The following is a 140,284-nucleotide window of genomic DNA, read 5'->3' on the forward strand; positions in this document are numbered from 1 at the left end:
TGCAGGTTGGAAAAGAATTTCCAGACATGAGACAGAATGAGAGGGAAATAGTTTATTAGACTGGGAGAGGCTGTTAGAACAGTGGGCTACCTCAAGGGAGAACAGCGTTGAACAGGGGTCCTTAGCCCACCTTTATACCCAGGGTACAAGGAGTGTGATAGGGGTCTTGTGAGTCATTTGCTGATTGGATCAGGCATGTATACTGGGTGGGGGAAGAGCAGGGCAAATACCTTCTCCCTATGGGGTAGGAGGAGAGACAGATTATACAGTTTCATTAATAGTTACAACATGGGGGAGGGTCTGGTTTTTCTGTTCCTACATTCCAAGACCCTACTTGGTTTTATCTGCTCTTTCGTCCTTGGGTTACTGCAGTTGGATGGCATCAGAGACTCAATGGACATGAGTTTGAGCAAGCTCTGGGAGATGGTGAAAAACAGATAAGTCTGGCGTGCTGCAGTCCACGGGGTCGCAGAGTCGGACAAAACTGTGTGACTGAACAACAGGAAATGAGGTGGAGCCTGACTGCCGCCATCTTGGCCCGGTAACAGTTCCCTACAACCCGCCCTTTCCGTCGATTTCCTGACAGCCCATTGAAACATTATACCTCAACTGCCTGTTGCTGAATGATCTGGGCCGTTCCTGGGTTTGGGCGATTACGAGTGGGGCGGGCAGGCACGTAGTGGCACTTCTGTTGGTGGGTTACCGGGTAAGATACCCCTTTAGCACCAAATCCGGAGAGTTTCCCATAGAAAACGGGCGCGCGACACCGACCCCCGCAAAGGCCGGGCCCCCCCCTGGTTTCTGGGACCCATTGTCCCACCTCGTGGGTCGGGACTTCCTATCGGTCACGGCCCCCAGCCGATGTGCCAGCAGGACGCCGGAAGTGGTCGCAGGCTGTGACGTCCTACTGGCCCGCCTACCTGCGAAGCATGCTGGAAGTGCCGTCTCCGGTGGGGCAGAGTGACCTGGAGGGACGGGTGGTCTCTCAGCGATGCCTGCTGAGAAGGGCGATGTTTCTTTCCCCTACAGTGAGGGAAGGCGGTTTTGTGGGGATGAAGGAGCAGGAAGAAAGCAGCATCATCATGGCACCCAGTTCTGGGAAGGTCAGCCATCTGCCCTCCTTAGCGCTTTCGGAGCCCTGGCCTCGGAGCCTGATTGGCCCGGTCACCAGGAGACTTCTTGATTGACAGTTGAGAGCCCTGACAGAAGGGCGATTCCTGAGGGCCATCGGTGGATCCGGGCCTTTGCCCAGTACAGCGGTGCTTCCCCAACCTCCCGTTCTAGTTTAGGTCTCTGGTGCTAGAACCCTTGCCAGCGCCCGCCCGGAGGGCCTCCCTCTTTAGCTGGGGGGCAGGCTTTGAATCTCCCGGCTTTCAATGTCAGTTGAAAAAGAAAAGTGAGTAACTCATGGGAATAAAAAATGCGACATCTGAGCAAAAATAGCAGAGAACTGTATTGCACAGGGACCTATATTCAGTATTCTGGGACTAATCATAATGGAACAGAATGTTAAAAAAGTGTGTATGTGTATCACTGAGTCACTTTGCAGTACAGCAGTAATTAACACAGCATTTTAAATAGTCTATATCCTGGTGGCTCAGACCATAAGGAATCTGCCTGCAATGTGGGAGATGGGGGTTCAATCCTTGGGTTGGGAAGATCCTCTGGAAGAGGAAATGGCAACCCACTCCAGTATTCTTGCCTGGACAAAACCGTGGACAGAGGAGCCTAGTGGGCTACAGTCCATGGAATCAGACAAAGAATCAGACATGACTGAACAACTAACACTTTCAATTTACACAACTTAAAAAATTAAGAACAAAACAAAAAAGAAAAATAATAGTAACATCCCATTCCCCAACAATTACCAGGAGGACGGTGTCCATTTCACACAGAACCAGAAACCCAGACGGAGGAAAGGAAATCAGAATTTAAGAGAATTCCAGGCTGCAAGCATTTTCTGGTCCCTCAGTTATGAGGCTTGCCACCCTCAGTCTGCATTCAGTAATACACCAGTTAACATTTGAACCCCAAAGTGCCTTCAGTTCAGTTCAGTTCAGTTCAGTCGCTCAGTCGTGTCCGACTCTCCGCGACCCCATGAATCACAGCACGCCAGGCCTCCCTGTCCATCACCAACTCCCGGAGTTCACTCAAACTCATGTCCACAGAGTCGGTGATGCCATCCAGCCATCTCATTCTCCATCGTCCCCTTCTCCTCCCGCCCCCAACCTTTCCCAGCATCAGAGTCTTTTCCAGTGAGTCAACTCGTCGCATGAGGTGGCCAAAGTATTGGAGTTTCAGCTTTAGCATCAGTCCCTCCAATGAACATCCAGGACTGATCTCCTTTAGAATGGACTGGTTGGATCTCCTTGCAGTATAAGGGACTCTCAGGAGTCTTCTCCAACACCACAGTTCAAAAGCATCGATTCTTCGGCGATCAGCTTTCTTCACAGTCCAACTCTCACATCCATACATGACCACGGGAAAAACCATTGCCTTGACTAGACGGACCTTGGTTGGCAAAGTAATGTCTCTGCTTTTTAATATACTATCAAGGTTGGTCATAACTTTCCTTCCAAGGAGCAAGCGTCTTTTAGCCTTACAACCTCAAAATAACTAACCACACAACCTCAAAATAACTAACCATCGTCCATATTCCCTTTGTAGATCAGTACTCCTGAGGCAGGAGGCAGATGAACCCCCAGGGTAAAGCAATTGGAGATTCATTCCCTCTGGACTGAAATTCTAAGACAGGAATAGCAGGACAATTAAGGGAGGAGGCTGGGCCATGCCCAGACCACATCTCTCTCATTACCGAAATCCAGAGACCTCCCCAACTACAAGTGGGTAGAAAGCCTCCAGATTGCAGGCCGAAGGGGGAGCAATGTCAGGGAATACAGAGATATATTTATGGTAGGATCCATTTTGGCTAAGAGATATGTGTGCTCACATGGAAGGATCCTGAGATATATCAAATATAGACTGTGAACCAGGCAAATCAAAATTATTGGCCGAAGGAAAACTGGAAGAAATGTCCCATGTAAGTGATTCAAACTGCCAAGAGGGCGCAACTCAGGGACTATCCTTCTGAGTCTGCCCTTTGCCTATGCACACCTACTGTACTTTTTTCCTCTTAGTAAACACTTTACTTGCTTCACTACTTTCTGTCTTTGTGGAAATTCTTTTCTGCAAAACCAAAGGGCCAGGGCACTTGTCCCTGATCACTGGTCTAGTGGCTAGGATCTGGGGCTTTCACCGACGTGACCCAGCCCAATCTCTGGTTAGGAACTCAAGCTTCGCTCCAAGCCTTTGCAGGCTGAGGCCACCCAAGATCAGTCTTATGACTTCATAAATCAGAACCTGAATTACAAGGGGGAAAAATTAAGTATTCAGAACCACAAATTTATGATGATGCTTTCAAGTTTCATGTCTTAGGACTTCCCTGGTGGTTCAGTGGCTAAGACTCCATGCTCCCAAGCAGGGGGCCTGGGTTCCATCCCTGGTCATGCCACAACTAAAGAATCCACATGTTGCAGTGAAGATCTTGTGTGCCACAAGACCCAGTACAGCCAAATAAATATATTAAAAAATAAAGGTTTATGTCATAAACTTTCCTCAATAAAAGGTTAAATAGGCAGAGCACAGAGAAATTTTAAGGCAGTAAAAATATATGATATTATAATCATGGATATACATCATTATACATTTGTCCAAACGCTCAGAATATAGAACAAGAGTGAACCCTTAAGTAAAATGAGCCCTTGGGGTGATTATGATGTGTCAGTGTTGTTTCATCCTTGGTAGAAAGTGTGCCATCTGATGAGTGATGTTGGTAATGGAAGAGGCAATGCATGTGTGGGTTCCCAGGTGGCTTAGTGGTAAAGAACCCACCTGTCACTGCAGGAGACAGAAGAGATGTGGGTTCGATCCTTGGGTTGGGAAGATCCCCTGGAAGAGGAAATGGCAACCCACTCCATTATTCTTGCCTGGGCAATCCCATGGTCAGAGAAGCCTGGTGGGCTACACTCCATGGGGTCACAAAGAGTTGACCATGACAGAGCCACTGAGCACGCAATGCACGTATAGGGGCAGGAAGTGTATGGGAAATGTACCTTCCCAAACTGCAATTTTTTAAAAGTCATTAAAAAGAAAAGGTTTTTAACAGTTAATTTGTGCCAAAAAGGGTAAGGTAGAGAAACACAGTTCCTGCCCTCAAGAACCTGCCAGTTGGACTTCCCTGCTGGTCCAGTGGTTAAGAATCCACCCACCAACGTGGGAAGGGAAACGGGTTTGATCCCTTATCTGGGAAAATTCCACATGCTGTGGAGCAACTAAACCTGTGAGTCACAACTACTCAGCCCAAGGTCTAGAGCCCATGTGCCTTGACTACTGAAGACCATGTGCCTAGGGCCCGTGCTCCTGATATTCTGCAGTCAGCTGTTACTATCCACAGTTGTGTCTTTCACATTTAGGTCTACGATCTGTGGTGCCCTGTACCAGCTGTGAGATCTTGTACCAAGGCCACAGATGCAGAGCGCCACACCAAGGTCATCTCCGGAACTGACTAAGTCCCACTGTAACCGTTGCCAAGAATCCCCCTAGTCTTTACTGGCCACCTCCCTGACTCCATATTAGGTAAAAATACTCACCCTATAGTGCCTTAACCAATCACCTAATACCACCCTTCCAGTAGGAATTTTTCTCTTGAGACTATAAAAATTGGCTACAAACCCATGAAAGGGGCTTCCCAAGCTCAGTGGTAAAGAATCTGCCTGCCAATGCAGGAGACACAGGAGATGCAGGTTCAGTCCCTGGGTTGGGAAGATACCTTGGAGGAGGAAAGGGCACCGTACTTCAGTATTCTTGCCTGGAAAATTCTGTGGACAGAGAAGTCTGGTGGGCTACAGTCCCTGGGGTCCCCTATAGTTGGACACGACTAAGCACTACTAACCCATGAAAAGGGTCTTCTCTCCCAGATCTGTCAGGATGTTGGCCCACTGTTCTAACGTGTCTCCTGCTCTAATAAAGTCTATTCTCCTCTCATTCTGCCTCATGTCTGGAAATTATTTTCCAACCCTGGCACAGACCATGACACAACCCATTTTGGATTTATTTTCTTGCATGAAGTAGGGGTTACGGTTCATCCTCCAACCCTGACAACCACATTCAACAGATCAAGCTCTTTTTCTTGCTAAGAACGTTCCTATTGCATTACTGTGGCTCTTTTGAGAGAAAACACGTGACTACATACCCCAGGGTCTGTTTCTGGCCTCTCTCTTCTTTCTCATTGATCTTTTTATTTATCTTTCAACCAATATCACACGGCTTTCATCACTAAGGCTTTATACTACCTAGCATACATTCTCAAGACTTCCCAGGTGGCGCTAGTGGTAAAGAATACACCTGCCAATGTGGGAGATGCAAGAGAGACAACTCCATTCCTGGGTCGGGAAGATCTGGAGAAGGAACTGGCAACCCGCTCCAGTGTTCTTGCCTGGAGAATATCAAGGACAGAGGAGCCTGGCCGCGCTACAGTCCATAGGGTCGCAAAGAGTCGGACACGAGTAAGCTAATTGAGCACACACATTCCCCAACTCTGTGTTCCCTGCCCTCCCTTCCCCCCACGCCAGCAGAGTGCACGAAACTCACACCGTGACTTTCTTAATTTCCCTCCGGAATGTGGAAGTAGGGCCTGTACACCAGGGGACAATGTTCAGACCACCCCCATCCCGCAGCGCCTCCCTGTGGCTCGAGGGGCGCACGCGCAGTCTCACGGCCGTGATTGGACGGAGCTGTACCACCGGGCGAGGGAAAATTACGTCACTGGAGGGCTGTTGGCGTTGACGCGTCATGGTCTCCGCAGCAACCAGGTAGGGCAGTGGGGTCCCGCTCTGAACTGAGACGCGCGGCTGATCCCGGTTCGAGTGCGTCCCGCCCTCTTGAGGGGAACGAAGCGATGTGGAAGCTGAGCGGACCCGGAGGGGCGTCCACGCCGGAGTTCGGGCTCGGCGGTTTTTTGGTGCAGAGCCGCGCCTTGGCTACTCTCTGAGCCTCGGTGTGAAAGTGAAAGTCGCTCAGTCCGACTCTTTGCGACCCCATGGACTATACAGTCCACGCAATTCTCCAGGCCTGAATACTGGGGTGGGTAGCCTTTCGCTTCTCCAAGGGATCTTCCCAACCCAGGGATCAAACCCAGGTCTCCGGCATTTGCAGGCGGATTCTTTACTACTGAGCCGCAAGGCAGCCTCGATTGGCGCAGCCACAAGTAGGTGTAGGCGGGTGGCTGATCAGGTTCCCCAGGTTTCCCCGATTCCGCTCCAGGCATGGCCGGGGCTTTAGGCACCTGGCCCGTGCAGAGTTAGGGCAGCAGGTACCCTTGTTCGGGGGCAGAGCAGGGTGGTGCCTGCTGCGCGCCCGCGGGACGGCCACGGCGTGTCTGGCTCTCCCGGCCCTTTCTCTGCCCTCCCCAAGTTGTGCGGCTTGGACTTGTTTTCTGATGTGCAGAATGCCTACCCATGAGTTTGTCGAGAAGCGTGATGAGATTGCGTGTGGATGGTGCACGATCCAGGAAGTGCTTTTATATCTCCAACCCGTGTGTGTGGAACAGAGAAAGTCAGTTTTTAGATCTAAGGGAGGACGGAAACAAAGTTGTTGTTTTTTTTTTAAAGTAATTAATTTATTTTTTATTGGAGGCAAATTATTTTACAATATTATATTGGTTGGTTTTGCCTTACATTGACATGAATTCGCCCCAGGTTTACATAAGTTCCCCCTTCTAAATGGGGTGTACTGAGGAAAGGGGAATGCCGCAGGAACGGTGAAGCTGGTGACCCTGGTCTCTAGAACTGGAGGACACCAGAGCAAAGGGACATTTTGTCATTAAGGCATGGAGTTTCCTACTAGGAAGGAACAGCAGTTATCCTAAAGGCGAAAACCAGTTGTTCCAACTACATGTGGCACAGAACAGGCTCAACAAATGGTATGCATAGAACCCTATTTTTAGTTTGCTTTGCTATAGTGGTTTGAGTTGACAAGTTACTTTTGAAATAACTTTTGACCTTCATATACATGTGTGTTTAGTGAACATAATACTTGGTTCTCTTAATGGAATTACCAGGAAGTGCTTTTCACATCTTCCAACCTGTGTGTGGGGAAAACAGAGCAAGTCAGTTGTTAAAAAAATGGCAGATAGAAAAAAGGATCCTCAACGTGGTGATACAGGGATTGCTCAGTCGTGTCCGACTCTTCGTGACCCCATGAAGTGCAGCTGGCCAGGCTCCTCTGTCCATGGAATTTCCCAGGCAAGAATACTGGAGTGGGTTTCCATTTCCTTCTCCAGGGGTTCTTATGGACACAGGGATAGAACACATTTTGCTCCTGCGTGGCAGGCAGATTCTTTACTAATGACCACCAGGGAAGCCGTGATTCAGGGATAGAATTAGCAAAAATGATCTAATTCTTAAGAAGGATAGGCAGGGAACTAACTTTTTTGAAAGCCCACCAGCATAACTGTGTGGATATCTCTTACTCCTAATGCAGGAGAGTGTAGTGAGTGTCATGACTGTACTTCCAGACCATTTTGGGTGCTGAGAGCACCCACAGCCAATACAAGAGGGAAGCAGGCTTTTAAAGCTAGGCTTCTGGTCTTCCCTGGTGGTCCAGTGGTTAAGAATCCACCCGCCAATGTAGGAGACTCGGGTTCAATCCCTGGTCTAGGAAGATTCCACATGCTACAGAGCATCTAATTCTGTGAGCCACAATTAAGCCCCTTCGCTACAGCTGCTGAGCCCGAGTTCTAGAGCCCATGCACCCCAACTGGAGAAGCCACCGAAATGAGAAACCCACATACCACAACTCGAGAGTAGCCCCTGCTTGTGGCAACTAGGGAAAGTCTGCACACAGGAACAAAGACCCAGCACAGCCAAAAATAAATAAGTAAAATAATTAAAAAATAAGACTAGGCTTCTATATAAAAAACATACTCTTTCCAGTATGGGCATTGCTTTTGAAGAGGTCTTTGCTCAAAAATATGTATTTAAAGGTAATCTGAACTGTTGCCATAATACATCTTACCAGCCAGATGGAGGTCCCCAACTTTTCCCTAAGGTAATGAGGCTTCCATTTTCTCCTGTGGCTTATGTTGGGTGGGAGTGAGATGGAAGGAAGGGGTAGGGTTCTGATTAGGCCTTGGTAAGGGGTGACCAGTGACACTGAGTGCTCTTTCTCGCTGGGATTCTCTTGGTGGCATTTTGCTATGCCCTGAAGCAACGTGGAGAGTCCCTTGGACTGCAAGGAGATCCAACCAGTCCATCCTAAAGGAGATCAATCCTGGGTGTTCATTGGAAGGACAGATGCTAAAGCTGAAACCCCAATGCTTTGGCCACCTCATGCGACAAGTTGACTCATTGGAAAAGACTCTGATGCTGGGAGGGATTGGGGGCAGGAGGAGAAGGGGACGACAGAGGATGAGATGGCTGGATGGCATCACCGACTTGATGGACATGAGTTTGAGTGAACCCCGGGAGTTGGTGAGGGACAAGGAAGCCTGGCGTGCTGTGATTCATGGGGTCGTGAAGAGTCGGACACGACTGAGTGACTGAACTGACTGAACTGAAGCAACATGGTGCGATTTCCAGATTAACTGAAGTATATGTCATCCTAATAGGGCTTGCTTTAAAGGAAGGCATCCTGAAAATGGGTATACATGGAAATAGAGGACCATTTAGTTTAATCATTTGTCTTTGCAACATTTGGAGATTCTTTGGGATCATATATTTTATTCCAGTTCAGTTCAGTTGCTCAGTTGTGTCCAACTATTTGCAACCCCATGGACTGCAGCATGCCCGGCTTCCCTGTCCGTCACCAACTCCTGGAGTTTACTCAAACTCATGTCCATCGAGTTGGTGATGCCATCCAACCATCTCATCCTCTGTTGTCCCCTTTTCCTCCTGCCATCAATCTCTCCTAGCATCAGGGTCTTTTCCAATAAGTCAGTTCTTTGCATCAGGTGGCCAGAGTTTCAGCTTCAGCATCAGTCCTTCCAATGAATATTCAGGACTGATATCCTTTAGGGTGGACTGGTTGTATCTCCTTGCAGTCCAAGGGACTCTCAAGACTCTTCAACACCATAGTTCAAAAGCATCAATTCTTTGGCGCTCAGCTTTCTTTATGGTTCAGCTCTCACATCCATACATGACTACTGGAAAAACTGTAACTAGCTTTGACTAGACGGACCTTTGTTGCCAGAATAATGTTTCTGCTTTTTAATATGCTGTCAGGTTGGTCATAGCTTTTCTTCAGGGAGCAAGCGTCTTTTAATTTCATGGCTACAGTCACCATCTGCAGTGATTTTGGAGCCCAAGAAAATAAAGTCTCTCACTGTTTCCATTGTTTCCCCATCTATTTGCCATGAAGTGATAGGTCCAGATGCCCTGATCTTAGTTTCCTGAAAGTTGAGTTTTAAGCCAACTTTTTCACTCTCCTCTTTCACTTTCATCAAGAGGCTCTTTAGTTCTTCTTTGCTTTCTGCCATAAGGGTGGTGTCATCTGCGTATCTGAGGTTATTGATATTTCTCCCAGCAATCTTGATTTCAGCTTGTGCTTCATCCAGCCCAGCATTTTACATGATGTATTCTGCATATAAGTTAAATAAGCAGGGTGACAGTATACAGCCTTGACATACTCCTTTACCCATTTGGAACCAGGCCGTTGTTCCATGTCCAGTTCTAACTTGCTTCTTGACCTGTATACAGATTTCTCAGGAGGCAGGTCAGGTGATCTGGTATTCTCATCTCTTGAAGAATTTTCCACAGTTTGTTGTGATCCACACCGTCAAAGGCTTTGGCATAGTCAATAAAGCAGAAGTAGATGTTTTACTGGAACTTTCTTGTTTGTTTTAATGATCCAACAGATACTGGCAGTTTGATTTCTGGTTCCTCTGCCTTTTCTAAATCCAGCTTGAACATCTGGAAGTTCACAGTTCATGTACTGTTGAAGCCTGGCTTGGAGAAATTTGAGCATTACTTTGCTGGTGTTTGAGTACAGTTATGCGGTAGTTTGAACATTCTTTGGCATTGCCTTTCTTTAGGATTGGAATGAAAACACCTTTTCCGGTCCTGTGGCCACTGCTGAGTTTTCCAAATTTGCTGGCATGTTGAGTGCAGCACTTTTAACAGCATCATCTTTATTCCAGTACATTCATTAATACGGTGAGTGGGGTTTTTTATTGTAAAAAACACAGACTCTGAAAAAAAAACATTTAAACCATTGGCAAGGATCTTTGTTGTGGTTTTTTTCTAGGTTGTAGATTGATTTATTCTCTGGTAGAGACACAAACAATATTGTCACGTACTAATGTGTGGCATATACCATGCCATGTAGACAAAAAGAAAGTATGTTTTTAGTTCCGTTTTTGCAGATGAAGAAATTGAGACTTGGGAAATTAAATTGTGTGTCCAAAAAAGGAAGATCTAAGCGAGGACGGAAACAAAGTTAAATGGGGAGTTCTGGGGGTTGTGGAATACCACAGGAAGGGGGAAGCAGGTGACCCTTGGATGCTGGAGGACACTAGAGCACAGGGCCATTTTGTCATTAAGGTATGGAGTTTCCTACTAGAAAGGAAGAGCAGTTGTCCTAAAGGGGAAAACCTGTTGTTCTAACTATATGTCCTGGACTGAGGTCAGCACTGTTAGACTGAGGTCCTTTAGGTTTTGAAGCCCAGTTTTTGGAATTTCCTTCCCTGAAATAATGGATTCCTCACGTGCTTTGCTTTGAGAGAACCTAATGCTGTGCAGAGAGTCCAGGAAGTAAGTATGTGATCACCTCACATCCTCCAGGAGGTTTGGTTCTATGCTGTTGCTGTTTAGTTGCTAAGTTGTGTCGGACTCTTTGAGACCCCATGGACTATAGTTCATCAGATAGACAGATCTATTTCATGATTCTTATAGATGATACATTCCTGTAGTATCATCTAAAAATATTTTTTTATTCTGTAACTTCCCTCATGGTCCAGTGGCTGACTTCGCTTCCAATGTAGGGAGCCCAGGTTCAACCCCCTAGTCAGGGAACTAGATCTCACATGCTGCAACTAAGTTCTCACACTTCAATTAAGAATTCTGCTTGCAGCAGTGGAAGAGCGAAGGTCCTGCAAGCTGCAACTAAGACCTGGTGCAGCCAAATAAATAAAAATATATATTTTAAAAGTATTTTTTATTCAAATTTTCCACTATATGTTTGCATTAGGGAGCTATATTTGTGCCTGAGTCTAGAGCATGGAATGTGTCTTCCCTACCACATACACTCCTCTTTTTCTCCATTTTCTAAGAAAATAATAATAGTTAATAGTCACTGAGAGTCTTAGCACTATGCTAAGCAGTTATTGGATTATTCAATCCCTACAATAATCCTGTAAAGTAGGAATATTTATCTTCATTTATAGTGGACGAAATGAACTCAGGGATGGGAAGAAATTTATCCCTGAAATAGTAAGGGCAGAGTTAATTTCATGTCACTCCAAAGGTAGTGCTTATCTGTATATTTCATTCATCCCTTCACTCACAGATATTTAAGGAACAGCTGGTTTGTACCAGCAGGTGCTGTATATTGGGGATACACTGATGGCCAAAGCAGACACAGCCCCTGTCCTCAAGTAGCAACTTGGGTTGAAGTAGCAACTCATTAGCAATGAGTCTAGCATGGGAGACAGACCGGAAATAGAAAATGACCAACTAAATATCGACAGTGGTGGTGGTACCCACCGTGGGGACAGTAGAGGGGGCTGTGAGGATATATAATGGGGCCACTGGCAGCAGCTGAGGTGACGAAGGACAGGGTCAGCTTTCCTGAGCAGGTAGTATTCAGCTGAGACCTTAAGGACAGACTTGGAGTTCAGTTGGGCAAAGGGTGAAGAGAAGGAGGACCCACGTCAGACCCCAAGGGTCCGAGGGGCCTTGTCTGGTCCTTATGCGCCAGCGGTAAAGAGTGCTTCCAAGGCAGACGCGGACGCAGCTTGGAACTCATTTGAGCAATGCTGCACCCCAGGGTGTATTTGCTTCCCTGGTAGCTCAGTTGGTAAAGAATCTGCCTGCAATGCAGGAAACCCTGGTTCGATTCCTGGGTTTGTAAGATCTGTTGGAGAAGGGATAGACTACTCACTCCAGTATTCTTGGGCTTCCCTTGTGGCTCAGCTGGTGAAGAATCCACCTGCAATGTGGGAGACCTGGGTTCGATTCCTGGGTTGGAAAGATCTGTTGGAGAAAGGAAAGGCTACCGACTCCAGGATTCTGGCCTGGAGGATTCCATGGACTGTACAGTCCTGCAATGAGTTGGACACGACTGAGCGACTTTCACTTTCATATAATCAACTCCACAGACCGTGTCAGTATTCCAGCTCCTGGTCTCCTCTTCCAGACATGGTTAGGCCTCTGGTTGCCTTGGCTGGGGATGGGTGTCTGGAGGGACAGAGACCTCAGTGTCGGTAACTTGTGTGGCAAAACTGAAGGAACGAGTGTTGCCGGTGTTGTATTGCATCCTGTTTGTCTCTGGTTTGCAAGATGATTTAACATTTTTTAGTCTCATGATGGCCCAAGTCCTGTGTTAGCTGCCTCGGGTGCAAACATATATTTATTTGCCTTCCATTTAAGACGCTGCAGTTGTTTTATCAATATTATTCTTCAGATGTGTTTATTTACATCTGCTGTGTGCTGGGCATTGTGCTAGGGACATAGCATGAGCAAACAAACATGGCCTCTGTCCTTCCTCCTGTAGTTTAAAGTCCCATCTGGGGCTGGAGGACAGAGAGGGAGGGGGAGTGAGTCAGGGAGATGGGGCTGGACCTAGGCAGGGGTCAGACCTTGTAGGTCTCACAGGTCATGACAGTTGTCCAGGGCTTCTGCTCAGAATGGTGGGAGGCCATTGAAGAGTCTTAGTCAGGAGAATAGAACCAGCGGGTGTATTTATGAAAGATCACTCTAGCTCTTCCTTTGGTGGAGGTGGAAGTCATGAGTGTGAGAGCTATTTAAAAGGTAGGATCAGTGGTACTACGTTCATTCTGGGCTGAGAGAGAAGAGGGAGGTTCAGGGCTGATTTGTTTTCTGACCTGTGTGCCTGAGATCAGAATCCGGAGGAAGGACATAAGTTCAGTTTTGAGTAAGATGTCTTTGCAGTAATCTAGGTGGGGTGTCATGGGAAATAGATGGGGAAACAGTGGAAACCGTGTCAGACTTTATTTTTTTGGGCTCCAAAATCACTGCAGATGGTGATTGCAGCCATGAAATTAAAAGACGCTTACTCCTTGGAAGGAAAGTTATGACCGACCTAGATAGCATATTGAAAAGCCGAGATATTACTTTGCCATCCAAGGTCCGTCTAGTCAAGGCTATGGTTTTTCCAGTGGTCATGTATGGATGTTAAGAGTTGGACTGTGAAGAAAGCTGAGCGCTGAAGAATTGATGCTTTTGAACTGTGGTGTTGGAGAAGACTCTTGAGAGTCCCTTGGACTACAAGGAGATCCAACCAGTCCATCCTAAAGGAGATCAATCCTGGGTGTTCATTGGAAGGACTGATGCTAAAGCTGAAACTCCAATACGTTGGCCACCTCATGCGAAGAGTTGACTCATTGGAAAGGACCCTGATGCTGGGAGGGATTGGGGGCAGGAAGAGAAGGGGACGACAGAGGATGAGATGGCTGGATGGCATCACCGACTCGAGGGACATGAGTTTGAGTGAACTCCGGGAGTTGGCGATGGACAGGGAGGCCTGGCGTGCTGTGATTCATAGGGTTGCAAAGGGTCAGACATGACTGAGCGACTGAACTGACTGACTGAACTGAGGTGGGGTGTCACACAGCACGTAGAATATTAGCTCCCCAGCCAGGGATGGAACCTCTACCCCCTGCAGTGGAAGTGTGAAGTCCTAACCCCTGGGCCTCCAGGGAAGTAAGTCCCCACCTTTTCCTTATTGAGAGAGCTGTCAAAGTGGGACCAATGAAGTGGTCTAATGAGAGTACAGTTTTGTACATTTATGTTAAGGAAAGATAAAAATAAGATCTCCTGCCACCCTGGAAAATACTGTTCACAAATGTGGAGAAGGAAGTATTTTATTATTGAACAGGCACTAACCGAAAGTGGGATACAATATAGGTAGTCTGCTAATGAGACTACAAAACAGAGAAGACAAACATTTACCATTTGTAGACCATTGCATGCATAGTCTCAAGATTAATGATAGTTTGTCTCTTTGTGAAAGGATGAGACAGCACCATTTCCTGTATGTGCTTTCATCCTAAATTCACCTGGTGATTGGGATGGCCATCTGTGCTATTTTTCTGAGGGAAAAATAAAACATCCTTAATTTCTTATTTATTTATTTATTTGGCTGCACTGGGTCTTCATTGCTGCGCGTGCACTTTCTCTCGTGGTGAGCAAGGGCTACTCTCCAGCTGTGGTACACTGACTTCAGTAGTTGGGGCTCGTGGGCTCTAGAGCACAGGATTAGCACTTGTGGCGCACGGGCTCAGTTGCTCCGTGGCATGTGGAATCTTCCCAGACCAGGGATCAAATGTGTGTCCCCTACACAGGCAGGTGGATTCTTAGCCACTGGACCATCAGGGAAGTTCATTTCTGGAAGAGGCTGAAACTAATTAGGTGAAGTTTGGTGACATGTGCCTCAGTATCAGTGACTCCATTTTGAGCATATTTTCTTGTTTTAACACCAGTTCTTCTTTAACACCAGTCTCAAAGCATGAGACTGGTAAGTAGCATTATGATTTTTGCGGAAATAAACCCTCCACTTGTCTGCTCTGGAAGCTTGTAAATATGGGGATGGAAAGTGATATTGAATGGCATGTAAATTCTGCTCGGAAGCTAAGGAAACGCAATGGCCTCTCTCTTAGATTCTACCTGAGCTGTCCCTCCTGTCTTCTGAAGTTCAGGGTAACCTGAGACTTGGCTCCTAAACTACTTACTGGAGGTTCAGATCTGTTGGTGGCTGCTGAAGTGATTGAGTATTGCTTCCCAGTAGTTTGAATTCAGTTGCTGTAATCAGCTCTTTTTTTTTTTTGGCTGTGCCATATCCCAGTTCTCTCATCAGGGATTGAACCTGCACCCCTGCAGTGCAAGTGCAAAGTCCCAACCACTGGACCACTAGGAAAGTCCTCAATAAGTAATTTTTAAAATTATGGTACTTAATTTTTTCAGACAGTGTTTCTCAAATGGTTACTCTTCAAAATGTTTGATTAGAATTTTTTTTTTTAAATACAACTTTGTAGGAAAATGTCTGTTATATTCATTGGTGTGTTGCGTGTTGTAGAATATTGTGTAGAAGGGTCTCAACTAATGAAAAAAGAGAAGGTTGACTCATTGTTCATTGGTGACTGAAAAGAGATAAGGAAATTTTAACTGCAGTTGACCCTTGAACAACATGGGTTTGAACTACAAAATCCATATGCTTTGTATAGGCAAGTTATTAAACAATCCAAAAAAAAAAACCCACCAGTAACTATACCAGTCTCCAAAAGGGAAAATCAGAATCTAGCGTTGCTGCAATGTAGTATCAGAATGACACTGATGTAGTAGTATCAGTTGTGGTATCAATGTAGTATCAGTTGTTCAAAAAAAAGTTATAAGACATGAAAAAACAAGGAGGTGTGACTTGAACTCAGGGGGTAAAAGCATTCCATGGAAGCTGACCCTGAGTTGACCCAGATGTTGGACTTAGAGGACAGACACTCCAAAGCAACTCTTATAAATATGTTCAGATAACTAAAGGAGACCATGTTTAAAGAGTTAAAGGGAAATATGATGACATTGATCCTACAAACACATAATGTGAATAAAGAGAGCCTATAAAAGAGAACCAGGTACCAACTCTGGAGCTGAAAGGCACAATAACTGAAATGAAGAACGCTTTAGAGGGACTCAGTAGCAGATTTGAGATGGCAGTCAAACTTGAGAAAGATCAGTAGAAGTCATCCAATCTAAAGAGCAGAACAAAGGTGGAAGGCAAATTAAGAGAGCTGCAGATGTCCACAGGACATCACAGATACCAAGCTTTGGGAGTCCCAGAAGAAGAGACAGAGAATGGGGTAGGAAAAAAGTCTTTGAAGAAATAATGTGCTAATTTCTCCAAATCTGATGAAAAATGTTGTATTCGTTTCCTATTGTTGCTGTAATAAGTTACCACAAACACAGTAGCTTCAAACCCCACAAAGCTATTATATTATGGTCTTGGTGGTCACAAGTCCTAAAATCAAGGTGTCAGCAGGCCATGTTCCTTCCGTAGGCTCTGGAAGACAATCTGTCCACTTGCCTCCCCCCGTCTCCAGGCCACCAGCATCCGTTGGCCCAGAGCCTCCTCACATCACTTCAACCTCTTGTTGCTCAGCAGTTGTCATATCTACCCTATGACTCAACCCTCCTCCCTCCCCTGTGTGAGGACTCCTGTAATTATACTGGGCCAGATATATTCAGGGTAATCTCCCTATTTAGAGGTCCTTAATTTCACCGCGTCTGAAAGCCCCTTTTACTACATCAGTCAGGTAACATACTCATTGGTTCTAGAGGTCTGCATGTGGAATCCCCCCATCTTTGGGGTGCATTATTCAGGTTACTGAGCACATTAATATACACATCCAAGAAGCCCACGTTAAATATAAAGACATAGATGGAGAGTGAAGGGGTAGAGAGAGCCGTGCCAGCACTAAGGAAATAGGAGTAGCTATATTAATTTTAGAGCAGACTTCTGAGTAAGGACAGTGATCAGGAATAAAGAAGGACATGGCATAATGATAATGGGGTCAGTACTCTGAGATGACATGACATTCATGAATGTGTGTGTACCTAACATCAAGTGTCAAACTACACGAGGCAAAAACCGATAGGACTCCAAAGAGAAATAGATGAATTAGCGTCACTGGCAACCTCAATACCACTTATTGGAAACGGACAGATCCAGCAGGCAGAAAAGCAGTAAGGATGTCTTCGAACTCAATAGTACCATCAGTCACCTGAGTATCACTGACATCTGTAGTCTGCTTCATCCCGCAACAGTACCTCACATATTCTTCTGAAGCTGGACCATGTTCTGGGCCGTATAAACACACCTTAACAGATTTAAAAGAATAGAAAACAGACTGTCTGCTCTGAGAGCACAATGGGACTAAAGTAGAAATCAGAAAGCTGGAAAATCCCGAGCTACTTGCAGATTAAACAGCACATGTCTAAAGAACACATGTCAACAAAGAAATCTTTAGAGAAACTTAAAAATATTTTGAACTCAGGGAGTTCCCTGACAGTCCAGTGGTTAGGCCTTTGTGCTTTTATTGCTGTGTCCTGGTTTCAGTCCCTGGTTGGGGAACTAAGATCTCACAAGTTGCACAGAGTGGTAAAAAAAATTGGGGAGAGGGGAACTGAATAGAAATGAAAACACAGCTTATACACAATGTGGAGGAAGTAGTGAAAGCAGGTCCAAATCAAGGCCCACCCACCTTGCTGCCCATGAAGATGCCACTGCACTTGACATTGGCCAGTTTGTTCCTCTTGGTGTTCTATTTGGTATTTTTTAGCTAGTTTTACTTTACGAGGTTGATACTTAGAATGCAGCTAATTATTCACTTTTCTAACCTTATTTTAGCAAAGCTGAGCATGAAGGAGAAATTATAGAAACGCTCGAAGAGAAACACACAGCAAACTCCCATATCCCCACTGCCTGGTGTCAATCCCGGTGTCAAAGGCATCGGCATTTTGTTACCCTGGGAGCAAAGAAACTTAAATCTTGCATATCCTGGTTCATAAATTTGATTTTAAAATGTGTTTGCTTTCACCTTATTCTGTGGCTGAGCTTATTAATGCTAACATGACCAGAAAAAATTTGTTATTTAACAGTATATTTTGACTTTCTGTTTAAATGCAGTTTAAAAAGATAGCCTGTTGTTATATACTCTAACAATAAATGTGGTGAAAGCATAAAAGACATTTTTGATTTAAGGTTTTGTTTTTTTTCTTTTAATATAAGCTCTAGAATTTGCCAAGTAATTTTTTCCAAACTTGAAAAAGCTCTGAGTGAGAAATATGGGGGGAAATCTGTGTGGAGAAAAGTAACCCTGCCAACAGTGTTTGTTGAGATAAACAGCTTGACTGATGGCTGCTGTAACCCTGACCTTTGGCGACAGGGCTTGTGTCCTTGGGGAGTGATTGGTGGGGTGCTGGAAATAGTGACAGGGCCCCGGCAAGGCTATTTTTAAGTGAAAACTTAGCGACTGGCTCTGGAAAACCCTCTCTGGTTACTCTGCTTCTTTAGTCCTTCCAGGATGGAGGGTCCTTTCCATTATATTTTCTGGCATTAAAGTGAGGATGCTTTAAGTGGAAGCATTATAAAAACTGCCTCAGAGTAAAGGACCTTTCATAGTTATATTTCACAGTTAGGTTTTCAGTTCTAAAAATAACTTGGAGTTGGAAATCAGAGTGAACCATCATCCTAAGTAAATTGTCTGAGAAAGAACAGTGGGCCAAAGCAAATCTATCCAAATCCATGAGGAAATTAATTTGTTAGAATTTTTAAATTATCTGATTTCAGCCATGAACCTACTTGAAATTAGATAGCATTTAATGTTTTATCCTTTGTGAGTGACATACTTAAATATTTTTTATTGTCATAAAATATACATAATTTAAATTTACATCATTAACCAATTTTAAAGGTACAGTTCAGAGGTGCTAAATACATTTATAATGTACAGCTATCCCCACCATGTCTCCAGAATTCTTTTCGTCTTGTAAAATGGAAACTTTGTACCCATTAAAACACAGCTCCCCATTTCCTTCCCTGCCCCCAGCGCCTGGCAACCCCCAATTTTCTGCCCCTAAGGATTTGACTGCTCTAAGTAGCTCATGTAAGTGGACTCATATGGTATTTGCTTTTGTGTCTGGCTTATTTCACTTAGCATAAACATCTTTAAGGTTCATCCGTGTTGTAGCATGTGTCAGAATTTGCTTCCTTTTCAGGCTGAATTGTGTGTATATATCCTATTGTATTCACGTATCACATTTTGCTTGGGTAGTCTCTGTGTTTTATCTGTTGTGCACAATGCTGCTGTGAACATGGGGGCACAGGTATTTTTTTCAAGACCCTGCTTTCAGTTCTTTTGCATGTGTATCCAGCAGTAGAATTGCTGGATCATATGATAATTCTATTTTTAATTTTTTTGGGGAAGCTGTATAGTGTTTTTTTCAGTGGCCATACCATTTTACATTCTCACCCATGGTGCATAAGGTTCTAATTTCTCCATATCCTCCCACTTTGCATTTTCCGGTTTTTTGATAGTGGTCATTCTAATGGGTGTGAGGTGGTATCTCATTGTATTCATAGTTATTATTTGCATTTTAGTAATGACTAGTGAATGAAGCAGGGCAAAGGCTCATAGAGTTTTGTCAAGAGAAAGCACTGGTCATAGCAAACACCCTCTTCCAACAACACAAGAGAAGACTCTACACATGGACGTCACCAGATGGTCAACACCGAAATCAGATTGATTATATTCTTTGCAGCCAAAGATGGAGAAGCTGTATACAGTCAGCAAAAACAAGACCAGGAGCTGACTGTGGCTCAGATCATGAACTCCTTATTGCCAAATTCAGACTTAAATTGAAGAAAGTAGGGAAAACCACTAGACCATTCAGATATGACCTAAATCAAATCCCTTATGATTATACAGTGGAAGTGAGAAATAGATCTAAGGGACTAGATCTGATAGATAGAGTGCCTGATGAACTCTGGACGGAGGTTCGTGACATTGTACAGGAGACAGGGACCAAGACCATCCCCATGGAAAAGAAATGCAAGAAAGCAAAATGGCTGTCTGAGGAGGCCTTACAAATAGCTGTGAAAAGAAGAGAAGCGAAAAGCAAAGGAGAAAAGGAAAGATATAAGGATCTGAATGCAGAGTTCCAAAGAATAGCAAGGAGAGATAAGAAAGCCTTCCTCAGCGATCAATGCAAAGAAATAGAGGAAAACAACAGAATAGGAAAAACAAGAGATCTCTTCAAGAAAATTAGAGATTCCAAGGGAACATTTCATGCAAAGATGGGCTCGATAAAGGACAGAAATGGTATGGACCTAACAGAAGCAGAAGATATTAAGAAGAGGTGGCAAGAATACACAGAAGAACTGTACAAAAAAGATCTTCACGACCAAGATAGTCACAATAACGTGATCACTGACCTAGAGCCAGACATCTTGGAATGTGAAGTCAAGTGGGCCTTAGAGAGCATCACTACGAACAAAGCTAGTGGAGGTGATGGAATTCCAGTTGAGCTATTTCAAATCTTGAAAGATGATGCTGTGAAAGTGCTGCATTCAATATGCCAGCAAATTTGGAAAACTCAGCAGTGGCCACAGGACTGGAAAAGGTCAGTCTTCATTCCAATCCCAAAGAAAGGCAATGCCAAAGAATGCTCAAACTACTGCACAATTGCACTCATCTCACATGCTAGTAAAGTCATGCTCAAAATTCTCCAAGCCAGGCTTCAGGAATATGTGAACCGTGAACTCCCAGATGTTCAAGCAGGTTTTAGAAAAGGCAGAGGGACCAGAGATCAAATTGCCAACATCCGCTGGATCATGGAGAAAGCAAGAGAGTTCCAGAAAAACATTTCTGCTTCATTGACTATGCCAAAGCCTTTGACTGTGTGGATCACAATAAACTGTGGAACATTCTGAAAGAGATGGGAATACCAGATCACCTGACCTGCCTCTTGAGAAACCTGTATGCAGGTCAGGAAGCAACAGTCAGAACTGTACATGGAACAACAGACTGGTTCCAAATAGGAAAAGGAGTACGTCAAGACTGTATATTGTCACCTTGCTTATTTAACTTATATACAGAGTACATCATGAGGAATGCTGGGCTGGAAGAAGCACAAGCTGGAATCAAGATTGCTGGGAGAAATATCAATAACCTCAGATATGCAGATGACACTACCCTTATGGCAGAAAGTGAAGAGGAACTCAAAAGCCTCTTGATGAAAGTGAAAGAGGAGAGTGAAAAGGTTGGCTTGAAGCTCAACATTCAGAAAACAAAGATCATGGCATCTGGTCCCATCACTTTATGGGAAATAGATGGAAAAACAGTGGAAACAGTGTCAGACTTTATTTTTTTGGGTTCCAAAATCACTGCGGATGCTGATTGCAGCCATGAAATTAAAAGACGCTTACTCCTTGGAAAGAAAGTTATGACCAACCTTGATAGTATATTAAAAAGCAGAGACATTACTTTGCCAACAAAGGTCCGTCTAGTCAAGGCTATGGTTTTTCCCGTGGTCATGTATGGATGTGAGAGTTGGACTGTGAAGAAAGCTGATCGCCGAAGGATTGATGCTTTTGAACTGTGGTGTTGGAGAAGACTCTTGAGAGTCCCTTGTACCGCAAGGAAATCCAACCAGTCCATTCTAAAAGAGATCAATCCTGGGTGTTCATTGGAAGGACTGATGCTAAAGCTGAAGCTGCAATACTTTGGCCACCTCATGTGACAAATTGACTCACTGGAAAAGACTCTGATGCTGGGAAAGGTTGGGGGCGGGAGAAGGGGACGACGGAGAATGAGATGGCTGGGTGGCATCACCGACTCTGTGGACATGGGTTTGAGTGAACTCCGGGAGTTGGTGATGGACAGGGAGGCCTGGAGTGCTGTGATTCATGGGGTCGCGGAGAGTTGGACATGACTGAGTGACTGAACTGAACTGAACTGAATGACTAGTGATATTGAGCGTCTTTTCATATACTTATTGGCTGTTTTTACATCTTCTTTAGAGAAATGCCTATTCAAGTCCTGTGCCCATTTTTGAATCAGGTTGTTTTGTTTCAAAGTTTAAGAGTTCTCCATATTAGATATTTGCTCTCTTATCAGATATATGATTTGAAAATATTTTCTGCCAACTTGTGGGTTACCTTTTTACTCTGTGAATAGTGTCTTTCAATGCACAACACATACATTTTCATGAATCAGTGTATCTAGTTTTTCTTTTGTTACCTCCGCCTTTGGAGTCTTATCCAGGAAATCATTACCAAGTGCAATGTAAAATCAGCTTTTGCCTGTTTTCTTCTAAGAAATATGCTTTAGGTCTTACATTGAGGTCGCTGATCCATCTTGAGTTTATTTTTGTAAAAGGGTCCAAATTTGAACTTTTGCATGTGGATATACAGGGTTTTTTTTAATTTAAGTTTTTGTTTTTGGATGTGCCACCCAGCATGAAGAGGGCATGAGATTGAGCTTGTGCCACCTGCAAAAGAAGCATGAAGTCTTAACCACTGGACCACCAGGGAAGTCCTTGTAGATCCAGTTTTCTCAGTGTCATTTGCTTAAAAGACTGTCCTTTCCCCATTGAACTGTCTTGACATCCCTATCAAAAATTACTTGCCCATATATGCAAAGGTTTGTTTCTGGACTCTCTATTCCATTGGTCTATGTCCGTCTTTGTGCCAACACCCTGCTTTGATTACTCTAGCTCTGTAGTAAGTTTTGATATTAGAAAGTGGTTCTTCCAGCTTTTTTGCTCTTTTCCAAGATTCTTTTGACTGTTCAGTTCCTTTGAGACTCCATGTGAATTCTGGGATGAGTTCTTCTCTTTCTGCAAAAGACACAATAGGGATTTTGATAGGGACTGAATTGAATCTGCAGATTGTTTTCATTAGGATTGACATTGTAATAGTAGTAAGTGTTCCACTTGATGCACATGGGATATGTTTCCATTTATTTATGTCTTGTTTAATTTCTTTCAGCAATATATTATAGTTTTCATTGTATAAGTCTTCACCTCCCTGATGTATTCTTAAGTATTTCATTTGTTTAGTTGTTCTCGTAAGTGAAATTGTTTCTGTAAATTTTTTCAGACTATTCATTTTTCATGTATACAGATACAACTGATTTTTTTTGTGCGTGTTGACTTTGTGTCCTGCTGCTGAATTGGTTTATTCTAACACATTTTATTTTACTTAAAATTGCTATGTATTTATTTGGCTACACCAGGTCTTAGTTGTGGCATGCGGGATCTTTAGCTGTGGCAATGTTGTAGCCATGTGTTCTGGGAAACAAACTCCCTCAGAAGGACAGTGCAGATAGTGGAGTGCAGTTTATTACACCGGTGGGCCCAAGGCAGAGTCTCCTCTTAGCCAAGGACCCCGGCCAGTTTTTGTGAAAACCTTATATACCCTAAGTGTACATGCTTAAATCCACCTCCCGAAATTCTCTGAAACTAGCCTAAACAAAGGAAAAGAAAGATACAATCAAAGTTAACCCGTGATTCATATGCCTTAAGCCTAGGTACTTAACAGTGGACAATTATCAGGCCTGTGGTCATACCCCAATAAGCATAATAGAATTTATGATTCTGTTCGGTTACACAGATAATTAGGGTATTCTTTTAGGCAACGGAGAGTCTAGGTACAAACCCTGGGGCTCTTCCATGGTGGGGGCGGTCTGGTTTTCCAGTTGGTATGTCATTTCCATACATACTGGGCATATAGCTCAAAGTCCACAGTCTGGCCCAAGATGGAGTCCTGCTTTCAAGATGGAGCCTGTTCTGTCTGTCTGCTCCTTCAGCAAGTGGGACTTTTTAGTTGCAACATGTAGGAAGATGACACAGTAGAAGGACGTGCACTCCTCTTCTCCTGTGAAAACTCAAAATTACAATTGACTGCTGAACACCCATCGACAGGAGAATGTTGGATTCTACCAAGAAAAGATATTTCTCATCCAAGGGCAAAGGAGAAGCCCCAACAAGATGGTAGGAGGAGTGAAATCACGTTTAGAATCAAACCCCATACTCGCCAGAGACGTTTGGAGGTCTCAAACAAAAAACCTTTGGCGCACCAGGACTCAGAGACCCACAGAAACTCAGCCAGACCTGCCTGTGAGTGTCTCCTGCAGACGCACGGGTCAGCAGTGGCCTGTCGCGGGCACCGGGGCTCTGGCTGCAGCAGACCTGGGAGGCTCCGCATGTGACATAAATCCTTTTGGAGGCGGTGTCCATTAGCTGCACCATAGAGCCACTGAGCGGATGACCCACACAAACTGGAGAACAATTATATGAAAGAAGTTTTTGCTCTGTTGTGAAAGTTCTAGGACCCACAACAGATTCCCCAACCTATGGATCAGGCAAAGGGACTGAGTACCCCCAGGGAATTTGACTTTGGAGGCCAGTGGGATTTGATTACAGAACTTCCACAGGACTGGGGAAACAGACTCTCGGAGGGCACACACAAAACCTTGTGTACACCAGGATCCAGGAGAAAGGAGCAGTGACCCACAAGAGACTGAGCCAGACTTGCCTGTGAGCATCCAGGAGTCTCTGGCAGAGGCGTGGGTCAACAGTGGCCTGCCATAGGGTCAGGGGCACTGAATATAACAGTGCTGCCATAAGTCCTTTTGACCCTGAGGCCTCAGGCCAAACAACAGGGAAAGGAACACAGCCCCTCCCATCAACAGAAAATTGGATTAAAGATTTATTGAGCTCGGCCCAGACCATCACAACAAGACCCAGATTCCCTCACAGCCAGTCCGTCCCATCAGGAAGCTTCCACAAGCCTCTTATCCTTTTCCATCAGAGAGCAGATAGAATGAAAACCACAATCACAGAAAACTAACCAGACTCATTGCATGGATTACAGCCTTGTCTAACTCAATGAAACTATGATCCATGCCCTGTAGGGCCACCCAAGATAGACGGGTCTTGGTGGAGAGTTCTGATAAAATGTGGTCCACTGTGGAGAAGGGAATGACAAACCACTTCAGCATTTTTGCCTTGAGAACCCCATGAACAGTATGAAAAGGCAAAAAGATGACACTGAAAGATGACCTCCCCAGGTTAGTAGGTGCCCAATATGCTACTGGAGAAGAGAAGAGAAATAGCTCCAGAGGAAATGAAGAGGCTGAGCCAAGGTGGAAACAATGCCCAGATGTGGATGTGTCTGGTGGTGAAAGTAAAGTCCGATGCTGTAAAGAACAATACTGCATAGGAACCTGGAATGTTAGGTCTGTGAATCAAGGTAAATTGGAAGTGGTCGAACAGGAGGTGGTAAGAGTAAACATCAACATTTTAGGAGTCAGTGAACTAAAATGGACCAGAATGGGTAAATTAAATTCAGATGACCATTATATCTACTACTGTGGGCAGGAATCCCTTAGAAGAAATGGAGTAGCCCTCTTAGTCAACAAGAGAGTCCGAAATGCAGTACGTTGGTGCAGTCTCAAAAATGACAGAATGATCTCTGTTCATTTCCAAGACAAACCATTCAGTATCACAGTAATCCAAGTCTATGCCCCAACCACTGATGCTGAAGAAGCTGAAGTTTAATGGTTCTATGATGACCTACAAGACCTTCTAGAACTCACACCAAAAAAAAGATATCTTTTTCATCATAGGGGACTGGAATGCAAAAGCAGGAAGTCAAGAGATACCTGGAGTAACAGTCAAGTTTGGCCTTGGAGTACAAAATGAAGCAGGGCAAAGTCTAACAGAGTTGCCAAGAGGATGCACTGATCATAGCAAACACCCAACAACACAAGAGATGACTCTACACATGGATAATAGTTTGGCCACCTAATGTGAAGAACTGACTCATTGGAAAAGACCCTGATGCTGGGAAAGATTGAAGGCAGGAGGAGAAGGGGACAACAGAGGATGAGATGGCTGGATGGCATCACCAACTCAATGGACCTGTGTTTGACCAAGCTCTGGGGAGTTGGTGAGGGACAGGGAAGCCTGGCGTGCTGCAGTCCATATGGTCACAGCGTCAGACACAACTGAGTGAGTGAACTGATGTAGGATCTAGCTCCCTGAATAGGAGTCGAATCCGGGCCCCCTGCATTGGGAGCGTGGAGTCTTAGTCACTGGACCATCAGGGAAGTCCTCTATTCTAACACATTTTAAAACACGTGTTGTGTGTGTGTGTGTGTGTGTGTTGTAGTCCTTAGGGTTTTCCACAAACAAGATCACATCATCTACAAATAATTTTACTTCATCCTTTCCAATTTAGATGCCTTTTATTTCTTTCTCCTGCCTAACTGCTCTGGCTAGAATTTTCAGTGTATGTTGAATAGCGGTGGTGAAAGTCAGCATCCTTGCTTTGTTCCTGATCTTAGAAGAGAAGCTTTCATTCTTTTATCATTGAGTCTGATGTTTAATGGAGGTTTTTAGTATATGACTGTTAATTGTGTTGAGTAGTTTCCTTCTATTCCTATTTGTTGAGTGCTTGCATCAGGAAACGGTGTTAAATTTTATCGGATGCTTATTTCTTAATCAGATGCTTTTTCTGCATCAACTGAGACAATCATGTGTTTTTATTTCCTTCAGTTGATGTGGTGTATTACATTGCTTACCTCATATGTTGAACCAATCAATCTTGCATCCCAGGAACAAACCCCACATGGTTGGGATGTATAATCCTTTTACTATACTGCTAAATTCGGTTTGATAGGTTTTTTTTGTTGAGGATTTTTGTGTCACTGTTCAAAAGGGATATTGTTCTGTAGTTTTCTTACAGTGTTTTTCTTTCTGGTCTCATGGAATGAGTTAGAAAGTGTTCTCTCCTAAAACTCGGGAGTTGCAGCTGGCAGCTGCCCTGGGGTGGGCTGTGTGCTGTGTGGCCAGCACGCCTGTTTGGGTGGTTTTGACTTTGAATCAAAGCTTCAGGTGAGGCTTGTCCTCTAGACAGGCTACCTTATCACTGCTGCTGCTGCTGCTGCTGCTGCTGCTAAGTCACTTCAGTCGTGTCCAACTCTGTGTGACCCCATAGACGGAAGCCCACCAGGCTCCCCCGTCCCTGGGATTCTCCAGGCAAGAACACTGGAGTGGGTTGCCATTTCCTTCTCCAATGTGTGAAAGTGAAGTCGCTCAGTTGTGTCCGACCCTTAGCTACCCCACGTTCTGCAGCCTACCAGGCTCCTCCATCCATGGGATTTTCTAGGCAAGAGTACTGGAGTGGCTTGCCATTGCCTTCTCCGACCTTATCACTAGTCATTTAATTTTTGTTTCTTTTTTTATCGTCAGTCTGTCTGTCTGGGCTGTGAGCTCCGTGAGGTCAGAACCTGTGTCTCACAGGTCCATCGCCCTACAGCCCTGGCCTGCCCAGCTCCTGGTGCAAATGGCAGCCGATGTGCCATAGATGAATGGGTGGGCCAGAGCCATCCCGGAGCTGAGCTGAGAGGCTCTGCACGTGACATGTGAATAGAAAGTAAAGAGCTTGGTCTTTTTGCTGAACACCCTTCAAGATGGCTGCCTGTGTGCAGTTCCTGTCTGAAATCCTCTCTGGAAGTGCTTTTTTTCAGTCACTTTATGAGTCAGCAGGACATTAGCGTTTACAGAGTACTTCCCACGTGGTTCCTCATTAAAATAGTCAGCCCCATTTTGTAAGTTAGCACAAGTTAGTTGCAGAGAGTAAATCTGCTTGCATGTCAAGGACACAACAGGTGAAGTTAAACTCCCCTCCCCAGCGCCAGCTTGGTACTTTTTCTGCTTTACCACTGCAATGACCGCTTTGTGTGGTTTCTTTTGGGGTGATGGTGCAGGTCTGGTGTGTGTTCTAGGGAGAGGGCAAGGTCACATGGGCATCTTCTAGTAATACTAAATTCATTTTATAAGGCACATTAGAAACCAAAATTGTTTTTAGTGACACAGTGTCTGGGCAGCTATCGTTAAGTGTTGTTTTTAAAAACTGAAGGAAGACTTTGGCCCGTAAGAAACAGTTAGCCTCCAGCATCCTGTCCTTGCGTCGGCAGTCCGCCCTGCAGGGTCTGGAGCTGTGTTTGGCACCCCTCTTCCCACCTTCCCTGACGGGCTGTGGGCAGTCGGTGCTCAGCATCTTACTGCAGAGCAGTGCCTACTTCAGCGTGGTTGCTTTTCCAGGACGGGACGCCCCAGAGCTGGTCTGAAATACTCTCAGGCCTTCCTCTTGGTTCTGTCTTCACTAATGCTGGCCTGCACTCCTTTAAACTGAGGGCCCTAAGGCTGGCATCTCAAAATACACCCCACAGGCCACTCATCCATGGCTCGTTCCAGCATTCCAGGGAGGGCCTGCTGACCTGAAGGTATCCTCTGGCCTCCGGTCTGAGTCACTCTGCTTCAGGTCAAAAGACCAGAGAAGATTTGGTGTCAGGACCTGCCACTGGTGAAGCGCCTGCCGCCTGAGGTAGGTGCTATCTTGTCTTTCCTGTCGAAGATGGCCTTAGCTGCTGCTTCTCGGTCAAAGATGGCCTTAGCTGCTGCTTCTTGTATGCTTAGGACCACAAAAGAGTGGCTTCACTCTGTTCTTACTTTCTGAAATTAGATATGTATTTTCAGATATGGGTCACAAGCATGACCTGTAGCTTAGGTCGCCTTTAGCAGAGCAGCTGTGTGGAATTAAATGCGGGCTGCGGGAACGGGAACCTGACTCCTGTTGCTGCCAGGCCCCTCCTTGCCATGTGGCTTCAGTATCCTGCCGCCCAGTTGGAACCCCTCTCTACCCTTTTGCCCCATTTTCTTGTACTTAACATGGCAAGTGATTTCATGACTGACCCTTACAGACCTGAACTCATCATTATCTTTGACTTTGGAGGGTTCTCAGATCCCTGCCTTTGATTTTCAGATGTGGCTGTTAATGGTTTAATTTCTGTGTGTGGTTTTTGAGTGGATTCTAACAACCTGTTTTTATTGAAGTTTCAGTTTATTTTATTTTTGTAATTGTTTGAGAGAAGAAAGGGATCTTAGGAGCAGATTCCATCTGTGAAATGCAATGTAGGATTTTGAGTAAAGAATGGAAAATGGAACAGATGGCATAAGCGGTGACAAGCCTACTTCAGGTTGATTCCTCGGAGTTCCAGATTGAGCTTCTGAAAGCCTGTCTAGAGAGCAGGAGAGCAGTGCACTCCCACAACCTTCCTGCCGCCCATGAAGGGGCTTTTCCACCTTCACACGCTTGACTTGGGCCTGAAAACACCAGCCGATCCTGGGCTCCTGACTTGTCCTGGAGAATGGGCGTGGCTCTCAGTGTGTGGCCCTGCTTCCATTGCTCCCAGTCCAGGGGACACCTGGCTGGTGCATGCCCCGCCTCCCCGCTGTCTCCAAGCTTCCCATCCTGTCTGACTGCACCTCGTGCTATAAGCTCATCTCCAAATGCTGGGAATCGTGAGCAAGATTTTTTTCCCCACTCCCCCTTTTTTTTTTAAACCTCCAGTCTTGTATTCCATTTATATCTACAACTAGCAGTTAAGCATTTTGATATAAAATGCAAAACATATACATGTTATGTGCCATGTTAAACCTCCCCCACCCCCCAACTGCCAATACTAACACTTTGGTTTATATAGGAGATAAAAATCAGGAAATATGGCCAGCCGAGACTCAGTTCTTTTCTGCCCTTTGGCTCAGAGAAGGCCCAGACACCACACTAAGGCTGCGGGGCTGAGTTACTTCTGTGTTTTGTTCTCTTGGCGGTCCGCACCGGTGGGAGTGAGACAGAAAGGCGTTGGCACAGCTGCTTCTGAGAGACTGGGAGACCCAGGGGCCATTCGTGTGGCCCTGTGCACTGCAGAGCAGAATGAAAGTTGGGAGACCTTTAAGAATTTGAGAAACTCCCAGAAAGAGGTGAGACTGTCAATGTTTGCAGCTTCACCTGTTCAGGGAAGTGATGCTGAAATTGAACCTGACTCTACAATAGGTGGCTTACTCTGGGGTGTCCCTTTTCCCACCATCGTCTGGAGCTTCTGGGCAGAGTTGGTGCTGGTTTCTAGTTTACTTTACGCTCTGATTTTGAGAACTTGCCAGACTGAATGCAGGTGCACTCTCCTTGCAGAAAGTGGGCTGACAATAGACCCCCTTAACCCGGTGCCGTATTTGCCTCGGGCAGAGTGGTCCCCGGGGCCAGAAGACCCAGGCTGATGTGCGATGTTGTGTCAGGTGCTCAAGGAACACCAGATGTATCCATGACGGTGTGTGGTTTCTCTTCTCTTTATGTCAGAGGTGCTGACTTGGGCTTTGAACAGGTGCATGGCGCTGTGTTTGTGTCAGTGGTGTGCTCTGCTGGGTGCGTTTATCTCCATCCTGCTCCTCCCTGGCTGTGAGAAAGGGGCGGACGGGACGCTGCAGCCCTTGTCTGCTCCCTCCTTGCTGTGTCAGCCTCCATGACTGTAGTCGCAGCCACATTTTCTTTTTTTGTTTTTAAACTTTGGTTTGGTGTTGTGTCAACTTCTGCCGTACAAGAAAGTGACTCAGTGATATATATACTTCTTCATATTCCTTTCCATCATGGTTTATCCCAGGATATTGAACGTAGTTTCCTGTACCATTCAAGTAGGACCTTGTTGCTGATTCATTCTATGTATAGTAGTTTGCACCTGCTGTTTCCAAACTCCCAACACTCCCTTCCTCCACCCTTCCTCCCCCTTGGCAACCAAAAGTCTGTTCTTTATGTCTGAGTCGTTTCTGTTTTATAGATGTGTTCGTTTGTGTCATGTTTTAGATTCTACTTAAGTGATATCATATGGTATTTGTCTTTCTGACTTAGTTCACTTAGTAGGATAATCTCTAAGTCCCTCCATGTTGTTTCAAATGGCATTATTTCATTCTCTATGTGGCTGAATAATATTCCATTGCATGTGTGTTTGTATGTGTATGTACACACACCACATCTTCTGTATCCGTTCATCTGTTGATGGACATTTAGGTTATTTCCAGGTCTTGGATATTGTAAATAGTGCTGCTCTGAACCTAACAATGCATGTATCTTTCCGAATTATAGTTTTGTCTGGGTGTATGCCCAGGAGTGGGATTGCTGGATCACATGGCAACTCTAGTTTGAGTTTTTTGAGGAACCTCCATACTGTTTTCCATACAGGCTGTACTAACTTACATTCCCACCAACAGTATTAAAGGGCTCCCTATTCACCACACCCTCGCTAACATTTACTCTTAGTCATGGCCCTTCTGACTGGACAGAGTTGGCCCCTCACTGTGGTTTTCATTGGCATTTCTCTAATGATTAATGGTGATGAGCATCTTTCCATGGGCCCGTTATCCATGGACGTCTTCTTCGGAGAAATGTCTATTTAGGTCTTCTGCCCATTTTTCGATTGGGTTGTTTAGTATTTACTTGTGTGAGCTGTTTATATATTTTGGAAATTAAGCCTTGGTGGTCACATCATTTGCAAATATTTTCTCCCAGTCTTTTCATTTTTTTTTAATTCTCATTTTGTGGTTTCCTTTGCTGTGCAAAAGCTTGTAAGGTAGATTAGGTCCTATTTGTTTATTTTTGCTTTTATTTTTATTTCTTTGGGAGACTAACCCAAGAAAACATTGGTACCATTTATGTCAGAGAATGTTTTCCCTGTGTTTTCTTCAAGGTATTTTATGGTGTCTTGTCTTTATTTGGGCTTCCCTGATAGCTCAATTGGTAAAGAATCCACCTGCAATGAAGGAGACCCCAATTCTATTCCTGGGTCAGGAAGATCTGCTGGAGAAGGGATAGGCTACCCACTCCAGTATTCTTGGGCTTCCCTTGTGGCTCAGCTGGTAAAGAATCCACCTGCAATGCGGGAGACCTGGGTTCAGTCCCTGGGTTGGGAAGATCCCCTGGAGAAAGGAAAGGCTACCCACTCCAGTATTCTGGCCTGGAGATTTTCATAGACAGTCCATGGGGTCACAAAGAGTCAGACACATCTGTAAGTCATTTTGAGCTTATTTTTGTGTATGGTGTGAGGGATGTGTTCTAACTTCATTGATTTACATGTGGCTGTTCAGGTTTTCCAGCACCACTTGCTGAACATACTTTTTTCCCCCATATTGTATGTTCTTGCCTCCTGTGTTGAAGATTAATTGTCCATAGGTATTTTTTTTTCACTTTTATTTGCATTTATTTTTTGTGGCATTTATTCCCGAGCCATGTGTTTTTGTCTCTTCAGTTTCTTCTGGGATATCTTTTTCTTCTGTGCAACCTCCACTTCTGGTTTAGGAGTGATCTGTTCTTTTTCAGGAAGGATCATCTCAATGTGGCAGGGAGAGCTCATGTAGGGGTTGATCCGACTGTGAGCTCTCTAAGTCCTGCGCCGCATCTTGGGGGCTTGGTTCACCAGGATGTGCTCGATGACCAGAGAATCTGCATCTAAGCCCTGAAGTTCAGCATTACTCTCTGCGTTTCTGAGCGTGTGTAGTAGAAACTCAGCAGTCTTTCTGGGCCACTGACCCTGCGTCCAGCGCCACTGTTTGGCCTGTGCACACCTACCAACTCCACCATTGTAACGACGGAATGGCACACGTTGCTTCTTTAAAGTGACATCCTTCAGATACTTGGTGGCTTTTCAGATATTCATACCCTTTATGGCCTGGGCAGTTTTCACGAGTGTTCTTAAAGTAAACACGAAGATTTGAACCTCTTGATTTGCATGATTTTGTGGGGTTTTCTGGGTCGAGTGAATAGTGCACCATTTTTAGGGGTCACCTCAGGCCGCTTACCGGAAAAGTATCCATAGGTCTTTGAATTTATTTCTGGGCTCTCTGTTCTTTTCCTGTGATCCATGTGTCTGTTTCTGTGCCAATACCATGCTGTTTCGATGACTGTAGCTTTGTAGTATTATCTGAATGCTGGGAGGTTTATGCCTCCTGCTGTGTTCTTTTTCTTCAGGATTGCTTTGGCAATTCTGGGTCTTTAATGGTTCCATATAAGATTTAGGATTATTTGTTTTAGTTCTGTGAAAAATGTCATAGGTAAATTGATAGGGGTCACATTAAGTCTGTATAATAGTTTGGGTAGCATGGCCATTGTAACAATATTCTTCCAATCGAAGAACCTAGGATATCTTTCCATTTCTTTGAATTACCTTCTGTTTCCTTTATTAGTGTTTTATGGTTCTCAGCATATCAATCTTCTACCTCCTTGGTCAGGTTTATTCCTGAGTATTTTATTGGTTTCATGCTATTTTTTAAAGGGATTGCTTGTTCATTTCTGGTATTTCATGGTTAGTGTAAAGTGATGCAACCGATTTCTGTATGTTAATATTTAGTATTATTTATTTCTAAATTTTTGGCTGTGCAGGCTTTTGTCTAGTTGTGGTGAGCTGGGGCTGCTGTCTAGTTGCTGTATGTGAGCTTCTCATTGCAGTGGCTTCTCTCTTGTGGAGCACAGGCTCTAGGGAGCTTGGGTTTCAGTAGTTATGGCACGTGGGCTCAGTAGGTGCCGTTCCTGGGCTCTCGAGCACAGGCTCAGTAGTTGTGGTACATGGACTTAGTTGCTCTGTGGCATGGGAATCTTCCTGGACCAGGGATTGAACCTGTGTCCCCTGTACTGGCAGGCAGGTTCCTATCCACTGTACCACTAGGGAAGTCTGGGCAATGGGATTCTGTCTCTTTCTTCCTATTTGTTACTTTAATTAAACCAGGAGGTTTATGAGGCATAAACATTAAATTATAGCAATATTTGATGAGTTTCCTTTATTTCATAAACCAGAGACCCCTTCAGACAACCTTGGAAATCTGATTGCTGTGAAACTGATTCCTGGGTTTTCAGTTAGTGATGGGTCATGCTGCTGCTGCTGGTGCCAGCCGTGTTTACTGAGCTCTACCGTGGGCCAGGGACCGTACATGTACTTCTATGTGTTAATTCGTCCTTCGCCACAAACCTGTTTTACAGACCTCACTTTACAAACTCGGGTGCCAAGACCCCAGCGGAGTGGCCCCCACTCAGGCTGGTAAGAGGCCGAAGCAGGTTGTGCCAGCAGGGCGAGGGCTCGTCTTTGAGCCCCTGTGCTGCCACCGCCATGTGTTTGTGTTCTCCAGATGGTCTCGGAAACCTCTGAATTTGGGAGGCAACAGGGCTGCATGTTGGTGCTTGGTCATTCACCTTTAGCCTTCAGTGAAGCCTGAGATGGGCAGGCTTCACGCGGCTGTGGTCTCTGGAAAGCTGAGCCTGTTGTCCATCCATAAGCAGTGTCCCCAACTCCTGGGCTTCCTGGGCAGTGGCTGGGCCTGGGTCATTTGAGCCAAGCAGCGTGCTCCTTCTTGGGACCTACCTGGTATGAGGATCTGGGGTTGCCATGGGGATAAAGCTCTTCCCGCACAGCCGTCCTCCCTGGGTTGAAGTCTACCCACAGTCTTCAGGGCTGGGCCCTGTGAAGGCCCCCAGGCGGAACCCACAGATCCACGGGTGCCAGAGGCGCTCCTGCCTGCACTGAACCTCTCTGAGAACTTCCTAGGTGCCAAACAAAGGACATTTAGGTCCTTGCCTTGCTTCTGGGGCTCAGCCCCGCCTGAACGTTCAGTTAAGGGCAGGCATTGGTGCCAGTAGTACCCAGGTAAAGAGCTAGGTGCTTTGGAAGCCCCTTGGATTGCCAGGACATCCATGTGTGGGTTTGGCACAGTGTCGGGTGAGAGGGGAATTTGCCCGCTTAGCAGACGGTAGCTGGGGTGTTTCAGAAGTAGATTAAGTGGAGGTTGATAGGAAAGAGTCATTTTTGCAGATGTTTGTCCACGGATGTTAATTTTTTATGCTGATTAAGAATTTAGGTGTATGGGAAAGGCAGGTGAAAAGTTGATCTGAACACTGAAATAGCTTTGTTGACAGTTCCGATTGGAACAGAGCCCTGTAGCTTAGATCGGGATGGCCCTCGCAAACCTGGATGTCAGGGTCAGTGCAGCGCAGGCAACACACAGGTGGGCCCGTGAGGGTTCCATGTGTTCCCGCATTTGAGGCACCAGAGTGGGTGCTGTCATGGGAAGGGGGGAAACACATCCTTATATATGTGGGGCTGAGCGCTGAAGAATTGATGCTTTTGAACTGTGGTGTTGGAGAAAACTCTTGAGAGTCCCTTGGACTGCAAGGAGATCAAACCAGTCAATCCTAAAGGAAATCAGTCCTGAATATTCATTGGAAGGACTGATGCTGAAGCTGAAACTCCAATACTTTGGTCACCTGATGTGAAGAACTGACTCATTGGAAAAGACCCTGATGCTGGGAAAGATTGAAGGCAGGAGGAGAAGGGGACAACAGAGGATGAGATGGTTGGATGGCATCACCGACTCAATAGACATGAGTTTGACCAAGCTCCAGGAGTTTGTGATAGACAGGGAAGCCTGGCATGTTGCAGTCCTTGGGCCTGCAAAGAATCAGACACGACTGAGCAACTGAACTGAGCTGAGGGCTTGGGATTGGGCAAGGACACTGAAGTCATTCAGTCTGATGAATGATTGAAGTCCCTTCTGATTTGCAGCCCTTCTTCCCCGAGCCCTTAATCTCATGGTCCTGGAGGGCCTGGGGCCACCTTCTCTGGGTGGCACACATGGTTGCTCCCCTCAGCTCCTCCTCAACATGCCTTTAGCCCTGTGTCTCCCCTCTGGGCATGGGGGTGTGGGGAGTGGTGGTGGGATAAGTCCTGGAAGGAGTGGACATTTCCAAAGTGTGGACCGTGCACAGCTGTGTGCCCACTGCCATGGCCTCCCAATTTTTCGGGGGACAAGGCTCACCAGTGACACTGGGTGGGCACAGGGCACAGTGTGCAGGGCGTCCGCTCCAGGCCTGAGTCTGCACCTGCATCGCAGAGGGTGCTCACCATGCTGTGAGTCCCTTGGGGCGTCCTGAGGCCCATGGCCACTGAGGACACCGTCCAGGGGATGTCTCTCCTGAGAGGAGTGTAAGGATTGTATGGCTTCCTTTTTCCTTTTTTACAGAAAAACTTTACTCATTTCACAAATACCATGAATTGGAAATAGTATTGGCTGGTATCAATTTCCCCGAAACAGGTTTCTGAGGGAGACTCTGGTGGGTGCTGATGCGCTCCAGGAGCGGGTCCTCAGCCACCCAGTTCAGCCTGCGATGCCTGCTTGTGTCCCTACAGAGAGGAAACTGGTTCTACCACGCTGAATGGTCCACATGGGGTGCAGGACCTGGGGACATCCTGCCAGGCTCAGAACTGAGGCCCAGATGTGGGACCTTGGGTCTGTGTCAGACTCAGGGGCAGAGGGTGGCCAAGTCCCTGGCGTTCCCCCAGCTCGTCACTAATTGATGTGCTTTGTTCTTCCAGGAAGAGTCTGCTGAGGGCGCGGGTCATGGACTTCATCACCTCCACGGCCATTCTGCCCCTGCTCCTGGGCTGCATGGGCCTCTTCAGCCTCTTCAAGCTGCTTCAGTGGTTGCGCATGAGGGCCTACGTCCGGAACGCCGTGGTGGTTATCACCGGCGCCACGTCGGGCCTGGGCCGAGGTGGGTCCTGGGGCAGTGTTGTGCAGGAGGGGCCGGGGGCGCGGGTGCAGACACATGAGGTTGGCCGGCGACTGGGCAGCAAGGGGCCCCCTGTCCCTGGTCCGGGAAGAAAAGGCCGTGGGAGCACCAGGGCTGGAGGTGGCAGCCAGGGAGAAGGCCACACACGTGTCCGGGGCAGCCTCACCACCGGGCAGCGTGGAGACGGGCATCTGTATGTGGCGGCACCCAGCTTCCCAGTTGCTGTTCAGTCGCTCCATCATGTCCGACTCTTTGCGACCCCAAAGAGGTCCCCAGAGATGGACTGCAGCACGCCAGGCTTCCCTGTCCTTCACTGTCTTCCGGAGTTTGCTCAGACTCATGTCCGTTGAATTGAAGAATGTTTTTGCTTCTCTGAGGGTCTTTACTGGATTCATCCGCATCCCTAGTTTAAGGCTCTGGGGTCACCTTCTCCTTGCTGCTCTTCACGGGGCCTCCAGCTGTATCCGGGCAGATCAGGACAGCATCAACGAGGCATCAGCTGTTCCTCAGCCAGCCTCCTGTTGAGCTAGGTTCTAGTCTGGTTCTAGACCCACATGGCGCTTCTGGGTCCCAGGCTGCCCTCAGCAGAGTGTGCCTGTGCAGGTGTGTCGGGATCTGCACATGTGCCACGCCACCCTACACACTCCCCACGCTGGTGCTCAGTTCCGTGGAACGAGGCCGAGGTGCCCTGTGGTGGGGTACACCCAGCACCTTTGTGTCTCCCGCCACATGCTGGGACAGATGATGGGAGGCAGGGCCCTCCCCTTGGGGAGCCCAGGTCCTGCAGAGAGGAGGGACTTCTGCCCGTGTGTACCCCGTGTGTTCCCCGCAGCCGGCAGGCACGGCACCCAGGTGTGTGCTGGCTCGGGCTCATCTCCCGATTCCTCCACACCCTCAGAGAAGGCGTGACTCCTTCTGGGATCTGTAGGCAGAAACCTGAAGCCAAATGGAAGCCCACGTCTCCTCTCCCTGGGGAGGCGGCGAGGTGGGCAGGAAGGGCCCAGAGTGGCAGGGCTGTGCGGGGGCTGCAGGAACATGGGGGAGCAGATGAGGACTAGACTGCTGGTGGCCAGGGGGCCTGCAGGCTTCAGGGAACAGGGGTCCATGCGTGCTCCAGCATGGTGTTCAGGTGAGGTCTTGGGGGTGACCTGAGGTCTGTCATCAGATCTCCCAGCCCCAAGCCACAGCTGAGCCTCTGACCTTACTCAGCGCTAAATATAGATTCTTAGCGGCCGCCACTTCGCAGCAGAGAGAAGCGTTTTTTTAATGTCCTTGAAGAGCATCTGAGGGTTGGCTGTGTGGGAGAGGCGGGCTGCGGGGCCAGCATGCACATGCGTAGGGGAGAGGCTGTCCTCTCTTCATCCCATGTCCTGCAGCACTGGGGCCTGTGTATCCTTGTGTGTCTGTGCTCTTCCTGCTGTTTCCTGGGTCCCATCAGAGGGCTAGGAGGCCGTGTGTCTCTTCTCCTCTGGCCTCAGTACAGACACCCCTTGGCCACTGCCCATGGGTTGTGGGGAGGAGACCTCGCCCACCCTCGTGGCTCTGCCCACATTGGCCACCCTGGAGGCCTGGCAGACATGCAGGGTGCTCAGACGGCCCTCTGTGTTCCTCCTGCTGTGTCTCCTGGCTTGTCATGCGGATCACAGGACTCCGGGTGAAGGGACACATCTTGGCTCCACGGCTGTGAGCAGCTGGGGGGTTATAAGCCAGCAGGGCTAGAGGCCTGGGGACTGGCTGGCAGCCGAGATAAATGTGCTCCTTCTCCCTCCACCCTTCTGCCTCTTTGTATCAGCTTTTCTCCCCGGTTTGTTGTTTGCATCCCCGTCACTCCTATACAAGCTCTAATTTCCTCCCTTTGTTTTGCTGTGAAGTGGATGACAGTCTCCAGAGCCGGGTGGACCCCCATGTCCCCCACCTTACGTCTTGGTGGCAGCTCACAGAATGCCCACTATGGCGGTCAGGTCAGGATGAAATGGGATGAGGAAGCCAGCAGGGCTTTGGGAATGGTAGGAGACTGGCCTCGGGAACACCGAGGGTCTCTGTGAGAGCACCCCCCACCCCTATCCCACCCCACCCAAGGAGACTCAGCTGGGCTGTGACCCAAGCAGCCCACCCGGGGCCAGAGTAGGGTCTTGACTCAATCTGGGTTTGAGCCCTTGGTCAGGATGGGCTTCAGGGAAGAGGACACCACATGACCTGAACCTCCTTCCAGAAAGCTCCACCTGGATCAGGGGAGCGAGTGAGACTGCAGGAGGAGCTGTGTCTGGAAAGAGGGCGTTGTCACCCGGAACCTCCTCCCTCCTTTCCTGAGGGACGCTGCCCTCACTTTGGCCGGGGAAGATGGTCGCCTGGACCGCAGAGCCTCCTCCATCCCTGGATCCGTACCCGTCCTGTGAGCCCATAGCATCAAGACTCCACTTGACTGCTGGGCCCGAGACTCAGTCTGATACCTAGGGTGGCTGCATGGTCAGCTGGGGCCATGGGGGCTGCACAGACCTGCTCGTGGGCACCTGAGCGAGGCCAGGCCTCCAGTGAGGACAGGCTGTGGCCCTTTAAACCCCATGTTTCCATTTTTGCCAACATCAGTGTTTTAAATTTATTTTTCGGCCTTGCAGCATGGCACAGGGGATCTTAATTCCCCAACCAGGGATTGAACGGTTGCCCCCTGCAGTGGGGGAAGTGGGGAGTCCTAATCACTGGGCCACCAGGGGTGTCCCTTGAGCAGTCTAAAAAGGCGGCTTAGAAACACACTTAGTCCTGGCTGGCACTTTCTGTCTGCCTGAGGCTGCCATGACACGCTCAGTCCTCACAAGAGGGAAGTGGAGATGAGGAGGCCTCCCAGGGAGACCGAGTCCGCCACAGGAAGTCTCGCTTCATCTGTCCTCTTGACCCAGGGGCTTTGAGCTTCGCGGCAGTCACCACTCAGCCGTGTTTGGGGCATCACTCCTTGCTCCTGCTGCCCTTCCCATTGTGGTCTTGGGGTTCCCAGGTGACCCTGGCCGGCCCAGTCCTGGTGATTCTGTCCCCACCATGGCCAATCTGGCCCTTCCCTCGGATTCTGACACCAGAGCTTGGAGGGAACAGGTCAGAGGCCCCCTTGTGTGGCTGGGGAGTGGGAACCCAGAGTTGTCTGCAGCCCCAGCCCCTCTGTGAAGAGACTGGGGGATGAAGTGGGGAAGGGACCTGCCAGCATTCAGAGAGCTGGGCTCCTGCTGCCTGGGACCCTGTGCAGCCCACTCCTGTCCCCGTGTCTGAACCGTTCAGCTCCGTCTCTGATTCCTGAGCTGCCTGGAACCCTCCTGACAAGCCCGCATTTTGCATTGCCTCCAAAGAATGCTGATGAAGACAGGTGCCCAGGTAGTTTTGGACTCTGCCCTGCGACGGTCTTAGTTGTCACCTGGATGCTCTAGTGACTCGGAGGAGCCTGGTCTCATCCCCGTGCCCCCGATCATTTTAAAATGATGTCCCCCTTATTGTCCCCCTGCTGTTCTTTAACCTCCTTGCAAGGCTGTCAGCCTCCCCACTTTCTGTCCTTACTGTATGGAGAGGAAATGGCAACCCACTGTGGTATTCTTGCCTGGAGAATCCCATGGACAGAGGAGCCTGGCAGGCTATGGTTCGTGGGGTCGCAGAGAGTTGGACACAACTGAGCAACGTAGTGTGCAGAGCATGTGTGTCTACGAACCCTTGAGCCGGGCAATCTCGGGAGGAACAGCCCTACAGGCTTCAGGTCTGGTGGTGTCTCCCCACCCCCTCTCACCAGAGTCCTGAGTGTCCACAGAAGCGTCCCTGGCAGATATGTGCCTATTGTATTGAGGTGACAGCGAACCACAGGCCTCGGTGCGGGCGGGCTTGGGGGGGATGTTCTGGCGCTGCTGGCTGTTGGGCACGTCCCTTGCCTCATGGAGCTTCTTTGCAGTGACAGCGGGGATCCTGCTCACAGCGAGGGTCAGAGCTGAAGGCTGTGCTGGAAAATCCTGAGCCTGGTACCCAACAGTCTGTCCGCCGGCTCTAGCTCCCTCCTGCCCGTGGATGTGTCACAGCCCTGAACATGGCTCTGAGAGGGCCCTGACTCCCAGCCGCACACCCCTCCATGGCGGGGCTAGTACCGATGCTTGGGGAAGAAATGGCCTATGGTTTGAGGCTGGGGGGCTGGGAGCTGAGCTGACGGGGCCGAAGGCCTGGGTCTCCCCAGACGACAGACTGCTTTCTTGTCCCCTAGAATGTGCCAGAGTTTTTCACGCTGCCGGTGCTAGGCTGGTGCTCTGTGGCCGGAACGCCGAGGCCCTGGAGGAGCTCAGCCAAGAACTTGCTGCTTCCCGGGCTCCGGAGGTGAGTGAGCCTGGGGGACTTGCCTGGGGAAGAGGCGCAGCCCGTCCCCTGCAGGTCTTCACAGCAGACTGGGCTCAGACCCACCACTCTGTACCACTGCGTGTTTAGAGAGAGGTCTCTCTGCGAGTTCTCCCTGTCTCCCCCAGTACCTATTCATCTCTTTTTGGTGGTGGGAGGTTGGCAATGACTTTTAATGTTTTATCTGTGGGGGAATACACATATCTATCATTTTAACCTCTTACAAGCTTACAGTTCAGTGATAGTAAGTGCATTCACCATGTTTGTAATGATCACCTGTCTGTCCCCAACAAAAATTGTGTTCCCACCTAAACAATCCACTTTTTCCTCTGCTTTCCAGTCCCTGGAAATGTCTATTCTACTTTCTGTGAATTTGCCTTTTCTAGATACCTCATAAGATTAAAATATTTGTCTTTCTATGAGTAGTTGTTTCTCTAAGCGTAATGTCTTCAGGGTTCATCTACATTACAGCATGTGTCCCAACTTCTTTCCCCTTTCTGATGGACTGGTATTCCGTTGTGTATACAGATGTTCCACACTTGGTCTGTCCATTTTCTTGACATACTGCAAGGCATCTCCACCTGTAGGCTATTGTGAATGATGCTGATGTGGACACAGGTGGACATGTATCCGCTCCAGTCCCTGCTTTCAGCTGTTTCGGACATCCCTGGGAGTGGAATGGCAGGGTTTGTGGTAGATTTGTTTAACCTTTTGAGGAATTGCAAACTGTTTTCCACTGCAGCTGTGCCAAGTTACAGTCCCACCAGCACTGCACAAGGGTTCTGACTTCATATCCGTGCCAGCACTTGTTTTCTGTTTCTTAATTATACTGTCCTAGGAAAATCCCATGGATGGAGGAGCCTGGTAGGCTGCAGTCCGTGGGGTCGCTAAGGGTCGGATACAACTGAGTGACTTCACTTTCACTTTTCACTTTCACACATTGGAGAAGGAAATGGCAACCCACTCCAGTGTTCTTCCCTGGAGAATCCCAGGGACGGGGGAGCCTGGTGGGCTTCCGTCTATGGGGTCACACAGAGTCAGACACGACTAAAGTGACTTAGCAGCAGCAGGAGATACAAGTGGAATCTCATTGTGGTTTTGACTTGCATTTCCCTAACTACAGGTGGTGTTGAGCATCTTTTCATGTGCTTATTTATATATCTCAATTGGAGAAATGTCAATTCAAGTCCTTTTCCTGATTTTTAATCAGGTTGTTTGTTGTTAAGGAGTTCTATGTATATTCTAGATTTTGAGTGTGTATGCTCAGTCATGTCTGACTCTTTGTGATGCCATGGACTGTGGCCCGCCAGGCTCCTCTATCCATGGAATTTTCCAGGCAAGAATACTGGAGTGGGTTGCTATTTCCTTCACGGGATCTTCCTGACTTAGGGATCAAAACTTAGTCTCCTGTCCTGCCTGCTAATGGACCACCAGAGAAGCCCTTGAGGCCGTGTTTGTACATGGTGATAGGTAAGATTGCAGCTTCATTCTTTTGCATGTGGATATCTGGTTTGCCCAGAGTTCCTTTCCCTCTTGAATGGCCTTGGCAACCTTGTCAAAAATCTAAATTTGAGGGTTTATTTCTGGACACTTTATTCTGTTCCACTGATCTATATGCCTATCCTTATGTCAGTACCATACTGTTTTAATCCGTGCAATTCAGTAGTAAATTTCAAACACTGAAAGTGTGAATCTTCCAACTTTGCTCTTATCTCCAAAATTGTTCTGCTATTCCTGAATAGCCACTGCACTTCTATATGGATTTTAGGAAATTTTTTTTTTCCTGACAAAAATGGCATTGAGATTTTGATAGGAATTGTGTTGAGTCTAGATCACTTTGGATAGTATTGTCACCTTAACAGTGTTAAGTCTTCCAATCCATGAACATGGGATGTCTTTCCATGTGTTTAAATTTTCATTTTTATCATGTGTCTTACCGCCTTCCATGTACAAATCTTTCACCTCTTTAGTTAGATTTATTCCTAAGGATTAAATTCTCTTAGCTGCTATTATAAATGGTGTTGCTCGCCTAATTTCCTGTTCAGATTATTCATTGTTGGTATGTAGAAACACAGCTGGGTGTTTTGTATTTATCTTGTATCCTGCAGCCAGGACAAGACGACGCAGGTTGGCCATCAGAACAGCATCCACCATTGGAACACAGCCCCAATGTTTGGGAGACAGGGTCTGCCTTGACTCCTAAAGCTGCATGAGAAATGTGGGCTGCCTTTCTCACAGCTTCTCACCACAGGGGAGTCATCACCACGGAGCTAATAGTTGAAATCAGGCAACATTTTCTATACTTTGCTGGCTGAGCATGCCCCCTGGAAGCTGCAAGCGTTCAAAGAGTTTGACCTTAGAGCTGAGTTGCTGCCATTAAGCTGTCCAGGCAGAGGGCAACTCCTGCAAGTCCTGTCCGACTCCACACCCCTCCCTCACCTGCTTAGGTTCAGGGCATCCTCTGAGTCAGAATGTCCACTAGTTGTTTTCTTCTCATGACATTCTTTATAGCTATAGTGCGTCAGTCTTCCCCATGAGACTGTATGCTTTAGGACAGAAACGTGTCTGCCTTGCTTTTGCTATCTCCAGCATCGGGCACATGCTGCTGCTGCTAAGTCACTTCAGTCGTGTCCGACTCTGTGTGACCCCATGCTCCCCTGTCCCTGGGATTCTCCAGGCAAGAACACTGGAGTGGGTTGCCATTTCCTTCTCCAATGTGTGAAAGTGAAAAGTGAAAGTGAAGTCGCTCAGTCGTGTCCGACCCTTAGTGACCCCACGGACTGCAGCCTACCAGGCTCCTCCATCCATGGGATTTTCTAGGCAAGAGTACTGGAGTGGCTTGCCATTGCCTTCTCCGATCGGGCACATAGGAGTGTATAAAAAATGTTTTGTGAACAAAGAATAAACTGACTTGGCCTGAGAGGCATAGCAGCTCTGTAACGTGGGACAGAGTACAGCGTCCTGCTGGCCCAGGGTGGAGGAGGCCCTGCTTACCTCGTCTGTGACCCCTGCCCACAGCGCTGTCCAGGTCAGGTGTTAGCATGACGGGCAGGCCACGTTCTTCAGGGAAGTGCTGCAACCTGTCTTTCACGCTAGGCTGCCCCCACAATGAGGAGCCAGGCCAGACCATCACTCTGAAGGTATGTTTGGCTTCTGTCACACTTGACCAGGTGCAGACACACAAGCCTTACACGGTGACCTTCGACCTCACAGACCCTGGGGCCATAGCAGGGGCTGCCTCCGAGATCCTGCAATGCTTTGGCCACGTGGACGTGCTCATCAATAACGCCGGGATCAGCTACCGAGGCGCCATTGTGGACACCAGCCCAGATGTGGACAAGAGAGTGATGGAGACAAACTACTTTGGTCCAGTAGCTCTGACAAAGGGTAAGGTCTTGGGTCAGAAGGGAGAAGTGCCTGGGCAGGTTGGCATTGTTTTCATTTCCTATGGTTCCTTCTTCCTGGACCTGCTGTCTTATCCACTCCACCCTGGGGTCAGTGCTCTCCTAGCAACTTGGGGTTGGCTTTTCTGGGCCTGGGCCTGCACTGTGTTGTTGCCTCCTCATCCTACTGTGTTTGGCGACCTACTGGGTGCAGGCAGGGCACAGAGGCATTCTGACATCCTGCCATGGTTCTCACAGCAGGGCACAGGGGGCTGAGCACTCTCAGACACAGCCCTCCCCGGGCTCTCCATGTGAGCAACAGTGACCTCTGCCCTCTCCCCACAGCGCTCCTGCCTGCCATGATCAGAAGGCGCCAGGGCCACGTGGTTGCAATCAGCAGCATCCAGGGCAAGATCAGCCTGCCTTTCCGATCTGCATGTGAGTGCTTCCTCCTCCTGTCAGGCGCTCCTGCCCACACATCCATTGTTGTTTACTCCTGTTGTGAAGACAGCAGGCTCCCGGTCCAGAATTCAGACAGGAGAGGGACACTCAGCACAGAGCGTGTGGGGCCCTGAGAGGCGTGTGCCCCTGAGCAGAGCCTGGGCTCAGTCCCAGCTCCACTCCTCATGCCAGGTGTGACCGCGTGCCAGGCCCCCTCCCAGCGCCACCGCCACCACCAGCCCACAGGTGCTGCCCCTCCGTCTGTTTATTGCACACGCCCCCAGAGTTCTCCTGCACATGATGAGACGTGCAGCGCTGGGGCCCTTATATGTAGTTCTCTGCTTCCATTATCCCGCTTGACAGGATCTTCCCACTCAGCTCCCTACTTGCTGAATGGATGGGCGTCACTTAACTCAGGGGTTGTCTCAGTGCCAGAGGGAACCGCCTTCCTTAGTGGCCAGCAGCAGGGATGCGCTGCATGCAGCGTGCTTCAGTGTTCTTATGTCTGGGCACTCACTTGCTGTGGGAGGGTTTCAATAAGATTAGTTCCAGAAAGTGGAAATGCTGCCAGCTCGACTTCAGTTTAGACTCACCTCCCATCCTGCACAGCTGTGCCAGGATGCTGGGACTGCACCGTCACAGGGCACCAGCAGGCAGGTTCTACTTGTGTTTAAAAATGTTAGCGGTGTCACAATTACCTCTAAACTGTCCTGGTAACTGCGTTCTTTGGTTCACTGTCTGCAAGGAAACACTCTGTTGTAACCGAGCCCCCCACCCCCAGATGCCTGAGGCAGCTGCGAGGAGGGGGTATGTGGAGGAGAAGGGGCATGGAGGGGAGAGGGCATGTGGAGGGAACGGGCAAAGCCTGGAGAGGACGGCCACATGCCACACTCAGCTGGACAGGGAGCCCGTCAGAACTGGATGCAGCCCAGCGCTCCTTCTGGTGCAAATGTGTATCCAGGGCCAGTTGTGGGGCTTGTGAGCCCACACCAGTTCCCTCACCCCTGTGGCCACTCTCAGGACGCCGAGACACCCGGGGATGCCGTGTCCACACTTGTCCTGGACTGATGGGTGGTTTCAGTCACTGGCAGAGGACGGCTTCCTCCGGAAATGTGTGGGCGTCACAGCTGACAGCAGGGGCCACACCAGGGATTCAGGGTGGGGGGTGCACGGTGCATGGTGCTCTTTGTACTGAGTTGCTTCTAGACATCACTGGATTTGGTCTTTCTGAATTTTATCCTCCTCTTGGCTGTGACTGTGTAGGTCACACTTGGTCTGGAAGTTTCATAACCCCCAGGCTGGACAAGGTGGTGCCTCCTGGGCGCAATGGTCCACCCACAGGCAGCGGGCTCCCCAGTCGTGAAGTGGCGGGGGGGCTTCGTCCCCTCGGGGCTATTGTGAGGCCAGGTGGGAGGATCCAGGAGGTAAGCATGCAGAGCTCTGGGGACTCTTCCACACAAGAGGCTGCCCCGTGGGACCTGACAGACGTGAGGCGGCCTGGTGTGGGTTTGCACATATGTTGCCATGCAGGCAGGGAGCATCCCTGGACATCCATTTTCAGTGACAAAACCCGAAACAATGCTGAGCCTGTTCTGTGGCTATGACCCTGAGTCACATGGCAGCCGCCCAGTCAGCCTTCCACACAGAGAGAACCCTGAGCACAAGTAACATGGACCATAGGAGCAACCTGTGGCCATGTCCTCATCTGCGCAGGGACCTGGCTGACGTGAGACACCAGCAGCCTGGCCCCTCTGAGGAACTGTGCTGGAAGGTGTGAGGAGGGCTTTCGCTTTCTTTCTTTAGTTCCTTCTGAACTATCTGAATGTTTTACACAGTAGACTTTTTTAACTTTTACTTTACACTTAGAACTGGCAGGAGCAAGAATGCCCATGAACCTTTGACCATATGTGCTGTGTCGTGTTCTGTGTGAGTACATGTATGTAAGATGCACAGGGTATTCCCTGAACCGGAGCGGGAGACCTGATGCCCTCCTGTTCAGGGTCCTGACTGGCATCATCCTACCCTCCCTCCGTCAACGACCTTTGCAGACGCGGCCTCCAAACACGCAACCCAGGCCTTCTTTGACTGTCTGCGGGCTGAGGTGGAGCAGCATGACATCGAGGTGACGGTCATCAGTCCCAGCTACATCCACACCAACCTCTCCCTTAATGCGGTCACAGCCGACGGGTCCAAGTATGGAGGTGAGGCCCCAGTGCGCATTCCTCTGTGAAAGCTCCCTGATGATCTTGCAGTTTTCATTCAGAGTATCAGTTTAAACCACCTGACGTTGTGAGGTTGGTCATATATACTGATGACCAACCTCAGCACCAACCATCTCTACCCTGAACCCTGCAGGCTGGAGGAAGTTGTGGGAACAGGCCCACAACAGGGCTGGGGGGAGCCCCCTGCTGAGATGCTGACCGGACTTCAGCTAGCCCGTTGTTAGTGCTAAAGTGACCAGGCCAGGTCTCTTCCCATGAGGTTCCCCTGCAGTGTTGGGGGGACAAGACTTCAGGAGTAAGAAGAGGCCAAAGAGCACAGAGCTGACCTGCAGTCACCATTAGTGGCCCGATTGGCAAGGCCCCAGCGTGCAGGTGGGGCCAACCAGGACCAGCTGGCTTTTGCCTCCCCAGCTGGTGGACCCACATGAGCTGCCTTCCTGCGCCTGCTCGGGGCCTGCCTCCTGGGACATGCTCCTGGGAGTATGCTGGGTGTGCACCAGCGGCCTCCTGGCCAAGCCTGAACCAAGACCACCATGCCCAGGGCAGCAGCCCCCTCACTCAGCAAGGCAGCAGAAGTCGTACAGAGGCACGGGGTTGGATAAGCTCGTATGCATTTATTCCTAGAAGAATGGTCACGTCCCATGACTTGTGGCATCTAGTTCCCTGACCAGGGATTGCACCCATGCCTCCAGCATTGGAAGTACAGTCTTAACCATTGCACCACCAAGGAAGTCCCAAGAATCTTTAAAAAATTCCCTCTGTGGCATTTAAAAATGAGCAGCCACCAGAAACCTGCTGTTCTGTGTTGATAGTGGAGAGGAAGCCAGGCAGCACCAGTATGGCTGCGGGTGGCCTGCCCTCTGCCCACTGCTCCTGCTTTGTGGGCAGTTTGCCAGTGACAAGGGAAAAAGTAACATCCTGTGCCCCTGCATTGACCTCTGGTCCACAAAACAAACCAAGGCTTCCTTCCTGCCTGTCACCCATACTCCCGAGACAGGGGCCCTGCCCTACCTGCCTCACTCCTTCTCACTCTAGCCAGCGTGCTCTGCAGCCCTCCCACCCACCTGGCCCCCTGCATGGCCCACTGCCCTGGAACAGCACCCTTAGTCACTGGTTGCCCCAACTGGCTGAAATATCCCAGGTCAGGGAATGAGGTAGCATCTGCTGGGTACCCCCTGGCTGTGGACCGTAGTTCTGAGCTGTCCACCTCCCTCCTCAGACTGCAGGGACGGTTGCTGCACCTGCTGCCCAAGCCCCTAGGAGAGCTCCCTGGGGGACCCAGTGTCCAGAGTTGGCTCAGGTCCTCCTTGGGGCTGCTGCCCCCAAGTTCAGTGAGTTTCCTGTTTCATTTCAGTGATGGATGAGACCACGGCCCAGGGCCGAAGTCCTGTGCAGGTGGCCCAAGACATCCTGGCTGCTCTGGGGAAGAAGAAGAAGGATGTGGTGCTGGCCGACCTGATGCCTTCCCTGGCTGTTTACCTTCGAACTCTGGCTCCTGGGCTCTTCTTCAGACTCATGGCCTCCCGGGCCAAGAAGGAGCGGAAGTCCAAGCACAGCTAGTGCCTGTCCTGGTCGGCAGGTGGGGCAGTTGCTGCTCCATGGGGACTGTGCTGGACTTCTGCCTCACGGGTGGGGAAGGAGGGAGACACGCTCCCCCTGCAGACCCCTGGCCAGGCCTGCTGGCGGGGGACAGGAACTAGGAGGATGTCTGGGAATCAGGAAGGGTGAGGGACAGCTTTCTCCAGGTGGAGGGTCTAAACTCTGGGACATGAAATAAAGGAAGGAGCCTGGGAGCCGTGGTCCCTGAGGGCAGGCAGAACCACGCCTCTTCTGTACCTCAGCCTCTGCATCTTAGGGTCAGAAGACACCCTCATGTCAGCTGAACCTGGTTCTCAGGGAGGAGATAGAGGCCTTCACACTGTTTACGAGACCCCCAATGTCTTGGTCAATGCAGCAAATGGTCATCATGTGACTGGCCTCCCCGTTGTTCAGTGCGTGGGAGCTGCCCTCCTGCACCAGACTTGTTTCAGTGACAGCTTCTGCTCAGCTGCCCTGAGGTGGCCGCTGTTTGTCTGCCTCTGGCCACCTCCCCACAATCTGGTCTGCAGGCAGAGCCAGGCTCCCTTTCCAGATCTGGCCCCCACCCTGTTCCAACCCCACAGGCTCAGGAGGGTGGTGGGCACTGCACAGTGGACATGAGGTCTAAGTCACTGCCAGGTTACCTGTGGACCATATGCCACCCAGCTGAAGACTAGCATTCCCAGGCCTCTTGGAATTAAGTCAGAGATTCTCCAACTGTTCTAAAATCTTTGGCCTTCCCCCAGTAAACAAATGGCCCCGCTGCCCCACGCACCCCGATGCCTCCCCTGCACCCCTTCTCACTCTTGTATCTGACCTTCCCGAGGGACCCTCTTAAACTCCAGGTGTCACTCACACATGTGCCCTCAGGGGGGGCCAAGCAGAGTCTTGGGCTGGCAGGGCCCCCTCTTTGGTGGAAGACGAGGGGAGTCTTCCCTCAGCCTGGGGCAGCAGGTTGAACTCAGGGTCCACAGCAGGACAGCCTCGATGCTTAAAAAAAAACACAGGCATTAGTTTGTGTTCTCCTAAATCAGAACCTGGACAAGAGACCCCAGGCCCCAGCTCTCTGGGCAAACTCAGCAGAGACCCAGAGACTGGCAGGCCTGGCCTTGCCCTGCCCCAGCCCTGAACAGTGCTCCTTGAACCAAGGCCCAGGTGAGACATGAGGCTCCTCCGGGAGGGGTTGGGCCTGCCTGGTGAGAGGCTTATTCTTGCTGCAAGTGGTGCCCACTCCTGCTGCCTGCACGCTCCCACCAGGGCCATCATGAGAGAGCAGACACCTGGAGCTGAAATTCTCATCATTTTAATGGTCACTAGCCTCTGGCTGGCTCTGGATGGTACAGTTAAATGACACACTTAACGACCCCCAAGCGCGTCCACACCCCCTCTGGAGCCTCGCTTCCATCACATCCTGCTACCCAGTGGGATTTCCACAGCCGCAGGCCCCATGGTGGTGGAAATCCACATCTTAGTGTGACGAGCTGAGAAAACCCTTGGTGCGCTTGTCACCTGTTATTTCTTTAAAATAACAACTGTGACGCCAGATGCCTCCCCAGCCTGGCCGCTCGCGGCACGGCACGGTGCGGTCATACAGCGCAGAGCTCGTAGATCTTCTTGACACAGTACACCAGGGCCGCCAGCGCTATCGTGTTGTGCAGTCTCTTTCTGTGCAAGTCGTCCTTCCGGACCAGCACCACTGGGGTGGACGAGGTGAGTGTGTGCAGGGGCAGGCGGGACAGTCTGTAGGCGTCGTACTCCACCTGGTACTTGCAGCAGGGGTCAAACTGCCAGGAGATGCCGTAGAGGGTGCAGCAGGCCAGGCTCAGCACGCCTGCGGGCAGGGAGATGTAGTGGGAGTAATCCAGGGGCAGCGCCAGCGGGGTGAAGAGGCAGGCGGTGCCCGCCAGCACGGTGGTCTTGTGCAGGCAGTTGCCCACGGTGATCCAGCGGGCCGTCTCGTCACCGATGCGGGTGGGCTCGATCACGATGTACTTGTACTGGGCTTCCAGGGCCTGCTCCAGCTCATACTCAAACTGGTCTTGGGCGTTCTCCCCGTTGTAGATCTCGTGCACGATGTAACAGTCTGTGGCCGACAGGCTCACCCTTAGGAAGGAGAGATGAGGAGAAAAAGGAGACAGTTAGGCACTCGGGGCTGCTCTGTGGCCCGGAGATACAGAGGCAAGCCTCCCACCAGCCCGCGCATACCCAAAGGCCACTGGGAGCAGGGCTCAGAGCTTCCCAGTCAGCAACCGTGCACATCGGGACCAGGGAAGGCGTGTGAAGTGAGGTCACCCCAGAATCTCCATGGTCAGTGTTTCCTTTGAAGCAGGAAACAGTTGTGTGTTCAGGGCGGCAGAGACCAGACTCGGGCAGAGCTCTGGGAGGATGGAGGGGTAGTGGGCAGCTAGCAGCTGGTGCCCTTCTGGTCATGCTCCCAGGGGATCTGGTGGGAAAAGCTCCCCAAGCAAACAAATGAGCACACTCAGGAGGCAGAGCTTCCTTCCAGGTGGATGAATAGTGGGCCTGCTGCTCTCCTGAGGCTGCAGGGGAGAGGGTGAGGAGGCGCCACCAGGGTCCGGGAGTTAGGCAGGGGGGCTCTTTATCCTGGAATAGTTAACTGGAACTAAGTTGGGCTCAGGGAAGTCCCCCAATTAAGTCACAGGCCCCATTAAACTGTGTGTGTGGGAAGAAGCCGTCCCCTGGGGATGGGACACCCCCAGGCACTGGCTACAGGGTCCAGTTAGCAGGGCAGCCTTTCTAGGCAGTTAATGAGCTGATCCACCAAAATCAATGAACCTGGAAGAGACGGTCCTCCTCTGGGGCGTTGCTGAAGTCTCCCCATTTGGTTTTTTAACTCAGAAAGGAGACAGGCTCCAGGTGGGACTTGGCTCCTTAGCAGACAAGCAAACCTATGAGGCATGACCTCAGTCGCAGAGGAGCCATCCTGGCCTGGGATCTCCTTTGCGCTCTCAAGTTCATAATCAAGACAAGCAGCCAGGCAGGGGGAGAGGAGCTCGGGGAGGGCAGGGCGGGGTCTGTGCACCCTGCTGACCCACAGAGGGGGTTTTGGGGGTGAGGCCTTGCTGTCAGAATACAAGTGGAGCCTTCTGGCCACTGAGTCCCTCTGGAACACCGAGGGCAAGACACACAGACAAGGTCGGGATCACAGAGCATTTCTGCCCAAACCCTCATCTACCTGAGTGCAGTGCTCTGCTTGCCTGGCAGACTGTGGCCACCCCAAGCACAGTGACAAGACAGGCCCAACAGGAAAGCGTCAGTTGAACAGATTGTTCCATTTCGGGGGCATGTCAGTGGGCAGGCCTCACCCTCACCTGATTGCTCATCCAGCCCTTCCCAGCTCCCTGGTCTTCACCTCTCTGGCTGAGCTAGCACCCACCCTGGAGGAGGGCTTCCCTGGCTCTTCCTACAGACATGCTGGGCAAGGCCATCCCCACTGACTGGTGCGTGTGCCACAGGTCCCTCCAGGCTCCTGGCTCAGCCCGGACATGACAGAGAGCAAGTCAGTGGACAGCGGCAGTCAGGATGGTCCGGCTGAGGGGGAGTGGACCAGGCGATCACCCACTGTGGCTGCCTGGAGCCCCCAGGTCTTCCTGTGGACTCCTGCCCATCACCACGAACCAACCCTCCCAGGGGCCCTCTCACAGCAGGCTGGGAACCAGCCCAGCGGGCATGCCACCCTGGGCTCACCACTTCTTCTGCTTCAGAAACCAAACCTCTTTACCCTCAGGAGAGGACAGACTACAACACCCAGAAAAACAGGTCCAGCGCAGGGAAGGGGCAAGTGCAAGATCCACACAGACATAGGCATTCAGAGGACCTACCCTGTGGCCAGCACCCACACCCTCAGCTGGGGGGCCCTCCACCCTGCCTAGACCCCCAGAACCAGCTATTCCCCAGCTGACAGAGACTACTGCTTCAGAAGCCAGGGGCCATGGCCACCAAGCCTGGCTACCCCAGTGCCCACTGTAGGTAGCCTGCTGGGCTTCTGGGTCAAAAGTAACCCAACTAAGGAAAGAACCCAGTTAGAGGGTTACCTTGAACCATCTCAGCATCACCAGCCAACCGGAACCCTGTACACAAAAGCAAATTAAAAAACAACAATAGCTAACTGGGATCCTTTGAGCCTTACTAAGGCTCCAAAATCATTGCAGATGCTGATTGCAGCCATGATATTAAAAGACGCTTACTCCTTGGAAGGAAAGTTATGACCAACCTAGATAGCATATTAAAAAGCAGAGACACTACTTTGCCAACAAAGGTCCGTCTAGTCAAGGCTATGGTTTTTCCTGTGGTCATGTATGGATGTGAGAGTTGGACTGTGAAGAAAGCTGAGTGCCGAAGAATTGATGCGTTTGAACTGTGGTGCTGGAGAAGACTCTTGAGAGTCCCTTGGACTGCAAGGAGATCCAACCAGTCTGTTCTAAAGGAGATCAATCCTGGGTGTTCATTGGAAGGACTGATGCTAAAGCTGAAACTCCAATACTTTGGCCACCTCATGCGACTAGCTGACTCACTGGAAAAGACTCTGATGCTGGGAAGGATTGGGTGCAGGAGGAGGAGGGGACGACAGAGAAGGAGATGGCTGGATGGCATCACCGATTCGATGGACATGAGTTTGAGTGAACTCCGGGATTTGGTGATGGACAGGGAGGCCTGGCGTGCTGTGATTCATGGGGTCGCAAAAAGTCGGACACGACTGAGCGACTGAACTGAAGGGACTATATTTTTTCATTCTGTTGAAGGTGGGAAATGAACAGTAAGAGAACATAGTAAAAGCAGTCCATATTAAAAAACAAAACTGAGAGCAGGCTGATAACGAAAAGTCTTCAAAGTAAAGTGAAAAAGTCAAGTATAGAACAGTGTTTGTAGCCTGCCATGTTCAGTGCATTTCTGTAAAAGTTATGTTTGCTTCTACATGCACAGAACGCTTCTGAGCAGATATAAGACCTGAGAGTTATGACTGTCCCTGGGGAGGGAACAGAGTGGCTCCAGGAAGAAAAGGAGCCAATTTTACTAACTGATTTGGAACCCTTTGAATCCAGTAGGTTTTGTGGAACTAATGGCCAGTGCACAGCACAGCCTGCCAGGCTCCTGCTGCTGCGGGGTCAGGGGCTGATCATCTTGCTTCCAGCCAGTCGCTCTCCCCTCTCCTCATCTCAATCAGCCCTGGCAGCACCCAGGAAACAAGTCATCAAAGGCACCCTGGGACCCCCATGAAGAACCCATAGGACAGACCCCACATCATCACAAAGTCAGTTTCAAAGGAACCTGGGATTACAGGAACCTCAGGCATGGAACCCCCAAAGTCTGGAGACTCCTCCCAAAGTCAGGGTTGCACAAGAATGTTCAAAGCAGTACTGTCTGGTAAGCGCAGAAGACCCTTTACAAGAGCAGAGAAAGAGACACACACACACACAATCAGAAGCACACAGAGCCAAGCAAGTGTCTTACACACACACATTGTCATGGAGATGATGGAGGGTTCAGGAGTGAGGTAGTTGCTGTCTGCAGGGAGGGACATGTGGCCAGGGAAATGCTAGCACTTGGTTTATTGATCTTTTCTAAATTATGGTAAAATACATTAACAGGAAATTTACTCTCTTAACCAGTTTAAGTATATAGTTCAGTAAGGTTAAGTACACTCACACTGTTGGGCAACCAATCTCCAGAATTTTTTGTCCTGCAAAACTAAAACTCTGTCCCCAATAAACCACAACTGCCAGGTTGCCCTTCTGTGGTCTCTCGATGAATCTGACTGCTCCAGGACCTTGTACAGGTGGAACCACGTGATACTTCTTTTAGCAGCTGGCTTATTCCACTTGGCATAATATCCTTACGGTTCATCCACACTTCAGCATGTGTCAGGATTTCCTTCCTTTTTTCCTTGTATAAAATCCCATGGATGGAGGAGCCTGGTAGGCTGCAGTCCATGGGGTTGCTAAGGGTCGGACATGACTGAGCAACTTCACTTTCACTTTTCACTTTCACACATTGGAGAAGGAAATGGCAACCCACTCCAGTGTTCTTGCCTGGAGAATCCCAGGGATGGGGGAGCCTGGTGGGCTTCCATCTATGGGGTCACACAGAGTTGGACATGACTGAAGTGACTTAGCAGCAGCAGCAGCAGAAACCACGTTCTGTTACCAATCCATGGTTGACAGGTAGGTTTCACCTTCTAGTTGCCGTGAACACAGGTGTAAAAATATGTCTGAGTCCCTGCTTTTAATTATTTTGGATATATACTCTGGAATGGAATCGCTGGATCATATGGTAGCTCTATGTTTAATTTCCGGAGAACCTTCCACGCTGCCACAGTGGCCGCACCAATTTACACTCCCACCAACAGTGCACGAGAGCTCCCTTTTCTCTGCATCCCTGCAAACACTTTTGTTTTCCGTTTGTTTCAATAGCAGCCCTACAGTGGGTGAGGTGGCATCTCATGGTAGTTCTCATTTGTGCTTCCTACATGACAGCTTTTATTCAAATAGCTTCACCCACTTACACTGCACAAGTCCGTGGCGCGACACTGTCACTGTGTTAACACACAATCAGTTTTCGAGCGGCTTCCTCATCACAGAGTAACCCCGCTGCTCCCCATCCCCCACAACGCCCGTTCCTGGCAATCACCAACCATTCCTGGCAATCACCAGCCGACTTCCCGACTCCATACCTGCCTCTTCTGGGCGTTTGGCAGGAAGGCATTGCAGGGCACAGGTGCTGGGGCTGCTTTCTTCCTTCAGCCTCATGCCTGCAGGGCCCCACATATGGTAGCAAGTTTGTAACTTTTCACATGTTAGAGAGGTACTTTTGATGGGTTTAACATACAATTTTTATAACTTCAAGACAATTTTTATAACTTCAAGACAAGATAATGCTAGAAAGCATTAAAGATGCTATGTATGAGAAAGGCCAATCTTGGCCTTTCTTTGGATGGTGGCCCAACAAGTAACTTTTTAAATTTTACTTTTTTTCATAGTTTTCTGTACTTTTCAAAAACAATAAATACTAAACACATGTTTCTTTTATAATGAGAAAGTTTTATAAAGTTTTTCTTTAAACCAATGGCTTTGGATCCTTTGGGGGTAGAGAAGACCAGACAGACCGAGGCCTCCCAGCTGAGGGGAAGGAACCCCTCCTGCTCCAGCAACTTCCTGGGCCCCACGAAGAGGCCTGGACTCCCGGGGCCATGGAGATTTCAGTCTTGTGGTCCATGTCTCTGTTCCACTAAAGTGGGCACTGGCCCTGCAACCCACCATCTTTTCTGGTCATGCTAGAACCATGTGAACCGAACCAGGGCACGGACCTGCTTTAGGAACCTTTTTTGGAGTGGCCCTGGGCTCCTGTACTCGGCTCAAACACAGAAGGAGGTGACATAAAGCTCCTTGAAGGCTGTGACTATCTTCATCATAGTCACCCTCTGCCCCTGCCCAGGCCTGAAAATGCCAGGTTCCTAACAAACTTAGAGAAAGTACTTTGTAAGGGAGTGACAAGAGGGCTTCCTGGGTGGTCCAGTGATTAAGAATCTATCTTGTAATGCAAGGTCCTGGTCTGGGAGGATCCCACATGCTATGGGGCAACTAAGCTGGTACACCAACTACTGAGCCTGCGACGGAACCTGTGCTCCACAGCAAGAGATGCCACCACAATGAGAAGACCACGAGAAGCAACTAGAGAAAGTCAGAGTGCAGCAATGAAGACCCAGTACAGCAAAAAAAAAAAAGAGTGACAAAAGAAGAAAATTACAGTAATTATAGCACCTGTGGCTGAAAAACTGTTAAATTATTGTAAAAATTAAACTAATATATTGTTAAAAACTATTAATGAAGTTGCTTCCCACCCAGGAAGTATGGGGTCATGTGACCACACCAGGTGGTGGCCTTTACCAACCCTCCCCTCCCCCACCTCCCTGGGATCTAGGAAAAGCCACTTTTGGCAAACCCCAAATCACTTCCTCAGGAGCCAAGGAAATCGGTAAAATCCGATGCTGTGGACTCAAAGGCCAGGTAGGGACTCCCCAGGTGGTCCAGTGGTTAAGTATCCACCTCCCAATACAGGGCACACAGGTTCAAGTCCTAGTTGGGGAAGATCCCACATATGCATTGTTGATGGGAATGTAAATTGGAGCAGCCACTGTGGCAAATGTGTGGAAGTTGCTCAAAAAATAGAGCTACCGTATGATCCAGCAACCCTGCTTCTAGGTATAGATCCAAAATAAGTAAAAGCAGGACGCAAACACATGTTTGTACCCATGTTCACAGCAGAATCAATCACAAGTTAGAAACGGCAGGAAGCCAATGAGCTGCAGCGACTGAGCCCATGTGCCTCAACTAAAGAGAGGCAGGCCCACATAACTCAAGAGTCGGTGCTCCACAACCAAGGCCTGATGCAATAAAAAATAAATGCTAAAAAGAAAAAAGGGGGACTTCTCTAGTAGTCCAGTGGTTAAGACTTCGCCTTCCAATGCAGGAGATCTGGGTTTGATCCCTGGTTGGGGAACTAAGATCCCACATGCCTCATGGTCAAGAAAACAAAACATAAAACAGAAGCAATTTTGTAATAAAGTCAATAAAGACTTGAAAACAGTCCAGACCAACAGCTTCTACTGGTAGCCTGGGGAGCCTCTTTAAAAAAAAAAAGTTAACACAACATTGTAAATCAACTATACTTCGAAACAAACTTTAAAAACATGCAAACAATCTCATTCTTTATTTCCATCCCTCTCTTATCCTGGTCTAGCCCAGCGCTGACCTTTCTGTTTTCTATCTGCACCATCCAGTATATGAGCCACAAGCCACGGTTGGCTACTGAGCATTTGCAGTGTGAGTACTGTGACTGAGGAGCTGAAGTTTTCAGTTTAATTTAGATTTAATTGCTGCAAATGACAAGTGGGCACTGAATTAACACAGCTCTAGACTCAAGAACCAGGTAAAGCGAGAACCCACACACTGTTCCTTCTAAACTGGACAGCCACTAACACACAGATGACAGCAGTAACTCCTGCCAACTGTCGGGCACCAAGCAGGGCCTTCAAGCACAAGGCAGGCTTTGGAGCTTGCAGCCACGGGCAAAACTGGAAAGCCTGCCCAAAGCATTGCTCTGCTCCAGCCAATGCCCCAAACCAGACCATGTTTCCTAGAGTGTCAGCATAAACCAGATTCCAACCAAGGGTGTGCGACAACTTGGGAAAGTGGTCTTACAGTGTGGAGCTGAAATCTGAGTCAGCACAAATGTGACATGGAACAAAGTCATTTAAGGGTGCCATAAACAGCCTACTAGAGTCACAGAGCCACTAGTATGCCTGGGCTTCTGTCTATGCTGTGGGCAGTTAATCCGCCTGCCCCACCCCAAAGTCCTCCCACCCACTGAGCAGGAATGGAGGTGTGCCTGGGCGGGTTAGGTTTCCACCCCCTGCTCAGTGTGCAGCTCAGGGAAACCAGGCCCAGGCAAACGCTCCTCCAACAGAGCAAACAGAGGGGTCGCACAGCCACACCACGTTATCCAGGAGGAGGGCAGATGGTGCCACCCAAACCACAAAACTAGATGCCCCATTCTTGGCTGACACACAACATGTGCATGTACAAGTAGAGCCTGCTGTTCAGGCTGAAGAGTGTAGTGGGAACACTTAAGGAGACCGGGCATGTAACTGCAATGCCTCAAGTTGTCAGGTAGGAATGATGAGCACCTGCCCTGACTAAAGAGAGCCAATGAGAGCTTTCCAAGGGGACTTTAATGTGAAGTCTTTCCATTTACAAGTACTGATAACTTAAACTCTCTTAAAAACTGAAGGTCACAGTCAAGAACTAGATTCTGCCTTTGGGATCCTGGTTTGCAAACTCAATTTTGAATTAACACTTGTCTTAAACCAAAGAGAAACCTCCCCCATATCTAATTTCTTTGATCAGGAATGGCTTCTGTTTTGCTGGCACGGCCCTGTATGAAGTCTGGGTCTCCTCATTTGGCTCTTTCAGTTGTTTCTAACCAGTAAGGCGTTCACCTCCTTAACTTTTTATGGTACGATCTAAGAAATGCCAGGTGGGAGTTGGAAAAACAAAAGTACCTGCTGGCCATTTATTGCTGCTTCTTCAAGGAAGAGGAAGTGCAGAAGAGACAAGGTTGGATAACTCTGGGCTCAAAAATAAAATACAAGCTAGAGGGTTCTATCAACACAACTAACCTCAGCTGGTAAAGAATCTGCCTGCAATGCAGGAGACCCGGGTTCGATCCCTGGATCGGGAAGACCCCCTGGAGAAGGAAATGGCAACCTATTCCAGTATTCTTGCCTGGAAAAATCCCATGGACAAAGGAGCCTGGCAGGCTACAGTCCATGGGGTCGCAAGAGTGGGACACGACCTAGCGAACTAAACCACAACCAAACAGAAGGCGACCTTAAAGAGTAGGTGGTGTAAACGATCAAAGAAAAAGAATAACCCAGAAGAGTTGGGAAAACAGGCGCGGGTTGGGGGGGGGGGCAGATAACTTTTCTGTTTAACAATCTCCATTGGGCGGGGGTGGGGGGGACCCACGGAGATCCTGCTGATTTCTGCCGTACCAGCCCACTCGTAACAGAAGGGTCAGGACAGTACAAAGCGGGTGACTCCACCAGTACATTTCCTTTCCCAAACTTCTGGTGTCTGAACAGCTTCTACTAAGCTGAAACTGTTTTCCAGAAGCAAAAACTGTAAATTCAACACGAAGCACGAGAACTACTCCAATCTCATCTAGAAACGAGTCCTTCACATTCAGATCCACCTTGAAAGATCCAAGCCCCCGTTTCCCTACTCACGCACATTCGTTAGGGAAGGTCACTGCAAAGGACTTCCACAGCAGGGGCGCTCACGGAGACGCCTCCAAAGTCCCAAGCATCACCCCAGGGGGAAAGCGGTCAGCTCCCCGCCCGGAGCGACAGTGCGGAAAGCTGAGGCCCCTCGCTAACCGTGCGGTACGTCCCGTCTGCCCCGCACCGGCTCCCTGAGAAAGCTTTCCCTTCTCCGTCCCGAGAACCACTCCTAGCTGCGGCTTGGAGAAGACCACGCGCACCGCCAGGCGGGCGGGGGCTCCAGCGCCGCTCGGCTCGCGGCATACAGACGGGTCCCGCCGCGGCCCGGCAGTGCCCGGCCAGTCATCACCCCTCCCCGAGCCGCCCGCTGAGACCGCGTCGACCGGAACTGAGACCCCGCGCGCCCGGGGGCGGACCGGGGCGAACCCTGGGGCGGAGGCGGGGACGGCGCTGCAGTCCAAAGAGCCCCGCCGGTTTCCCGCCCTAAACCGCTCGCGGGGACCAGCCCGCGCCTCACCTCTCTCGAGCGCCGCCACCGCCGCTTCCCGGGCCGAGACGCCTCCTTCCCCACGCGGCCATCTTGGAGACTCTCCGCTCGCGAACGCCTCGCGCCGGGCGGCCTCGCGACACCGCGCGGGCGGGAGGGAGATGTAGTCCAGCTGCCTTCCCGGACGGCGCGCAAGGCAGGGGCCCGGCCCCGCGAGACTACAAAGTCCACAATGCAACCCGCTCCGGAAAGCCCGCCCCGCGGCCGCCTGGGAACGCGGGCTCAGACAGGCGGCGCTGAGGGTCTACTTCCGGACTAGACTTAGCGCGGCCGCCAGTGCCTCGAGAGCTTCGACCGCTGAGGTCACCGGTGGGCCACTGCCACTCATCCCTCAAATACTCCGGAGGCAAAAGAGACGAGGTCCCCGCCGCCGCGAAGTCCCTGCTGCCAGACTGTTGGCCGAGTGGGTCTGGAAGTGGAGAAAGGGGAGAACGTAAAGTGCGATGGCTGCAGAGAGAGACGGCCGCGCGCATGTCCCACCCGAGTCCGGTCCCGGTGGCGAGGACACAGCCCCACTCTCGGGCGACTTCGAAGGCGGTTGCTAGCTCCTCACCCCGCCGGCGGGAGCCCTGACTGGACGCTGCCGAGTCGGAAGGGCGGAAGGAGCCCAGTGACTCCTGCCCGCTGTCCCTTCCGAGTGGGGGCAGATCTGGGGGCCCCTCGCAGCTCTGGAACTTATAGCCCCTCTCCTGCTTCCGACCGACAGCCTTGCTAGACATATTAATTAGACCTGTGAGCATTTGAGCAACTCTCCTGTCGAAATTTGCTCCGAGTTCAGAGACGGGAGAACCACTGGCGCCTGCTCTCAGCCTTCGGGGCTGGCGGAACCTGCTCAGCCAGGGCCGGAGGGCTCTTTGGTGTAGGTGCGGCTCCTGTCGTTGAGGATTCCCCAGGATTTCCTTTCGGTTCACAATCTACAATAGTCTTAAATGTCAAATCCTCTTACAAGCCCTCAGTACCTACAAGATGCAACTCAGTCACCTTAGCACAACCCAGAAGCCCCTCCGAAATATAGAGATCGCGCCCCACTCCAGCTTCAGCTACCTCCCTTTCCTGCCTAAAGCTGGCCAGGTTAGCAGATTCAGAGAGTGCGAGTTGAACCACAGACGGTCCATGCTGTGCCTAAAATGCCTTTCTCTCCCCACCAACCGCCCCTCAGCAGTACCTGCTCTTCCGTTGGGTCACAGTTCCACCTCCAGATGCCAGCACTACTAGAGGCAGATGAACGAAGACCACATTGCCTTGTGGTTAGTCTGTTTTCTCTAGTTTGCTGATTCAGAGGGTTTCCTGGGGTTCTAGAACAGCTGGGTTTGAAGTGTGGATCTCCATCTGGGACTGCGTATTTAACCGCTGTTTCTTTGCCTCCTGGTTTGTAACCTTGGAGTGATACTAGCTAGCACCTCTCCTGAGAAGTCCAATATGAGTATTACATAAGGTGACACCTGAGGAACTCGGCACACAAGTTACAATCAACTGACTTAAGTCAGGACATGCCCTGTTCTAAAAATTTGAGTGACTTTTATCTTCACAACAGCCCGATGAAAGTGATACTGTTATCAACATTCTCATTTTGCAAATGAGAAGAACCTATCTGATTCACTCTCTGACCTCATGTTCCAGGATTTGAGCCCAAGCTGTCTGGTTGCTGAGATTTTGCTCCTTATGGTACTTCTTAGGAAGAGTCAGGCTGGGGTCTAGTGCACAGAGGGAAGTGCTCAGAAGCTGTGGACCTGGGATCCTCTCCCCGCACTTGCACTTAACTTCTAACAGGCTGTTTGCCTCAGCCTGCTAACTTGAGCAGAGACCCCTCAGAATGTCACCTCTTGATCACTGCTAATGCACAGATACCCGGAAGCATCACAGTCAGGTTTCCCTCAGCATATAGCTAACAGCTCCCACTGACAGCACAGTCTGAATGGCTGGAGTTGGAATTCCTGTAGGCCCCCAGGGACCACTGACTGCTGGCAAAGAGGTAGCCTACAGGGCAGATGGGTTCTAGCTGGTCTGGCGCTCAGAAATCGTGCCATTCCCTTACCACCCTTTTCTTTATTCTTTTTTTTTTTCATTTTTAAAAGGATGTATTTCCTTATATATAACTGGAAAAGGTAAGTTTCATTCCAGTCCCAAAGAAAAATGCCAAAGAATGTTCAAACTACCACACAAGTGCACTCATCTCACACGCTAGCAAAGTAATGCTCAAAATTCTCCAAGCTAGGCTTCAACAGTACATGAACAGAGAAATTCCATATGTTCAAGCTGGATTTTAAAAAGGCAGAGGAACCAGAGATCAAATTGCCAACATCCCTTTGATCACAGAAAAAGCAAGAGAATTCCAGAAAAACATCTGCTTCGTGGACTATGGCTTAAGCCCTTGACTGTGTGGATCACAACAAACTGGAAAATTCTTTGAGAGATGGGAATACCAGACCACCTTACCTGCCCCCTATGCAGGTCAAGAAGCAGTAGTTAGAACCGTACATGGAATAACGGACTGATTCCAAATTGGGAAAGGAGTACGTCAAGGCTGTATATTGTCACCCTGCTTATTTAACTTATATGCAGAGTACATCATGAGAAATGCTGAGCTGGATGAAGCACAAGCTGGAATCAGGATTGCTGGGAGAAATATCAATAACCTCAGATATGCAGATGATACCACCCTGGAGAAGGAAACGGTAACCCACTCCAGTATTCTTGCCTGGAGAATCCCATGGACGGAGAGCCTGGTAGGCTACAGTCCACGAGGTCGCAAAGAGTCGGACACGACTGAGCGACGGAACAGAACAGAACAGAACCACCCTTATGGAAGAAAGCAAAGAGGAACTAAAGAGCTAGTTGATGAAGGTTAAAGAAGAGTGAAAAAACTGGCTTAAAACTCAACATTCAAAAAATGAAGATCATGGCATCCGATCCCATCACTTCATGGCAAGTAGATGAGGAAACAATGGAAACAGGGAGAGACTTTATTTTCTTGGGCTCCAAAATTACTGCAGATGGTGAGTAAAATTAAAAGATGCTTGCTGTTTGGTGACAAACCTAGACAACGTTTTAAAAAGCAGAGACATTGCTTTGCCAACAAAGGTCTGTCTGTTCAAAGCTGTGGTTTTTTCCAGTAGTCATGTATGGATGTGAGAGTTGGACCACAAAGAAGGCTGAGCACCAAAGAAGTGATGCTTTTGAACTGTGGTGTTGGAGAAGACTCTTGAGAGTCTCTTGGACTGCAAAGAGATTGAACCAGTCTATCATAAAGGAAATCAGTCCTGAATATTCATTGGAAGGACTGATTCTGAAGCTGAAGCTCCAATACTTTGACCACCTGATGCAACTCATTGGAAAAGACCCTGATGCTGGGAAAGGTTGAAGTCAGGAGGAGAAGGGGATGACCGAGGATGCAATGGTTGGATGGCATCACCAACTAGATGGACATAAGGTTGAGCCAGCTCCGAGAGATGGCGAAGGACAGGGAAGCCTGGCGTGCTACAGTTCATGGGGTCGCAGAGAGTCAGATATGACTGAGCGACTGAATAACAACAATATGTACATACATATATATAATTTTATTTTTGACTGTGCTGGTCTCATTGCTATGAGGACTTTTTCTAGTTGTGGTGAGTGGGAGCTACTCTCTAGTTGCAGTGCAGGCTTCTCATTGCAATGGCTTCTCGTTGCAGAGCACAGGCTGTAGGACACATGGGCCTCAGTAGTTGTGGTTCTTGGGCTCTAGTTGTGGCACATGGACTTCACTGCTCCGTGGCATGTGGCATCTTCCTGGATCAGGGGTCGAACCTGTATCTCCTGCATGGTGGCAGATTCTTTACCAGTGAGCCGTTCATTCTTATAGCAAGTAATTATGTGCACGCTCAGTGCCAGGTACTCTTAGGCACCAGAATAACAGCATTGAGTAAGACAAACACTTCCTGGTCTGGGACTTGCCTGGTGGTCCAGTGGTTAATACTCTGCCATTCTGATGCAGGGTTTTGATCCCTGGTCAGGGATCAAATCACTGATCACTAAGATTCCTCATGCCCTGCAGTTGGTCTCAGAGTTTCCAGTCCAATGGGATTAACAACTGAGTATTTCCAGAGTGATAATAAGCAGAATGATGTAAAGATGACTTGGACGTTACAGGTGGTTAGGGGTCTTTTCAAGAGATGGCATTTGCATGGGGCCTGGAGGAGGAGTGTGCAAGGAAGAGCTGGGGACAGAGCATTGTGACCCAGTAACATGACCAGGGTGACAGGAGAGATACTGAGTTTGCCTTTGGTTAGTCATTTCCTCTCTGAATACCACCTTTCTCAACTGTAAATGGAGTAGTCAGTGTCTAATTAGGGAAAAAAAAATCCACCCTAGGTATTTTAAACGGAATGGATTTAATACAGGGCATTGTTTGTGGAAGTGTTGGGCAGGCCAACTGAATCACTATCTTGAACACCTGAAACTTACTTGTGTAGTAAATATACCTCAGTTAAAAAAACAAAACTGCTTTCTTTTACCTGGAGACCAAGAGCTGTGTGTGCTGTTCTCTCCTGCCATCTAACTCCGGGCTTTGAACCACCCTGGTTCACTTTGCCAGGCAGACTGCCTTGAGGGGACCCTGCCTCATGCTGTGAGCAAAGAGCCCTCCCCAAGCCCAGATCCCAGTGGGCTTGTGCTGTCTTCTTCCCATCCAGGCCTCAGCACTCAGGCTCCTTGTTTGTATGCCTGGAACCTGTCCCCAGCCTCCTCCACAGCAGGTCCCATCCCACCTGTGCCACAGATAGACACAGTCAGCTCTGGAGATGGCAGCTCTGCAGGCCAGAGGGGCCTCGGACCCCTGAGCTGCTGCTTGGAGGAAATCCTGCTGACACGTACATGGGCAGGAAAGTGGACAGACTCCCGAGATGTGACTGCGGGGACACCAGAGGGGGAGGACCAGTCAAGCGGGGGCATGCAGCACCCAACATCCACCCCATAACCTGTCCTGTCCCTGCCCCACCGTTTCATTCAGGTTCGGGGTGGAGAGTAACATGGGTTTTACTTCTAGACCCCAGGCTGCTGTAGGGCAGTTGCTGGGCATGTCCCTAGGTATCACCCTGCAAGGGCCCCACCACAGGACATGGACATGATGGGGCAGTAACTGGGTATGGGTCCTGTTGTCCTCACCTTTCTGTAGCCTCCTGATCCCCCACCCCCAGCCTCCAGTTCCCAATACCTGGTTTCTCATGGAGCTGATATGGAAGCCAAGCTGGTCATGACCAGAGGGCCCTCCGGGGGACCTCGAGGAACATGCTCCACCCTGGAGTCCTCGGGCTCCAGACTCCATGCAGGAGGCTCTCCATCCCATGTGTCCTAGGTGCTGCTGGCCCTGGCCTGCCTGAGTGCTCTGCCTCCCCCGCTGGACAGAAGCCCCAAGAGGGTTCCTGGGGGAAGAGGGGCAGATGGAGCAGATGACATGACGTAACATTCTCCTGGTCCGCCTGTCCAGCTGCTCCCAGGAAGGGGAGCCTGGTGCTGGAGGCGTGACCGTGACCTCAGTCAGAGGGGCCCATCCCTGGGAGGAGGCACAGGCCCAGCTGGCAGACCCCCGGATCCTGATGCCACCTGCACCTCTCAGGGCCTCACTTCCCTGCCAGTGAGGATGCAGGAGCCCGGAGCACCTGCCAGGTCTGCCCTCTCACTCCTCCCTCACTCCTGAGGGCTTCCCACCCTGGGGAACCTGGCTGCCCTGGGGGTGGAGCGGAGGCGAGGGAGGGGAGCACCCCTGCCCTTCCAGAAGCAGTCCTAGAGCCACACTGGGTCACACCTTTTATTGAAATGTCATGCACTCTGTCTGGAGACCAGCCCTGGCCCAGACGCCACCTGCAGCAGGTCCTGAGTGGGAAAGGCACATGGGTGGCCGCCTATCTCAACTGGGTGAGACCTACCAAATGGCCCTGGCAGGAGAGCACGCAACCATGGGGCTATCTGCTGGGGGCCTGATAGGTCTCTGAGCTTTCCCGTTCCCTGCTGGCGGCACACAAACTGGTCCACATGACCTGCCTCCTGAGTGAGGGTTCCCCAAGTTTCCTGGGATGGGTGGGGCGGGAGGGTGAGGCTGAGACATCAGTCAGGCTAGCACCGGCAGTGTCAGGATTGGGAGCGCTGGTGGAGGGGACTGGGGTTCCAGGGTTGGGTCTGCAGCACACCCACCCAATTGGGGGAGTTGGCTGTTGCTGCTGTCAAGGGCTGTAGTGAAAGCAGTGGCATTTTGTAAGGCAGCCCAAGGCAAGGGGGCCCAGGTCGCACCTGCAGAAACTGGGGACTAGGTGTCCCTGGCCCAGTGCCGCAGGGCCCTGGGGACCCTGTACATCCCTGGTTCAAGTACTAAGTATTGTGTGTGCCAGCTGGGTAGCCAGAGTCACACGCTGGGAGAACACAGGTGCAGGCTAGGGCATGGTGGGCCCCCTTGTGCCACCCAGCCCTCTGGTCCCTCCACATGCAACTTGCCCTGGGGTCCCCTGTGCCACTGTTGCAGGACACCCTCCCATGGACAGTGCCTCCTGGAACCAGGTCACCTCGCCCGGAAGGCCGCAAAGGCATCAGCACCAGCTCTCTGAGCTACTGGAGGGTTTTCATGACGGAGTCTGTGCTTAAACATGGGGAGTGTGGATGGGGAGGGGGTGATGCTGGAGAGGGAAATGGCCCAGAGCCTGGGCTGCCTGACAGTCCACCCTCAGGCCTACTACCTACTCCTGCTCTTATGCTGCACCGGGAGGGCACATATGTGGCTGTGGAGGGGCTTCCCCCAAAGCTCTTTACAAACACAGCCAGGGGCACAGAGGGAAGGGGAGGATGCCCTGCAACCTCTAAGGAATTCCTGGAGGCCAGAGGTGGGCTGGGCACTGGAAGGGATGTGGGGGCCAAGGACAGTGACTCGGGGCTGCCAGGCCTTTGGACACATGTAGATGGAGATGTCCCCACCACTGGGTGAGATGTATATAAGTGGGAGCACCCTGGAGAGGACTGCTGCGGTCAGACAGGGAGGGGTCACTGGGGCAAGCAGTCCACCCCAGCCAGTGGCCTGGAGGGGCTATGTCATCCCAGAGGTTCACTGTTAACTCACATCTCAGCCCCAGAGGGACGGGACTCCTGAGCTGCCCTCTGGCCCCACAGGGGAGCAGGCATGAATTCAGCCCTTGTTGGGAGCAGGACAGAGGGGGCTGTACTCTGAGCCTCAACCAGCCCCCAAAAGGAAGTCCCCAAAAAGGCAGGCACCACAGAACAAAGGTGCTGGGGTGCTCCCCAAGCTGTTCCCAGGGAAGACAGTCTGGGAGGGGCCTCAGACTCCTGATGGGCCACAGGCTTGCAGGAAGGGAAGGACGCTCTGACGTGTGCCATTTGCACAGGAAATCCCTCCGAACTGCTTCTTCCTCTGGGTGGTGAGAATGGTCTGTGAAGGACTGCTTTCTCCCTCCCACCCCAGCTCAAGGGTCTTCTTTGAGAAAGCTCACCCACAGTGCGGGGCAGGGATCCCCAAGACACTCAGATGGAAAGGGGAGGGCGGGCATGGGGGTGGGGTGGAGGGAGAGGACCACTATCCTGCAGGGCGGGTTGCCAAGGAGACAACAGCCACACGCGCATGCATGTGTGTACGTAAAGGAGACACCAGTCGTGTGTGTGTGTGTGTGTGTGTGTCTCTGTGTGTGTGTGTCTGTGTGTGTGTGTGTGTGTGTGAGCCTGAGCCTGGACTGGCACCCAGCCCATTCCTGGCCCTGTTCATCAGAGAGGGCTCCCGTGGTTGTAGCCATGTCCTGCACCAGGCACACAGTTAAGAGCAGGGGCAGAATGGGGGCCACCTTGCTTGGCCCAATGGTCCTGAAAGTTGGCACACATAGTTCCTTATTGCTCCTTATCTGGGGAGCGGACCCCCTGCTGCCCCTCACAGAGCACGGAGCAGCAGGTGGGACCTGGCATGGCCAGAGGGACGCCCCCATCCACACGTTCTGATCTCGACTGCAGGCCCTTACACTGTCTGCAGAGCGGGAACAGCCGGGCCCCGCTTCGCCATGGCAGCTGGACCATGGCCCATCCTTGGCCAGCCGCCTCCCAGGGCCACAGACGAGTGTCCTTACAAAAATAACTCTGAGTTCGTCCCGTGGGGACCAGGATTCCTGAGAGTACACGGAGGCCAGAGCGAAGCCTGGGGGTCCGATAGGCGGGCTCGAGCCCTGTGGAGCCAGGGCTATGGCTGCAGGCGCTCCAGGTACTGCGGTAGAGGGTTCTCCTTGACGAACTTCTGGATGTACCAGCACGTGACATGGGCTCTCAGGTCCTCCTCCACCACAAAGTCCAGAGCGGCCTGGCAGCCAGGCAGAGAGAAGAGTGGTCAGAGCCCCAGTCCCTCACACTCCAGGCTTTCCCTTGGGTCTGCGATGGAGGCAGAGGTGCTGTCACCACTCCCGTTACAGTTGGGAAACCCGGGCAGACTGATAAACTGCCTGAGGGACACGGCAGGGAAGCGAGGGGGCCAGGGTCAGACCCGCCCCAGGAGAACCCTCTTCTCCACTCATTCTTCCCCAGATGCCTCCTCCAGGAAGCCACCCCTGTGGGCTGGATCAGGGTACCTGGGGCTCCCTCTGCTCCCAGCAGAGGTCACTCAGTGTTCACAGGGATCCCAAGGCCGGCAGTAGGAGTGGTCAGCCTGCAGTTGTCGACCCAGTGGGTCTGGAACCGCCTGATCACTCAGCACCCCACACACCTGACCCCCGGTTTCAGCCTGAGACCCTCTGGTGACAGGATTCCAATCTCTTCTCCCATTCTGCAGATGAACTGGGGGCTGCAGGTAAGCGCCCTCATGCCCAGTGGATTCCTACCCAGCTCCTATTACCCAGGGCTCCTCACTGGTAACAGGATGACCCCACAGACCAGCACAGAGCTGCTCCTGGAAAGGGAGGGACAGTGGAAACAGGAGGGCAGCAGAGGGCGGGGCTCCGAGCAGCTTTTAGGGGACTCACGGCCACCCTCACCCTTGGTGCCAGACTAGGCCCCCTGGAGACTTCACTGGGCACCTACCACCCACGCACACTGGGTCCCAGCAGTGATCTCCCCACGTAAGGCAGGTGTTCGGGTCCTTGGGGGCCCGGCCTGGGAGGTGGGGGCATAGAGGTGAAAGAGGGTAGGTGGCAGTTGCAGCCCATGGGTGGGCGGGGCCTGGTCACCACTGGGCCTGGTCTCCTCTGAGCAGGGTCAACCTCCATGCCCTACCTTGGCCAGGTGCTTGGCGATGCCGCGCCCGCGGTAGGCGTCAGGGACCTCCGTGTGCTGTAGGTCCACGATCCGCTTGCCCACATACTCATAGAGCAGGACTGCCCGGTCGTGACATCCTGTGGGGAGGGGGTGGGCGGGTGAGGCCCTGAACCAGCAGGGAGGCCTGAGGGGAGGGTCAGGGGTTCGGTGCTGGGCTGCAGTGCTGGGTCTGGAATCACCTCTCCGAGCCTCAGTTCCTCATCCACAAAGTATGGATGTAACAGAGCACTCCTCAGGAGAGTGTCTGGAGGGTTAGAGTGCTTAGAACAATGCCCAGAACACACCAAGCCCCATGTGGGCCTTTTCTGCTATCATCAACCTTAGCATCCCAGGGCTCCCGGTGCCCCCCAAGGCCCAGCTCTCTGCACCCCCACTGGAGCAGCTGCCCAATGCTATGGAAGCCCCGGGCCCCAACACTGGATGTAAAGCAGGACTCAGCAAGTTGCCAACTAGACCGGAGCCTGAACAGACCAGAGAGCTGGACCACCCACTAGGCCCTGGGGAAGGTCAGAAGCAGCAGAACCAGCATCTGCAGGAAAGTGACCGGGCCCAGGAGGCACAGGAAACTGACCTTCACACCCTCTCAAGCCTGGTGCACCAGACTGCCCCAGTCTCCTGCTGGAGAAACAGCTGGAGTTCCAGCCTGTCAGCCAGCCTGTCTGTCCATCCAACCACATGCTCACCCACTCCTCTGCCCCCTTGACAAAAGTTCACTGAACCCATCCATGGCACTTCTTGGGAACTGGGGATACGGCCACGAACAAGCCAGGCCAAGGTGCTTGGGGTCTTTCTTGCATATCTCTCAGACACCAGTCTGAGCCTTCGGTAGGCCCGTGGGCAGAACTTTCAGTATGTGCCTAGAATCTGACCATTGTTCACACGTCCACAGGCCCCTGCACCCCCAGGGAAGCAGAGTCAGACCCCACCCATCCTCAGCTCAGCGGTCTCCTTGCAGCCCCTCAGGTCCACCTGCCTCAGCCAGCTGCTCCCTCTTCCTGGCACCTCCCCCAGAGTCCCCCAGGGCTGGGTCCTCACTATTTGAGGTTAGCCCACGTGTCACCCCAGCATTTCAGGCCCTGGATCTGGGGATCAGGCAAAAGCCTGAGCACCCATGTCCTCTCACACCCCATGTCAGAAAGACCCGTCCACGCTTCCTTCGGCAAACACTGAGGAACTGGGCTTTCTCCCCATCTGCTCACGCTGCCTGTCCCCAGGCAGCCTGAGGGAGCCCATGACATCTGATCCACTCTCTGCTCAGGATCCTCCCAGGCACCCACCTCACCCAGGGTCAAAGCAAAGTTCTCATAATGCCTTCCACAGCCCTGCACCACCTGCCCCCATGCCTCTTGATGTCCTCCTCTATCCTGTGGCCTGGCTCTGTTTCTCCCCTCTCTGCTGCTCCCAGTACACACCAGGCACCCCAGGGCATTTGCACTTGCCACCCCTTCCACAAGGAGCACTCTTGCCACCATAGCTCCCTTCTTTGCCTCTTTTTTGGGTGGCCCTCCTGGACACCTGACTCTAAACAACAGCCCTTGGGACTTCCCTGGTAGTCCAGTGGTTAAGACTCTATGCTTCCACTGCAGGGGGCAGGGTTTGATCCCTGGTTGGGGAACTGAGATACCACATGCCATGCAGTGTGGCCAAAAACACAAAAACAAAAAGCACTGGCATTTTCCCAACACCCCAACCTTATTTCTCACAGATCTTGTTCTTCAGGACAGTCTATGCTTTATTGTCCACTGACCCTCAGATGGTTGAGCCCCCAGCACTTACAACAACGTGTGGCACATAGTAAGCGCTCAAGAAGCACTTGTGGCATGAATCCTAGTTCCTCTGCCTCCAAGGTACAAGACTGCAGGCATGTTGGTCACTCTCCCTACCTCAGTCTCCTCCTCTGTAAAATGGGCAGAGCAGCCCCTCCATCAACACTGCCAGCAATGCTGAGGATAAAGTGACTCCAGTGCGAGGGGCATGCTGGGAACCCAAGGACTGAATGCACACAACTGCTCTTTCCTCCCCAGACCTGGAACTTGCTGGGGACTCACCAGCCTAGCTCTGCCATGGGATGGCTGGCACACACCCGCGCTAGGAGCCACAGGGCTGCTCTGCCTCTCAGCCTCAGTGTCCACCTCTCTCAATGGGCACAGTGAGCTGGCTTCCAGGGCCTGGCTGCAAGTCACCATGGCAGGCCATTCCCCTCCCCAGCTGAGGCAGGGTGGGGGCCTGGGCACAGAGGAGCCCTCGGCCCACCCCTATACACATCCAGACCATTTCAGGCCTGGATGCACAGCCCGGTCTTGCAGACTGGTGAGGACAGGCTCCCTGGGCTTGGCCAGGGATCCTGGTCCACTTTAGAGACAGCCATCTGAGCAGGAGGCAACAGATGGGGCAAGTTTACAAAGGCAGCTGGGCTCATCCAGTCCTGACCCCAGCCAACTCAAGAGGGTGTCCCTAATGGTTGTACTCATTCGGGAAAGAAAGAAGGAACACCCCAAAAGGTCCTCTTTTTCTTCGTTCTCTGAGTGTTGAGGGTCTCCTCAGCACCCACAAGGAAATCAGCGGCCTCTCAGGAGCCTTGAAAAGCCAGGGGGCCTCTTGGAAGGAGAGCAGCACGGGAGCCCTGAGAGTCACGGCCAGGTGCGCCAGGGTGGGCACCACAGCGGAGGAAGAGGAAGGTAAAGGTGTTTGAGTTCTGGCCAGCGGGGGCCTGAGCTTACTCCTCTGAACACAGGGTGGTGATGTCCACGTCACCAGAGTGTTGTAACAGATGTATGTTGGGGCCGGGTTCAAGCCGAGTACAGCCAAATGGGGTCTGAGAAGATGAAGTCCCAGCTCTGACAGACCCTCCAAGCGCAGGTGGGAGGAGTCAGCCCAGACAAGACCCTATCCGAGCTCTGCCCCTCCCCCCACTGCCCGACCGCAGGAAGCCTCGCCCTTCCCTCCTCAGACAAGGGCACAGTGGCCCATACGGGCCCATCCAGCTTGGCCACTACCACAGAAGGCCCAGCTGGGAGGGAGGAAAAAGTTATTAACAGAGAGAGGTGGGATGCAAAGAATTCAACCCTCCATTTCACAATCAGGCGGAGGGGGCGTGGACTAGTAAGCGGTGGAGGACTTGACTTCGCTTCTGGTTTAAAAAGTAATGCCCAGTGACTTCCCAGGTGGTCCAGTGCGATCCCAATGCAACACGCCCGGTTGGTCAAGGAACTAGATCCCACAGGCCACAACTAAAAAATCAAAACTGCCGCGACTAAGAGTTCGCATGCTGCAACTAAGATCCTGCCAGAAAAAAAAAAAAAATCAGTAATGCCCAGTCCATGTGCTCCAGCACTGACTACCTGCCGCAGGCGCTGTTCTGAACCTCAATCTTACTGGGGCATCCAGTTCTTCCCACCAGCCAGGAGTTAATCCCACTGTAGAGGCGAGAAACGGGCGCACAGAGATGAGGCAAGTTGGCCAAGCCCCAAAGCCGCCGGGGTCTGAAGGAGACACCGTCCCTCCCCGTCCCCGCCCCGCCCCGCCGCTGACGGGCCGAAGCCCCTCAGTCCGTCAGCCCCCGGTCGGTCTAGCAGGGTCTTCCAGCCCCCTCTGCGCAGAAAAGCGAAGGTTCGAAGGGGCAGCCAGAAGCCACTCAACACCGGGGAAGGGGAAATGGCGGGACACCCGCTCCCTGGACCTCGGCAGGATCCCGGAAAACAGCCGGGCCAAGCAGGTGCGGGTTCCCCCGGGCCGAGGCGGGACCGGAGCCGCCCGGCGCCCGCCTCCGCCGTCCCGGGGCTCGCGCCGCCCCGGGCGCCCGCCCCTACCTGGCCCGCGAGTGCGCCCCCGGCCCCGCGGCGCGCAGACAAAAGGCGGGGGCGGGTGGGCCCGGCGTTACCGTTGAGCCGGACGGTGAACTGGCGGCGCCGACGGTCGTGCTCCACGCGGATGGGGCAGCCCTGCTCCGGCGCGCCCGGCGACGCTGCTGCCGGCGACTGCGCCATGGGCACTCGGACCCGGGCCAGGGGCGCGCGGCGGGCTCGGTGGGCGGCGCGCGGAGCCGCACTGGGGGCGACCGCAGGCGGCGGCGCGGAAATTGACACTCGGCGGCGGCCGCAGCAACAAAAAGGGGGGAGCAGGAAATCAGCTGTGCGGTCACGTGCGGCGCGCGACCAGTGGGCGCGCAGCCGCTCTGTTTTGATACATTCCGTTCGCCTCTTAAAGGCGCCGCGCACAGCTCCGTGCCGGGGCCCTTGGGCCTCTGGCCCCGACCTGCGGGAGACTCTGGGGCACGCCCACGGACCCTGTCTCCAACACACGTTTCGACCTGTAGGGCAGTTCTAACCGTCCCCTCCCAGCCACCACTTACTCAGCGCTTGCTGTATGCCTGCGCGCAGCAAAGCCCCGGAAGCTGCAGGAAGCGCTCATGAAGCCGGGAAGTAGGTGCGCTTGACCCAGGCGCCTGGGGGAGACGTGCGAGGATCACACACCGCTGGAACGATTGTCCCGAGAAGCCTGGCTTGGGATCTGGTGAAATGCCACCTCTAACCCCAGAGACAAATGCGGGAAGTGCCTTGAAGATCCCTGGACCCACTCGCTGGGGGAGAAATTGAGTCCCAAGAGGGCCAGGCACTTGCTTTAGGACACACAGGACTCTGGGTGGGTGAGTGGGGAACAGACTACATTTTTGAAACGGGACGGAACAACACTTCCCCCCCCACCCCCGCCGCAACTGCTGGATGCCAGGAGGCCCACCGAGTCACGTGACCGCAGGTTTTATTAGTTTGCTGGTGAAGGCGTGAGCATGACGTCATTCCCACGTGACCACCGCCCAATTTAAGATGCCCATCATTTGTGTTTCCCCCTCCAGCCATTGCCCCACCCAGTGACTAATTTGCTTTTCCTAAAACTTCGTGTAAACAGTATCTTATAGTATGCCCTTTCAGCATTGAGTGTTTTTTTTTTTATAAAACATTTCGTGTGAAATTAATCCACGTTGTTGAGTGTATCTTTTTCACGACCGAGTAGTATTCCACCAGATGCATGTTCCACAATGTGCTTATCTGCCTGCTGTTGATGGGCGTTTGGGTTGTTTTTGGATTTTGACTTTATGATTACACATGCTGTGACCATTCTCGAACATGGCACTTTTCAAAGGTGGCTGAGTCTTAAGACCTTGAGTTTTATGAGGACTAGCCAGACCTTTTCCAAAGTGGCTACCTCATTTTACACTCCTGCCAACAATTCTGAGTGTTCCTTTGGTGTCACCAGTCTCTAGTTCTAGCCGTTCTGGTGCACGTGAAGTGGTGGTTCACAGGCGTCAGGATGCCTTTCCCTGATAACCCGTGATACCGAACCTTCTTCATCCACTTCTTGGCCCTTTCGGTATCTATTTTTGTGGGTATTTTTTTTAATTGGAGTTCTTTTTGTTGTTTAGTTATGAGTCCTTTGTCAGATATATTTATTGAGAATATCCTCTCCCAGCAGACATTTTTTTGTTTTAAAGAAAAACATGTGTATTGTATCACAGAGTCTGGAAACAAAACAGGGTTGAAGAATGAGTCATCATTTACAAGGAAATAGAAAAGGATCCTGAGATCAGAGAGGGCCTTGACTTAAGCTGAATCAGGGCTGACTGCAATCCTGAAGGAGATGTAACTTTGTGTACCTCTCAGGAGACTTCTTTGTCTCCAAAGAACTTGAGTGGTGTGGGAAAGCCAGACAGGCTTCTGGAAATCCCATCACCTGGCTGTGCCATTTCCCACTCTGGGCCTTTCCATGTGCACTTCCCTTGGAAAGTCCTCGTCGAAGCTCTCCTGCCAGCCTGGGTCCAGGGGAGATTGCAGGCAGGGCCAAGTGCACACCAGGTCCACCGTGAGAGCCCAAGATCCTCCCTGTTTTTGATTCCTTTCTTCTCTGATATTAAATGTCTGTTATCTTGTTGGCGTCTTTAAATATTGCAGAAATCCTTTGTGGAACAACAAAAGAATAAAGCTTGAAAGGGCTTGTCTATCTTTCTACCCCAAAGCATACTGGTCGTGGAGGAGCATCTGGGAGGGGCTGCTGAATGAACCTGTGACCCTCCCACCCCAAAGTTAGAAAGCAGAATTGGGTCCCAGAAGTCTTGGGTGGATGGGCTCCAGGTCCTGAAAGCCCTAACGACCAAGGCTGAGCAGGGCCACGCTGAGACTGGGTCCCAAGTATGTGAACAGCCACTGTGTCCTGGTCACTGTCCTAGGGCTACCCAGTGAACAAACAGACCGAACTCCTTGCTCTTCAGGAGGGACATTCGAGGGGAGGGAGATACCAACCCAAGAAGGAAACAGAGACTAAGGGTCGGGGAGCCTCATGTGGGGAGGGGTGAGTAGGTACCTTGGGAAGCTTCAGACGGTATTGAGGACCTCAACCAACTGTGGCTCATTCAGTGAAAGACTTGAAGGAGGTGAGGGAGCCCAGTCCAGGCGGAGAGAACAGCCAGTGCAAAGACCCTGTGGTGGGTTTAAACCCCTGAGGCCACGTGGGGTCTTCAGCTTTCACTCTGAGTCAGAAGGGGCTGTTGGAGGATTTTGAACAGATCAAGGATCTTAGGTTTTTGTTTGTTTCTTAATATTGGAAAATTTCAAACCTGTGTGTAAATAGAATTATAAAATGAAGCCCAGCACACCCATCATGGCTGAGGTTTTTGTTTCTGTGTTTTTTCTTTCTTTTATTAAAAAAAAATTTAAGGTAGTGTTTTGTTGGGGTTGTTGTTGTTTAGTCAAGTTGTGTCTGACTCTTTGCGACCCCATGGACTATAGCCCTCCAGGCTCCTCTTCCATGGGATTTCCCACCAAGAATACTGAAGTGGGTTGCCATTCCCTTCTCCAGGGGATCTTCCCATGTTTCCTGCATTGGCAGGTGGATTCTTTACCACTGAGCCACCAGGGAAGCCCAAGGTATTGTTTACATATAGTAAAAATGATCCCTTTCAGCATGTGGTGTTTTTTGTTTTAATCATTTATTTATTTTTGGCTGCACTTGGTTTTCATTGCATTGCGCGGGCTTTCTCTAGTTGCAGCGAGCAGGGTCTACTCTTCATTGAGGTACACAGGCTTCTCAATGCAGTGACTTCTCTTGTTGCTGAGCCCAGGCTCCAGGCACTTGGGCTTCAGTAGTTGTAGCACGTGGGCTCTGTAGTTGTGGCTTGAGTGCCCTAGAGTGCGCAGTAGTTGTGGCGCATGGGCTTAGTTGCTCCAAGGTATTAGCATATAGTTTTGACAAAAGTGTACTCCCTGCAGATGCCATCACAACCCATTTATAAAGCAGTTTTATGACCCCCTCAAGCCCCCAGACCTCCCCCTTTCAACTCTCCCCAACCGGACCTGTTTTCCATCCCCAGACAGAACTGCATGGTGATCCTTCCAAAGGGGGCTGCAGGAGGTCTGTTCCACTGCTTCGAGGCTCCTGCTCACCACGTGGGTGTGGACTGTGCAGGGGAAGCAGGAGGCTGAGGACCAGCCTGAGCTCCCAGTTCTGACAGAAACCCAGCAAGAATGGTTCCACGGATGAGTTGCGGCAGCTGCACATAGGTCCCACCATTGGTTTGTGGCAGAGTGCACTTCAAACCCAACTATTCTCTGCTCCATCCCAAATGTGAGCAGTTCTCCATGGGCCCCCAATGGGTTCTGTGGACACTGGCAGGTGCTCTGACCCCACTGTAGGGCCAGGAGCCACCAGCACCAGGGAGGCAGCCAAGCTTGACCTCAGAATCCTAGAGGCCAACCCAACGGCTTCAGATACCTGGGGACCCCGCTGCATGCAGTGCAGATGGCGGGAGGGTTCGGTGCCCACACCCCCCTGCATCTTGGGCTCCAGTGACAAGAGGGGACCGAGGCTGCACGGCGAGTCAGAGAAGAAACATATTTAGAATTTGCACTGGTGAATCCAGAGCCTCGCTCTTAAGGGGTCAGAATACTGTCATCAAGTGTCTGATGTCCTGCGGCAGCTCTTCTGTGGACCTCAGGGGCCCTCCACCCCCTCCCTCTGGCAGCCCCAGGCCTATGTGGAAGGTGCGGGCTGTGGTGGAGGGGGATGCCCGTGCTGACCCTCAGGCGCACATTCTCCCCAGGCAGTCCCACCGTGCTTCTCTGGCCTGGCACCACCACCCTGGGGATGGCTCCTCTCCCATTCTTCCTGCCTGAGTGGATGCATGAGGGGGCTGATTTACAGTCTTCAGAATAAGCAGGAAAACACAAAAGAGACTGAGCCCCTCGCAACCCACAGAGTCCTGCCGGGTGGCCCTGATTCTACACCCAGAACTTGGCAAAGAAGGCACTGAAGCTGTTGGCATGAGCTCTTTTCACTCAGGCAGAGTGTTCTCTTCCAACACAGATGAGCTCATGTTCACCGTTTTGTACTCGTTTTACCAATTTAATAAAATACTATGAGCAAGTTCCTTAGGAAACCACAGAAACATTCTTTTTTAATGCTTTGAGTCTTTTTTTTTCCCCCTGTCTTTAATTTTGTTTATTTATTTTGGCTGCGCAGGGTCTTCGTTGCTTCAAGGGGGCTACTCTCTAGTTGCTGTGTGCGGGTTTCTCATTGCAGTGCCTTCTCTTGTGAGGCACGGCGGGCTCTGGAGCGGGCGGCCTTCAGTACTTGCAGTTTCCAGTCTCTAGAGCACAGACTTGATAGTTGTGGCGCCCGTGTTTAGTTGCCCAGAGACATGTGGGATCTTCTCGGATGGGGGATCAAACCCGTGTTGCCTGCATTGTGGATTATTAACCACTGGACCACCAGGGAAGTCCCACAGAATCATTTTTTAAGGATATTCTTACGGTTAAGTTTTGATTATGTGATATTTTCACATGTTTCCAAAAGTAAAATGAGCCCCAGGGCCCTCTCCACCCCCTTCTCCCACTTTCCCGGTCCTTTCCCATCTCCCAGAGGGAAAGATTCTCACTTTGTGAATTTTCCTGGTTTTCCATACATAAACCCGACTAAACACAAATGTATATTCTTTCTTCCCCTTGCTATTTAACCCCAAAGTGAAGCCTGTCACTGAGCCATGGGGACCCAGTGACAGTCAGTGCCCAGTGCAAGGTAGGTGGACACCATGACGTCATTAGCAGATGACGAGGCCCTGGCAGTGCCCCCCCACCCCCCTGCAACCCCGGTCTTCTGAGTCATTTCTAAATACAGCCTCTGTCGCCGCTGAGACTTCCTTAAGGAGACAATGACCCTCTGATGCCCCATGCTGGGCCGTCGCAGTGGGCGCCAAGGCTCTCGCTGCACTGAGTACTCCAGGTCAGGGTCTCAGTTCCTCTCTATCCTGCCTGAGAAGCCGGGGTCCCTCGAGCCAGGGCACTAGGCTGGTTGCCTGAGGTTCTCCTGGGCTGGAGGTGGCAGAGCCAGGACTCAAGCCGGGTGAGGCTGAGTCCAAGGCTGAACTTGCAGGTGAAGGACAAGCCAAGACCACTCGAGGCCCTGAGATCCTCTGGGGAAGATGGGGGTGGACAGTGCAGTGGGCACAGGGAGGCGGGCTGGGTTCAGGGAGGTGGGCCAGGTGCCAGGTAGGAGGGGGCAATGTGGACTGAGATGGAGTGGGGTGTCCTGTCCTACCCCTTCCATCTGACAGGTCATGTAGGAAAGCTATCCCAGATCTTCTGATTTTCTAGTAGGAGCTGGAAAGAAAAATAAAGTGAGGTCTCTGTTGCTTAAATGATGGCAATTGATTAAATACACAGTTACACATAGCTGCTGCTACTCTTACTGGGAAGAGAGACTGAGGATCTGGCAGATAAAGTCCGTCAGCATGTTCATTGCAGGATTCCAGACATTTTTCTGGAGATGTAAGTTTGTCAAAAATAAAAAATCACGGGGGGACTTCCCTGGTGGTCTGGAAGTTAAGACTGTGTGCTTCCAAGGCAGGGGTGAGGGTTTGACCTTCATCAGGGAATGCAGACCCCTCATGCTGTGCGGCAAAAAAAAATGCAAAAAAACCCCCAAAACAACCATGGGGCAGAAGAGATAAAATCAAATAGAATATGGAAATATTGGTCAGATCCTGGTTTGAAAAAAATCAGCTGTAAAAGGCACATGAGGCTAAACGGGCTGCTTGAATTCTGCCTGAGTATTAGCTGTCTATGGAATGATAGCTTTGTCCCAGATGGGGTAATTGTCCTGCGCTTCCGAGGAGAAGGTCTCTGTACTCTGGGGAAACATGCTGATGGGTAGGAGAAGAAGGTTATGCCAGTGACCCTCAGGAAACAGTGGGATCCTGTGGAGTCACCTTTTAGGTTGGGCGCCTTGGACTCAACCACCTTGGGGTGCATCGTCTTGTTCCTTTTCCTTGGTTTCTGAGCAGCCGCCCATTGACAGACTGACCACCTTTGTCTGTCCATTTGCAAGTTCACGGGCATTTGGGGCCTTTCCAGAATTTAGTTATAATAAATGAAGCTGCTCTTAGTACTTACATACAGGTTTCTTATGTGTGTCAATGTAGGTTTTCACATCTCTTGGGAGTAGAACGGCTGGGTCATAGGCAGGTATAGGTTTGATTTTATAGGAGACTGCCAACCTGTTTGTAGCAGATGTAAGCTTTTATATATAGGATGGATAAACAACTAGGTCCTACTGTAGAGCACAGGGAACTATATTCAATATTCTGTGATATGGGACTGCTCTGAGGGTCCATTGGTTAAGAATTTGCCTTGCTATGCAAGGGACTTGGGTTGGATCCTTGGTCAGGGAACTAAGATCCCACATGCCACAGAGCAACTAAGCCCGTGAGCGGCGACTAGAGAATCCGTGTGCCACAAAGAAAGATCTCACGCAAAGAAAGATCTTAGCTGCAGCTAAGACTCAAGGCAGCCAAGTAAGCAAATAAATAAATATTTTAAAAATCTGTGCTACACCATAGTCCATGGGATCTCACACAACTGAGCATGTATTCACAATATGAGAAGAACATGAGAAAAATAATATATATACGTGTACAACTGAATCACTTTGCTGTACAGCAGTAATTAACACAACACTGTAAATCAACTACACTTCAATTCTTAAAAATCTGTGTATAAGAAAAACCTTAGCCGTCCTAACAGGTGCACAGTGGACACTCTCCATGGTCTCAGTTTGCAAGCCCTGGTGACTGGTGATGAGAGTGTCGTTTCATGGGCTTGTTTGCTGTCTGGATAGCTTCCTCATGAGGTGTCTGCTCAGGTCTTTTGCACACTTTTTATTGGGTTGTTTGTTTTCTTATGATTGAGTCGTAAGAATTCTTTGTATATTCTGGGTACAAGCCCTTTATCAGAGACGTGTTTTGAAAATATTTTCTCTCAGGGCTGTTTTGAGGGCTAAATGACATCATAAACACTAAGTCAGTGGGTTGTTGATTAGTTGCTGAGTTGCGTTCCACTCTTTGGTGACCCCATTGTAGCCCACCAGACTTTCTCTGTCAGTGGGATTTCCTAGGGAAGAATACTGGAGTGGGTTGCCATTTCCTCCTCCAAGGGATCTTCCTGACCCAGGATCAACCCACATCTCCTTCTGGGCAGGGAGACTCTTTACCACAGAACCACCAGGGAAGCCCAGGTCAGTGGGTACTCTTATCATTAGGAGTCTTTACACTACTGCTGTATATCGCTCTGTTTTGTCTCTCCACAGAACAAGACCTCACGTGTCTGCAGCCGGAGCTCCCTCTGGCACCTGCAAAGAGGCTGCCCACGCCCACCCCCAGGTCCCCGTTGCTGGAACTCCCTTGGGCAGGGGCAGCCTCTGCTGGAGCCCAGGACATCTGTGTTGTTTGTTGTTTACATGTTCACTTATCAAAACCACCCAGCTGGCCCCGGCTGCCCAGCTGGGCCCAGAGGAAGCCCCAGAGGTGGCCTCGCCCTCCTGCTCTGTCCGCAGGACACAGCCACGTCCCTGCCACCCCCAGTCCATGCTCCTAGTGCCAGATGGGCCTGCACAGACATGTCTCACCATTCGTGCTTCATTGTGGCACCCAGAATCCAAGCCCTGTCTGCCAGATAGCTGAGGCTAGAGGCGGCGATGTGGCCACCCAGAGCCCACCACCCACCACCCAGAAGACCTTGGCTCCAGTGCCCCGACTGGGTGGTCTGCAGCATTGGCACTCAGCAGATGCCCCTCAGGCTGAAGACAAGTGGAGGCAGACAGGGGCTCCTGAGCACAGGGCTCTGCGTGGATGATCTCCCTCCAGGGAGTAGCTGTTATGGTCCCATTTTACAGATGAGGAAACTGAGGCTGAGGGAGCCCAGGTGACTCACTGAAGAAATCAGTGTCCCCTTAACCTGAGTGCTTGCCTGCTGGGCCAGGCTGAATCTGTGGCCTCTCAACTGGGTAGGGGTGGCATGCACCTTACTGATGATACCCACTGGAAGTTGGTTATGGCACCCTCACTTTGCCCATGACTCCCTCACTTCCCTTCTGCCTTCAAGCTCATTGTGACATCCCTGTCTTTGCACCCTTATCTGTGCGGGGCTGCGTCTCTGCTCCTTCCCCACCCAAGGACCCTCCCTGGCCCCCCATTCAGCAGAGCCTCCAGTGGATGTGACTGACTCACAGCCTTTGCTGGCCCCGAGGTGTGGAGGGTGATGTGATCAGATCTGGTTACATGGAGGAGCATGTTCCTTTTTCTGGCCCCCGTGGGACTGTCTTCCGTGAAACACTCATGTGGGTGGGACATGGTGTTTACACGGCAAACAGTGCAGAAGACTGGAAGGCACCCAAATGCCTTCAGCAGGGACCACCGAGCGCCTTGTGGGAGAGCCACCCGGTGGACACTGTTGGCAGCTGTGATGAGGATGGCTGCTCTCCCCAGGCTGAGCTGGAAGGACACCCATGGCCTCTGAGTCACAAAGGGACAGTGTGCAGAGAACAGAGGCTGCCTGGCCCCGTGAAGGTGCACACTGGCCATGCCCCACGGGCTCCCGGGGTTGAGGAACAGAGCAGGGGACACTTTTCACTCCTCGCCTTATCACTGGTTGAATCTCAAACTGAAATTTCTCCCTCCTCCGGAGGCTGCCTCTGGTTCCATTCCCTGAAATGCCTATTTTGAATAACTTGGGGGTTGGGGGAGGGCGCCCTTTTCTAAATTTGCTCCCCATAAGTTCTAGGGCGGCACCTCCCACCAGTCCTTCCTTTGTGGCCTTTGGGCACCCCCGAGGGAGGGGCCTGGTGTCCAGCTCAAAACCCTAGACAGCCACTGAGTTGATGCCTGGCCTGCCCCTGCCCGGCCTCAGGAGGGGGCTGGTTTCAGAGCCGAGCCTCACTGAGCTCTGACTGTGTGCCAGGCACCGCTGATCTTCACCCTGACTTTTAAAAGTGAAGACCATTAAAACCCCCACTTTACAGAGGAGGAGACTGAAGCTCAGAGCAGTTCTGAAGTCCTTTAATTAGCCGGAGGCAGAGGAGCAGGAGTCCTGTCTGTGAGGCTTTTGGCAGTTGTTAGAGGGTGCGGCTCCTCCCCATGGAGTGGCAGAAGGCCCCTCAGCTTGGAGGTGCCTTTCTCCTGTCCTGGGTGACTTGGGCCCCAAAGATGCACTGGCCTGGGACTGAGGGCCCCGACCTCGTGGAATGAGGGCAGCACAGCCCTGTAGGGAGGCCAGGAGAAGGAGCAGTAATTTCACCTGGAGAAGCCAGGACGGCTTCCTGGGGGAGGTGGTGCTGGCACTCAGCCTGGGAGGATGAGGTAGCCATCAGATCTTCAGTCCAGCATGTTCCCTACCAAGCTCACTATCTTCTCTTCCCATACCTACTGCCCTGCCCCGTTTTATCTCTTGATTGGCACCCTCCTCCAGGGCCTGGAGGCGGCCTCCTGCCTCATCCTCTCCCTTCTTCCCACTAGCCACTCAGGCTTCAGACCCTGTCCCCGCCTTCCCACCTCTCCTGGACTTGCTTCTGCCTCCTCCCTGGAGGAGGAAGTCCCTTCCGGGGTCCCACGCTGTGAGTCACCCTGACATGCTGGGAAGTGTGGTAGGTAGCTCTGTGAATGGCCACCGCCCTTGGCAAGCTTCAGAAGGGGTTTTGAAAAATGGCTGCAATTCCCATTGCACTCACTGTGGGGCAGCCTCAGTGTCTCGGCCCCTTAAAACCAGGACGGTTGCTTTGGCCAGTGGAGTCAGGCAGACGCGACACCAGGAGAAAGGGCCACGCAGCTTCCAACTTCTGTCCACTCCCTGCGCAGAAGCCCTGAACAGGGGCAGAGGCTGTGTGGAGGGCCTCCAGCCCACTGCATCCCCGCAGGGCCCAGCCCTGGAGTCATCCCGGCCCAGGTGCCAGACTTGGAAATGAATGGAAACGAAGACTCTCTGAAGGAATCCAGCAGAGGCCCCAGACATGGTGGGACAGAGACAGCGTCAGAAAATAATTGTTCCACATCAATGGTTTAGGGTTGTAAGGCAGCAGGACACAGCAGAGGGAGATTTTGTGACTGTCCCCATCTCTGATGTTGTTCCTTTCTCAACCAGTTTCTGATAGGACCTGTGAGAGGCTGGGGACTCCCAAAGTGGCACTGGCTTGGAATTCAGCCTGTTGGGGCCAACGTGAGGAAAGCAGGAGAGACTCCATCTTGAAGCCCATCATCCACCTTAAAGACAGGATGTGAACTGGGCCTGAACCCTGCCCAAGAGTGAGGAAACCGATGCTAATAAAACCCAGGTCTCCTGGAGACTTCCCTCCCTACAGATGGCAAACAGAGATAGTTGAGATCAGGCTGCCCCTGTTAGATTAACCATACCCCCCACCTTGATGTATAATCATTGTTCTTCCCCTTTAACCTTAATTGTTTATTCTTCTAGCACCTACTTGTTGTAAAACTCAATCATATACAACACAGAGGTTGCTAACATGTAACCAGTCACCTAGTGGGTGGGGGTTATAAAACTGGGCCTCTCAGAAACATCAGGGTCTTTGTAGGGAACTGATTCCCCTTGGACCTGCTGGCATAATAAACTGTATCCACTGTCTTGAGTGTTCTCTGAGGTGTGTTTTGCGACTCCCGATTCCACAGCAAGCCCAGGGTCCAATCCTAGAGCCACTGTTTACCCTTTCCCTGTAAAACTATGGGACTGGATTAGAATCAGGGGACACTGGCCATGACCATCTTCCCCCGACCCCCCAACCAAACCACTACATATACTCAACCCCTGACATCACTGGAGTAGAGTCTTGAGTCACTAGGTGTGGTCAAGTCTTTTGAGGATCAGTTTGGGTAATCCAGGAAGGCTGCATGTAAGAGGTAGGATTTGGTTGCAAAGAATAGCCAGAGTTAAAAATAATCATGCCATTTTGCTTGTTTACATTAAAATATCAAAGCAATATATGAATTGACTTTATTTGCATATTAAAATACTATATATTTAATTTAGATTAAAAGTAACATGGCGGAGGGTAATTGCTGTGGCTCAGATGGTAAAGAATCTGCCTGCAATGCAGAAAACCTGGATTCAACCCCTGGGTAGGGAAGATCCCCTAGAGTAGGAAATGGCAACCCACTCCAGTATTCTTGCCTGGAGAATTCCATGGACAGAGGAACTTGACAGGCTACAGACCATGGGATGGCAATGAGTCGGACACAACTGACTGACTAACACTTTCACACTTTTAAAAGTACATAATTCTTGCAGCAATGTTAGACAAGAAAAGCATAAAGAAAATAATCACATTCCTTGTGAAATTAGGCCCAGAAATCACTATGGCTGTCCTGGAGTACTTCCTACCTTCCCACCTTGCAACTCGGACCAGGCTGCAAATTTGGGCAAATGCTTCCCGTGGTTCAAACAAGGCACAAACCAGCTGGCAGAAGCAGGCGTTCTCACCAGCCGGAGGAGACCAGGCATGGGGCATGTGGTCCCTGAGTAGGTGCTGGCGTGCTGCCCTCCTCCCCTGATGCTGCAGAGCTGCCAACAGCGAGGTCATCATGCAGCTGGTGCCCTGGTCATTCACAGAGCAGCCCAAGGGTGCCAGCTCCAGCACCCCTCCCACCACCTCTGGGCTTGCCCCAAGCATAGTAGCCCCCAGACCCAGGTTGGTGGGAGTCTTTGCTTAGGAGAGCTTGTCCAAGAAGCTGGGCATCTCAAGGGCATTAGAAACAGTCTGGGTGCAGGGCCTGGGCAGCCGGAGGGAAGTGCGCTGGTGGAAAAAAGTCGACATTTATAGCATTTTCCGCTGCAAAGCACTTGTCACAGTGCCCCGTGGGGCACTATGCTGGACAGATCTGGGGCTTGACTGGGAGTCTGATGGCCGCTTGGCCTGGATTCCTCCCCTGCCGCCCCCACAGACTCCTCGCTGGCCTTGTGCCCACCTGACCCGCACCCCACTCAGGCTCCACTGAAAACCAGGCTGTGGGCAGAAGGGCGGCACCAGGCATGGCCACAGGGCCAGCACCACAGAGGCTGTGGGAGGGCGTCTGGTCCGCAGGGCTCTGGGGAGACTTGCATCTTTGTTCCTGAGGTGAGGTTGGCAGGCTGGACAGTCCAGATATTCTAAAAATATTCCATTTTTGGCTTTCCACGACCTAGGCCTGCTGACCTCCGAGCCTCAGGCTCTCACTCCCTGATCCTCCTCTCCTGCTCAAGCTCTGCTCCAGACACGCTGGCCTTTAAGTGCTGCTTTGAGTTGATTTCCAATTCTCCTAGAAGCCATACAGGCACATAGAAGTCAGACGGCATCGCAAGAACCATCTGGAGAACAGGAATATCTATGGACAAACAGGAACTGTTTGAGCACCTACTGCATACTGGGCTCTAGGTGCTGGGGATGCAGCAAAGATCTCAACACATGCTCCCTCAGCTGACATTCTTGTGGGACTGCTTCCAACCCTCGTAGCCCCCTTCCGTCTCAGTCACATGCTTGTTTTAAGTGTGAGACAGTGTCTGACGCTTCCTACTGCAGACAAAGATTTAGTCCCTTACACATGGATCCCTGCACTTCCCCTCCCCCAGTGCCCACTCTCTTTTCGGATACATTAGCATTTGGTGCTTTGGTTTACATATTGTGATTATGTAAATATTGTTCACAGCTGAGCTGTGCAGTAGTTTATGACTACACTTTCTATTTTGTGTTGTTCTTCTGGGAATTAATCATTGACTTGTTTTCTTCTTACATCCCTCTGGGCACTCAAGGGGTCCTTTCAACCTGGGACTCATGGCCTTCAGTTCTGGGAAGCTGGAGGGCATAACTTCTCCTTTTACAAACTCTTAGCTTATTTTGTCTTCATCTTTACCTATATACCCACCCTCAGAGGGTTCTGGTGTCTTCCAGGCTGCCGTGTCCAAGGGGACGTCTGTATTGGTATTGGTGTTCGTATTGTATTGATGTCTGGCCTCAGATTGGTTTCCTCCCCTGCAGACATTAATCTCACCTTCCTCCACTCTACTAAGTTGGTTACCATTTTTTCTAGTCATTTAACAGCTTCAAAAATTTTGTAGATTCTGTCCCTGTCATTGACTTTCCTGTTCTCTTTGCTCTTGTGAGTTTGTGTTTTAAAGTTGTTAAGTTGCTAAGTCCTGTTTGACTTTTTGTGACTCCATGGACTGTAGCATGCCAGGCTCCTCTGCCCTCCACTGTCTCCCGCAGTTTGCTTAAACTCATGTCCATTGAGTCGGTGATGCTTTCCAACCATCTCATCCTCTGCTGTCCCCTTCTCCTCCTGCATTCAATCTTTCTCAGCATCAGGGTCTTTTCTAATGAGTCAGCTCTTCGCATCAGGAGGTCCAAGTATTGGAGCTTCAGCTTCAGCATTGGTCCTTCCAATGAGTATTCAGAACTGATTTCCTTTATGATAGACTGGTTTGATCTCTGTGCAGTCCAAGGGACTCTCAAGAGTCTTCTCCAACAGCACAGTTCAAAAACATCACTTCTTCGGTGCTCAGCCTTCTTTATAATGGTCCAACTCTCACATCATACATGACTACTGGAAAAAACCATAGGTTTGACTATACAGACCTTTGTCAGCAAAGTGATGTCTCTGCTTTTTAATATGCTGTCTAGGTTTGTCATAGCAAGCTTCTTTTAATTTCATGGCTACAGTCACCATACACAGTGATTTTGGAGCCAAAGAAAATAATATGTCATTACTTCCACTCTTTCCCTTTCTATTTGCCATGAAGTTATGGGACCGGATGCCATGATCCTTTTTTTTTTTTCAAATGTTGAGTTTCAAGCTAGCTTTTTCACTCTCTTCTTTCACTCTCATCAAGAGGCTTTTTAGTTTGTACCTTAAAGTTTTCTTAGTTTACTATTATTTTAGTGGGGATTTGGGAGGGAAGGGAGAAAAATATCCTGGTTCAGTTCATGGTTAACTAGGTAGGAGTCCCCCTCATCTTTCCTCTGAGCATCTGCTGTGTGCCATGGACTAACTTAAGTTGGCCCCTACATCCAGTTTCACATAGCTTTTTTTTGTCACCCAAGTTTGAGCTCAGAAGACACCTTCTCCAGGAAGGCCTCCTTGGCCACCCATCTAATGAAGCCACCCTATCATGTTGCCCTGCTTCCTTCATTTTTAGCTCTTATCACTATTTGAAATTATTTTATAGATTTACTTTCACTGACGTATTTGGTTTCTTTTTCAATCTCCTCCAGAAGGCTTGCTCCATGAAGTCAGAGTCCGTCTCTGTCTTGTTCTTCACTGCTCCTTCAGCACCTAACATGGTATCAGGCACAAATAGATGCTCAGGAAATATGTGTTGGACAGGTGGATGGAGCTGAGTCTGGGATCTCCAAGAGCAACTTCGGCATAACTTAAGAAGCTGGTAATGGTCAGAGTTTGCTGGGATTGGAAGATACTGCCAGTGAGAAGGTGAAACCCTCATGGGGGGGTGGTGAGTCCAGGCCTGGGGACGGCTGACAGGGGACACAAATACTCGAAAGAAGGATGTGATCACTTCCAAGGCCTGACTGAGACAGGTGATTGGCGTAAAATCACTCAGCTACTTCCTGGTGGAGCCAGGACTCCCCTCAGATCAGAAAACAGCCCTTTGCAGACAGATACTGGGATATGTCTGGTAGCGGCATCAGCCCAGGCTGGACACAGTTCCTTCTCTCTTCCCCCTGGTCCTGTGATCTTGGGCATGTGGCTTGACCCTGTGTTTGCTGTACTTCTCCCCCAAACCATGGGATGAGAACAGCTCTCAGGTTATGGGTTCTGTGTTGAGCCCGCTATTAAAATGCCTGGTACACAGCAGGTTGTTCCTGGTCAAGGCTAAATGCCTGACTTCATCCTTCTTGGTGGTGGGACCTGGGCCAGATGCTTGAAGCCTTGAGCCTCAGTTTCCTCCTCTGTGAGATGAAGGTCTGTCCACACTGGCCTTGCCAGGTCACGTGAAGTCTTGGACTTGGAGTGCAATGCCTGTCAGTGAAACTTTGTCCCTGCCTCCTGGGCATGAAGTGCTACACATGAGGACTTGGGGACAGACAGGCTCCAGGCCAGGGCTCCCGGGATGCTCAGAGGACCCTGGCACCTGGAAGGTTCCTGGGGGGATGCCTTGGGTAGTGAAGCCCTGAAGGATCCTAGGCAGGACAGACCACAGGGCTCAGTCAGAAGCAAAGTGCTTGGCATCTTCCCAGAAAGCCGTGGCAGGAGTTTGGGGCGATGTGATTTGCCCAGAAGGGTGTCACAAACTGCTTTAATGGAGGATTGGGCAGGGAAAACTCTATCTCCCTCTGACCGTTCCAACAGCAGCTGTGCCGCTACTAGCAGCCTCCGCCCCCTCTGAGCCTCTGTTTCTCATCTATTGCACAGAGATGATGATGGCAGCGTGCACCTTGCTGCAGTACTGTGGGCCTCCCTCCTTTCCACATGAGTCTACGGGGCACCTGTGGTGTGATGGGGACACTGCAGTGACCAGAGCAGTCATGCCTCCATGCGGCTTGATTATAGTGAGTCCACAAAACGGTGCGCTTCAAGGCATTAGCACATAGTAAGACTTGCTGTTTTTCTCATAGAGCCTCCTAACTGGTGTGAATTCACCATTGATACTCAAGAGTGATGACAGCTTAGACAGAGCAGGTGAGCTCCTGTATCCCCGCCCATGACCTTTCCTCCTGTGGAGACTGCAGCATCCAGGCCTGACCCTGAGTAAGAAGCTCCCATCTCCTTCCAGGCTCAAGGGTAACTACCTCCAGCCGTAAAGCACCACCTCTAGCCAGAAAGAACTCAGCCCCCACCTTGGAGCAGCTTGATTCTGCTGGAGACGCAGGTGGGGTTGCAGCCACTGGCAGAGCTGGGGTCCCTCGGGGGCAGTGTCAGGGAGAGCCTCCCCTCCCTGTTTCGGAACTGGGCCTTGAGGGGTAGGAATGAGTCAGGTGGAAAAGTCAGGGAAGGGCATTCCCAGCTGAGGGAACAGCCTTTGCAAAGGAAGGCTCAGGGAGAAGAGCTGGGGCTGGGAGTGGCTGGGGCTGGGAAACCCCAGGGGAGGTTCTCTGCTGAGGGTCTGGGCTTGACCAGCCCTGTTTTGAAAGGCTCTCTGGCTGCTGCGGAAGAACTGGGAGAAGGAAGCACGGGAAGGCGGGCAAAGGAGGTCCTGGCAGTGTCCAGGGCTCCACAGAGTGACCAGCTGACGTCCAGCCGCCATGCCAGGACTGGCCACCAGAGGGCACTGTGGGCGCAAGCTGAGGATGCCCTGTGGCATCAGGGCCGTGTGTGCGTGCGTGCGTCCGTGTGTGTGAGTGTGTGTATGCGAGTGTGCCCAGATGTGCGTGTGGATGGTGTCTGTGAACGTGCCTGAGCCTGAGTGGCCGCTCCGCGGATAGGTAGACGCTGTGCCTCCCGCTGTGCTCACGACCGTCTGCGTGTGCATCTGGGGCGTGTGCATTTGCGAATGGGAGGGGCCGAGGGCGTGAGTGAGCACGTGCAGGGCGCCTGCCTCTAGGCCTTTGCACACGCTGTTCCCTTCCCCGGGGTGCTCTTCCCTCCCCTCCCTCACCTCCTGAGGCAGCAGTAAGGCTCTTCCTCCGTCTCTAAAATCACAGCCCCTCCCCCTGACGCCCGCCGCTCCCTTCCCTCCTTTACAGGAAACCATCCCCTGGCTACTATAATTTAATTTGGGCATTTCGCTTGTGAGGTTTGTTCAAGAGTCACCTCCCGGAGGGCTGCCATCCTGGGCTCAGCCATCCTCTCTCCAGCCCCACCCCCCACCCTGAACCCACCTCCGGGCCCACATCCTGATCTCGCTACACCCCTTTCCCTGAGTCCACATGGAAGGGTGTTGGGGACTTATTTTCTGCTACAGGCACCCTGTCCAAAGTCCCTCCTGGCTTCTGAGTGGTCGGGGAAACCCAGCTTGACTGTGCTGCTTAGAGGCAGAGGGAGGCCAACAGACATGGCTGCAACCAAGGAGCTCTGCGTCCAAGCCGGGCAGCTCCAACCCTCGGTTTCTGGCTTCTCTGTCTGATGAGCTCCTCCTGGTCTTTACAGGCCCAGTCTCAAAGTCACCTCCTCTAAAGAGCCTTCCTGACCTCACCCAGGTGGAGTCTGGCACCTTGTTCACGTGTCTATTTATAGCAGCCCACATGGAGTTTTGTGATTCTCCTGCTGTCTGTCAGGCTCCCTGACTAAGCGTCACCTCCTGCAATGGCAGGCCTCATCTGAGTCATAGGTGCCATAGGAGCAGGCTGGGTTGGGACAGGAGTTGCTTCCAGTGTCTGCGGCATGCTTCCCATGCTTCCTTTGTTCATTCCTCACATACTTTTTAGGCACCTACTATCAACATTCAGAAAACAAAGATCATGGCATCTGGTCCCATCACTTCATGGGAAATAGATGGAAAAACAGTGGAAACAGTGTCAGACTTTGTTTTTTTGGGCTCCAAAATCACTGCAGATGCTGATTGCAGCCATAAAATTAAAAGACGCTTGCTCCTTGGAAGGAAAGTTATGACCAACCTTGATAGTATATTAAAAAGCAGAGACATTACTTTGCCGACCAAGGTCCGTCTAGTCAAGGCAATGGTTTTTCCCGTGGTCATGTATGGATGTGAGAGTTGGACTGTGAAGAAAGCTGATCGCCGAAGAATCGATGCTTTTGAACTGTGGTGTTGGAGAAGACTCTTGAGAGTCCCTTATACTGCAAGGAGATCCAACCAGTCCATTCTAAAGGAGATCAATCCTGGATGTTCATTGGAGGGACTGATGCTAAAGCTGAAACTCCAATACTTTGGCCACCTCATGAGACGAGTTGACTCACTGGAAAAGACTCTGATGCTGGGAAAGGTTGGGGGCGGGAGGAGAAGGGGACGACGGAGAATGAGATGGCTGGATGGCATCACCGATTCTGTGGACATGAGTTTGAGTGAACTCCGGGAGTTGGTGATGGACAGGGAGGCCTGGCGTGCTGTGATTCATGGGGTCGCGGAGAGTCGGACACGACTGAGCGACTGAACTGAACTGATGTGGAACAGGGTTGTGCAACATAGCACAACATGTCCACAACCCTGGGCTGTGCAACAGGAGTGCTGCAGAGAGCGAGTTGGCAAGATTCCTGCCCAGGATGGTCTGACGGTCCAGAGTGAGAGTCATATTAAAAGCAGAGGAAATAGGAAAGGCGTTGGTGGCATGAGTGCTGTGCAGAGGAATACAACTGATTTGGGTGCATGGCCAGAAGGCCTCTTAAGGTAGTTCATTTAAGAGGATACCTGCAGGGGACTTCCCTGGTGGCCCAGTGGTTAAGACTTCACCTTCCACTGAAGGGAGTCAAGTGTTCGACCCCTGGTTGAGGTGCTAAGATCCCATATGCCTCCCAGCCAAAAAACCAACAGGTAAAACAGAAGCAATATTGTAACAAATTCAATAAAGACTTTAAAAATGGTCCACATCAAAAAATCTTAAAAAAAAAAAAAAGAGGAGGCCTATGGGATGAAAGGGACCAGCTCTAGGAATCATGGTGGAAGGCTGGGGGAAAAAGATGTACCAGGCTGAGGGAACAGCAGAGGCACAGGCCTCACGGTAGGACGGGTATTCGTGTGTACAAGGGGCAGCACTGAGAACCCACCAACAGTGCGGAGCGGGTGCGGGGGGAACATAAGTCCCAGCGGTTGGCAGGGGCCTGAACCCAGAAAACCCACCGGACCAGGCTTGCAGTCCTGGTGGGGAGGTGTCTGTGCTGTTGCCCATTTTGCAGGTGTGTAAGCAGCAGGTCCGGAGGTCTCAAGACCCACTTGGGACCAAGTGCTCTGGGCCACTCCAGACATCCAGGAGTGGTGAGCCCGGGTCAGTTTCCCATAGGAAGTTCACAGACACTTGCTGGGCATCTAGTGAGTGCCAGGCCCTAAGCCAGGCACTTGTGAGCTCACATTCATGAACCTATTTCAGAGAGGTTGCCCTGTCCCTGTAGCACAGGTATGTCAGCAGGCATGGAGATGCTCAGCACCCACCTCTGAGTGGCACGGTTGGCATTTGAACTCATAACCTGCTGAGTCCATAGCTCCTGTCTTTCTGCCCACGCCCCGGGGTGCAGGAGGAAATAATGATAATAAGGAGGCCTCACTTTATCTCATCGGGCCTCCTCATCACTGTGAGGTGGCCCGGTGGCCACCTCATCGTACAAATGAGAAGTCTTCAAGCCTTTCTAGGAGGTGGTGGAATCTGCTTCCCTCACGTGAGGCGCCTGGCAGGTGACACACTCACGCCTACGTGAAGCAAGGGACTGACCCCGTGACCTCTGCTGGACTGTTCATTCTAGTGACCTGGTCCCAGTGCCAGATTGGTGAGTGGCTCTTGAAATCCCCCAGGCTCCACGTGGGAGCAGAAGAGAGGGCTGGTCTGTCCGGAATGAATAGTCAACAAACACCTTCTGAGTGTCTGCGGAAGCCCGGGTCCCTTCCTTTCAGCAGCGCCCGGAGGCGGGGAGGCGGAAACAGGCTCCGGGGTGACATGACTTGCCCAGGTCAGCCTGGCCAGTAAGTAGTCGAAGCGGGATGTGATCTCGACCCCATCAGGGGGCGGGCGCACTTTGAAGCCCGCAGCATCCACTTTTCCGCTCCCCGGGCCGCAGCTGGGCAGGCCTGGAGTACCCAGGGTTTCTGGGCACTCCAGCCTGAGCGCGCGGGGCGCGCCCGGGAGTGGGCTGGGCCGGCTTCCTGACCGGCAGCGGGAAGGAACCACCCGGGTCCCAAGGGGCGGGGCCTGGCGGGTTTCCCGGTGAGGGTCGGGCTTGGCAGGCTGTGGGAGGAGGCGCGCCCCAGGCCAATGGAGGTTGAGGCTTGAGTTTGACGGGCAGGCTCCGGCCGGCGTTTGATAGGCAGGGGCCGGGCCCGGAGACTGGAGGGCCAATGGGTTCGCGGGGCGGGGCCTACGTCGGCGCCGTCCGGCCGCTGCCCGGCCGCACTGCCCAGTCTGGCCCCGCCGCCTGCCGCGGACACGTCCCTGCTGCCGCCCTTCCTGCAGCCCGGGCCGCCTGCCCGCCGGTAGCCATGAGCGCGCTCCGCCCGGGCCGAGCCCACCGCCCCCTGGACTAGTTCTGCCGCCGCCCCGACCCGCCCGCACCATGGAGTCTCCTGCCCCGAGCCCGCCCGCCGGCGTGCCCACGTCCAAAGGTAGGAACGCCCGGGCTGCGGACCCGACCTCTACGCGGTCTCCTGGCCGGGCCCGCACCCGGGCAGCTTCCCGGCCCGGAACCCCTCCCTGATCGGTCTCGGGCCCAGCCCGAACTCTGGCGAAGGTTTCGTTCTGATCACCCCACACCAGGTCAGAAACCTTGCTTGGACCTCCCCATTTGGGCCTTAACTGCAGCATGAACAGGAACGAACGCTCGCAGACTGGGTCCCTCGGTTGGGACCCAGGTGGGATTCACTCCCATCTTGCACCCAACCCCCCTTCACTTCTGCGTCCCAGGGCTGTGTCCTGCCTGGGGTTTAACTGCCCTTCTGGGGATCTCTCAGTAAACGCCCCCTCCCATGTGGGTGTCCTGGCTACAGTCCAGCTCAGATCTCGCCTACCTCTCCCCCAAGGCTTTCCATCCTAGTAGGCCCCACATGGCCCCATTCCTGGCCGTCCTTCAGCCCTCTCTCGGTGAGGGGGAATCTCTCTTGGCCTCCCATCACACCTTACCGCATGGCCTCTCCACTGGCTCTGCTCATCTGGACTTGCAGACTTCTCTCTGCACTGGGGGAGCTCACCTCCTCTTGTGCAGGGTTGATTGCTACCAGGTCTGTCCCCACTGTCTGTGGGTCCAGGGCCAACTGCCAGGCGATCGCTGACTATGCAATGGTCTTGCTTTTGTCTTCAAGCAGCCGGACTTCTTGGAAATTTTTGTGAGGTGGCGGCTGCGGCAGCAGGATTTGTCATGCAGAGGGGGAGGACGAGACTTGGAGGGTGAAAGGGGGATTTTTTTTGGCAGGAAAAGGAAAGGATGTTTTTGGCATGTCAGAGTTTCAGAGGGCTGGACTGTGTGAGAGATTTCCAAACCGGACGCATCCATAATGAATGGGCTGCCCCCGCCTCCCTAACCTGCTGCTTCACGCCAGCAGCAGGAGTGTCCTTATCACACCTACCTTCCATGGACTTCAGGCGTAGGATGTGAGATAGTGAATACTAAAGAGTTCTAGGCAATTGTGGGTGATGACGATGAGAAGCGCTTAGCAGACAGTCTAAGCTGTCTTACTAAGTTGTGTTACTGTTACTGTGTTATTGTTACCATTTTTCTTGCTGGAAAGGCAACAGCCATGTGGGATCCAGACCTTGCCTCTCCTGGGTTGTAGCTGCAGAATGAGGAGGAGAAAGGTAACAGCTGGCTCTTAGGGGCCCTAATCAGGGGTTACCCCTGCCTTTCTCTCTCTGGGTGGGGCCGGGGTGGCAGCTAGAGGGCTTGTGGGGTCCCAGGGAGGGTGTGGGTCCTCCTTCCCTGCTGCTGCTCCTGGTGGCTGCAGTGGCTGTGGACCTGAGCCCAACCAGCCAGGTGGAGGGTAATTAAGTCTTAACCTAAGTGGGAGGCTGGGTCCCTGACTGCTGCCTAGCTACTGTGAGTACCCAGCAGGGACTTGCACCGCGGCGACCTCGTGGAGCTTGGAAACTGGGAAATCAGACATTTCTCTTCCCCACAGAAGAAGGCCTAGTGTGGCCAGGCTGTGAGACCTCAGGCAGGTCCATCAACCTCTCTGGGCCACAGGGTTTTCATGGGCAGAAAGAAGAGATTGGAAGCAGTGTTTGTTTTTGAAGTCCCTTTCTGCTGTTCCAGGCGGGGGATGCCTCATCAAAAGAAAAATTAAAGTTGCAGGGTTGGGAAGGGAGAGGAGTCAGGAGTATGAAGGAATGAAGCACTTTGGGGAAACACTCATATGCTGTGTGACCTGAGCCCTGGTATTGTCTTCTCTGAGTTTCTCAGCAGAGAGAGGGCCAGGATGAGTTTCCGGTTTGTGGGTTTGGATAACAGATGATGTTGAGTGGGTTGGATAGAGGGTCGGGGGTCTACTCAAGGCCCAGGGACACCCTTAACCTCTTTGGGGTTTATGGCAACATGTGGCAGGGAAGCCACAATGCCCCCCCCCCCCCCGCTGCCACCAGAAAATCCCGAAGTTTTCCCATATGCCATGCATTCACCCATTTATGGTTCACAACCTCATTCACAGACAAGGAAGCTGAGGTTCAGAGGTGTTCAGCACCTTGCCTGAGGTCACACAGCTGTGACAGATGGAGGTGGGGTTCTAGTACTCAGTGCCCAGTGCTCCCCTGTGTCCCATTTCTGTGCTGGGTGCTTGGGCTGAGCTGGTGGGACACTCCCCTTCCCCCATCACACCTCTGTCCGGAAGCATCTCCTTGAGCCCATGCCTGACCTGGAGGATGGCCTGAGCCAGAGATGGTGCCTTATGTGTGCACAACCCTTTACGGCTGGCACACTTTATGCTCACTGCAGTGAGGCCCATTTGACAGGTGAAAAGAGTGAGGTCAGACTGGAGGAGTGGCCCGACCTAGCCCTTCCCATAGTGATGTCCTCCTTCACGCCTTCTTGAGGAATTTGGACCAAGCAGGGTGTGGTTGGCACCTGACCTTAGGGAGCTTCACCTCTGAGCTTCCTGCCCTGCAGGGGTGCCCTGCCCTGCCTTCCGTGCCACTGGCCTGGGGAGTTTCCAAGAGTGCATGAGGCCCCAGGCTCCATAGCCCTGATATTTTCCCAGCCCCCTTGCCCACAGGCCATCTCTGCCTGGGGTCAGAGGCTGAGAGCAGCCAGGGTCAGAGGGCAGGGGCGCGTTTGGATAGCACAGTCTGGGTCTGCTGCCTCCAGCCACATTTGTCCTTGGGGTGCTCCCAGATGCACTGTGAGTGCTGCCCCCATGGGCACGTCCTGGTTGATCCTCCTGTGCCTCCTGCTGCCCCCTGGGCACACTGAGGCTGCAGGCACAGTGTCCTGGCCCTTCCTGCCATGTGGCTGCTCTCCTCTACCCGTCCTGTCCCTGGCTCTTGGAAAAATTGGAAGGTGGCATCTTGGGGACTTCCCCCACCCCTGGCATGACGCACAGGAAACTGTCTATCAGCCAGCCTGTGGCTCAGGGCCTGAAGGGAGCAAAGTTCTCAGTCACTTGTGTGGGGAGAGGGCCGGGGCAGCAGGAGGCTTCCGGCGGGTGAGTCAGCGGGCACTGGGCACTGACTCACTCTTGGGGCATGCCAGCCTGCCGGCTGCAGCTTAAAGGGCCAATGCCTGGCTGCTGGTGGGTGGGAATGGGGCTGAGTCCCCGCCTCATGGGCCGGCCTCTGGTCCTGGGCTGGGCGTGAAGGTGGCCCCCTCCCTGGTCCTGGTACGGGGTGGATCCAGACCCCTGCTCCTGGCCCCTCGCCCATCCCCCCAAGAACTTCCTCTTGCTCATGGAGCTGGAGCAGGTGGTGGTGACTGTTTGCCGCCCTCGGCCCAGGGGCTCCTCCTGCTCAGATTTGCAGCTAGGGGCTCCAGGCTGCAGAGGAGCAGAGGTGGTGCGGGGTGCCCTGGACTCCCACAGAGGTGAAGACTCTGTGGTCAGATCCCAGCCCAGCCCCTCTGCTGTAATGTTGGATGTCCATTGCCCTCTGCAATGCTTTCAGGCCCCTGACATTGCCCAGCTCTCAGATGCGAGGCCTCAGTTTCTTCACCTGCAGAATGGGTATGGGAACCCTGCATGCTGGCAGCTGTGAGGATGTGTGTAGACAGCCTCCTTCCCCTTGCTGAGTACCAGGTACTGGGACAGCAGAGACTGCCCTCTGCCTCCGAGGAACCTCAGTGAGACAGGAAATGGGGCAGAGCCTGGGCTCAGGGGTGGATGGGCCTGTGTTCAAATTCTGACTCGCTCCACTGCTTCGCAGCTTTGTCACGTGCCCTCTCTGAGCCTTAGTCTCCTGTAAAGTGAAAGTGGCCAACCCCCCGTCTCAGAGTGGTAGTAAAGGGGGAGTAGTGTTTGTCAAACAAATGTCATCTGTTATTTTCTCCTTGCTATGGTGGTGGCAGTTGTTCGTCGGTGGATGAACAAACAGCACGGGGACCTTGACGGTGGACTTTAAGCCCTATGACATGACTCTGGCTGCAGCTGGCTCCTGCCAGGCTCTGGTCCCCATGCTGGAGCCGGGAGCTTCTTGGCCTCTTGGACCTTCCTGGGGAGGGCTCGTGGGGAGCAGAGAGAATGGGATGGCTGCCTCCCCCACAGTGTGGGGCATGTGCCACCAGGAGTCAGGAGAGTGGGGGCCTCCTAGGCCAGCCGCTCAGTGCGCAGAGCCCCTTCAGGGCCAGGCAGGGCACTTGCTGTGGGTATGCAGGGTTGGGTGAGGACTGTCCTGACCAGGGAGCATCCTGGCTGGAGAAAAGGAGGCGGTGGGGGAGTGATTCTGAGGGTCCAGCTTCAAGGTCCGCTACTGCGCTGATGGGGAGCAGCCGGGAGGCAGGGCCTTGATGGCCGTGGGGAACCTTGTCAGTGTCTCGGGAGGGGTCACTGTTGGGTTGCAGAGGAAGAACAACACACCGAGAGCCCCGCGCCAGCTGGATGGGGGAGATGGGGTGGGCCTGCCCGGAGCTCAGCTCTGCACGCTGGAGCTCGTCGCCTCTAGGGACTGTACCTACCTCCCCTTGGCGGTGCCTCTCGGAGGTGCCCACAACATTGCCCACGTGAGTCAGGCTTCTTGCCCAGTTGCTTCTGTGGTTGCTTCCCCCTCAGTGGCTCTGGGGACCCCTGCCCCCCCCAGAAAGGGTCACCAGACTCACCCTGACAGGGACAGGCGCCTGTCACCCTCCTCCTGTCCTGAGGACCCCTCTCTGGGGTGTCACTGCAGGCTGAACTGGCAACCCAGGGGCTGTCCTGGCTTCTCTGGGAGGCTGTGTCCAATTACCCTTCTTCCCCTGGTCCCCCTCCAGGCAACCCTGAACTGTCCTCCTGCCGTGTGGGGGCTGGGCCTGCAGCCTCTGCTGAAGCCTCCCAGCAGGTGGGCATCCATTCCTTTTATGTGTTTTAATTGCACATATATCGCAGATGCCCCAGGTTTATATAGGATGTACCTCTGCATTTTAAGGAATAAAGAAAAGGGAATCCTGTATTCCTGACACCCAGCTAAAAAGTATCTCACATTCCTGTGCCCCTGAAGCCCTTAGCGTTTCCTTTTCCTGATAATTGTCCTGACTTCTGTGCTCATCGTTTCGGTATTGTTGTTTTAAATCCAGCCCTAAGGTACATGTGGTATATTTAAGTTCACTGACCTGCAGGGGTCCCGGGCCAGCATCAACACCGTGGTCTGTGGGGCCAGCGCTGGTGTGTGGTGGGCGTAGGGCGAGGCTGGAACTGGCCGGCAGTGGGGAACTGCACTGTGGGGTGACACTGGGGCCTCGTTGAGCAGTCAGTGTGTTAACATGTGGAAGCACTGAGCGTGTCTCAGCGTCTGCAGCTGTTACTGCTTCAAGTGAATCTCAAGTTCCCAGTGGTGCAGTGTTCCACCTGGGCAGCTGTACCACCAGCCCTGACTTTCATTGACTGCATCATTGTATAGCTTCCAGGGTTTGTCTTAAGATTTTCACAAGCAGATGGTGCAAGGGGACAAGTGAAGGGCCTTGGGTGTCAGCAGAGGTGTTTGGGTGCCATCAGGGAGTATAAAGGGATGCATTTCGAGCCCGGTGTCTGGGGGCCAGCAGCTGAGGCTCCGTCTTGGCCAAAAGCCCTGACCCAGGCGGCCCTGGGACCACTGCTGAGCACGTGCCCTGACAGCACAGCCCGCAGCCCCAGAGCTGGGTCTCCAGTCACTCCACACTTGCCTGGGCTCTTATGCAACCCTGTCGCCAAAAGCAAGGCTGTCTCTGCAACAAGTTCAAATCCCACCTTTGTGCCTTACAGGCTGGGTGGTCCTGGGTAAGTCCCTCCCCTCTCTCTGAGCCTCAGTATCCTCATTCATACAGTGGGGATGAAAAAAAGCACGTGCCTGTCGCACTACCGCCCAGCCTGCATCGAGTTCCGTCCCCCTCTCTGAACCTCCAGCCTAGGCCTGCTCAGGACCTGACTGGGCACCTGGAGCCTGCCCCTAGCACAGGGGTGTGCCAACTGCTCAGCCATGACCTCAGTGTGGAGTGATTTTATCCCGTTTTACGGACAAGGCAACGTGGCTGGTTGTCGGAGGTGGGGGCCTCACTCTAATGCCCTCTTATCCATGACAGCAGCGGCCTGCCACTCACACGCAGGCCTTTCCTGTCTCCTCTAGACGCCACGATGCCCCCGGAGGAGGAGCTCTTCGCTTCACCTCACTTAGGGAAACCAGGGCTCTCCACTCCAAGGATCCTCCGCAGCCAGGCCCGCATCTGCCACAGCACCCCCAGTGCTGAGCCCACAGGGAGCACCAGGCTGGGCCGGGGCCGCTCAGCCCAGCAGCCCTGCCTGCCCCCTGCCCACCACCCCACAGTGGCGAGGTGGCCACTTGGCCACACGCTGGCTTCCTAAGCCCCGGGACCCCGCCTCCCTTGTGCCCCCACCTCCCGAGGCCCTTATCATCTGCAGAATCCATGGGAGGGCCCCAAACCAGCCAGCTCACGGCCTCCGTCCCCTCGGTGCTGAGCAGGCAGGCCCTGAGGCCAGGTCTGAAGACATTCGGCAGCCTGGGGTGCTGCTGGCATCTGCGGGGTAGAGGTGCCACCCCACAAGCCAGGATGCTCCAGCCCAGGACGCCCAGCCTGGGGATACAGGCCCACAGGTGAAGGGGGCCTGGGGTCCCTCTGAGGAGAGGCTGCAGGTGTCTGCCCACCTATCCCAGGCAGATGCTGGACCCCCTCCCAGAGGTGCGTGGTTCACCCTGCTCTAAGTACAGCTGGGCCTGGGCCTTGTCTCCCCAGGGGCATTGATGCTCCCGCCCGTCACTGGACAGCAGTGCCGGCCCCCCCCTACTGCTGGGCCCAAGTTCATGGACCCATCTGGGTTCACAGATGAGGTGCTGAGGCTGTACAGCAGGGTGTGCTGGAGGCTCGATCCAAACCTGGTCCAGAGGTGGCTTCAAGAGGATGTGCACACTGTGACAAGGGGTGCAGGCCTTGGGCGGAGGCTGGAGGATGCACTGGGCCGCAAGAGAGGCGGGTGGTCGCTGTTCCTGTTCTGGGTGGTCTAGTTCCAGGGCTGCCCAGTGCTTGTGATGCCCATTCTTCTTCAGCACCAACTGCAGGCCGGGCACCGGGCCACATTCTCAGCTGGCCGATAGGCGGGGACATGACTGCTTGGAGAGGTGACCCCTCGTCGGTCCCCAGGAGGTGTGGGGTGAGGAGGCGTTGCCTTGGGGCTCAGGCCCATCCAGCTCCTTGGGGAGAGAAGCGGGCTTCCTGGGGCCCTTGATGTTGGCAAACTTTAAATAGCAAAAGAACAAACTGTGGGTCTGGAGAGAGTGGGCCTGGCCAGAGCTGGCCCTGCCTGTGCCTCAGGGGGTCCCGTCCAGGGGCCTGGGCCTACTCCCGGGAAAGTTGGACCCTGCTGGTCCCCTCTCATCTCATGCCCTCTTAGCTGGAGCTGGGGATGGAGTTCCTCCCAGATGGGGAATCTGAGGCCCAGAGGCGTGAAGCCTGCCTGGGGCAGTGGGCAGGGGTGAGATGAGGCCTTGGGTCCAGCTTCAGGCCTGAGTCCGCCCTGCCTTGACCCCTGTAGGCCTGCTGGGCTTATCTCCCCTGCCAGCCCCCCACCCCCTCCCCACCTCACGCCAGCTGGGAGTGAGTTGGGGTGAAGTGCTGATGGTGTCAGGTGTGACTGTGGGTCCTCATGCTTCTCCACCCGGGCCCTTTCTGGGGCAGCTGAGGCTGAGAAAGGTCAGGGTGCCTGCACACAGGGGGCCTGCACACAGGCGCCTGCACACAGGCGCCTGCACACATAGGACCTGCACATGGGCGCCTGCACACATGGGGCCTGCACACACGGGGCCTGCATACAGGCCACCTGCACACATGGGGCCTGCACACAGGGCACCTGCACACATGGGGCCTGCACACAGGGCACCTGCACACATGGGGCCTGCACACACGGGACCTGCACATGGGGCGCCTGCACACATGGGGCCTGCACACACGGGGCCTGCACACATGGGGCCTGCACACAGGGCACCTGCACACATGGGGCCTGCATACACGGGACCTGCACATGGGCCGCCTGCACACACAGGGCCTGTACACAGGCACCGGCACACATAGGACCTGCACATGGACGCCTGCCACACGGGGCCTGCACACAGGGTGCCTGCACACAAGGGGCCTGCACACAGGGTCCTGGCCCAGGGGCCTGGCTGTGGGTATGCCTATCAGACAAAGCCCCACTTGCTGGGTGGCTTCAATACTGGACTTCCTGTCTGGTGGCTGGAGCCCATCTAGGTATCACAGGGTTGGTCCTGCTGCGGCTGCCGATGGTCGTCTTCCTCCCTGATGCATGTCTTGTCTCTATGTCCAAGCTTCTTTTTAAGGAGCCTGTTGTGTTGGATCAAGGGTCCACTTTGTGACCTCAGTGTGACCTGGTCATTTCTGTAAATCTCAAGTAGGATCATGCTCAGAGGTACTGGGTGTTGGGACTTCAGCTTTCACTCTTCAGGCCTGGGAGCAGGCGCATCTTCCTTGGGGGTACTGTCTTTTCTCAGATGACTGTGGATTGACTGTTTCAGGATGACCGGCGGGGCTTGGACCCTCTAGCCTGAGCTGGACATGTCCTCTGGGTGCCCGGAGGCCTTGGGGTCCCATCCCGGCACTGACCACACTGGCCCTTGGCGTCTGTGTCTGTGCCAGGCTCTTGGGGCCTGTCCCTCTCTGTCCCTGGGGATGTTGGTTGACCAGTGATTGACTGCGTGCTCCCTTCTCTCACTTTTAGGAAAGTCCAGGAGGAAAAAGGATTTACGAATCTCCTGCACGTCCAAGCCACCGGCACCCAGCCCCACGTGAGTTGGCCTCAGTTCCTCTGGCGCTGCCTGGAAGGCCTCCTGCAGGGGCCAATGTGGGGGCCAGGCTGCCTGTGCGGGCGGCATCTTCTCTAAGCAGCTGTGGGGGCTGTGTGCCTTGCATGTCCTGTCAGAGCCCTCCTTGCCCATCTGAGGGTGTGTCCATGTGACAGGGCATGTGCTGCCCCGCAGATGCTTGGTGACTGTGCGGGGGGCGGGGACCCTCTTGAGAGGGCAGAGCTCTCTGGGGCTTACGCCTCCGCTCTCCCCTGCAGGCTCCCCCGGAACCTGGACTCCCGGGCTTTCATCACCATTGGAGACAGGGTAGGTGTCAACAGACCCGGGGAGGTGTCTGTGGGTGGAGACAGAGTGGGCTGAGGAGGGGAGCTAGCTCCCCGATGCTGACCAGGTGGCCCATCTGGTGGCTACCTCCTGGGCCCTGGGGAGCTAGAGTCACGGTGCTGAGTGTGCAGATCCCTGGCTCTGCCCAAAGGGCCTGCATTTCACTGGCACCTCACGATGCCAATGGTTCTCTTGGGAAGCCAGGCTTGGAGGCCATGTGCTGCCCACAGGACATGCTGAGGGGTCTTGTTCATCCAACTACTTACTTCCTCTGGCAACAGGTCAAGAGGGAGGGTGGGTGACCAGGGCCTCACTGCTCCCTTGGAGGCAAGGCCTTTTTTTTGTTCTGTCTGTGACCCCAGAGCCTGAAACAGGGACTTACCTACCGTAGGTGATGAATGAGTGAGGCTGGCCACCTGAGAGTGTGGGGCGAGAGGAAAAGGGCATCTCTCTAGGGCCCAGCACCGCTGGGAGCGTTTCCCAGGCTGATGTGCTGACACCCTGTAGTAGCCTTCCGACATAGGTGCTGCACTTGTTTTAGAGAAGGTGAGGGGAGGCTCAGAGAGATCATGTGACTTACCCTAGGACACACAGCAGAAGTGGCTGGTGTAAGACTTGAGCACAGGTCTGACTGGCTGGCGATTCTCTCTTTCTGCTGCCCCAGCATCTCCACTGGTACCTGACTTGGCCCCCATGAACCTTCTCTCCTTTCTGTCCCCTAAGAACTTTGAGGTGGAGGCGGATGACCTGGTGACCATTTCAGAGCTGGGCCGAGGTGCCTATGGGGTGGTGGAGAAGGTGCGGCATGCCCAGAGTGGCACCATCATGGCCGTGAAGGTGAGCAGTGTCCCCAACCCAGGGCTATCAGAACCGGGGGCACCTGGGGCTGCACCCCTGCCGCCTGGGCTCTGACCGCAGCCCCTCCCCCCCAGCGCATCCGGGCCACCGTGAACTCTCAGGAGCAGAAGCGCCTGCTCATGGACCTGGATGTCAACATGCGCACAGTGGACTGTTTCTACACCGTCACCTTCTACGGGGCCCTCTTTAGAGAGGTGAGGAGACACAGCCAGCCTCCCCGCTGGCCGAGTCAGCTGGCGGGGAGCCCGGGAGCTTGGGGTTGCCCCAGGGAATGCTGCACCCAGCCTTCTCAGAAGGCTGTCCTGTATGGGGGTGGGGGTGGGGGACAGAACGTTGCCAGTGAAGGGACCTATCGGCCAGGGTCAGAGCTGGGATGAGCCGTGGAAGTCGAGTCTGACTGGGGAGAGCCAAGGTGACAGTCGAGGAGAGGCTGCCATGTGGACCCAGCAATGCAGGCGAGCCTTGTTGGGGAGGGGCTGGGAGGTCAGGGAACCCCTGAGGGCTGAGGGGTGGAGGTGTGTCAGGGGCTGGCCGACTCCAGGGAGATGGGCATGGGAGGAAGCCGGGCCAGGTAGCCCTGGGTGGATGTGGCTGAGCTGTGGCTGTCCATCTACAGGGAGATGTGTGGATCTGCATGGAGCTCATGGACATGTCCCTGGACAAGTTCTATCGGAAGGTGCTAGACAAGGGCATGACGATCCCAGAAGACATTCTCGGGGAGATTGCTGTGTCTGTAAGTGGGGTTGGGGGGTTCCCAATGGTAGTGTCTTTGTCAGAGCTGGGCCCCCTGTGTGGCCTCCAGCTGTGGCCCTGCAGCTGGGCAGCTGCCCTTGGAAGCCCCAGGTGCCTCCACCCTGGACTGGAGCCTGCTCAGGAGACCCCGGGGCCCTAGAGCCACACAGATTTGGCAGAGCCAGGATCTCGGGGCCTTCCTGTGCAGCTCCTGAGTTTTGAGGCCACAGAAGAGGACTTAGTGGTCACAGCTTCCTTATCCTGAAGATGCTCAGAGGTAGCTCACAGAGGCACATGGTCAGGGGAGAAAACCACGGGTCTGCCTCTTGAGCATGCATGTCCTCGGGCAGGTGGCTCCTTGGGCATGAGCATCCAGCAGCCAAAGCAGAAGGGGAGTGGGGTCTGTGTACCTGTGGTACTCATCCCTGACCGCAGAATCTTCGGGGTGATTCCTGTGGGGAGTGACTGCTGGTAGGGGAGGGGGGTGTGGATGCAAGGAGGCTGTAGAAGTGCCAGATTCTACCCAGGAGTCTGGTGCAGGGAGGGACAGCACTCTGGGGGTTCATAAGTCAGACTCCGCAGTGTCTCGGTCACATCACCTGAGACCGTGGCCCATTCAGAGCAGTGTAGAAACCAGGTGTATCAGCATCAGGGTGGCCAGGATACCGCAGCAAAGGCTGGGATGTGGGCGGGAGCCTCAGGTGGTGAGGGGCTGGGTGTGACCTGGGAGAGGGCGACAGACAGCCCTGGGTGGGGAGTCGTATGGCTCTGTCACTGTTGATGCGACCTGTCTCTCTCCACTTCCTATCCCAAACACCAGATCGTGAGGGCCCTGGAACACCTGCACAGCAAGCTGTCCGTGATCCACAGAGGTCAGTGCCGGGGCCGGCTGGTGAGGAGGGGCCTGGCCTCACACACACATTCCCACGGTCCTGCCGGGCCTGCAATGCCGAGGCTCTGGGAGGCGACCGGCTGTGATGGGCCCATTGGGTCCAGGCCTCTGTCCACTCCCCTCAGCCATTCCCATCAGCCCCCAGGCCCAGTCCCGGTTTTGTTCCCTGGTGCTTAGAGCACGGACAGGGTGGACCTTCATCCTGGGAAAGCCAGCCCATCTTGTCTTGACGGGTTGTTTATGTGTTGAGGAGCGTGCAGGTGGGGTGTGTACCGCTGCACGAATCTGATCATTGTTTACACTGGGTCGCGCCCACCCTCCCCTCCCTTTCTTGCCCTGTAACACCCCAGCCCCCGACTCCACTGATTTTCTCATGGGGGTTGGTTTTCCTTGTTCTCAGCCTCCCAACTGGGCCAATGATTCTGAGACTCAGTGGGGCTGTGTGTGTCCTGCCCATCCCCTCCCTCTGTGTTCTGAGGGGTCTGCTTTTCCACACGGAGTTCATTAGGCTAAGCCCCTTTGACCACTCAGTGGTCCCCAGGTCACTGCTATTGGCAGGTTTTTGTGGAAACTTTGGTCTCTCTGCACCTGCAGAAGTCCTCATAAAAGGCAGGAGGGATGTGCGTGTATCCTGTGCATGTGCTTGCTGGATGGTCCTGCTGTGGCCCCTAGCTCACTCCATGTCCACTCCGTGCCCACTCCGTGTCCACCTTGAGTCCTGGGGCTCTGGCTTTTCCCGCCTCCTGTGTTTGAGCTGCTGCCTTGTACTTCCTGGCCAAGACTGCTGACCCCTCAGGGTGGATATTGGGTGGTTTACAGTGCTCATACTGTTAGTGATGGGTTTCCTGCATCTGGGTGGACCCCAGAGCCAGAGGTTGCACTGGTAAGTGGAGGCTGAGTCCCAACTGTGAAGCTGCAAAGACATGGTCCTGGGGGAAGCCCTGGAGCCAACTTCTCTCCCCACCTGTGGCTGGAGGCTGGGGCTCCTGACTGTGTGGCTACCAGCTCTGACCTGGGCAGTGGGGGCCAACAACCAGTAGCTGAAAGGCGTGTCCTACTTCTGGCAGATGTGAAGCCGTCCAACGTCCTTATCAACAAGGAGGGCCACGTGAAGATGTGTGACTTTGGGATCAGTGGTTACTTGGTAGATTCTGTGGCCAAGACAATGGATGCTGGCTGCAAACCCTACATGGCCGTAAGTGGTTCCCAGGTCACGCCCAGAGGAAGCAGCCAGGCTCAGGCACCTAGCTGTGTCCTCCTGCTCCATCAGGAATGAGGCCTCCCCAGACCCCGAATTTCCTTCTAGGGGGAGTCTCCTGCTCAACCCTCTCCACTCCTTTCTGACTGGCCCCACGGTGTCCATTTGGATGATAAGTTTCGCCTCAGGGGGGTGGCTGGTGGGGCCTGTGGGAGTTGCCGATACCCCAAGGTGGGACCCCCAGGTATGGCACCTCGAGACCCTGGCCCTCACCAGCCTCAGCTTCCACATCTGCTCTGGGGGCGGTAGGATGGGTGAGCACTGGCCCCTAAGTTTTGTGGGGGGCAGCCAGACCCAGCTTAGGGGGCCTGGGTGACCCTGCTCTGGTTCCTCTTCCAGCCCGAGAGAATTAACCCAGAACTGAACCAGAAAGGCTACAATGTCAAGTCCGATGTCTGGAGCCTCGGCATCACCATGGTATGGCCTGGGGCACCCTTGCTGGTTGGGTGGAGGACAGGTGGGGGCTGTGCCAGGTCTGTGAGCTTCTGGGGACCAGATAGTCTAGCCTGGACAGAAGGGTTGATTGGCCTCATGATGTGAGAAGAGACAGTGCCATCAAATATTAGGGTGTCCTTAGTGGAGTGTCTGCAGGCGCCTCACACCCTCTGGGTTAGGGCAGCGTTATGCCGTTCTCTTCTGTGACGACTTGCCTGTGGGACTTCCTCAGGGCTTGTGGTGCTCACTGAGAGTGCACAGCCAGCCCCAGACCAACTGGCTTCTTGTGCACAAGGGCTTCATGGAAGTGGCGAGGCTCAGCCCTGCCCTGCTCGCTCTTGCTGCTTCTTCACCTTTACTCCCACAAATAACGCCATACTACGTGTCTCCGTCGGAGAAGGCAATGGCAAGCCACTCCAGTACTATTGCCTAGAAAATCCCATGGATGGAGGAGCCTGGTAGGCTGCAGTCCGTGGGGTCGCTAAGGGTCGGACACGACTGAGCGACTTCACTTTCACTTTTCACTTTCACAGATTGGAGAAGGAAATGGCAACCCACTCCAGTGTTCTTGCCTGGAGAATCCCAGGGACGGGGGAGCCTGGTGGGCTTCTGTCTATGGGGTCGCACAGGGTCGGACACGACTGAAGTGACTTAGCAGCAGTAGCAGCACGTGTCTCTGTGCCCAGAGGCTGCTTATGTTTTCATTTTGTGAGCTCTTTTAGAAAAGATTACCAGGAGAGGAATGACTAGGTCCAAGGTTTGGACACTTCTCTGTTTTCGTCCTTAAGCTCTGGTGGCCACTGCATCCTGCTCTGCAGCCCAGGCAGGGTCCTCACTCCTGTGTGCCGGAGTCAGTGGAAACTATAGGAAAAAAAGGAGGCTGTCTTTGTCCTATGAAAATCCAGGGTCATAGCCATTCCTGCCACACTGTGTCACCTCCATCTGTGGGCCTGTTTGTGTCCTGGCTGGAAGGGAGCCTGGAGCCTGATGAGAAGGTGCTTTCTGAGCACAACTAGTGACCTGTTTGGGTGCGTCTGCTTGAGTTGAGGTCTCTCCTGTTTATTATGGTGATCGCTTGTCAGGGAGGTGGACCTGAGTTTTCGTGTCAGCGGTCAAAATTGGAAGCAGAGTTTGTTGTGAGCCAGCCAGTCTTTCCTACAAATGACTCCTGCAGGCAAGGCATGGGGCTCAGGGAGATCTGGGTCTCGTAGAATTGATGAGACCATGGCAGCCTTGTGTCCAGGGAGTCGGGGAGAAACAGTGACAGGATCAGAGTGGAAAGGCTTCCTGGAGGGGGAAGCATTGGAGATGGGCTTCCCAGGTGTTGGTGGCTGGGTGGTGGGGGCTTTGTGGAAGAGGAAGGGCTGCAGACTTCTTTTCCTAATGGGGCCTAGTGGATTGCTGCACAGACCAGAAGATGAACCTCTCAGTCTAACATTCCTCCTGCAAGCTCATGAGAAACATTTCATTTCCTGCTTGCCTTTTCAGTAATAACAACAGCCCACATAAACGGCAGCAGACGCTAAGGTGCTGCTGAGACATAAGGGAGGAGGGAGTGGTCTGTGGGGAACTTCGAAGCTGATCGCTCTTCTAAGGCACTTTGCCGACAGTGGCCTTATGGGGAGTATCCCAGGCTGCCAGCCCTCTGATTTTTCCAGGTTAGCTTGAACCTGGGTTTTAATGCAAAACCTTCTGAATTCAGATTGTTTGAAAACCCGATAGCCAAGCCAGTCAAAACTCAGGGTTGAATTTGTACCATGAGCTATAATCTTTGCTGGCTGGGACAGAAGAACTAACTCCTCTGTCCCCTTGGCTTTCATCTTTGGACTGATGTCACCTGTCAGCCCCTTGACCTGCCTCACAGTCCAGCTCTGGATGCTGGACCCGGACAGGCAGAGTCTTTGAAGGCTTTGCTTCCGTGTGCAGAGTGTGGGTGTGTCTGACCTGGTGGCACTATCTCCACTGCAGATCGAGATGGCCATTCTGCGGTTTCCTTACGAGTCCTGGGGGACCCCCTTCCAGCAGCTGAAGCAGGTGGTAGAGGAGCCGTCCCCCCAGCTCCCAGCTGACCGTTTCTCCCCTGAGTTTGTGGACTTTACTGCACAGTGGTGAGTCTCAGCCCTGCTCAGACCTGAGGGCCTCCCTGAGTCCAGTCAGTACCCACTCCCTGCCCTGGCCAGATCCCATCCTCCCTGGGCCCGGTCTCCTTTTTGAGCAGATAAACCCCAATAACGGCATCAAAACAGTAGGCAGGAATAGAGTATAAGGATAATTTGACAAACTATGGTCCTGGGAGGAGTTTTTAATACAGTTCCTCTAGAAATGGACAGATCACATAAATCAAAAAAGAAAATGAAGAGTATATGGAGGATTTAAATGCATAGTAAAGTTGCTTTTGTTGATGTTTAGAACTTTGTATCACATTAAAGAATGCCCACAAGATCCTTATAAAGATTAATTATGTTTGAGATTACAGAGGAAATAAGGGAAAAGGCAGGAGATAAAGTTGTATAGGCCACATTCTCTGACTGTAATTAGATGGAACAGGAAATGCATAACTATGGAGAAAAAAGCTACAAGGAAATTAAAAGTAAATTCTTCTAATATATTCTTGGGTTATAAGAGAGATCTATAAAATTATAAAGTAGTGCGAAGTGAAGACAGTGAGAGTATAACATACCAACGGCTATGTGCTGTGGCCAGAGAGGCACTCAGGGGAGAGTTCATAGCCTTTCACTGGAAAATAAGAAAGTCTGAAAACAGGTGTGCCTGGCAGACAGGGTCATTCTCTCCCAGGACCTATGGTAAGGAACTTCCTCTATCGATTAAGGACACCAAGCATATGATGGTTAATGGTAGCATTTTAGTATTAGGATCATTGGAAATCTCCTAGGTCACTATAGAGATAAGAAAGCTCACACCCCAGGAGGCAAAGAAACTTGGTCCAGTCTCTGTGGTGGGCACCATGGAGCCCACTCTGCCCTTGGAAGCCCCCAGGACAGTTCAGCCCTTTCTTTCGTGAGCCTCAGGAGCATGTGTGTCCCCTTGCTGCTTGGGTGGGGCCGAGCCCAGCCTGACTTGGCTGGCCTGGATGGGCTGGATTCGCTTCCCTGCCATCCTAGCCCCAGCCCACCCTGTTCTCTCCTAGCCTGAGAAAGAACCCCGCGGAACGCATGAGCTACCTGGAGCTGATGGTGAGTGTGGGTGGGGCTCTCTGGGAGGGGCTGCCTCTATGCACAGCAGTGAGCGGCTCCTCTGGCTTGCCTCTGCATTCAAAATTCTTTGAGGAATTTTGTTGCTTATTCTCTCATTCACTTGTGTACTCTGGCTCCCTCTTTCACCCTTCATGCCAGGCCCTTGGAGTGGGGCAGAGGGCAGCAGGGCAGGTGGGCCATTTTATTTGGAGGTGTCGGGAGGTTTTGCAGGGGAAGTGGGCCTCGAAGGATGAATGAGGATCTCCTTGCTGACGGAGAGGGCACTCCACGTGGAAGGCCCATTTTGGGCAGAGTCCTGGTGTGTGCAGGCAAGAGTGAGTTGAGGGTGGCAGTGAGAGAGCTGAGGAGGAAGCCTGAACTCTCTACCTGGCGGGCCTCCAGGGGCAGAGGTGCTGGAAGGGTCAGGGTGTGGGTTAGGACTAGGAGTTGGTTGGTTGCCCCTCCAAGGTGACTGCCTTCTGTATCCTCAGGAGCATCCTTTCTTCACCTCGCACAAAACCAAGAAGACTGACATCGCTGCCTTCGTAAAGGAGATCCTGGGAGAGGACTCGTAGGGGCAGGGCTTGGACCTGCTCCAACCCTCTGTTGGAGCAGTGCTTGCCCACACCCATAAGCTACTGCCGCCCTGGCCTTGGGCACCCAAGAGGAATCCAGGGGGCTGCTCCTGCCTGACAGGCAAGGTCCCAAGTGCCAAAGAACCAGACCATCAGGGACCCCCAGTGACTCTGCCCCTGCTGCTCCAAGGACCCCAAGACTCTGGACTTGGAGGGGCCTGATGCCTCTCACAGAGAAGGCAACCCTGCCTTGTGCAGGCCACTGCCTTGGCCCAGCCCTGGATGCCACCCAAGTTGTATATTTTTTTATCTCTCGACTGAATGGACTTTGCACACTTGGCCTAGGCTGGCCACATCTCTGTCCCGGCACTGGTAGGGGGACCCAGCATGGGGATGAGCCACGTGAATTCCCTGGAGCCCCCACAAGGCAGGTGCCAGAGCCTCCGAGGCCTTCACCCCAGCCCTGGCAGACGGGGCACTAAGGGCACCGGGGTCACCTTGCCCTTGCCTGCCGCCTCTAGGGGTGTTGTTTCACCTTTAGTTTTTTAATTTATCTTCCTGATTTTTTCTTTCGCTTTGTGGGTTTGGCTGGTTTTTCTTGCATGGTTTGGAGCCGATCACTTTTCTGTCACCTTCTAGGGGACCAGCAGGCTAAGACCTGCCCTCTCTGCTCAGGCGGGGTCTTGGGAGATGGGCCTAAGGTCTCCGCTCAGAGAGGTGCTAGGGGAGCCATCCAACTCATTCTCCTTGGGGACCGGCTCGACAGGGGCTGTGGATTTGCTTTTGGTATTGTTTAAAAATATATATATATTTTTTTTTTGAAGAAAGGACTGCCTGTCCAGGGTCCTGTCCCTGATGGGTTGGGGCAGTTGGCTGATTGCTATTTTAATTAAAAAAAAAAAAAGTGGGGCAAAAGGTTGTGTGACTGTGTCAGAGCTGTGAGCCCTCCTGCTGCTCAGTGGTGGCTGGTAGCTCTGAGGGACAGGGACAGGCAGCATGGTCAGGGGAGCCTCTGAGCTTCCAGGGCTGTGCATTTCCACATGTGAGGACACAATGCTGCCTCAGGACTGTGACGAGGCTCCAGGCCCTTGCTGGACACTGGACAGAGCGGAGACTTAGGCCTAGTCCCCTGGGGGCATTGACAAGTGCTTTGTCAGGTGCTGCACCTGGGCTGGGCAGTCACCTCACTGAGGGTAATTTCATTATCCCCAGCTCACAGATGAGTCCAGAGAGGTGAAGTAACTTGTCCAGAGCCACACAGCTTATGATTGGAGAACTAGGCTCTGGGACAGAGGGAGTGGGGCAGCTGGAGGACGGCACCCTTGGCAGGGTTCTTCTGACTCTGTGATCCTTGAGGCCTGGGCCGAAACCCTCTTCCTTCAGACTGAAGTAGAAGGGAATTTATTTGCTCACATAAGCAGAAGTGTGCCTGGCTTCAGGCACCGTGGGATCCAGGAGCCAGGTTAATCTCCTGTGGAACCTAAATCCACTTTACTTGTTTTCTCTGTCTCAGTTTTGTACTCCCCACTTGGGGCCGTGTCAAGACTCAGTAGCTGCTGCCAGCTTAGCAAAGTGGTCCAGAACTGCTGAAGCCCCAGGACTGGCTTTTCTCGGCTGGGAAGGGTCACAGGCTCATCCTCATGCCCATCTTGGGCAGCAAGGATCCTGCTCAGGAGAGTTCTCTGGCCTGCACTCCAAGATCTGAGAGCAGGGCCTCGCTGGCCCTCTAGGGGAAATGGCATGTTCCCACAGGAGACACGGGTCTTCCTGGGGCCCCTCTTTCCTCTGCCTCTGTCCACCAGTCCTCCCGTCTTCAGTTCAGCCAGAGGAGGAGTGTGACTTTCATGCCCAAGGTGGCCTCAGCCTGGGACAGCCTCTGCCGGTAGTCCTCCTGGATGCAGCATTTAACAGCCTCGAGCTCCATCTGGGCGGGGAGGCCGTTCTCACCTGTGGGGGTCTTTGTGACTGCACCCTGTGCCTGGAACACCCCTTCCCACCTTCTGTGGGTCCCTGCTTACCAGCTCCTGACTCCTCTGTCACTTCCCTAGGGAGGCCAGCCTGCACATGGCCCCATGGATGTACTAATCTGGGCTAATTAGACCCGCCACTATCAGTGTGCTCAGTGCCGGAAGCTGCGGAGCGGGGAGCGCACCACCTGTGATCAGTGGAAACACTAATGAATGAACACGTGAGAAAGGGCGTGGTCCTGCAGGTGCGCCCATGGATACCTGCATAGATGGATCCGCCAGCGTGCGAATGTGGTTCGGTGCGCGCGCGCGTGCGCGTTCCTCCCCCCGCACACGCACGCACGCACGCGTATCCTCCGCGCGCGCGCGCGCAGGTCCAGCCGACCCTAGCCCAGGGCACAGCCCGGGGTGCTCCTCCCTCCGCAGCCACCAGGCGGCGGGGTATAGCCCCGGCTTCTACCCCTCGGCCCCGGAGCGCCCAAGCGCCCGTCCTCCACGCGGAGGCCGGGAGGGGTGCCCCCTGTTCTGGGTTCACAGCGCTCTTGTTTAGTCGCTCAGTCGTGTCCGACCTTTGGTGACCCCATGGACTGCAGCGAGCCAGGCTCCCCTGTCCTCCACTGCGCTCTACAGCTGGTAAATCATCTGCAGTGTCCAAAGGACTTTGCCGTTTACAAAGCCCAGAGCTGTTCACAAAACACAGCTTACAAAGTAATAATTGACCGATAACAAGGCCCTCCACAGGGTTGCAAAGCACTTTTTACCCAGCAAGTGGTTCACAGTTTGCCAAAGTTCCTAGATTCCTCTTCACGTTGGTGTTAACATGGTTGTTGACAGGTTCGGATACTATGGAGGGGAACCTGCAGCCTTCACAAAGGGCTTCCAGGTATCTACCTGGGAGAAGCCTGCGTGCAGGTCACTGACATTCACAAAGCACATGACGGTTTATTCAGCCATGAGCAGGCCAGGTGGAGGCTCCCTCCACTGTCCATGTGGGTGGGGGCCATCAGCACAGGGACCAGAAGAGGTGGGCAAGGGCCTTCCCAGACCTGTGGTGAATGAGTCTCTGGATTGACAGACAGACGGTGGAGCCACATCAACTGTCTGCTTCAGGTGCAGCAGTGAGCGCCGCCTCACAGGGCAGCATTGAAAGCCAGCATCTGGGCCTGGCTGGAAGCAGGAGGTGGCCCCTGTGGGAGGATTTGGTGACTTCCTTTCTGGAGGCGAGGGAAGGCAGCTTCGCTCCTTAGACATCAACTTGGCCTCTTCTCAGAGCCCTGCTGTGGCTCCCGCCTTCTCCAGTCCATGCCTCCCGGTGGCCCCCACCTCCCCGTGGCCTACGCCAGCCAGCCCCCACACCCCATACTCCTCCTTGCTCCCTGTGCTTCAGCCATGTCATGCTCAGACCTGCCTCAGGGCCTCTGAGCTCGCTGTTCTCTGTGCCCAGAACGTGCCACTCTGCCCCGTCAGTCCTCCTGGCTGGCCTAGGACGTCTCTGCTCACCTCAGAGGTGCCGTCCTCTCAGAGCAGCCTCCCTGACCACCTTGTCACTGTGTTCCTTTGCTCTGCTGTGTTTTCTTCACACTCTTGCCTGCTGAGCAGCTCTCCAGCTACACTGGGAGTTGTCTTGCCAGCTGGGTCTGTCTTGCTCAGAGCCTGGCACGGAGAGGGCCAGGCAATGACAGAGGGAAGAGGCAGGTGCAGGGAAGCTGCCCTCTGCTGCCAGAACGATGCCAGAACCAATGCAATGGGGCCCAGAGAGCCAGGCTCTCCCAGGTCTGTGCCATGGCTTGGGGGTGGGCTGGGGACTGCCCTTCTATTTCTTTGGGGCAGTGGGTTCCGGGAGGGCTCTTAGAGCCAAGGCAACCCCTGGCTGTACTGACTGGGGACTCAGAGAAGGGATGCGATGGGCTCACGGTCACACGGAGCAACACCAAAGCTGGGATCTTGGTGAGGTCTGGGGACGGGGCTGCCTGCATCACTGCAGTTGTCAGCACAGTGGTCCCGGGGCAGTGAGTAAGGTTTATCCTTCTCCCACCCTCTCCAGTTTTTAAGCCTGTCAGGATGGCTCTGGCTCAGGAAAAAGGGAAGGGGCCAGCATGTGGCTCCCGCCATCAGCCCTGCATTCTCGTGTCCTTGAGTGCTTTGTGGGTAAGGGCAGTGGATGAGAAAGCTAGGCTGGGGTTATCTCCTCTCCCAGCCGGGACTTAAGAGCATCTGGCCAAACCTCTGTCCAGTGCGGGGATCCCTCCCTAGTCACAACTTCACCAGGGCCTGAGACCTCTGCTCGCACACCTCCCCTCATGGGGAGCTTGGTCTCATTCAGGCGTGCTTCTTGGAGGGATCTCAGATTCTTCTTGTCCTGGTTCCACTCCCTGAGGCTTGTGATGCCAGAGCCTCATGTGTAGACTCTGGCACACTCTAAATGTTCATTTCTTTGCCTCTTGTGAAAGCAGTTTTGAATACTTTTGGAAACCAGGTGGGAGGGTCTATATATACATCAGCTGTGCTATGTTTATCGCAGCTCGTTTATCCTCAGGCCCAGGGCAGTCAGGTTCTCCTGGAGATCACAAAGCCTCAGCAAGGGTCCAGGCTTGCCTGAGGTCCTCCAGACAGTGAGCTCAGTAACCCAGGAGTCCTGTCCACCCCCCACTCTGAGCAAGCCACCTGCCAAGCTGGGTTTAGCTGCATTCACCCCCTCCAGCCTTGCAGAAGTCGTGGGCTGCTCTGTTTTTGTCCTGGACTGGCTTAATAGCAGGACTTGGATGGGGAGATGCTTGGGAGGCAGCAGCAGCTGCCATCTCTGGTTGGGGATGCTCCAGCCCAAGAAGTTCTTCTTTTCCTGGCTCCCAAACCCTCTATGGTTCCCTGTTGCCCACGGGATTCAGGGAACAGAGGCCCAGCACCACATTTCTACAGCAGAGCCTTGTCTGAATTATCCTCTGCAGGGTTTGGCACATGGAAGGTGTCACCTGAGCACCTACTGTGTGCCAGCAACGTTCTAGGACTGGAGCTATAGGTGGACCTAGACAGACCTGGCCTGCCCTCCTTGAGGTCAGAGGGCATCAGACGGAGCATAAAGAAACTTATAAAAGCTTAAAGCAGCGTTTCCTACTCTCCTCCCATTGTCATTCTCTAAGGAGAAGCACCAAATTATTAAATCATTTAAATTAATTAAACTTAATGGCAATTAAGTAACTCACTTTAATTAAGTAAATTGTTTAATTTCTCTCTGATGAGAGATGCAACACTAATGAAAAAGATTTTGTCATATGGGGCCGCAAATAATTGTACCATCTATTTTTTCAGTCCTCTAAGAACCAATTTTTGCCTCCCTTAAAACGCATGGTTTAGTTTAGGGGATTATAATCTGTACTCAGTGGAGTGAAAAGGGGACACGTGAGGGGGGACCCTTATTGAGTGCTTGTCATGCGGGGCAGCCCACAGCCTCAGAATACTCCACCTGACAGGGTAGGCAGCAGCAGGAGGCCTGGCCATCTCATAGGTGAGGAGTGGAAAGAGCATGCCAGGGACAGCCTGTGCAAAGGCCCTGGAGCCAGAGGGAGAAGAACAACAATAATGAGAGGAGCACCTTTCTGAAATGTTCTCATGCCTTTTTGCCCTCAAAGTTCTGCTCCAGGCTTCCCACCCTCAGCTCCTGGTTCAGATATACTGAGTTTGACTCTGTCACCCTGCACAGTGACCTTGAAGATGGCATAGCATCTCTCAGACTCAGTTTTCTCTTTGTAAATTGACTAGTAATGCTGATCTTACAGGATTGCAGGTAGCTTCCAGGAAATGCTAGAGAGCACAAGGTCCATCACGATCCTGGCACACAGTAGGTATGCAGTTAATGCTCTTGGGCTGGGCCCAGAGCGTGAATTATGGGTCTCAGGCATGGTATTCAGTGACTCCAAATTCATTTTCCATCTCACAGTTGCCTTTAAAACAAAGCCTCATTATTTGTGGTACCACAGGATGCATGTCTGTGGCTGAGATGGGCTTGCCTTTTATTTTTTTTTAATTTTTAATTATTTATTTATTGGTTGTGCTGGGTCTTCATTGCTGCATGTGAGCTTTCTCTAGTTGCAGTGAGCGGGGGCTACTCTTCTGGGCTTCTCATGGTGGTGGCTTCTCTCGTTGCAGAGCACCAATTCTAGGCCCACAGGCCTCAGTAGTTGCATCACACAGGCTTGGTTGCTCTGTGGCATGTGGAATCTTTCTGGACCAGGGATTGAACCTGTGTGCCCCATGTTGGGAAGCAGATTCTTATCCACTGTACCACCAGGGAAGTCCTGGGCTTGACTTTTAAAACTTGGTCTCAAGGTCTGCCCTTGGAACTGTAAGATTTCACAGGCTGCTATGACAGGTGGGGATGGGCTTGTGCATCTCAGGGTGCTGGAGGCTCTGACTGGAGCCAGAGCAGAGCCTAGCTGGTGTCTGACCCCCTGTCGGAGCTGACTGGTCCCCTCTGTCTATGAGCAATTCATGACTTTTCTCAAGGCTTAGACTTGTTTGTTGTGAAATGGATTGGTCAGGGTGCTCCCTGTGTGATTGCAATGGTCTCAGTGAGGAAAGCTTTGGGAAGGAGGGCAGGACTCAGGTGCAGGGCCTGGGGGCCAGGATGACTTATGCTGTTGCTCCCTTTCCTTTCTTGCTAATTTTAGTCTTTCCTCCAGGAATTCCCTTCAGAGGTCTTGGTTGCAAGCAACACAAAGTGACTGTCCACCATAAGTAAAGGGGGGCATTTCTTGGATCAATCTCAGGGCTTACAGAGTAGAACTTTCAGGTGCCAAGGGGGCTACAAGGGCCTGGGCATCAAGGTCAATATTGTCAGGACTGTGGTGTCATCATTGCCCCAGATAATAAGCGTCAAAGTCCCAGGCAAGAGTGGTCTACTGACCAGAACAAAGTCTGGTCCTTTCAGCTTCTGTAGTGGGAAATCGAACCCTGCCCATGGGGAACTTGACACAAAGGGACTCCTCCCCACTAAGAAGGGGTTTGAGTACTGAACAGTCAACCTCATCCTAAAACACATACTCCCTACACCCCCTTTTTGCTGGTGAATTCCTACTCCTACTTATCCCTCAAAAGTCACTTCCACAGGTACTGGTCATCTCCTTTGTAGGGTTCCCCCAGCTCCCTGCTCCCCTCCATCCATCCAACCCCAGGTTCATGTCCGAGTCGGCTTCCTACACCGCCCGCCCCTTCCCGCCCCGCCCCGCAGGCCCCGCCCCGCCCCGCCAGCCCCGCCAGCCCCGCCAGCCCCGCCAGCCCCCCACCAGCCTCACCCTACCAATCCCGCTCTGCCCACCAGCCCCGCCCCCACCGTGACGCAAACGGGTCACGCCCCATACCACGCCCACAGGTCCTGCCCCTAGCCCCGGCCTGCAGACCCCGCCCCGGTGCCGCGCTGCCCCTGCCTGGGAGGTTGCCTGCCTCCGGGCTGCCGCTGGCTGCTTCAGCTGGGTGCGGCTCCAGGCACCCGGGGAACTGTGTGGGAACACGCGCTGTCTCGCTTCCCAGTAGGCACTGCGTAGGGTTCCCTTCCACCTAAACCCTTCTCGGTGTCTGCTACACGGAGCACCACTGTGAAAAAGGGTGGGGATGCAGGCGCTAACCGAGGTCAGGTTTTCAGTTCGTACATGTGCTCGGTAAGTGACGCCTGCAGTCGTCACAGGGACCGTCCCGCCCCGCTGCTCCCTCTCCGTCGACGCCCCGGGCTCTCCGCAGAATCTGGACTCTACTTCTCCTGGGTTCCCTCAGGGCTTTTTCGTAACACTGCTCCTCTCTCGGCGCGCCCCCTCAGTCGCTCCGCTTTAGCTGTGTGGCCTTGGGCAAGTGACTGCACTTCTTACTCGCTCTGTGCTGGGACTTGCCTCCTCAGGGCCAATGCCAGCATGGCCCACTGGGCAAGCGAATCCCAGGTGTCGTGGCTGGCTGAGGGTCCCGGAGAAGTGTCTGGGGCCTCGGTGTGAGGGGGGTGTAGAGGCTGAGAGGATGGGAACTGCAAAAGACCTGGGGGGCTTCCTCCTGCGTGTGGAGCGCTAGTACCTCACCGGAGCCTGCAGACCTCCTTACAGGGACCTCATGCTGGTCCCCGCGCTGTTCTGGGCTTGGCTACTGGCTGAGACCGGCATCTGACACCTGCTTCAGAGTGTGGCCCTCAGGCCTTGGGGTCGCACTGCCCTGAGAGCGCAGTCCGAGTGCCCGGGAGCTGACGCCTGCATCTTGGGGCAACCCCGCCCATCTGCTACTGCAGGGGTGGCACTCCTCGCCTGGAGCAGCGCAGATGCAGAGGCGTGATCTACAGGCCTGAGCTCCCTGGGATCCAGGACAGAAACGTGCCCTTGGTGGGCTGCTCGGGCTCTCTCCCGCTCCCCTTGCTCCTGCTCCGCAATGGTTTCAGCAGGGAGAGCATCCTTCCTGAGGTTGTGCAACCTGAATCCTTGCCTCAGACTCCTTCTGAGAGAATCTGACTAGACCACCTGCTGGCACTAGGTATCTTGGGTGTATTTTAATCAGATAAGTCTATTGGTCAGGATCGAGGTATGGTGGCTTATTAAAAACACCAATAAAATCACACTAAGAATGGTTTAAAACAGATAGACAACCATCTCTCTCTCTTGTACAGTTTGAGGGTCAGCGGTCTGTAGCAAAAGGGCAGTTTCATGGCGCAGGGCCTAGGTTCCTTCCATCCTGGGTGTTTGAGGCCTTTGTTCACACCACTCCAGGTGGTCCCCGGCACCAGCCCCTGTTCTGAGCAGCAGGTAGAGATGGAGAAGCGGCACCTCCCTCCCCTTGAAGGGCATATGCATTATTGGCTCACCTTAGTTTGAACAGTTTAGTCAAATAGTCACCACACTGCAAGGGGGGCTGGGAAATGTAGTCGACACACGCAGCTCGGTGCCCTCCTAAACCCCAGGGGCCTTGTGGTCTGGGAGGAGGGGGACAGAAACGAGAAATCTATTCATGCTATGACACACAGGGAGGACAGAATAGTACTGTGAAGCTGCAACCATATTCTTCCTTCAGAGATAATGGTCTCTATTTAAGAAAATATGCTTAGGGTCTATGGCAGTAAAGGCACTCCTGTCAGGGAAAGCCCATGGGGCACAGGGGAGGTTAGGGCTTGTGTGGCGCAGTGGGGGCTGGCAAGGCAGGGACAGGAATGGACCAGGAGGAGTGGTCTGTGGAAGGAGCCCCTCCTGTGAAACCTACCCGCGTCCACTTTTGAGTGGATGTGTGACTCACTTCAGTCTGGGCGGGGGCTGTCCAAGAGCAGCAGGGATAGTTGCAAAAGACAGAGCTGACCAGGGAATGTGAGAGACACAGGCCAGACCAGGCTGGGTTTGAGGGGCACTGAAGGATCTCAGAGAAAGCCAATTCCCCCATGAAGGGCCAGGCTCACAGCATCTTAACTTAAAATACCCACAGGATGTCCCGTGGGCTGATGAAGTCTTCGCTCATTTTCCACATTTGTTTGCAAAACCGGAATCCTGCCAGGAATACAGATGTATTTTCTCGGTTCATACAGCACCAAGTCCTTGAGTTTCCATTTTGGTGGCTGCCCAGTGGTCTATCACCATGAGGTCCCTTCTTCACCACGTACCCCCTAGCTGGATGTGGCCTCCAAGAGATGCCAAGCTTTCACCCCAGTAACGTGGACATCCTTGAGCAGCACGTCAGCTTGCATTTCAGATTTAGGTGATTTCCCTGGGCACAATTCCCAGAAGAGGACTGGGGCAGAGGGAAGCACATTTGCCCGTGAGGCCACAGCTTTTGGAGCCAAATAGCTTCCTGACTGGGTTGTGCTGAGTGGCCCACCTGCCTGCAGAGCCCGGGGCAGGGAGGGGGAGGAGGGCCAGTTTCATTTAGTCTTTCATTCAAAGTATTTTGAAGTGCTATGTGTTCTCTGTAGAAAGTTTAGAAGATACTGAGCAATTCAAAGAGCAAATTTATCTATTATCCCATCTGCCAGAAATATTTATAGATAGCACTTTTTTAGAATTCATTTTCATTGAGGTAAAATTGACATATAACATTGTATGAGCTTAAAGTATGCAGCTAGCATTTTGATATATCCTTCCAGTCTTTTTTCCCCATATATAAGTTTCTATCATGCAAAAATTCACATGCATAAACCTTTTATTACAAAAGGTTCAAACATACAATGCTAGGTTGGGTCATGAGGCTTCAGGCACCCAGCTCCCAGTTTCAGCAGTGGTCAGCACACACCAGAATGGCCTCATCTCTGCCCTTGCCACTTCTTCCACTCCCAAGCAGTCCTCCTGTTCATCCCAGACTTTGTGTAGTTTCATCCACAAGTGTTTCAAAATATATTTCTGAAGGTTATGACTTAAAAGACAATTACAGTATCATTGTTTAGATCTTCATGTGTAACAGCCATTCCTTAATATCAGCAAATATCCAGGCTAAGTTTACAGTTGTCTCCTCAATGTCAGAATGGACAAAATATGGTTTGAATCAGCATCTGAATAAGGTCTCCATATCACTCTGCCTGATGTATCTCCTAAATACCTTTCATCTAAAAGCTCACCCCCTGTCTTTTCTTCCTTGTAACTAGTCAGGAAAACCAGGTTGTTAGACCCGTAGAGTTTCCCGCAGTCTCTGTATTTCCTGTAAGTTGGGAGCTGGGTCTGGAGACTTGATCAGATTCAGCTAGGACTTTATTTATTTACTGGACAAGAACATTAGGTTGGGGGCTCTGTATTCCCCCAAGGGAGAGGTACAGCGTCCTGCCATCTCTGTTGTGTTAGTAGCTGCTGATTTGCAGCACCTGGATTCACTAATTTATTAGAGGGTGCAAACTGGTGACATCCTAATTCTATCATTTCTGCTTCGTTAGCTGAAAACTTTCGTGGAGAGAAAGTTGCCCTCCCCCAGTGTTTGCACTAGTGGTGTGTGTTCTGAAGGAAAGGCAGGATGTAAGCTTGGGCTTCCTTGGGGACTCAGTGGTAAAGAATTCGCCTGCCAATGCAGGAGACCCAGGTTTGATCCATGGGTCGGGAAGATCCCCTGGGTGAGGAAATGACAACCCACTCCAGTATTCTTGCCTGGGAAATCCCATGGACAGAGGAGCCTGGCAGGTTATAGTCCATGGGGTCACAAAAGAGTCGTACTCGACTTAGTGACTGAACAACAAGGATGTATGCTTGCCTGTCCCTGTAACAGTTTTCTGAGTTAATTTGTTTTCCAATGGTGATCAAGTAGGGATGAAAACAACACTTAGGAACATATGGGTTCAAAGATAATTTGGGGGATTTCCCTGGTGCTCTGGTGGCTAAGACTCCATGCTCCCAATACAGGGGGCCTGGGTTCAGTCCCTGGTCAGGGAACTAGATCCCACATGATGCAACTAAGACCAAGTTTAGTCAAATAAATAAATAAAAATAAATATTAAAAAACCCTGAAACCCCAAAGATCTGTGTTTCAACTGATTATGATAATTACCCTTCCTGAGGGTCTCTCCCCTGTGTGTAATCATTAAGAAAATGGCTTACCCTTGGTGGCCTTTGTAGTTGTGAACACAGCTACAAATTCTTGGACTCATGTCTCCCACCTTGACTCTGGGGAACTGGGCCTTCTTCAGCTACCGGCAGAGTGTGGCAGATGGGCGTGAGGGGCCTGAGATGCTGGGGAGACCGTGCCACAGAGCCTGGCTCCTCAGAGGCCCTGAGCTGGGGAGCCTCCCGGCCAGCCCGTCCTCCCTCTGGATGCAAGCAAGGGGCTGCCATCAGCACCATCAGGAAAAGAAGACTCCACAGGGTGGGTCCCGCACTGACTCGTCTTCACAGAATCATTTACGCAGTCAGTTGTGGGGTGGTCATGGGGCAGTAGGTCTTCAGAACCCTCTCTTCCACTCGTGCTCTGAACAGGAGCCGCGGTGACCCGAGTGCACACCCCTGCTCCCCTCCCCTGGTTTCCCTGGACTGCAGGCTCTGGCTGTCTCTCCAGCACTGGAGTTTCCTTTCTAAGCCAACCCGAAAATATGTTTTCTATTAATAGGCGAGTTAAGATGGAACGATCAATATGTTTAGTTTCAGTTCTGCCTGGTATTTTATGTTACATTCACACCTACCTGTGTAAGTCTCTTAAACAATGTGTCTTTCACTGTGGTTTTTATTTTCTTTCTCACTCCACTTTATTTTTTGGTACTTAGGAAGGAAGGGTTCCTATTTTTGTTCCAACTGTTACTTTTATAGTAATATCTGTAAGTGACACTTGGTCCTCTTTTTTTTTTTTGTTATTGGTTTCCTACTGTGAGCAATACTGAAAGTTGCTACAGTTGTCTTCCACAGTATCTGATTTGAATTAATATCCTTTTACTCTTGGGTTTCCCAGGTGGCACTAGGGGTAAAGAATCAGATTGCCAATGCAAGAGACGTGGGTTTGATCCCTGGGTTGGGAAGATCCTCTGGTGGAGGGCATGGCAACACACTCCAGTTTCTTGCCTGGAGAATCCCCATGAAAAGAGGAACCAGGAGGGCTGCAGTCCATACGATCACACGGAGTTGGACATGAATGAATCAACTTAGCATGCACGCACGCCTTTTAAACTCAGACATTAACTACAGGCAGTTAGTAAGCTTATTCTATTTTTTACATGCTCTTCCCACTTTCCCTGAAATATACTATATCTGGTATAACCGTTGCACTTCCCAGGTGGCACAGTGGTAAATGGTAAAGAATATGCCTGTCAATGCAGGAGACGTAAGAGATATGCATTCGATCCCTGGGTCAAGAAGATTCCCTGGAGAAGGAAATGACAGCCTACTCCAGTATTCTTGCAAGTGAAATCCCATGGACAGAGGAGCCTGGCAGGCTAGTCCATGGGGTTACAAAGAGTCGGACACGACTGAGCAGCATGCGCAGTGTAACCATCATTGGTCTTAACTGTGTAGATTCTCACGTGTTTGCACGTTCAGTACTCACAGTCAGACCTCAGGGCTGTTTCTCTGGTGGTCTTGCTTGTTTGAGGCTTGTTTGCTGGCGGGTCCTTAGGAAGCAGGTGGAAGTAACAGTCCTGAAGTTCTTGCCTGTTTTTTTTTTTTTTTAGCTCTTGCCTGTTGATAGCTGTTTATGACCGTCATACTTGCAGGTCAGTTTGGCTGGATCTGCCCCTTTCTGAGGCTGCTGGCAGGAAGGCTTGTCTTGGAGACTCTGACAATAGCCTGATTTCCTGGGAACCAACTTCATCTTTTTTTGCTTGAATTCCCAAAGGCAGCCGTAGAATATATTGGACAACATGTCTCTCTGTTGGCTGTTCTAGATCAGTTTTTCCAGATACTCAACGATGTTCATTTGTTACATATTTCAAGAACATTTTTTTTTGTTACAGTATTTAGTCTTCAACTGAACACTTGGTTTCCTTTTTCAGTGACTTGTGTTACACACGTTCCATCTTCTGACTGTTCTCCACGTAGTCACTTTTTCTCAAATCCTGTTTATCTCTTCCACGTTTTTATTGTTTAAAATTTTCCACCCATTCTTCTGATTCTCTTAGGCATCATCTCTTGTGTTTAGCTGTGTTGTGTTCCTTCTGGTTTATTAATAGTTGTCATTCTGAAATGAGTTTTATCTTTTCTTCCTCATTCTTTTCTCAATTCTAGCACATCTTTTCTTGGGTCTTCTCATTTCGATTTGTTATTCTTTTGTATCTTTTATTACTGTCTTACTTTTTGTCGACTCATGTAAGAGTTTTAGGGTACATAAAAAAAAATTCTGACTGTGGTCCTGTGGCCTGTGTTTCTGGAATGCCTTCATTATCTGTAAGGACACTGTTTAGTTTTCTCATTTCTCCTGTAACTTCGCATGGGACTTGACTATAATCTTCTCTGTTGTTCATTTTTATCTGAAATGACTTTCAGAACTTTGGAGAGGAGGACTGGGTCAGCTTCATAATCTTTAGTACTCTTTCCTGCTGTTTTCATGACATGTTAAAAAAAAAAAAAGGTCTTGTATTTCCTCCTTCCCTCCCTTTCTTCCCTCTCTTCTCCCACCCCTTTCTAGTTTTTGGCCCCTCCTGTGTCTCTTCTGCTCATTTTGGATTCTGTTCTCAGCACCTCCTTCTCAATATGGGGCCCTGCCCTGGAGGGGAGTTATTCATGTTAAGACTTGCAGACCTTCTGCAGCCTCTTCACACATTGCCCCATTATAGTCACACACAGCTGGTGTGTGCAGCCACCCCTCTGCCAGTCACTGTTTGAAAGGGGATGAGATGGCTTTGGGGCCTTCACCCTCCTGGGGGACAGACAGGGAGTGGGCCAAGCACTGAGGAGAGTCACTCCAGATGCACCCAGGACGATGAGACAGGAAAGATGGAGGGACACCCTCAAAAGGCAGAGTGAGGGCCCCAAGGACACAACTCAGAGAGAGCATCTTCTCGCCCTCGAGATGGGGCTGCACAGTGTTCCTGGTGGACTCCAGACGGAACCTGGCTCTCCATCTCTGACCCTGCATCTCGAGTGTGTGGAGAGGGTGGGTAACCCACTGTTTTAGTTCATGAGGCTCTGGAGTGAGAGGAGCCACCAGACAGTAGCTACTTTTCATCCCCAGAGACCCCTGCCCTGAGCTGGATGCCGTGCTGGACGAGACGGGGCATGTGCTCTCCATGCAGGGAGAACGGAGGAGGGCTATTTTGAGGATTTGGACAGAGGCACAGTGCCTGCTTGCTGGAGGTCTGTGTCTGCAGCCCCCCTTGCCATTGGGCTGGGGCCATGTGACTTGTCCTGGCCGTGGGCTAGAAGTGGAAGTGACGTGTGTTGACTTCAGAATGACACGGTGGGAGCTGGAGCCCCTGGATCCAGTCCCTTCTGGACAGAAACTCTGCAGGTTCTGAGTGGAGGGTGGAGGCTGCCGGTGCTGCTGCAGTCAGCATGCGGGGGACAGCGGGGCGGCCGTCGTCCTGCTTGGTCTAGGCCGGGACGTGAGTTTGCGTAAGCCCCCAAGATCGTGGGGTTTTGTCATCCTGGCATATCCTGGTCCGTCTTAACCAACGCAGGTGTGTACTGCATTTTTACACAACGCTGAGACCTTGCCAACCGTATTCTTGTTTAACATTCTTTTTTAAAGCTAACAGTCAGCTTCACTGAAGCACGGTTTATAGAAAATAAAATCCCCCAATTTTAAGTTCCAGCTTGATGAGTTTGAGAAAGATCGCCAGCTGTGTAACCATCACCTCCACCAAAGCAACAAACAACACTTCCTTCTTCTCAAATCCTCTCTGGCTGCTTGGTAGTCAACCTCCAGTCCTGCCACCGGCTCCTGGCAAAGGCTAGTTGCTTCTTGACATGATGGCTTTGCCTTTTCCAGAAAGCTGTATAAATGGAATCCCACTGTACGTAGCCTGTTGTGTCTGGCTTCATTCACTTAACATGATGCTTTTGAGGTTTTCCTGAGAGTCTGTTGTTTTTTGTTGCCGAACAGCCCTCCACAGTGTGTGCGGCTCTGCCTCCCCGTGGAGGGACATTTGGGTTCTTTCCAGGTTTAGGCTGCTGTGAGTGAAGCTGTTATGAACATTTGTGCCCAAATTTTTGTGGTCATGTTTTCCTTTTTCTTGGGTAAATCCCTTAGAGTAGAATTTCTGGGTTGTGTGCAAATGTATATTTGACCCCAGAAGAAGCTGCCAAGCTGTGTTCTCAAGTGACTGTACCATTTTCATCTCCTGATAAGCCACCCATCAGAGTATAACCTGCCTTTACAGTTAACTCATGTATCATTAATAGTTCCCTGCTTAAGGAAACATTTTTCTGAAACAGGATTTCAGTGGTTTTGATAATTCAAAGCATCCCCAGTTGGTTATCATTTAGGGCCCTTTTCCTGATTACAGGTAAGATTGTGAAGGACACCATCTGTGTGATGGTGGTACACCTCTCTAGTTGTGTCCTAAACGTAGGATTACTAGGTTAAAGGGCATAAACATTTTTTCTGGTTTTTTATATGTATCAGTACATATTACATTCTGAAACCATGCACCAGCTTGTATCAGGACCAGCATGTGGGAGCGTGTTCATTTTTTCTTCTTGGCAGATTTGGAAGAGCCCTTCATAAAGTGGTGATGTTAATCTCTCCTGCCTTATGCTGTGAATACTTTTCGCAGTTTTCATTTTGCCTTTTAACTCTGCTTCAGGCATTTTTTTTTTTTTTTAATCCACAGACGTTTTTGAGCTGTTTTGTCATCCAACACGTCCGCCTGTTCCTTTGTGGCTGTCTCTGTGTGACGCTTAGAGAGCCCCTCCTCAGCTGAAGATGATAAAAACAGTCACCTAGATCCCCACCCCCTTCACTTTCTAAAAAAGAACTTCATTCTTTACATTTAGCACTGTATCTATTTATTTTTAACTGTGAAGCCTATAGGACATACTAAAAGAGTCTGTTACACGAATGCAAGTTTAACAAATAATAGGAATAAAAATGCCCACCTCAAAAAGAACCGAGAAAAAGAAGTCTCAGAAGAGATATACATTTGCTTTATTTATTTTTATTTATGTAGATATTATAACTGAACAAAACTGAACCACCTTTTGTTTAGAAACACATCTGGTGAAAGTGTAAATGTGAGCAAGGTAGTGACCACGGCTTCTGCAGGCAGTTTCCTCTAAGGGGTGGGGTGAAGCCGGACAGGGGCGTTCAGGGCTTCAGAGGGACTGTGAAGCTCTATTTCTTCAGATGGCTGTGGGTCCCCTGGGGCCCATCCGAGTGTTCTGGCTTCAATTGGACAGTCATCTTGTATCTCCATTCTGTCTGTGTATATCCCACATGTCATTCAAAAGTTTTAAAATTGTGGCCAAAGGCAGGTAAGATAACACTGCTGTCTTAACCGTTTTTCTGTACACAGTTCATTCCTGTAAGTACAGCCGTGTTGTTGTGCAGCCAGTCCCCAGAGCTCTTTTCATGTTGAACTCTGTCCTGAACAAAAACAACTCCCTCCTCTGCCCCCAGGCCCTGGCATCTGCCATTCTGCTTTCTCTCCCTACGAACTTGACAACTCCAGGTACCTCCTGTGTGTGGAGTAATATTTGTATTTTTGTGACTGGATTAATTCCACTTAGCATAACGTCCTCAAGATCCACTCATGTTGCAGCAAGTGTCAGGATCTGCTTCCTTTTTAAGGCTGAATAACATTCTGTTGCATGCATAGACCATCCACATAGAATTTTAAAGAAAGAAATAAAAATGTGAATGCTTTGCTTTTGTATTTGATCCTTTAATTGACTAGGGCTGTATCTGGGTGGATGGCGTGAGGCAGGGGTAGACATTTGAATTTCTCCACTTTTTCACAAGCTTTGGTGTATCGTGCACCACGTGCAGGACAAGGCGGGGAGACAAATGAAGCAGCTATTCTTTTTTTCACTAAATATTGAGTGTCTGCAACTTGCCAGGCACTTTTGTAGGGTCTGGAGTACAGCTTCATGAGGTCAGTGACCCTGTCCTCGCTCTGCTAGTGACTGGTGCCAAATGTTGGAAGACATGGGCCTGCCTGGGGTTACAGGAAGAAGTGGTCACTTCCAGCTTTTTGGAGGATGTTACCAGAAGGTGGCCCTTTATCTGGGCCCTAAAACATGGTTGGGATTTGGAGAGAGATGAGGAAAGAGACCTTTCACTTAGAGGGAATGACTTAGAGGCCTGGAAGTTGAATGCAGGTATAGTTTCATAGTTTATTAAGTTAGAAAGCTATAGGCAACAGAAATCCCCAAGTACAGCAGCTTGAATAAAAAATGCATTGAATTATCTCATGTAAAGAAAAGATCAGAGGCAGCTATTCCACTGTTCAGTGGAAGCCATCTCTGGCCATCCTACTGTTTTGCCTCCTGCTGTGTGTTGGCTTTTTGTTCTTAGGTTTATTGTCTTATAGCTACAAAAAGTCTGCCTCAGCTCCAGCCTTCACATCCTTTCACCATGGCCTTCAAAAGCTGCAGAGAAGGGGGTAACCAGTGTGTAAAGTGTCTACTCCTCCCAGGTCTGTCCCTTTGTGGCAGGAGGATCATCTTTCTCAGCCTTCCTTTATGTCTCCCTGTTCAGCCACTGGCACTGGGACTCTGTGACCAGGTTAGCCCCATCTAGATTCATCCTCTAGAGCTGACAACCTTCTGCAAAGATGGAAATGCTCTGGATCTGTGTTGCCCAGCATGGAGGCCACTGGCCTCATGTCCCTACCGAGCTCTTCGACTGTATGTAGCTAGCAAGACTGCAGAACTGAATTTTTATTTAACTTTTAATTAATTTAAATTTAAATAGCTAGGTGTGGTGAGAGGCTCCTGTATCAGAGAGCATGGCTGGAATAAGGTCTGGGTTCAGATACTGGGGAGGAGGGAGCTGGCTCAGAGAGGGTCAGCATGGGCCTGCTGGGGACCTCCCTGTGAGTAGAGGCAGATTAGGTGAGTGTGTGTGTGTGGAGGGTAGGCCCCCATGGCCACAGGCACTTCCGTTTTCCCCCAGGCAGGACCCTGGGGACAACTCACCTGGGGGTGGGTCGGCAGGTGCACTGGATGCATCCCTTCCAGAAACTTTGGTCCCGCCTCTAGCACCGTAGAAAGCGTAGCTCCCGACCCAGGCACCTCTGAAGACCTCTGACTCAGATATCCAGCTTCTGGTGAGCATGCTGACCACTCGCCTGATGTCTCCATGTAGGCCCTGCCCAGAGCACAAACTCGGATGCAGCAGCGCACGACCCCTGCACCCTCGCCGCCACTGACTGACACTGAGTCTGTGGTGCCCGAAGGCCACGGGGCGGGGGCAGGCCACGGGGTGAGGGCCGGAGGGGCCCGGTGCACATGTGCCCAGGGAAACGTGCGGCGGACCCTGGGTAGGGGGAAGGTGAGGTGGTCCCACTGGGCTGCAGGGGGCGGTGTTTCCTGACCTGGCTCCACCAGATCCTGCGCCTTCTCTGAAGCCTCTGGAGTCAGAGTTTGAAGCAGCCTAGGCAGGCCCTAGCCCATAAGTCAGAGAAACTCAGTGGAAACGTCATGTGGGTATATTTTCAGCCTTGCTGGCCGGAGCTGGAAGTCAGCATTGGTCTGGCCATCAGGGAGGATGAATGGGCTGCCTGGCCTCCTGAGAGAGTGGTGGTGGGGGGATGAGCCCAGAGGGTGGTGACATGGCCAAGGTCACACTGTGTGTGGGGCAGAGCTGGGGGCTGAAGGGCCTGGGAATGGAGCCCTGGGCTCTGGCGTGAGGCCTCAGCTGCAATACAGGCTCCTTCTTGGGAATCACTTTACCTCCCTGTGCCTCAGTTTCCTCATCTGCGAAATGGCATCACAGTGCTGCCTCGGCGGTGGATGCCAGCAAGGCCATGGCCAGGTCACAGCAAGTACTCAGAAGCACTGACACTTGTGCAGCCAGCTCTGTTCTGAGCACTTTTTGTGCCACTTGCAGTGAGCCCCCACCTCAGGGCGGCTCCCTTCTGGAGGGCGCAGTGCAGAGTTCTGAGTTTAGGTGGGCAGCTCCTTGCCAAGACCCTGAGGGCGAGGCTTGTTCCGGGGCCCTAAGTCCACGGCTCCCATTCTGAGGCCTGGCCCCCACACCCTTGTCCTGCCATCACTGCCTCTGCTCCAGGACCCCTCCCCATCCCCTGCCTGCCTGCCTTCCCACCCTCAGTTTCAGGCGTAGAGGGTGGCTATGCATCCATCAGTCACTCATCCAGCACACGTCCACCAGACCCACAGTGAGCAGGCTGTCTGTGGACACGGCCCCAAATCTGACCTGCCCCAGGGGCTCGGCTGGGTGGGTAGGGGTGGTGAACGGACACCAGAGACACAACCACCCTAACCAGTCATGAGAGGAATGAGGCGGGGGGCCTTTCCCAGGGCCTGGCCCTCCCCAACCAGGAGGTGATGTGAAGTCGAGGAGGCTGGGGACAGCGGTCCTGGCTGGGCAGGTGCAAGGGGCCCATGGTGAGGAATGGAAAGAGCAGCTCACTGGGTGTCCAGAGCAGCAGGGCTGGGGTAGCTGTGGCTGGAGGGCAGCAGCAGGGCCTGGGGTTCCCTTCGGAGGATGGTGGTGTCCTTTTCCAGTGGCTGACTCGGCCTGACCTGGGTCTGCGAGCTCTGTGGGTTGAGCAGGAGGTCCGAGGCCATGAGGCCGGTGAGGGGCTGAACTAGAGCAAGCCTGGATCCGAAAGCCCCTGGGGCAGGTGTCCCTCAGCAGCAGAGTTAAGTAGGCTCAGTTTGTCAACCTTTCTTCATGATTCCCCTTAAATAAAATTCCTGAGTGTGTTTATGCATCTGCCATGTGGCCACTGCCCAGGTCAGGCCCGGCACCCCACAGGCAGCCCTGCTCCGACAGCATCACCCAGAACTGTCTGGTTCATTTGGAGGCATGTGTGTGGCTCTGTGTTTGGATCCCTTCTCTCTGAGGAAAGGTCCCTGTGGCTGCTCCCCATGGCAGGTCTCCATGGCTGTTGTGCTGCGTGCCTCCGTGTGGATATGCATGATGTGTTTGCCCTTCCTCCTCTTGATGGGTTGCTTCAGTTTAGGGGGATTCTGAACAAAGCGGCAAGAATGCTGTAGTGTATCTTCCAGTGGATTTGTTTCCTGGGGGTTCACACCCAAGAGTGGACCTCTGGGTCACATACTATGGTCATCTTTCGCAGATGCTGTCAGACGGCTTCCAAGGGGCTTGTCCTAATTACACTCCCACCCACACAGTATGGGAGGAGTTAACAAACCCATTGAGGAAAAAAATGGAACATATTCCCGAGCCCCACTATGTAAAACAGGATAGAAACTGGAGTAAGGTTCACAGTGGGGGAGCCGGTACCTCTTGTGCCAGGTCACCTGTGAATCCTAGGGTACTCTGGGCCCCAGTATAAGCCCCTGTTTCCTTCCCATGGGTAGGATTCCTGTGCCAGAGAGGGCAAAGTTTATTAAAATGCAAATTCCAGAGCCCCATCCACATAGCATTTGATTTGCAGTCTGAGGTGGAACCCCTGTCCCCCTCCCCCGCCACCCTTCCCTCGCCCCACCCTTCCCGTCGCCTCCGCCCCACCGCACCCCCACCCCACCACCAGTTCTCACCCAGTGATTCAGAACCGTGACTGATTGGGTTTGAGATGGCTGCAATGGACATGGTACCTGGGAAATGCATTTTCCTGGAGAAGTGTTGTCAGAGCTGGTGCCTGAGTTTTATCTCCGCTAACTTTTATCTTAATTGGGGTCAAGTCTCTGCTGGGACCTGGCCTGTATAGGGCTGGAGGACAGGGAGTGGGCAGCATGGCTGGAGGGATACTGGTAGGAAAGATGTGCCTCACTGACCATTTTAGCTTAGGGCCCGGGACTGGGCTGGACACAGAGAGATGGATCCTTCTCGGAATCAGGGACAGTGAGCAGGGCCAGGAGGAGATTAATGTGGCTGGGCTTTGCAGGTTGCCCAGGAGTTGGCCGTGGGCTGGCAAGGAAGAAGGAAAGGCTGCCTCAGGCAGAAGATGTGGCAAGGGCAGAGAGTGCTGGTCAGCCTGGTGTGGTTGGGGCTGCAGGTGCATGCCAGCAGGAAGCAAGGCAGCTCTGAGACCCCTCCTCACCTTCCCTTGGCCCCCATGCAGGCCACAGCCAACTCTCAGATGGAGGAGAAGACCCATCCTTGTGGGCCCGGAGTCAGTGCAGAGGGGGCTGATGCTGGTCCTGGTACTCTTTTCTGGTGGGGCCAAGCTGCCCCACAATCCGTGAGCTGTCGGTGCAAAATGTCAGGAGGAATGAGAAGGCATCCTTGGTGTGAGCTTTATGTGCAACGATACATCTTTATCAATAAGCTGTCAGAGTGCTGGCAGGACTGTCAGTCGTCCATCCTGAGGGTGTGCACTTTTTGTTCCCTCTGTGTCCCCTGGCTTCCTAGCGATGGATGGTGGGTAGGATGCCCCTTTGCAGATGGAGATGAGGCCTGGAGCTTTGGCTCACCGAAACCTCAAATCTCCTCATCTGTGAAGTGCGGATATGGTGTGTATCAATTAACTATTGCCCTGGAACAAACATCCCCTAAATGCAGGGTACAAAATGACACTTTTATTTGCTTTGGGTTGGTGATTTGGGTTGAACTCAGCTGTTCTCCACTGGGCTTGCTCACTGTTAGCCAGCTTAGGTGGGATGACTGGGCCTCACTTCCAGGAGGCCCTGTACCCGTCAGCAGGCCAGCCCAGGCAGAAGTCTACAAACTTTTTAGAGACCTGGTCTTGTTCTTGGCATCACCTCTGCCTGCCCTCCTAATGCTGCCAAGCTCATGATGCAAAGCAACGGGGAACAGAGTTCGTCTCCCGATAGAGGTCACCACGGAGAATCTAAGACCTTAGTTGCAATTTACATGTGATCAAAAGCCATCATGCATTCAATCAGTAAACAAGTTCTGAGCTCCCAGGCCTTATGTCGGGTGTTGCTGGGGCCACAGAGAGAAATCAAACTCAGTTTCTGCTCTCAGAAGCTCTGATTGCTGAAGAGACAGACATGGTCTGATGAGGACGCCCAGGGTGTGAGAAGTTGAGGGAAGTTCTGATCCGACACGGAAATGAGGTCATGGAGGTGGGTCTGGGGCACGAACTCTAATGGGCTTATTTGGCTCAAAAATGCTGATTTGGGGTTTGTTGTTCACCACAGGTAGTCGTGATGGTCTTGTCGGCTCTGGGCTATTAGGTGACGCCCGGGCAGCTGGGGTCACTTAGCTTGAGACTGGTCCTGGGCCAATTGGCTTTGACCCCAGTGATTCAGTAGGTGAGCCACTGACCTCAGGGCTGTGGGGCCATGCCACCCAACATCTGGGTGATGGGACATTTTGCTGGAAGTGGGGAGTCAGGGGGGTCCTGGGTGACTGAAACTCTGAAGAGTGTGCGGTCCAAGCTACCAGGAGGGGAGCCATCCAGGCCCAGGGACTTTGGCTGGTGGGTACTCTGGGATGGGGACTTTGAGGGCCTGGTGAAGCCATATTTCTCCTCGGGGAAGGTCCACTCCTCAATATGCTTCCCTGGGGCCTCCTCTGCCTGGCTGACAGGGCTCTAGCAGATGGGAGGCTGTGGGGACAACCAGCCCCAGACTCCCCTGCTCAGCAGGGCCTTGGCTGCCCACAGGCCTCGTGGGCCCTGGCTCTCTGGAGCCCTGTCCTCCTGTCAGTCTCAGGCAAGGAGGAGTCTCAGGTGGCTCTTGCCTAGGACTTCCTGCACTTCGCCTTGCTCAGTGCTGGAGCATGAACATTGCTCTGTGGAGGAAAGAGGAGGCTTGGGACTCACCTCCCCATCCAGCAGGCAGAGGGGTGGCCGGACCAGGTCTCACTCTGCTCGCCTCAGACCCATCAACTGCTGAGGGCGTGGAGGCCTGGGGAGAGGATGGGTGTCCTAGGGCCTAAGTGAAGAGCCAGGACTGAGCATCGTGATGGAGCGATGAGGAAGAGCCCTTGTCTGGGGCAGGCCGCTCGCTTCCCACGGCCTCTGTTTCCCGTCAGTCAGATGGGACACTCTCAGCATCTGCCTCGGGTGAGGAGCTGTTCGAAGTGGGGACTGAGCATTTAAACAGCACCTGGTGTGTGTGTGTCTGGGTGAAGCCGGCTGTCAGAGTCGTGTTCATAACTGGCCTGGATGAGGTTCTGGGGTGTCGGTTCCCACAGAAGCCCCAGGAGGTGGGCTACACTCCTCAGTTTATAAGCCTGTTCCCCAGTGCAGGGTCAGAAGATGGCCTGAGGTCCCTGAACCAGGAATGTGGGCAGTGAATGAGGCCGTGCTGCCCACAGAGCCCCATGGCATGTGGCCTTTCAGCAGCGAGCATCCCCTCACTGAGTCCCCTGGTCTCAGCTGGCGATGGCCCAGTGGGGACCAGATGGGGGCCCCAGACACCTCAGGGTGACACCTTCGTGGCTGGTGGGGCTGCCCAGCAGTGACTTTACAGGTGAGGGGCCCCTCACGTTTCACCAACCAGAAAACTAACTGTGGTGGTAAATGGGTGCTGCTGTGACGCTGTGCCAGGTTGGTTCTCCAAGTACACAGGGCCACTCTGCAGTGAGCCACTTCCATGGCTGGTGGGCGGTAGGGCTGGGCTTGAACCTACGCAGGGACCCAAGGGGTGCACCTTCCCCGCCAGCCACGGTGTCATCACACATTTATCACTGGGAAACCGGCACAGAGAAGTCTTGTCTTTCCCCAGGTCCTCCAGCCCTGACGTGGCTGTTGGAAGCCACCTGCCCACACTCCCAGACCCCATGCCTTGGGGTCCACTCACCTGACCCTATCAGCTCACTGGGCCCCTTCCCACACTCACCGTAGGCCCAGCTCATCCCAGGCCCGGGCCTCAGCGTGCCCACCTGAGACATGTCCTCCTGGGCCCGACACACCTGGCCCTTTCTGTCCTCCGGCTCCCTTGTACCCCTCCTCCGGCCCTCCCCCACTCCCGCCAGCCACAGCTCCAGAGCTCGAGGCAGGGGTTCAGTGCGTCTTGCCACCCCTCTAACCCGCCACAGGCCCTTCTCCTCCCTTTGAACTGTCTGTCTTGCTGTGGAGGAAGCTATTCATAGCCGAGATGATGCAAAATTTATAAAGCGTGGTTGGTAGGGCTGAATCCACCCGACACAGGCCACCTACCCGTCCCTCTGGGCAGCTCTTCCTGCCTGTGTGTGTGTGTGTGTGTGCGCGCGCGCATGTCCAAATACACGTATGAGAGCTGGCTCCCCCACCCACCCCCACCACCCCATTCAGCCCTCTTCCTTCCTGGCCTCCCCTCTTGGCACAGCCAGCCTGAATGTCCTCTCTTGGGGGCCCTGGGCTTAGCCCACCTAGTGTGGAGCAGCCCAGCCTGTAGCCCCCTCTCCACGCTCCAGCTTGACCCTGTCTCTTCACCTGAAGAATGAGGGTCCTAAGCCCGGGTACCTGACTCACGCCTGTGGAGCCCGTGCCTTGAGGCGGGACTCAGTCAAGTCTCCCTGAACCCCACAGAGTGTTTGTAGTTACCCTGCATTTACAGATGGGGAGACATAGGCACGGAGCCTCAGACTGTGATCCTGAGGGTGGAGGGCTGGGCAGCGGGGAGCTGGGATCTGAACCCCCTGATGCCTGTTCCCCACTGCCCACCCGTGGAGTTCCAGGAACGGAAAGGTCCTAGGGCTGGGGCTCCGTAGACGGCTGATGTCCAGTCCCTTCACAGATGGGTAGGCAAGGCCCAGGGACGAGACGCCAGCTGACCAGGGACATGGAGGGATGGCCGCTGTGGCTCAGCTCTCCGCCAGTGGGGAGGGTGACTGTGGCCCTTGCTGGTGGTGGTCATGTGGCAGCAGGCCCACTTCGGACATGCCACCGGCCCTCCTCACGGCCCCGGAGCTGGTGCATTCTCCTCCTCTGCCAGGTGGAGACACGGGGGCTCAAAGAAGGGATGTGGCCAAGGTCGTGCTGCTGGCTGGTGGCTGGAAGCACGTGCGCCCAAACCCTATCTGCTCACTCTGTCACCTGCTGTGGCTGCTTGTGGTCCTGCCCTGGCCCTGGCGACTCCCCTCTTTTCATTGAGGTCAAAGCCACGTGACCTAGAATTAGCCCCAGTGCACAGCTCAGTGCTGTTGTGTGTACTCACGGTGCTCTGCGGTCGGCTCTACGCTCTAGTTGCAGAGCGTCTTCACCCCCAGAAGCAGCACCCTGTGTGTGTCAGCGGGCACCCAGCACCCTTGCAGCCTTCGTCTGTGAATTTGCCTGTTCTGGACACTTTGTGTAGGCGGAGTCATGGTCTTTTTCCTTTGTTTCACTTGGCATAATAACCTCCAGGGTCGTCATCCCGGGGTGGAGCACTATTCGACCACATGGACAGACCACCTTTTGTGCGTCTCTTCATCCGCTGATGGTCACTTGGCTTGTTCCCCGCTTTGGCCGTTGTGGGCAGTGATGTTCTCAACCTTCATAGATGGTTTTGTGTGAATCCTGGATTCAGTTTCTTTGGGTGGAGACCTTGGAGAGGCATTTCTGAGTTACAGTCCCTGGTGTTTGGAGGGTTCGACCTCCTTCTGTCCTCCCACCAGGTTGCACATTGCTCCTTCTCTCCCTTAACCCCAGAGGCTGCAGCCTGGGGCCCAGGGCTCGGAGGAACCAGGTCACAGAAGGTAGGTCAAGGCCCACAGGGAAACAGAGTGTGGCCCAGCGACAGGGCACTGAGCTGGGATTTGACCAAGGCCCACCGGACGCCTGAGTCCTGGCTGTCGCTGTGTCTCCAGGTCAGGGGTGGGGGGCTCACTCCAGAGAAAGTCAGGCTGTGGGGCATTCATGGTCCCTCTTCTTGGGGCATTGGTTTTCCTCAAAAATCCGGGGCAGGGCATGACACTTCCAGTGAGAGAAAACCTCAGGCAGATTCTGCAGCAGATGCCAACCTCGCGTAAATTTTTCATCCTCAACAGGAGGCATTCAAGAGGCATCATGGCTCGAATGGGTCAAGACTTGTCAGGGATGGGACCCAGGCTGCTCAGTGGCCAGGGTGTGACTGGTACTCCGGACAGGCTCCCAGTGTGCCTGAGGGAGGGTCTCTGCATCCCTGGCAGCCGGCCGAGTTCACCTGGACTCCTGAAGCCCCAGGGCAGAGAGGGAGGAGACTTCCAACACAACCACAGCGACCCCCGCCCCGACCTTGGCGCCAGCATGGGTGGGGCTGCAGCCTTGGCTCTCCTCCTTCCACAGCCCCAGCCCCACGCGGCTGGCCACACCACCCCCACCCCTTCTGAGCAGCTGTGGACCCTCGGTGGATATCAAGGTGACCAGCGCATCTGTCTTCCTGCCCTGGCGGAGGAAGCCCCTGAGTGTCCCTGACGGGCTGTGTTTACCACTGCTCTCACTGTGCACGCTTTCCTGGTGGCTCGGTTGATAAAGAATCCGCCTGCAATGGGGAAACCTGGGTTCGATTCCTGGGTTGGGAAGATCCCCTGGAGAAGGGAACGGCTACCCACTCCAGTATTCTGACCCGAGAATTTCATGGACTGTATAGTACATGGGGTTGCAAAGAGTCAAACACGATGCACGTGGGTTGCCCACTAAGGCCGAGGGGCAGGTTTGGGCCTGGTGAGCAGCTCAGGATTGCAGGCAAGGGTTGCTCCCCTTCTGTGCTCGGAAGCCCTTGAGGCAATGTTCTCACTGGGAAAAAAGATACAGTGAAATGCCAGGTGGAGAGGAACACTGTCGGGGAAAATAACACAGAGAAATGGGACAGCGAAGGTCCGGGAAGGCCTCTCGGAGGAGGCACCACCTGAGTGGACACCTGGACAGGGTGAGGGGCCTGGAGGCAGAGATTTCCATGGTGGGGTGGGGTGGGGTGAGTCAAAGCCCTGATGGGGCACGGTGGAAGAAGCTGCCTCGGACCTGGCCCTGTGGCAGGGAGAGATGAGAAAGAGGGCTCCAGGTGCTCTGGGGCCCCACTTCCCAGCCTGGGGTCCGCCTGTTGGTATCCTTCATCTGGTGGACATCAGAGCTCTGCCCAGTGGGGCAGAGAGGGGCTTGGTGCACCCATGCCTCACGGCCCACTTCGACGATGCTGGCATTCCAGGGGTGACCCCCTCTTAGAGAGGACGGGACCCAGCTTCCTGGAGGACACGCGCTCTCTCGAGGTCACAGGTGAGGGGTCAAGGCTGCAGACACTAGCTGCCAGACCTCTGATGATGTCTGGTGATGTCAGACACCAGACATCACCACTGGCTGTCCCTCCTTGAGTGGGCGGGGACAGGGCAAGTTTGGTGGGTGGGCTCAACGCTGTCATGAGGAGCCCTCTGCCTGAGCATCGGCCCCTGCCCTGAGCATGCCTCCCTTGAGGCCCCTCAGTGATGCCTCCCGTTTGTGTGTGGGAGGGACCTCCCGCAGCCCCAGCAGATACCGGATGAGGTCCAGGGTCCAGGATTGGGTGCCGTCCACACAGCAGCAAGGGCGAATGGCAGGGGGACCCTGGCCCTCCAGTTTCTCAGCAAAAGGACTGGCCCTTCCACCCTCCCTGCATTAACTTCTTTTTCCTGCCCTAACTTCTTTGTCCTGCCCCTCGGAAGCAGTTGTGTGGGGCTCCAGCCCTGGACGGACCTAGGGCCCTCCTCATTCTGCTCCCACGGACTCAGAGCCTTGCAGCACTCAGGCCTGGTTTACTGCCTAGGCTCCGCCTGTTTCTAGGGCCAGGTGCGTGGGGCCCAGAAGGCCTGTTTTGTGGCCTCAACTCTGCATCCCAGGGCCTGAAGCTGAGGCCAGCCCTCACTGGAAGGGACTTAGCACAGCAGCTCTGGGAATCTTAAAGGGCTGGCCCTGTGGGCACACAAGGTCCCATTATACCCCTGAGCAAGACTTTCCAGAGAGGCTGGGGTCACACAGCACCTGCCCTTGCTGTGCTCTGCCTCCAGCCCCTCCCAGCCCCTTGTTCCTTTTCTCTTCTGTTCTTTTCCTGGAAGCTTGGAACCGGGGGCCAAATGAGTCCCAAGCACTCAAATAGAATGTGCCCATTGTTCCTGGGGTCACCTGGCAAGATGCAAAGTGGGGCCCCAGGAACCGAGGGGCCATTGCCTACGAGTCCTCTAAGGGTACCAACAGGACCCTGGCTGTGGAAGGAAGGGTGTGGTGTGTTGTGTGGGGGTGACTAGCCTTTCGGAGCTCCTCACGGCCCAGTCTGTCCCCTTCACCAGTTCTCCCTGTGGGTGTGAGACCAGGAGGTATGGTGGGAGTGTGTTTTTGTGAGGCCAGTTTGGTCATGTGGGGATGGGGGGGCCCCGTCTCTGAGCCCAGAGAGGGGGCAGCTGATGTGAGTTGAACGGCAGCCTGGAGATGGGCCAGTAGTGGGGCCTGAGCCGGGCCCTTCCCTGGTGCCCAGTTCTGCGGTGGGGACAGTGATGGTCAGATGTCCTGGAGGAGCCAGCAAGAAGGACTGGTGGTGGGCACACACAGGGTGGGCACACACAGGGTGGAGCTTGGTGCTGCTGCTGGCCCCCATCAGGAAGCCCAGGATGTGCCCCTGAGCCCTTCTGTGTGGGTAGTGGTCCATAGCTCTGCCTCACACATGCTAGACACTGTCCCCTCCTGCTGGACATTGGGCCATTTCACCTCTTTTAGCCACTAAAACAGGCCCTGAGGTTACAGCTTCACATATCTTAATTATTTCAGGAGGGTTTGCTGGCTGTTGTAAAGTCCCTGGGTCAGTGGGTCAGAGGGTTTCATTTCTACGTTGAACTTGTAATGGACATGTGGGGACAGAGTCTGAGGGAGCAGCCTCCTCTGGCCCTTCATGTGCCCCTTCTAGAGGCGATCACTGGGTTCCTTGTGTGTCCTTGCCATGTACACACAGCATTGACACAAAATTGTTTTTGTGGTTATTTTGAACAGAAAAAGGCAGCATGTGTGAATGCTGCCCCGCGCCCCACACCTTGCCTTTCTTTCATGTGTCCCCTCCGGAAGTGTCTCCTGGCCAGAGCTATCGAGCCGCCGTGCTCGCTGTCTCAGCTCTGTGACGCTGTGAGGGTGCCGATGTCCGTTGGGTCGGCGCCCCATGGTGGGCGTCCTGACTCTCCAACCTTATGTTCTGCACACAGGCTGCTCTTCGCCAGTGGCATGTTGGGCACCTGCTGACCAGGGGAGGTGTTCTTTCAGTGTCATATCTTTTTGCCCTTTCATACTGTCCTTGGGGTTCTCAAGGCAGGAATGCTGAAGTGGTTTGCCATTCCCTTCTCCAGTGGACCACGTTTTTTCAGAACTCTCCACCATGATCCGTCTGTTTTGGGTGGCCCTACACGACATGGCTCATAGTTTCATTGAGTTAGACAAGGCTGTGACCCATGTGATCAGTTTGATTTTCTGTGATTGTGGTTTTCATTCTGTCTGCCCTCTGATGGATAAGAGGCTTGTGGAAGCTTCCTGATGGCTGCGGGGGAATCTGGGTCTTGCTCTGATGGGCAGAGCCATGTTCAGTAAATCCTTAATCCAATTTTCTGTTGATGGGTGG

At 52.3% G+C, this 140,284-nt stretch overlaps 4 protein-coding genes across 9 annotated transcripts; 2 read left to right on the forward strand and 2 right to left on the reverse strand.

Moving 5' to 3' along the window:
- The first annotated feature begins 5,724 nt into the window (after window positions 1–5,724).
- On the forward strand, window positions 5,725–48,446 carry DHRS7B (dehydrogenase/reductase 7B). 4 transcript variants are annotated; one of them, XM_055407508.2, is made up of 7 exons: window positions 5,725–5,870; window positions 36,035–36,213; window positions 40,454–40,563; window positions 43,752–43,968; window positions 44,310–44,402; window positions 46,454–46,606; window positions 47,982–48,446. In XM_055407508.2, exons 1-7 carry the CDS (start codon window positions 5,851–5,853, stop codon window positions 48,185–48,187), a joined length of 978 nt encoding a protein of 325 aa, XP_055263483.1. In that variant the 5' UTR covers window positions 5,725–5,850; the 3' UTR covers window positions 48,188–48,446. The 4 variants fall into 4 exon arrangements, with proteins under 4 accessions (XP_055263483.1, XP_055263485.1, XP_055263486.1 ...); XM_055407510.2 differs by lacking the exon at window positions 5,725–5,870 and adding an exon at window positions 5,888–6,141; XM_055407511.2 differs by lacking the exon at window positions 5,725–5,870 and adding an exon at window positions 10,105–10,208.
- A 1,046-nt stretch (window positions 48,447–49,492) lies between these two features.
- Window positions 49,493–59,673, reverse strand: TMEM11 (transmembrane protein 11). Its single transcript, XM_055407513.2, has 2 exons — window positions 59,521–59,673; window positions 49,493–50,308 (listed from the first exon to the last, which is right to left on the reverse strand). Exons 1-2 carry the CDS (start codon window positions 59,580–59,582, stop codon window positions 49,792–49,794), a joined length of 579 nt encoding a protein of 192 aa, XP_055263488.1. The 5' UTR covers window positions 59,583–59,673; the 3' UTR covers window positions 49,493–49,791.
- Window positions 59,674–59,708: 35 nt separating this feature from the next.
- Window positions 59,709–72,997, reverse strand: NATD1 (N-acetyltransferase domain containing 1). 3 transcript variants are annotated; one of them, XM_088828961.1, is made up of 4 exons: window positions 72,695–72,968; window positions 72,156–72,230; window positions 68,773–68,891; window positions 65,322–67,867 (listed from the first exon to the last, which is right to left on the reverse strand). In XM_088828961.1, exons 1-4 carry the CDS (start codon window positions 72,798–72,800, stop codon window positions 67,751–67,753), a joined length of 417 nt encoding a protein of 138 aa, XP_088685087.1. In that variant the 5' UTR covers window positions 72,801–72,968; the 3' UTR covers window positions 65,322–67,750. The 3 variants fall into 3 exon arrangements, with proteins under 3 accessions (XP_088685088.1, XP_088685087.1, XP_055263489.1); XM_055407514.2 differs by lacking the exon at window positions 72,156–72,230 and having other exon boundaries at window positions 72,695–72,945; XM_088828962.1 differs by lacking the exons at window positions 65,322–67,867; window positions 68,773–68,891; window positions 72,156–72,230 and adding an exon at window positions 59,709–59,959 and having other exon boundaries at window positions 72,695–72,997.
- Window positions 72,998–93,097: 20,100 nt separating this feature from the next.
- MAP2K3 (mitogen-activated protein kinase kinase 3) lies at window positions 93,098–110,976 on the forward strand. Its single transcript, XM_055407515.2, has 12 exons — window positions 93,098–93,329; window positions 102,051–102,117; window positions 102,393–102,441; window positions 103,183–103,296; window positions 103,392–103,511; window positions 103,934–104,050; window positions 104,870–104,921; window positions 106,009–106,136; window positions 106,539–106,616; window positions 108,603–108,742; window positions 109,783–109,828; window positions 110,320–110,976. Exons 1-12 carry the CDS (start codon window positions 93,281–93,283, stop codon window positions 110,401–110,403), a joined length of 1,044 nt encoding a protein of 347 aa, XP_055263490.1. The 5' UTR covers window positions 93,098–93,280; the 3' UTR covers window positions 110,404–110,976.
- Window positions 110,977–140,284: the final 29,308 nt, after the last annotated feature.

This window comes from Moschus berezovskii, chromosome 20 (assembly GCF_049115385.1).
Source record: "Moschus berezovskii isolate FMDL1 chromosome 20, NW_MosBer_1.0, whole genome shotgun sequence".
NCBI lineage: Eukaryota > Metazoa > Chordata > Mammalia > Artiodactyla > Moschidae > Moschus > Moschus berezovskii.

Coding starts and splice junctions, on each gene's coding strand:
- NATD1 (XM_088828961.1), bottom strand. CDS start 72,800: ATGGCGCAGTCGCCGGCAGCAGCGTCGCCGGGCGCGCCGGAGCAGGGC. Junction 72,231..72,694: donor GTTCACCGTCCGGCTCAACG/GTAACGCCGGGC, acceptor TCGCCTCTACAG/TGGGATTAACTCCTGGCTGG. Junction 68,892..72,155: donor CAGAACAGCGCCTGCGGCAG/GTAGTCAGTGCT, acceptor CCCTCCCCACAG/GATGTCACGACCGGGCAGTC.
- DHRS7B (XM_055407508.2), top strand. CDS start 5,851: ATGGTCTCCGCAGCAACCAG. Junction 5,871..36,034: donor ATGGTCTCCGCAGCAACCAG/GTAGGGCAGTGG, acceptor TTGTTCTTCCAG/GAAGAGTCTGCTGAGGGCGC. Junction 44,403..46,453: donor CCTGCCTTTCCGATCTGCAT/GTGAGTGCTTCC, acceptor CGACCTTTGCAG/ACGCGGCCTCCAAACACGCA.
- TMEM11 (XM_055407513.2), bottom strand. CDS start 59,582: ATGGCCGCGTGGGGAAGGAGGCGTCTCGGCCCGGGAAGCGGCGGTGGC. Junction 50,309..59,520: donor GGTGGCGGCGCTCGAGAGAG/GTGAGGCGCGGG, acceptor CTCCTTCCTAAG/GGTGAGCCTGTCGGCCACAG.
- MAP2K3 (XM_055407515.2), top strand. CDS start 93,281: ATGGAGTCTCCTGCCCCGAGCCCGCCCGCCGGCGTGCCCACGTCCAAA. Junction 102,442..103,182: donor TCATCACCATTGGAGACAGG/GTAGGTGTCAAC, acceptor CTGTCCCCTAAG/AACTTTGAGGTGGAGGCGGA. Junction 103,512..103,933: donor ACGGGGCCCTCTTTAGAGAG/GTGAGGAGACAC, acceptor GTCCATCTACAG/GGAGATGTGTGGATCTGCAT.